We start from the raw sequence: 121,896 nt of genomic DNA, 5'->3' as shown, positions 1-121,896 counted from the left end.
GATGGTGCGGGCTCTGCCACTCTCAGCCCAAACACAACCCATTAAAGTTTGGTTCAGGCCAGTTCGGGCTACAAATTGACATCTCTAAGAATCAGTGTCGTGGTGGTGCTATAAGACGGCGATTTATCGCATAGAATAATAAATCTGCGGATCTATTGATTGACAATAGATGTGAACTGATCTACTGCGATTTAAGAGAAGAGATGTAGTCCTTCTATGTCTGTCGGGATGCCAATGGTTTGGCTGATTCCCCAGCCAGTAAGGCTCTGTCTCTTTCGAGTGAGATAGTTTGGCCATTATTCGGTCCTTGGTTGTGTAGTATTAGGTGGGTGTTTCCTTGGTAGTTTATTCGTTAATATAAATTACTGCTTATAATTAAGGAAAAAGAAAAAAAAAAAAAAAGGATTACACGGACGAATGAGTGGGATACTGATTTTGGTCCGAAATCCTTACCATAGAATCTAAGTTAGGCCGGGTTTAGGTTATTTGATATCGGTTCGACTTAGGTTTTGACACCCGGTCCTATATTACGACTGCTTTACAAGGCAAGCCAGTCCTAATTGGGTCCGGTCTATCTTATCACTTAACAAGTTCTTTTTCATATCTCTTCCCCCGTTTTCACATTAGTACATTCTCAAACCCTAGATCTTCGTCCTTCAACTTGTTCAAACTGGGACCGGAGTTCCAACCTCTGCGGGGCTTACCTCATCTCTTCCCCATTCCTGCAGACTGCAGAGGGGGGAACGATGTTCCTGACAGAAGAAGACGACTAGCGTGGAGCGAGAAGAGAGTAAGAAGTAGAAGAACGGAGTTGGTTCCCGAGCTAATTGTCTGCCATTCATCTTCACATTTTTGAAGTGTCGAATCAGGTAATCTTCATTTCTGTTCTCGTCGAATACTTTTACTTAAATCCGTAGCAGGGAACATAGGTTTTGTTTTGATTGTTCTCTGTGGTAGATGCTTCTGACATGCCTCTCGTGAATGGTTAAGAATCAGACTTGGTTGCAAATTGCAATACGATAAAGTGCCCTAATGCCGTAGCTGTCTTTCTATATTTTGGGTTGATAGACATCTTTTCGATAGCTCGACATATCTTTCGTCTTAGACGTAAAGTTTGGTTCGCATAATATTTGTTTGGACATGCAATTGGACCTTCACTCGCGACTTAAAACTAGAAAAAATGCTTAATTGCTTTTAGGGCTCCTAGGACGGTTAATCATGATTATTGATTTTCATCTTCTTAATTGGCTGTTGTTAGGCGAAGGCCTATGGATGCAAGAACCTGTTAAAAATATTCCACTGATGTTCTGTTCCAGGCCTGGATATCTTTGTCAGGCTAGCTGCACTTATTGATGTGTTAGTGGGATTTCTCCATATCGACTTAAATTTGAAAACATTTGGGAAAGGGTTGTTTAACTAACTAGGTGATCTTATATTTATATATTATTATTATTATTATTTTTTTGGGGGGAGTGGGGTGGGTGGGTGGGTTGTTGGGGGTTTGTTGTGATGGGGTGGGTGAAGAAGGGAACTGAAGATGTCAGAATTGAATGTACCTATAGTGTGTATCAAAATTATCCTTTGTTGTTTCTCATTTCTTAATCAAGCACTTTTGTCGGTGAGGCGCAACCGCATAACAAGGGTGTCTGACCACCTTCCCCTTGTCTTACGTGTTTTCTTCTATTTTCTTCCTCTGGAGAAGATCTTATACCATTCAAGCTGCTTTTCAAGGAGAGCTTGACCGCTAAGCTGAGCTATCCCCAACCCAAATAATTTTGCTTCTAATCTTTTAATTTCTTAAGCCATATTTCCCCCTTTTCTCTGATAAACCCTAATATCTAACCTAAATCGATGCAAATACATTGCCTCGGATCAATCTAAAACCTATTAAGTTTCTAGGCCAAGATGAACGGGTCCAATTAGTACAATATTTGGACTTAAATTTATTTTTGTAATAATGTAGCACCGTTTCAATTGTAGAAGTGGGATATGTTTTCAAGAGTTAGAGTTGGAATCTTTGTTTCCTTGTTGTCTTAGTTTACTTGATTTTCTTTATTAGATAGATTTCTTTCGTGGGAAAATTCCAAGGACGTCCCAATATAATTTGGAAAAGCACAGACACCCCAAAACTATGCCAAATTGACAATGACACCTCAAAAATGTTTTTTTAATTTGCACAATAGTACACTTCAGTAGAAAATTTTGTTACATTGCCCTTAATCTCTAGTGACTTTACAGTGTCTTCTTTTCTCCTCTATGAGTTCCTTTACCGCTGTTTGTCATTTATATTATAAGATATAGAATAATACAACTAAAGATATATTGTCATTTCATCTGATCAACGGTTCTAATGGAAAAGGGGGCGACTGCCAATTTAGTAGAGCTTTGGTGTGTCTTGTGCTTTTCAACAATTATCTTGGGGGTGTCTTTGAAATTTTCTCTCTTCCCCCCCTCCTTCAAATAGCTTGTATTAGGATGATTTCGGAGTACAGTGAATTGAGTTTATGTTTTGAAAGAGCATGTCTGGGTATGTGTAGAAGTGCACCCTTCATTGGCCCCCCCACCCCTTCTTATGTGGCTTCCCTCTTCCTTCTCTTCCTGTTCTTCTAGTTTCCATCTGTGTAAGCTCACCATAGCAGACCTTTTTAAGATCTGCATTAACTTGGTATCAAAGCTGGGGATCCCCATGCCCACTAAAAATTTTCTCCCTTTATTCCCTCTCCTCCACTGATTTTACCTGCTATACAGCAGTTCCAAAAATTAAAAAGAAAAAGGAATACCGTTTCCAGTGACAAGGAAACAAAGGGGGCAGAGTAGAAGCGAAGATTGATTAGGCAATCCAGAAAAAAGATGGAGAAGACAAACAGAAAGTAGAGTTTTGAATTTCCTTTTTGAAGAAAAACATACCTGTTGATCATCATTGAGTTGACTGCAGCAGCAGGAAGTCGTTGATCTCCTCGATTTTCTCCTGGTTCCTCGCTTAGAGTTTCCTTGTTGGACCTCAATAGTTCAACTAAACAGTTGAAGAAACTTACTGAAACTTCACTGTGGCGAGTCATCTGCGGGTTGAATTACTTTTTTTCCCATCCATTGCAATTGCAGAAGGCCAGCAGCCCTTCCGCTGTCCCATTGCCCATCATCTTCCTTTGGTTTGAGTAAGAGAAAGCGAAATTAAAGATCATCTTAACCTATGATTCCTTTTGGTTCTTTATTTTTTTGTTTTTATCGCACCTAAAATACCCCTCATCTTGTTTTATTTACTGTTTTGCTAATTCTGTTCCCTGTTTCCAATTTTACCCTCATCTCCTTATAGGTTAAATCCTCATTGTGTTTCCATTTCAGTCTATGTATTCAAAATTCCGCCATTCTTTTATACAGATCCCTCTATTCTAAAGTCAACCTAGAGGAGGGTGAATAGGTTGTCACTAGTGAAGCGTGCTTGTCTTTGCAATTAATTAACAGTTAAAAAATTTAAGCTGTAGAGTAAAGCAAAGAGTCAAGACACAAGGATTTTATAGTAGTTAATTCAATTGAATCTATGCCCAATCTCTTTTAGAAGGATTTCACTAGTATGTCCACTTAGTATGGTGGGTGGGGGCACAACATTTTCCTAGGAAGTCTTTGTATAGGTAAGATCACCTTTACAAAATCCTTGATTCCGGGCAAGAGTACCCAATTACAATTAATGAAATAAATGAAAAAAAATTGCAAGCACTTACGAGACCTTAGGGTGATAGTTGTACACTACTTCCCCTGGAATGAAATGTATGTAATGAATGATCAATGTCAACTCTCCAGGTTCTACCTTGAGATCAACACTTCTACCTTCTTCAAGAAGAGGAATGGATCTCTAAAGGAATTTGATTTTGGGGAGGCTAAAAGGTTGTAATGATGGCATAATAATGAGGGTTTTTGTGGTCCTTAGAATTTTTGTCTTGGAATATCATAATAACATCCAAGGAAGAAATTTTGGTTGAAAGAAACTGGACATTTTTTATCTGACTCTTGGAAACTCAATTTTGGGCCTCATATGCAGTCAAATTGATTTGGATTCTTGCATACTGCCTATTTCAAGCATAATAAACACTATAGAACTATTAGTTTACTAAAAAAACACTGAAAATGTAACATCCAACTTTCTAAGAATATAGTACATCAGGGAAGAAGCGAGAATATTAGTAATTACTTGTCTATTCTATTCATCTCCCTCTTCCGTCTGCACCCTATACAAATGACAATACAAGTCCCATGATGTTCGACCCATATGGTTTTGGACGTAGACAACAATTGCATCTCTATACGTGGCCTCATTCACATGCATAAGATTTCCTGACGGGGGGAAGTTGTGAATCTCCAAACAAGGAACTGGTGGTGGTGGGCCTTGTGGCTGTGAAATAGAGTGGAAGATCTGCTCAACAAATGAAAGAGCACCCTGGCTGTCAGGAGAAGGATAAGGTCCCAGTGGCTGACTCCGATAGGTGACAGTGGGAGGGACACCATAAACTCCATAGGCTGCTCCATAACCATAAGGCTCCACTAGTGACTGGCTGGCCTGACCTTGAATATGATAGCCCGGAGGGACAGTGACACCATATGGTCCATAACCATAAGTCGACTCGGTAGAACTAATACTCTCCACAACAGTATCATATGAGAACTCCGCAGCCTATACCATCCGGATCCTCTGGAGGTGGAGTTTTTAGCATCATCAATGCTCATCGATCTCTTAGATCCCACCAAGCTCTCGGCATTGGGTGGACCGTAGGACCCATATGATGGCGTGTCCTATGTGCTACAGCCGTGTTGTCTCCCCTTCCCCTTCCTCGAATATGTAGAGGAGACATTTTGGCCTCAAGATGCAATTCCGGTATGGTTTGAATCCTGTGTCGCATGGGTGAACTGACTCTCGCCCATGAATCTCGGTGGTCATCCTCCCCACCTTTGACTCTCATGTCGTGGTGGTGGTTTGTCCCTAGGATCAGCTGAATCCTGATCATGAGGTCCAACACCCTCCTCATCCCCTCCATCATCACCGCCATCGTCATCATCACCACCATCGTCGACTTCGCTGGAGGCTTGAGTCACCTCATCCTCAGTGTCGGACCAAACAATCAAATCCTCACTCTAAGTGGATGCACTAGGGTGTGGCACGAAGGGACGGGCGGGCTCTGCATGTGCCCTCCTCTTTTGGGCCATGAAGTCCTCCACATCAGCCCCCATTTCCTCTGCAATCTATCTACTGGGACGACCTCCCTCCTCATCCAGCAATGGCTCTCCACTGTCCCTGATCCAGTCAACTACTGGGTTATCATCATCATCCATCTCAAATATATCGGCCAACTCGATATTGGCACTCTCTTTGTCCATCCCCTGTTTAATATGATCCTCTCTCAGTCATCTCTCAGTCTCATATTGTAGTGTATGTAGACAAGGTCCTCTAAACGCTTCACACTCAATCGGTTGCGCCTCTTCGAGTGAATGAGGCTGAAGGTGCTCCAGTTTCGCTCACAACCAGTGGCAGAACATGTTTGGGAGAGCACTTTGCTTGCAATCATACTCAAGTGGTGTAAATCATGTCCAAATTGCATCCACCACTCAGCTGCAACAAACATAGGCTCTAAGTCATTTTAATACTTAAATAATTAAATTAAAGATAGAATATAATAATTAAATGTATAATGAAATAAATGAATGAACTTACCCGCAGGGGCGGATTCCTGTCCCGATACTGCCACAGAACGATCGAAGTTCCCTGTGGCATCCCTAAATGCCTTTATCTAATATATAAAGAGAAAAAACAATAACTAGTTACTACTTACTATGTTAATGACTTAGTATAAAACTATTAATTGTGAATATCAAATTATTCAAATCACTATCTCATCTCCATAAGGATGATTATTTATTTAACTGGATCCAGTTCCAACTTCTCCACTACAGTTTGGACGGCATCCATCAAATCTTGCCTCATCCCAAGATTGTCCTTGTAATGGTACTTGAGGTTTAAATAGTATGCTGTGTAAGAAAAAGTATAGCATAAAAGGAAATAGTTAATGCTTAATAGTGTGATAATATAATGAAAATTAAATTAAATACTAGACTTAACAACTCACCAGCCTTATGCAGTGGATGCTGCAATATAGACTGCCATCTAATTTCAATGATTTGGAGGACTTTCTTGTTGCCGTGTGGGTGGACTTTAGCAACTTGCTGCTTCATCCTCTCTAATGCAGCAAATATGTGTGGTAGAGTAGGTTTTTTCTGTTGATCTACCATCCTCAACACATGGACCACAGGCTCAAGCATCTTTACCACTATCCTCACATTGTGCCAGAAAGTTTCATCGAGTATGGTCAACTGTGCTCTCCTTCCTCCCACTGATGAAGAACCCTCCCAGTTATACCATTCCTCTGATGTAAACATGCTCCTAAGGCTAGTCTTCCTACTCTCAAAGCTCTGCAGTGCTATCCAATTAGTAGCAAATCTGGTTATACCTGGCCTCGCTAACTCACCCTTACACTTGTCCCTCATCAACCTTAATGCATAGGTGTGGTTATATATGAAGGTGCTAATATGTCGAGCTTGCTCCATGGTCTTCTTCATAAGCTTAACCTTTCCGATGTCCTTCAACATTAAGTCAATGTAGTGAGCAGCACATGGAGTCCAAAAGAGCTTATATCTGTCCATCCATTAAGACATCAATACAAAGTTATAAAGTGTATATGTAATGTAAATATATGTATTTACAAATGAAAATTAATACTATATGTTTAGATACCTGGAGTTCTCCTGCATCTTCAACCCAACTTTCTTGTAGTTGGAGCCATTATCAGTCACAATTTGAATCACATTTTCCACTCCAACGGTCCAACCTCCTTCACCACTTGCTTCAATAATTTGTAAATTTATTTTGCATCTTTCTTCTCACCGAATGCATCTACTGACTTGAGGAACACTGTCCTCCCATCACAATTCAACATGAAATTGATGATGGACTGTCTAGTGGGACCAGTCCAACCATCAGCCATCAACCATCACAATCACTCCATAATGATTCCACATGGGCTTTAATCCCTTAATATACTCATTTAAGTCCTCTTTATGCTTAGACAAATAGACATTATATATCTCATATGGAGTGGGGCCCTATACACCTCTCCCAGCCCTGCCTATCTCCTCAATCATATCTCTATAGTAGGGCCCCTGGGCTGTATGTGCTGGAATACTATGGTAATAAGCCCATTTGGAGAAAGCCATCCCCACTTTTTCCTTCACACTCCCCCATAAGTGCTTCAACTTTCTCTGTTTATGTTCAGGCCTCGCAAATAGGGCCAGATCATTGCAAAGAATCTCAAGATCCGGATCTGTAGGATGTGCTGACGAAGCTCGACTCCTTGTAGGGGCCCGTGGGATAGGAGCCTCCTGCCTCACACTTTGAGTCCTCCTCATAGGGACTTGGGAGCCACCTGTGCCTCCCATACCTACTGGCTCTCTAAAGGACCCACAACCCAGACCCCTCTGTTGCCTCCTCATGTCATCAACCCTCTGTTGCTCCCTACTCATCATCATCGCCCTCCTCAGTTGATTGGCCTCTAGATCAGGGTCACACTCTCCTGGCTCATCCATACTATAATCCTTAGGATCTGGAAGGTCATATAAGCATGCATCCTCAAACTCATCCTTCTATGTTCTCTTCTCTTTCCTCTTTTGCTTTCCACCACTAATATATGAGGCCATTACCTTCTTGACCTTTGCGGGCACCTTTGGGCACCCTATTACATCCCTGTTGCCACCAGCTAGATGTACCTTCAATCTAGTGGCCCCACCTCCTCCTATTTGTTTCTTACAATAATTACACTCGTTCTTCCTTCTATCAGCTGTCAGTGGCCTCTCATGTTACCAAGTTATGTCTGACATCTTTGAAAGAGAGTGCCTGATACAAGAAATATACACTAAGTTTCTTGAAAAGCTCCACAATATGTTCAAAAAATGACATACATGCTTCTAATAATAACCTCTTATTTTTAAATATAAAAAAATATAACTATATAAGTATTTTTTAATATATAAATAATTTAAAAATATATAAATACACACAAATTATCTTAAAAATATCCACAACATGCTCCGAAAATTGCATACATGCTTCCACTAATACTCTGCTATTTTAAATTTAAAACAGAAATTAATTATTTTTATAATTGTTTAAATATATATTAAATACAGTAAAATTACATAATTAACAGAAAAACAAAATTAATTCAACACCATCACAGTAATATGGTGTCTCAACTCTCACATACATTAATTTGAAGCTTATACATGTACTATACATATACATTTTTAGCAATATACATAATTTAGTAAATAATTTTTAATAACAGAAAAATAAAAAAGTAGGAAGAATCAAAAAATAATTTTGACACTACAAATTCATAAATCAACACTCTAAAGTAAACATACATAAATTTGGAAGCAATCTAAGATGATTTAAGGCACAAATGAAACAAAAATAAAAAATGAGGAAGTTGGTCACTCACCTTGCAAGACTTGAGAAAATGCACAAATGTAGTGTTTGAAGGGAATGGAGTTGTAGAAATTAGGGGTAAAGAGGGATGAAAGCAAGAGAAATAAAAAAAACTCAAAAACAGCTCGAAATGTTGCAGGCGATATCGCTCGAAACAATCAAAATGGCTCAGTAGGTCGAAAATGGTTTGAAACAGGTTATTTTATAACCTGCGCAGGTATCATTTCAGCCTGATATGATTTCTGGCCGAAATTTCGACTTGTATCGTATCGACCAAAATATCGGTCGATACGAAACAATACAAGGCACCTTTCGTGCACGTACCTGTATTTCCTTTCAATTTGGAATTTTGCAGACATTTCGGTCGAGATTTTGATCGAATTTTTTTCCATGATAACATCTAATAATAGCCAAAAGACTGGGTGAAAATGGGTCCCATTAGATATAAAGTGGTCATATTTTTGAACTCATGGTTGACCTTGGGTATCTCCCGGTCGATCTGCTCATTGTAGCCGTTGGAAACTAGCTGTTAGAAGGCCAGTTGTCTCTATGATTGATTGTTAGTCGATCGTGATCATCGACATGGGGCTTGGTGGTTTGTCGATTGACCAAGGAGGCAAGGAGTCTTCATGGCACGTACTGAGTTCCTTGGCATGTTGGTGGTTGATCAAGCTTATTAGCTTATGGACCTACGGTTAACTGACATACAAACTGTGGGATTTTTAGGGCTTACCAAAAATTACTTTGAAATTCCGTTTACACCTCAGCCTCTTGAAATCCCGTTTACTTCGAAATTCCGTTTACAAACCGTGGGTCAATAGTCCTTTTGCCTACATGATTAGTTTCTTAAAATCCTTAACTTGAAAAAATGCTTGGGATTGCATGTGCCACTTTCTTAATCTATATGCATGGTCTTCAAGAAGGTTCTTTTCGTCATTCTTGATTCTTGAACTTGTTTTGCATGTGGGGATGTCTATTCATTGGTGTTCCACACCTTGAACTCTTAAAATCCATCTTTTCATAGTGCTTGGAGCCTTGGACTGCTTTTGTGCAGTTTAGACACTTTCCTTGGTGTGTTTGGCTTTGTATATTGACATGTCTATCTTAAACAAACGAGTAGACCATTAGTTCTCAATTATATGATTGTCAAAACGTTTCAAGGGTAGTTTGGTCATTTCCTTAACAATCTCCCCAATGGTCAATGTCTACTATGCTGTCATCCATTTATATAGTCCTACTTATCAATAAGTCATTGTCATAATAAACCTGCTACATGGAGATTGAAGATGATATATTCCTTTCGATTTGTAATGGGTTCTGAAATATTCAAGCTTTTTTTTCTAACTCGACAATTGGTCTTCAGGAGCTTGCCAACATTAGCAACAATTTCTATGATATGGTCCTCTAAGATGAAATAAATGTGGAAGAAATCATGGCCCATGAAAGTGACAATTAAATTGAATTACGTGGTCCAGTCAAAGCTGTATTAAAGAATTGTTAGACAATTTTGCTGGTGGCCGTGAAATACCGTGCACAGATTTGCATTGAAGAGACATCATTTGCTAACGACCATAAGTCAGTTGACCTTTAGATGCATTGGATCATTGCCCTTCAAAGTCAATATTGTGGATGTCAATTGCATATTGTTGATTCTTTCATTTTACAAAACTTGGTGAGAAACATCAGGAGAGTTGACGTAGATACCCTGCCTTATATGAATCCGAACCTAACTAGGTTTCCAGACCAAGATGAACTTGGTCTAATAAGAAGAGTATTAGGAATTTAATTTATATTGGTACAATATTACTCTTTTAATTTTAGAAGTGGGATCATGTTTTCAAGAGTTAAGAGTTGAAATATTTAACTCTCTCTCTTCTTACTTTACTAGGTTTCCTTTATTAGTTGGTTTTTTCCTTTTAAATAATAGATGTATGTGTTAGGATGCCCATATACGGAGAAGTGATATAATCCAGATTGAAGGGACTTGAAGAGCTTTGGGTAAACCTAAGATAACTTTAAGAGAAGTGGTAAGAAAGGATATGCATAGCTTAGGCCTTGTATCCAACATGGCCTCAAACAGAATTGATTGGAAGGCAAGAATCCATGTAGCCGACCCCATTTAGTTGGGACAAGGCTTATTGTTGTTGTATGTGTTAGGATGAAAATTATTATTAGAACAAATTGAACTTATTGTTTTGGGAGGGCTTGTGTGGCTGTTCGTGCATGTGCATCCTTCCTCACCCTCCTCTTGTGTGACTTCCCTCTCCCTCTTCTTCCTATTCTTATGGTTGTACTTTGTGTAAGCCTCAGGAGAGGTCTGCATTATAAATTCTACAAAATCTGATTATTACTTATTTGATCCTTCCAAAATTTAAACTATATACATCTTATAGCCTCCCCATCGATACTAGTTACAGCCTATTTTCCAAAAAACCCTAAATTAGACCCCTTACTAGCTGCCAGCTGGTTCAGTTTAAGATCTTGGAAGACTGGTCCCCAGTTGTTCCTATTCAATATAGGGCTACGTCAATGCCACCCAATCCCCCACACAAAAAATAAAAAATAAAATAAAATAAAATAAAAAGAGTTATTTACATGGCACCCACTATTATTAGGGTGAGACAAGTGTCCTCCCACTATCATAGCCTAAATTGCATGGCACACACTTTCAAAATTACAAGTTACCCACAGTTGGGAGTTTCGGTTAAATGGTGTGTAAAATGACTTGAATGCCCTTTGGGCAGTAAAATGACTTAATTATCTCCATTTAGTACCCTCCCATACCCAACCCTTAGATTCTCCCTTCAGGCATCTTCTTCTTACCCCTCGCTAGAAACTGCCGACCACCCCCAGAAACCACCACACCTCTCCCTGCCGGCGACCACCCCCGCCCCCACCCCCCACCCCCACCCCCATTTAGTCACCCCACTTCACTTCTTCTTCTTTCGCTTTTGCCTCTGAATCGGTTCATTTACAATTGCATCCCATAAAAAAAAATCTCATTTTCTCATCTTTAGCTTTCCAAAAAAAATAAAGAGTAACATAACCTTGTTCCTCACTCTTGCAGTATGCATTGATCAACAGATAAGCTCACAACATTAGGACTAGCCATTGAGCTGAACAACTCTTCCGCAACATTGATTCTTCCTTCCAAACAGTACCCATCCATTAAGGTGACCCAAAACGATAACCATAGCCATTTCAAAGAACTAGAAATCCATTTCAATTGCGAAACAAGAATGAAAAAGAAAATGCAACTTCAAAGACCAGATCTAAAATGGGTTGCAGATTGAGACAGATGAACACCCAAAACCTTATATCCTAGATCGGGTCAATCGGAATCCCTCATTATAAAACTAATTGAAGTAATTTGAGATCAATCAACAATTCTGGACTCCCAAGAAAGAAAAATAAGTATAAAAATATCAGAGATCTGATGAACTTGAAACACATGATTCATTATCATGTGAAACAGTTAACGAAATCCGAGTGCAGAAGAACATACCTTGTTGAAATCGCAAGGAGTGACACCTGGGACCCTGGGAGATAAAAAGATTGGCCATATGTATGGAATAAGGCAAGCATGGAGTGCTCATGATAACTGTGCCCAAGGAAGAAGTGTAGAAGCCTCATGTTAAGACCATCAATATCTCTGGTTTATTCTTAAATCCCGATTCTAGTGTATGAAACCCAAAGTATTATGTAGTGGTTGCTCCTATGTTCATTTTAAGAGAAAGAAGGGAAATGGGGGTGAGCGGTGGTTGCCCGGTGGAGGTTGGCGGTTTCCGGCTAGGGATGGGAAGAAGATGGGTGAAGCACCCACCTAAGGGCTAGGTATGGGAGGGTATTAAATGGGGGTAATTAAGTTATTTTACTGTCCAAAGGGCATTTAGGTCATTTTACACTCCATCTTACAGAAAATCATAAATGTGGGTAATTTGTAATTTTGGAAGTGGGTGCCATGTAATTTAGGCCATAATAGTGGGTGGACATTAGTTTCACCTTAATAATAGTGGGTGCCGTGTAAAAAACTTAAATAAAAAAAATAAAAATGAACCAATGGAATAAAACCCCTTCAATATTTCAATGGTATTCTCATCTATGCTGTCTACTTTTATGTTCTCTGTATTGTTCTTAGATGGATTTGCCTTCTCAGCCCTTGGTAAGGAAATTCCAGGTGTTTGATGAAGGGTCTCTGTGACATCAAGCAAGATCCCGGTTTTTTTGTGGCATTCGGCCTACACCAATCCAGTCCAGCTCCTGCATCCATGTCAGTAGCAGCCTGCATTCCTCCATACCCTTTATCTCCATCCCCACCCTTCCAGAAGAAAAAAGGGTGGGGATGGAGGACTAAAACAAAAACAACCCAAACAAAACACCCCTCCCCAGGCGACCCCAGAGGGGGGGGTCTTACTCTAAAATCAAGAAACCCCAAACCCAATAACTCCCAAACCAGCCATCACTTCATTTCAGATTTGAACCATGCAAACCCCAAATCACTACTGACCTTCATTCCGAGTCCACAAACCTAGATATCAATTCTAGATTTGAAATCCTAACTTTTAACTCCAAAATCAAGAATTTCAGATCTTGAAATTTAACCTTAGGAATTCAACCAAACTTGGTTAGCATCCCCGGGGGATTGCTATACTACCTAGGTTTGATTCAAGTTTCAGCCCAAACAGAGAACTCCAAGGCCTCCAAAACAGCTTTTAGGAATTCATCCCATGTCTCTCCATGGGCCAAGTATCCTTGAAACCCTTTGAAACTAAACCATTCTTCCTTGAAACCCAGCCACATGATTTTAATGGGGATTATTACATAAACCAGCTACAACTTCTACCATTTATTTCATCCCAAAGTAGTCCATTTTGCAAAATACCATCTGACCGAAATTACCTTAAGCTAACCCCTAATTGATAGCCGGTTCTTGCCTAGATCTTGGTTGCTGGCCCTAAATTCATTGAGGCTACATCATGGGACCTTTTGCCTATCCACGCCTCCTCCCTTTCTCTTTCCAAAAGGATTTTGACAGTAGAAAACCTCCCATTAAAAACTAAAATTGCATCCTCCATAACTGAGGAACCAGTCATCAGAATTTGTTTGGGGACTTCAACTGCACTGTTGACCCCTTAGGCACTAGGTTCAATCCAAATTACAGCCCTTAATTTGCTTGGTAGCCCCTTTGACCTAAGACTTTTAGTTTCCATCAATCTCCCCCTAAAGTCATCTCAACTCCTGAGAGTCCTCTCTGAACCATTGACTACTTTCTAAGTTTAAGCTAACCCCCTGACTTTTTTTTTGGTTGGGTTGGGGGGAGGGATGAATTAACCCCTCTGACTTAGTTCTAAATCAAAGCTAAATACCTGACCACTTTGGCTTTTGGTTCTAGGTCTTCTCTGTTGGTTCAAACTTGAGGAGACACAACCACCTATCATGACCAATGCCATGTTGGGTTCAAATTACTGTACAAAATAGTTTATTTGCTTGACTGAAGCTATTGTCCATAATCTAGGGGCTAAACCCTTGAACCAAGAATTCCTTTAGCCTGCTTGAAATTTCTGAAACCCAGCCCTATAGCTGAAAATCATAGGTAATTTTGATTTAAAGGGCCTTGGCAGGTTGGCCCTCATGAAATTTAGGCTATGTCATCTTACCAGCCTATACTAATTTGGTGTCAAAGTTGAAGGATTCGTCATCATTCCCTGAATCAAACTTTCTCTTCCAAACAGTAATTTCCCCCCCTTTCTTAAACACCCAAAAAAAAAAAAAAGAGAAGAAGATACACTGACTTCTTGAATTTTTGCACTCCCCCAAATTCAAGAACTTAGTTCTTGGGCCAATTTATCCATTGGAACCTTACCAAATAGAAAGATCCTTCCCCTGTAATACCTACAGTCTCTCCAAGTTTCAGTCCATTCTCTCTAGAATATTCACTTGATATCTCTTAGATCCACCCTATTGGCTGATTATGCTTAACAGCTTGGTTTGGCTTTAGAAGCAATTACTCATAAGAGTAACTACTGTACAATCATACCATTGGATTCTCAAAGCAATCATACATCCCAGGAACTCCATTTGAAGTTTTCCCTATTTGTCACTTCATAGACTCTGTAACCAGAATTGCAAGAAGCACCATTATTTTAAGTTAAAAAGTTGGCTTTGACAAGGTCTTGGTTAACTAGACCTCATTCAATGGAGGCTACATCAGGCCCTCTATGACTTCCAGTCCCTTCCCTTAAATTACAATCAGACAGAGCCACTCCCTTCCCTTATATTGCAACCAGACAGAGCCACTCCCTTCCCTTATATTTCAACCAGACGGAGCCTGTACATGTTGCGGTGGTAATCAATAATTGTGGTCATAGTTTATGATCTTGTCTACCGGGATCTGTTTGCTTTAAATGCTTACTGTCTGTGAGATGAAAGGTTGAGTTCATTATTTGTTTGAGAATGTTAGCATGAAGTCGTGAGTGTAGATGTGTAAATGATGGATACCTTTTTGGAGCAAGTTACCTAGTCAATACATTCAACTTCTTTGCTAGGAATAAAAGCTAAAAATGAAAATATAAGTTTTAAAATAAATTCATAAAAGTTTAAATGCCAATGAATCGTACATAGAGTCAATAGAGGTATTGATAACACAGTTTTTCCTGGATAGAGCTATGGATGCCAATGTGGCAATGTGTGAGACATGGCAGTTGCACTGGCACAATATTTGCACTCATATTGCTCATATTAGCTTCATTTTTCAAGGGTAGTGGACCTAAACATTCCACTTCATGTTTGAATGAACAGCAAATTACATATAGACTCCCTGGATCTACAGTCGATTACATCATCTACACCTTAAAAGAATTCAATTACAAATACCCCCTTACTATTAAGTGGTAAAGCTAAATGATGATATTAACAGTAAGGGGGCATTTTGTAGTTGATTTCTTTTTAGGGGTAGTAGATGTAATTGATTGCAAATCCAGGGTATCTATATGTAATTTGCCCTTGCATGAAAGCTGTGAAATCTTGTTGATCAAGCAGAAAATGCTTCTTAATGTTAGTAATACAAATTGAAAATTAGAGGATCATGAGATCTAAATATAAGCAAACCAAAACCTATCCATCCTACTCTCTAAAAGACCATATCTTTTTCATGTGACATTAATTGCTGGCCGTTGAGTGGCTTTGCTCTACTGTCAGGCTAGGAGACATTTTTGCATGTCTACTCAAGATACCACTTGAATGTGTATAGTTATTCAATTGCCTTGCTGGTTTCTTTCTTCTAATTGAGAATAAGATGGGAAAAGACCAAACAAATATGCATTGGCCGCAAGCTTGCTTATAAAAGTAAAGGCAAAGCTGGTGCCGAAGGCTTCCGCACAAGCAGTCTTTGGTTTTTTTGGGATTTTTTTGGGGGGTGGGGGTGGATTTTCTGTGCAGCCTTACCCCAGCAATTTTCGCTGAGAGGCTGTTTCGATGCCTCGACCTCAGGCTACAACTGTGGTCCCCCAACAATTGTGCCTAGGCGAAGCTTGCTCATTTCATAATTATGTATTTTTTTAATGCTCTTCATTGGCAGGGTAACATGGCCCTCAAGGGAAACAAGAAGAAAGTTGAGCCTGCTGCTGAAGCATCCTCTGAAGCATTAGAATCCAAAACTGGACACCCAAAGTCATTGAAGCCTAAACGTAAAATTGTGAAAAAATCTTCAGAGCAGAACTCTTCAAGGGCGACCCTCAAGGGGAATGAAAAGAAAGTTGAGCCTGCTGCTGAAGCATCCTCGAAACCATCAGAATCCAAAACAGGAGACCCAAAGTCATTGAAGCCTAAACGTAAAGTTGTAAAAAAATCTTCAGGTCAGAACTCTTCAGGGACAAAGGGTTCTAGTGCTCCTGCGCAGATAGAGGAGAAACCAAATCATGAGAAAAAAGAAAAGGATGCCAGTGATCAAACTAAGGATGACCACAAGAAAAATTCACAGGAAATGAACAAAGGGAAGAGGATCATCAATGAAAAGATTGTGGCGGATCAGGATCACAAGGACAAGGAAGAGTTGGGTGGGTTGATTTTCATGTGCAATGGGAAGACCAAACCAGATTGTTTTCAGTATGGGATCATGGGAGTACCATTGAGCCAGAAAGAGCTTGTGTTGGGAATAAAACCGGGCCTGAAGCTCTTCCTCTATGATTTTGATCTCAAGCTTATGTATGGGATCTACAAGGCAGCATCTGATGGTGGTATGAGGTTGGAGCCTGCTGCTTTTGGTGGAGCCTTCCCTGCTCAGGTTTATTTCATAATATTATTTCCAAATGCATGCACCTTTATGTTTTAATTTATGGGTAATGATAATAGATAATCATCTGTTGGGTTTCTTCAGGTGCGGTTCAAGGTTCACAAGGATTGTTTCCCGCTACCTGAGAGTGTTTTTAAGGGAGCAATCAAGGATAATTATGATGAAAGGACAAAAAAGTTCAAGAGAGAGCTTACCGTCCTGCAAGTGAGACATCATTCTTCTACAATATCAGAATTAATGTTTGCGCATATTATATTTTTGACAATGTGAATTGTGCCCTCGCAGGTCAGGAAACTTTCCAGTCTGTTTCAGGCTTCACCTCATGTCCAGGCAACTGCACATTCCATTCAGGTTCCTCCACAGCCACAACTTCTAGTCCCAGCATTGCCAACTTTTCCAGCGGTGAATGTTTCTGAGGGCAGAAGTGAACTTGTGCACCATGCAAGAAGGGAAACGTTACCAACTGATCCTTACTTTCTTGATGGCGGCAGGAGATACTTGCTGCCGTCTAATAATGAAAGTGGGCCACAATCTAGGGAGCCTGTTTTGACTTCTGGGGAGGTAGCTGCTGTTCCACGCTTCATGACAGAGAAAGAATATCGAACTTATGGTCTCTCAAGAGAGCGGCATACCTTTGGCCAGTCTGCTTCTATGACTCATAATGCCTTTACATTAGACCTGTACCCAAGGGATCATGAAAGGGAGAACCTTCTGAGGCATGCGGGTCCTCAGCATATAGAACCAGTCTCTAGAGAAGCAGACCAAGTCCACCATGATCCCCTTTTTCTTAGTGAGAAAGATTATCGAGCTTTTGGACTTCGGCAAAAATCACCTTCATCGATCCCTCAGGCTGCTGTAGCCAGTAATGCTTCCAGAGTTGACGCCTATGCAAAAGATCCATATTACCCGCATCATTATGGTTCTACATCCTTAGATACATATCCTTTGGCTCCTAGGGGGCAGGCAAGGAGAGACATGTATCCCACCAAATCTGATTACCCAGAGAGGGGCTCTACTGATTTCTCAAGTGTGGCAGATGAAGCAGGAGGATCATATTCACAATATGCTTTTAATGGTTTGACTGAGTACAATGAAAAACGTCACCACCTTGGGGATAGACATGAGCTTGCATCCGGATCAGTCTCGTCTAGGTACTCCTTTGATGGTCCGTCATTGACTTACCGCTGACCAAATTGGCATGTGTTCGAGCTTCATTTGGTACATCCCCAATTCTTGTGTCTTTTTGGAGATGTCACATTTCTGGGTTCAAATTTATGGAGGATTTGCTTACAAGTGAACTGCTGTGTGACCTGTTGATCTGATTGAGCTATTTAAGCATACATCCTCCTCTTTCCCCCAACCACCACCCCCTTCCCCTTCACCCTTCCTTTCATGGTGTAATCTGTAGGTGTTATTTTTTTAGGAAGAGTAATTAACTCCCATGTCGTCATGTAACGTAGATTCATGCAATTGGGACAGGTGATCTAATGAACTGCTTTTCTTTTCCTTCTTTTTGTTTCTGTTTTGTTTTGGTGTAGTCCTTGCTTTCTTGTATTTTGATCAATACTTTTTGCCTGCTGTTGTATATTTTGCTGTCTCTGTAAGTCTTCTTTTTGCAGCTAATACCCTTCTTACTGATCCAAAATGTTCGTAGTATGCTACTGTCAGACCTCAAATTGCCCAGGTACAAAGAACAACTTGATTGAAGTCGACTGATCTTGCCAATTGTTGACTGACGCCCCCCCCCCCCCCCAGAAAAGAAAAGAAAGTGCACTTGATTTTCAGACTGTTCCTCTGTGTGTATGTCTCTGTGTTTGTTTTGTAATGTGTATATTAATAGCTTACATGATCCTTTCGACCAACATGATCTCTCAACATTGATTTATGTATAATTTTTTTTTTTTTGACATATTTTAATTTGTGATCCCAGATCTCCCAAACAACAATTGCATGTGAAAGAAAAGAATCTCTGGTAGCTCCTTTTTGTCAAACTAGGAACTCTTCTCATTGGTTACCCAAAAAAAAGAAAGAAAAAAGGAACTTTTATCATTTAGAAAAACTCATTCAAAGATGCATTGGGATTACCATACCATCTGTGGTTGAAACAAGTTTTCTGCAAGTGATTCTTATTTTAATAATTGAACACAGAATATTTGTAATTTTGTATTTGAATCAGGTAAGAGTGAGGTTCTAATGGTGGTGGCTCCTCATCAGTTAGGTAAAGCTTCTGCTTTTTCCTTTTCTTTTTTTAGAGGATAGAAAGAGGCAAAGCTTCTGCACATGCTCTCAATTACACGACAGGACACAAGTTTCCAAAATGAACAGTTGAATTTGTCCTCCCTTCCTAATTTCCTGGTGTTTCATTCGAGAGAAATGGTTTTTGGTCAGGAGAAAAAAAAAATTTATGAGAGAAATGGTAAGAGAAGAACATTATTATCATCATCATCATCTAATATTGAAGCTTAGATCGGGCACCCATGTGATTTACAATGATGCCCACTTAAAATGATGTTAAGCTAATAATCCGGTTCTATTAAATAAGAACCAAATTCGGGGCATTTCTTACTGCTGCTTCTTCTTGTCATTCATGATCCACAACTCCAAGAGATCTTTGTTACTTTTCGGGTTGACATTTTTCAGATCGGACTCAGTAGCAGTACAAAATTGGATCGGTAGTATTGATTACTGGCTCTGGATCTGGTGTAACTCATTACTGGCTTGAGAGTGGTTTAATGTGGTTCACCCCAATTAATCGTTGTATAAACGGTTCAAATTTCTTATTGGTAATTAGAGGCATGCAATTTTTTAATTTAATTGAAAATCAGATTACTATTTTTAAAAAGATAAAACACCCCCTCCTCTGTATTTTTTTGTTCCTGTGCTTATTCAAATCAAATAAAAACGCGTATTATTGAAAATGTAATATATACCTTGTGGATTGATTAATTATTATACGTAAACATATCCTGAACTATTGTGGTATTCAAACTTACTATTATAATATCTTGAAAGGCCTTCTAAGGTGAGATTGGAGTGAGACAAGTGGTAGTTGTAATTGTGTAATTTAACACCTCAAAATTTTGTATTTATATTTTATAGAATTTATCATCACAGGATTGTTCAATTGGTAAGACCAACACCTCATAGTAAAGAGGTTGTGGGTTCAATTTTGTCTAATGGTATATTATGTAATACTCCCATCCTCAATTTATAAACATCTGCTTGCTATAAAATAAACAAATAAAAAAAATAAAAAAAATAATATTGTTGACTTGACTCTGAATCCTATACTTTGTACAAAGAGAAAATTTTATAATTCACATACTTAGATTCATGATAATCTAAAAACAAAATCATCATTTTTATAAAAACTCTGAAAAATGTATGAACCTATATATTCTCTATTCCTCATTCAAAAGATTATTGTTTATTTCAATTAAAATTTATTTTTCGTGTGGATAGAGGATGAAAACTCAAATTGCCTTTATATAAGAATAGTTTGGAAGGATTTCTATAATATAAGTAATTCAAATTACTAGAAAAAGGATATAATTAAAAGTAATTACTTCAAAATCTAACCTTAAAAGAAAATGGGGACATTCTATGAATGAGAAGTCAGGGCTCAAATCTCATTTAAGCAGGGAATTGGCACCAAAAAAGTAGAAGAAAACATTGAAATTTCATTATGAATACATTCAAACCCTCATTGAATTGGAACTTCCTTATGAATTTACTACCCTGGTTAATGACAACTATTAATCTATCATTTTTAGAAATTATTGAGTGGGGTATACATAATAAATTTTTTTTTGGAGTTGGAAGGTATGCATAATTATTAGAACCAATAAAATGGGTTAAGAAACCATAGGCCTCAAATCCACACGATGACACTTGGCATCTCAAAATTCTTTCCATTATGGGAAATCATTATCAATTGGATTCAAATATAGGAAGTTCAAAAATGGATATAGAAATGCTGATTTGAAAATTATTTTTGATATCTACTAATTAACTTTTAGATTAAATGGTTTCCAAAATTCTCACGTGATTGGATTTTCAACTATAAAAGAGTTGGGTGAAGGAAAAAGAGAAAAACCTTTAATTACGGAAAGACAGCAAAAGGGCAATTATTTAGAACTAAAGATCTGAAGTTAATCAAAATCGTTGTGAATCTCGGCGCGTTTGGAGGGAGTTTTGATTTTCTTGTAGTGTAAGAAGCGCCAACTAAAAACCCTAGAAAATTTCTGTTATATGTTATAAAATCATTCAGATCTGTGCATTTCTTCAGTCCTTCATAGTGGCTTCAATCACCAGATTCTGCGGGATTCTGCGCACACTGTAAATACGTTTGCTCCACCTTCTTCCATTTTCATTTCCTCTTCTTTTTCAGCTTCTTCTAATGGCTGAAATGTTTTATCATTAACATTAACAGGTAAGCATTTTGGTGGAAGTAGTGGATACTTGCATATCATGTTTGTGAATGTGACATTCTGTGCTATGTTGTAACTTTTTCTTTGGCTTACTTCGTTTTCATTATTATCATTTTTGCTTACTCAGAATGGTGTTCTGGCTTGGGTAATGGATAGAACGTGTGAAGCACAGAAGGTCTAAACTGAGTATGAGGATTCTAAACGGTAATGTTAGCTCTTTTGCACTTGGATCTTTAACAGCTAATCTCGACTCAAAACTCTCTTACTTTTGCTTTAAAAGCTATTCTCAAAGTTCGGATGGATTTGAAATTGTTCCACTATTCCCGGTAAGACCACAACCTGCTGCATGTATGTGAAAAAGTTTCGGTACTCCAGGGATCCATCTCCCTATTTGCCTGCTCTGGTTTCTTGGCCCGTTTGCCTCTTAGATATTGTAATCGTAATGATGGGGTTCGTTTTTTTCCCCCTCAACGCTCTTGTCCTTTTTTTCTTTCCCCGGGTGTTCTAATGCATGTCGATCTGTACCCATGGTGGTTGCACTTTCCAGCCTTCTTCTTCTGCAGTATCAAAACCCAGTCTGACAGTCTCTTGCTGTTGTTTACGTGTGCTTCACTTTAGAGTGAGTCAGTATTTATGAAACAGTTGACCTTCTATTTTCTTCTCTTCTCAGTTGGAATTTACAAGCTAGACAGAGTTAGCAATTTCTTAGAGCAAATTGGGTTGGGTTCCCTGATATCTCAATCAACAAAGAGTGATTCATATTTGGGTGGAGTATCAAAGAGTTGTGAATTTTTATGAATTGAAAATGAACCTAACCTTAATATTTTTGAGGCTAAATGCTGCTGATTTGGCTATCCCATGCAGATTTGGACTTTGAAAATGTTTGTTCATTCTTGGACTTGTCTTGGCATTTGCGTTTTTCTTTTTCAAAATAATTTTCTAAACAATAATAAAGAAAAGTTCGCAGGTGCTTATCCGTCCATATAGTTAGTGACCCATGTCATTGAAACTGTTTGATTGAACAGAAAGTGATGATTTTCTGTTCCTTTTGCGCTGCCAAAAATTCATTTGGAAAGGAGAAAGTCTTGCAAGGTTTTGTATTAACACTGCAAAGCTTCTGTCTCCTAGAAAATAGGTATGTCAATGGGTTGTAAAAAAAGGCTTGCTATTGGAAGGATTGTCATTGCAAAATTCAATATAACTAATTGCCAATGCTGGAAGTCATGGAAACGAGGGTTTATTAGAAAGATTTTCATTCTCTCCATTTCAGGAGCATGCAGAATCTAGTGGGATTGGATATGCATTGCTATGTGTACTTGTGCCCTTGCTTATGTGCTGTGAGTTCTCTTTGTTACTGATGAGAATGAAGTGTTTCTTCACTCTATATGATTTATGAGTGGCAAACATGGATCTTAGCATCAACTGTACACTAAAATTAAATTGTTTGTTGCAATTTTCTGATCATTACTACAATTTTACTTGTTTCTAAACTACACGGTTGGAAATGTTGTTCCCAACACAAGGTCTTGTCTTATTGATTCATATTCAATTTGTCAGTCTTATTGATGATTCAGATGCCCTGGATTACGGCCTTGGTGTCCAATTGCATATCATGAGGGGGACTTTGTAGACATGCTTTTCCAACCAGTATAGACTCATGTCTGTGTTTGGACAAGGCTTAGTTGTTGTCATCATCAAATCTTATCTCTTACTATACCTTTCCTCCTAAAAGTAATTAACAATCTTATACTGTGCATGGAAAATTTTCAGATGTCATTCATTTTAAGGTTTTCTGATTTGTGGAGTTTGTATTTTCATTTCAGGGTTGGAGAAATGAAATTCTAAACAGCTCAATGGATTTTCTCTTGTTAGTGTATCTGGACATATCTATTTGAATGGGGGGTGTCAAGTTGAAGTCACACTTCCACAAGCTATCCTTTTGGTAGTGTTGTGGCTTGATCTTCCAAACTAGGAGAAAAATGTCAGATATTCGTGTTGATCCAAGTGAGCTTCATTGGAAAAAGGACCTTAATGTGCTCCGCAAGGCTTCTCGGGTTTTACGTGACCCTGAAACTAGTTCTTCATGGAGGTCCCCTTTGAGTTCAAGATCCATCGCTGCTGCTTCCAGTTGGAACTGCCAAGATGGAACTACAGGAAACCGCATAGGAGCAAAGCGCATCAGTGGCTACTCTGAAAATGGTACTCACTTGGGTATTAGAGGTTCAAACAATCAGAAAAGAGTTTTTCTCTACAACTGGAATCAATCTGGCAGTGATAATGGGGTAAAATTAGGTCTTAATAAGTTTGGGCAAGGGGAATCAGTTCCTAGGAGTCCTGAAGATAGCTTGAGTGACACTCAAAAAGAGGATTCTATGAGTGACACGTTTCTCATGGACCCCATAATGGTCTTCCGATCCAAAGAGGCAAGCACAGTGATACCAGTGAGAAGACCTGTTAGGAGGTTGAAGAAAAATTCTGCTTCTTCACGGCAACCTATCAGCAAAAACTCCAAAAATTCAAAACGACTGGATATGCCAACTCTTTCAATTGGTGAAACAGTTACTTCGGTTGAGCAATCAGATGACACAGAGTACTGCAACTCTGAGGACTTACATGTTTTAACTCAGAAATTAGGATATACTCCAAGATCGGGTTCTCCATGGCTTCCCAAGTGTGGAAACTTGTCTCATTCATCCAAGCTTTTGAAAAGCATCCGAAGGGATGATTCTTCATATTCCTATACCCCAGCTTCAACTAGTTCTTACAAACAAGATGGGAAACGGAATTCAAGTATCATTGAGTCTTGGGATGGCACTACAGCTTCCTTCAATGGAGATGAAATGGATCAGTTGGATCTGCCGAGTCGCCAAGGATGTGGAATTCCTTGCTATTGGTCAAAGAGGACACCGAAGCATAAGGGTTGTGGAGGTTATTACTCTCCGTCACTTTCTGATACATTAAGGAGGAAAGGAAGTAGCATTTTGTGCGGAAGCCAGACACTATATCATAGGAATCGAGCATCTAGGCGTAGCAAGCATAAATTAATTTCGAGATCAACAGAAGGGCTGGCATTGTTGACTAACAGCGGTAGGGGATGCTCCACAGGCTCATCTGTTGAAACTGGAAGAAGCGATGATGAGCTTTCTACCAACTTTAGTGAGCTTGACTTGGAGGCATTGAGCCGGTTGGATGGACGGAGGTGGTCGTCAAGCTGTAGAAGTCAAGAAGGGTTAGAATTAGTAGCTTTGAAAGGAGGAGCTGAAGAAGGAACACCTGATCATATTAGAAACTTGAGCCAGAAATATAGGCCTAGGTCCTTCGATGAAATAATTGGGCAGAATATTGTGGTTCGTTCTCTTATTAATGCCATTTCAAGGGGAAGGATTGCTCCTTTCTATCTTTTCCAAGGCCCCCGTGGGACTGGAAAATCATCAACAGCCAGGATATTTGCTGCTGCTTTGAATTGCCGGGAAGACCCTAAGCCATGTGGGTTTTGCCAGGAATGCACTGAGATCATCTCTTGCAAGAGCAGAAATATCAGGGAAGTTGATTGTACAAATAAGAAAGAAATAGATAAAGTCCGGTCCTGGTTGAAAGATTTGTCAAAAAATCCTGCATCACGTTTCAAGGTCTGTGTGCTTGATGAATGTCATTTGTTGTCTTCTAAGACATGGTCAACGTTTATGAAGTTTCTTGAAGAACCCCCGCTACGTGTTGTCTTCATATTCATTTCTACAGATCTGGATAGCATTCCCCGCACTGTACTCTCACGGTGCCAGAAATATATCTTCAACAAAATTAAAGATTCTGATATTGTGACCAGATTAAAAAGACTTTCTGCAGATGAAAATTTGGACATTGAATCTGATGCACTGGAGCTGATTGCTTTGAATGCAGAAGGTTCACTCCGAGATGCTGAAACTATGTTAGACCAATTGAGTTTGCTAGGAAAAAGAATCAATGCATCTCTTGTCAATGAACTTGTAAGTGTTTTCCTTATGCACCCTTTGAATTCCCATGTTGTTAGCTTCTGTTTGTTTGTTTTGACAAAAAGCTTTATCAAATCTGGTTTTTTGGGTGAATATCGAATCTGTTAGAATTTCACAATCTGTAATCAGCCTAAGGACTGAAAGAATATTAAGAAATAAGAAGAATAATCAAGGGGACAGAAGAAGGCTATTGCAAGCAAGAAGGGTGCCCAAGATTGTGTTTTCCCCAATCACAGGTTCCTGATTTATGTTAGATTTGGATATCATAAAAGGTCTAATCTGCCCCTACTTAAGTGATGGCAGAATTACTATAAAAAAACTGAAATAACCCAATCTAACACAATGAGTAATGGCAGAATTGACCTTGCAGTCACTGCTAGGAACAGAAACCCTAGCCATCGCAAACTTTAACACTCTCCCTAAGATGGAGCATGCAAATCAAGGGCTCCAGCTTGGAACATGTTAAAAAATTTCATTACATTTGAGCATAAGTAGTGATGTAACCACCGAAGGACGGCTCAAGAAGGGCCGAAAGGGGTCCAGACCCAGCCAAGTTTTGAGGCAAGCCTGGGGGCTGAACCAACAAAAGGGTATTTTTATCATTTTTCCACCCCTTGATCGAATCCTAAGTAGTTTCAATTAATTCAGTTATTTATTAGTCCTTTTCCTGCTTTCCCTTTGTTATTTGGAGCCCCATTTTGAAAGTTATTTGAGAGTTTTAGTTTGAGTGGAAGTTAGTTGGTTGTGATAAAATTCCTTATCCAAAGGGGTTCTTATCTTTTAGTGTTTGTTTTTATTTTGAAGTTAGTTATTTGAGTCATTGTTTTACAATTAATTGAAGTTAGTTGGTTTCTTTAAAAGAGTTGAGTAGGAGTCTAGTCCTCGCTATAAATACCAATCTGAGTCTTGTAAGCAGTTCAGCCTGTTTGATGAATAAAAGTTGAGTTTGAAGAATTGGCTTTGAGAGAAAGTTGTAGGATTCTAGGGGGTGACCTGCGGCTGGGTAACGATGATTTAATTCATCTTCTTCAAGCATTCAAGCAACAGTTCCAGCAACCCTTTTCAGTTTACAAGTAACTACGGAAGCTCCCCACCCCTTCCCCACCTCCCCTAGGCCATCGCACCCCTACCCAGCCCCTTTCCTTAGAATAGCTTGCTATTATTGTTGCCCTTAATAGTTGCTTGGCTCGATGTCGCTTAATTTACTTCTTAGTTTGGCTTTTGGCCACTTATGCTTATGTAACTAGTTTGCTTTAATTGTTGCTCTTAGGTAATTGCTAGGCTCATTGCCTCTTAAGTTGCTAGTTAGTTGAGGTCTCTTTCTCGCTTTGTTTGGGCTCTGTCCCTTGTGCTCTTGTATTTTCTTTTATTCTCTTTGGTAATAAATTATTTAATCATCCAAAAAAAAAAGGGAGGCACCATCCAATACCAAGGTTGCAGATGCATCAAAGGAAGAGCTGATAACCATTAGTATGTCCTAGAGAATCAAAATAAATAGCAAATTAACTTAGAGAAATTTACTAAAAGCAACAATTTTGTAGTAGTAGTTAAAACCAAGGAAAAAATTTTGATCGATATGGTAATTTCGACCTTGAAAAAGGTCAAAATTTCCATGTTTCGGTCGAAATTTCGGCCGAAACTGGATATTTTTTATTTGACTCTTGAAAAGTCAATTTCGAGCCTCAAATGCACTCAAATTGATTTGAATTTTTGCATACTACCTATTTCAAGCATAATAAACACTATAGAACTACTAGTTTACTAAAAAACTACTGAAAATGTAACATTCAAGTATCCAACATTCCAAGTATATAGTACATGAATCAGAGAAGAAGAGGGAATGTTATTACTTACAAGTTACAAGTCTATTCTATTCAAGCCTCAAGGTCTCCCTCTTTCGTATGCACCCCATACAAATGATTTGAAGCTTATACAAGTACTATACATATATCAACATTCTAAAGTAAACATACATAAATTTGGAAGCAATCTAACATGATTTAAGGCACAAATGAAACAAAAATAGAAAAATGAGGAAGTTGGTTACTCACCTTGCAAGATTTGAGAAAATGCACAAATGGAGGAGCAAATCAAGTGTTTGAAGGAAATGGAATACTAGAAATTAGGTGTAGAAGGGGATGAAAGCAAGAGAAATCAGGAAAAATTTCAAAAGGAGATCGAAATAGCTTTGGCAATATGGCTCGAAATCACGATATGTTCTCGGTAGGTCAAAATATGCCTTGGTTTGGATACTTTATAACCTGTGGAAGTGTCGTTTCGGCCCGATATGGTATCGGGCCTATATTTCGACTCGTATCAACCGATATATTGGTCGATACGAAACAATATGGATACTTTCTGTTCCTACAACTACATTTCGTTTCGAATTCAAAAAATGCAGACATATCGATCTATTTTTGTTCCATGGTTAAAACAAGGTCCTATTTATCTGATGGTATAGGACAGCGAGTAGTCTACACACCAGTTGCACTTTGTTGTTCACAATAAGATCTTAGCATTCGCAAACCACCCTTTTTATTTACCAGAAGAATAGAGAACTGATGTCGATTCTGGTAAATAGGGCAACAGAACTAATGATCCTTAATATAATATTCTGTTTACCTAAAGAATAACATAATTGAAGTAGATTCTGGTGAAAAGACTGGCACGGGATAACAGGGCTGCAGTCGATTTAGATAAGTAGGACAGTGATACGAGATGGATTCTCCCCCCTAAGGAACTGTTTCACCCAAAATAACAAAGGAAGGAGTAGGGAAGCAATATGGCACCAGCAGATTTTTTTCTTCAAAACATGAAGACTCAATGGAATAGGGGCAGCAACAATTAAGTAGCGGCAGTAGTACTCACAATAATAACCATAAACTGTAGCAGCAATGGAATAAAAAATCCAACAAATTGTAGCAGCAACTTGGCTGATCCAGGAGCCATCTTAGTTCGCAACCTCAGAGAAAAAATGAACCCACCCCACTGGGTTTTTGTATTAGTACTAGATATGCAAAGGGATCACCTCTTTGATTTCCAAAGAGGGATCTTAATGCATGGATAAAGGCAGTGAATGGTGGCCGTGCAACAGGTAAGGAAAAAAACAGAAGAAAATCTGAGCAGTCAAGAGAGAAGAAACGGTTCCTTTGGTGATTACCATACTCTGATACCATGTTACGGTTTCAATGTCTGTAATCAGCCTAGGGACGGAAGGAATATTGACAAAGTAGTTGAAGAATCATGGAGATAGAAGAAGGCTGTCACAGGCAGGAAGAGGGTCTGCGATTGTGGGGCTACCTTACACTTTCTTGAGTTCACTCATTCGCACCATTTTGTCCAACTCACTGGTTTGCTTGACTCTATTAAGCCAACAACTCTTAAGTGTACTGTAACTTCATTAACAGTTGATCACAAGCAGGAGGAGGGCCTGCGATTGTGTGGCTTCATTGGCTATCTTGGCCTTCCTACACTTGCTTGGGTTTAGTCAGTCATACTATTTTGTCCAACTCACTGGTTTACTTGGCACTCTAAACCCAACAACTCTAACTGCACTGTAGCTTCACCAACACTTGTTGGAAACTTGATGTTTCCAATTATGTTTAACTTGCTCTATTCACTGGTCTTGAAGAACAAACTCAAAAAGGACAGCAGAATGCCTTTTGTTTTTATATGGTCCGGTGTGTTTTAAATAATTTGATTATTAATCAATTATGCTCTATTTGCCAGCCTTTCCCATCATTATTTTGAATCTCACATGATTTGTTACTTCTCCTCCATAAGGTGGGTGTTGTCTCAGATGAGAAATTGCTTGATCTTTTGGAGCTGGCCATGTCATCAGACACAGCGGAAACTGTAAAGAGAGCCAGGGAGTTAATGGATTCTGGGGTTGACCCAGTGGCCTTGATGTCTCAATTAGCAGGCCTTATTATGGATATTATTGCCGGGACTTACCACTTAGTTGATTCAAAAAGCAGTGGTTCATACTTCAGTGGGCGGAGTTGTAAGTACAACTTGCATGTTCTTTAACAAGAGTACCTTATGCATTTGAATGTTCATCATTGAAGGTTTTGGGATTCCATTTTCTTTCATTTGTTTATTTGTTTCTGTTGCTTTACGTTAGTTTATTACTGTAGGGAAATTTGTCTACCTGGTGTAAAAATAAATCTAGCACATATTCTATCAATTTAATTTAGTGGGATGCTTGAACTCTAAACTATTTCTTTTTAAATCAGTTGACTTTAACGTTGTATGACTTCTAAAACATAATTAAACTAAAGAAGTTAAATTTGTGTACCACCTAGGTATGCATGTTTTAGGCCCACAGGGGAGGCTATTACCAAGTAACCCATGGATTAAACAGTCCAACCCTTATATGATCCATTCCCGATTTCCTGGCCTAATTCTGCTATTTAGAAGCCCCCAAATTGTCTATAGATCTTCATCAAATCTCCCCTCTTACTAGCCAATACAAGAGTTAGCCTGGATCAAATTGCCTATAAACTTGGTTGGTTTCTCCTCAACTATTACTGGCTCTCCCTTTTTCCCAGCGCCCATGAAAATTTCATCTCCTTTGTATGTTGGAGCATACCCTTTCCAAGATCTTATTCGACCTTTCTCTTCCTTTGGGTCTTTATTATTTAAAAGTTTTGGGATGTGGTCCTCTTACCACAACTCTCTTCCAACTTTCGCTGAAGTTTTGGATAAGCCTGTCCATTGCTCCTTGTTGCAGCTCTTTGCTTTTGCAGAACAACTTAGGAACAAAGAGGCTCTAAAAGTGCATTTAGTTGTATAACCTCTAAAGTTACCTCCTTCTGCACTTGAACTCTCCTCTCTCTTTTGTGTAGGGAAGTTTCCTGTGCCAGAAAAATTGCATTTGCTGGTTCTAGCTTGGTGACCCAAATATTACTTTCACCATTCCATGTAGGTTAGAACTGATCCAGCTTAAACCCTTTTCTCGTCACTCATGATGGACCAACATCTCATATCAGCCCCAGTTTTCAAAAAGGAAGTGGTTACCTACTTTTCTTCCCTCTGTTTTCTTCCTCCCTTTCCTCCTCCTTCCCTTTCCCTGATCTCATCAACAAAATTTTCCTCTCCACTCTTATGGATTTTCTCCAAAGAGGAAATTCTCAAGTGGTCCTCTCCCACAAATCCAACAGAGTTCCTGGTCCCTATGGTTTTATGATGCAGGCATGAAGAAATAGATCGGCTAGAAGAAGCCCAAGAAGAGTTCTTTAGTTGCTGCCCAGCAATATGTCGGAGTTAATATATTTTTCACTTGTTCAATTGAAATTCTGGCCATAGATAAAAGAAAAATAAACAGGCATTTGAGAATCTGGCCTTGTATATATATGCATAGTTGTACCAGGTATCTAAGCAGCCCATTTAGAGGGGGTCCAGACACAAGTCATCCAATACACCTGGATACTTTGATAACTATGCTTATACTTACTAAATGAAATGAATACGTATATCATTGGCTCATGAGTAAACATGCCTCAAATGAATCGATAAATCACTGGTTTAATTTGATCCTGGAAGTTGAGTCATCTTGAAATGCTATTGATCAGAGTTGAATCTCCTGACAGGTTTTTGAATATTGGCCAAGTATGTGCTAAGATTCATTCTTAATAATGATTATTCCTGGTTTTATTTGTTTCACCACTCCATCTTCTTTGGTTTTCTTTCTTTCTTGGCTGTGGGTGTTCATGCCTGTCATTTGTTCTTCAGTAACTGTAGCAGAACTGGAACGATTAAAACAAGCTTTGAAGCTTCTCTCTGAAGCTGAGAAGCAGTTAAGGCTTTCAAGTGAACGCTCGACATGGTTTACAGCTGCTCTTCTACAACTTGGTTCTGCCTCTTCTTCAAATCCTTCACATTCAAGCAGTAGCAGGAGACAGAGCTCCAAAACAACAGGGGAAGATCCATCAGGCCCTCACGGTGAGGCTTCCACCAACAATAAGCAGCCTGATGCTTTGCGTTTGGCGTGGAAGTCAATTTCTCCTACTGCTTCAGTTCCTCAAGCAGTTAATGCATGTTCTAGCTCACACGATGATACATTGGCGGATTATTCTAGTTTGGAATCTAGGGCCACGCAGAACCGGTTTATGGATGTGTTTGCGTCAGGCACTTCTAATGAAGGGACTGCAGCTGGGAATAGGGTCTTCAGGTGCATAAACTCAGACAAGTTGGATGAAATCTGGGTGAGGTGTATTGATAAATGCCCTTCAAAAAATTTGAAGCACTTGCTGCGAGTTCACGGAAAGCTTGTATCAATTTCTGAAGTTGAAGGTAACTTCAATCCTGAGCTAGGGCATACTAAAGATAATTGCTTCTTGTAGCTTATAACTATGCTTGCTTCAGTTCTATTAGTGAAATTGGAAAATTTTATTAAATTTTAATAGTGTGTAAGTTTCTTAAATCTGATCAGTGCTTTCACGGTACTGCGTGGATTCTTCTTGATTCTTTTACTTGATAAGTTGTGTGTGGCTTCTTTTCAGGAACAATTTTTTTAAGAAACTTTACCACCAATAGTATTTCTTATTTTGTTCAGTCAGCAAAAATATTTAAAAGGGATGTTTTGATAGACCCTGCAGCAAACAGCATTTAATATAGTATATGTTTTCTTAGATTTGATTGGTATAAAGACTAATAGATAAATTATAGCTTAACCGGGCATTTTATGTAGTAGATGCTTTGTTAGATTTAATTGGCATAAACACTAAGAACCAAACTATAGCTTGGCTGAGAAAAGTGAAGTTGCAAGTTGATGACATGATCTATATGTCCATTAAGTGGGTTTTGGAAGATGGTGTCCTACCACAGTAAATACAAGTTTTTCAGCATTTACATATCAATGTGTTTGCCTTACCTATGATTTTCTCTCTTGACTGTCTGCTGCAGCATCTCAACCATTTACTAAATCTGAACTCAGCCAATAAGTCTTCCATACTTCCTAAATGAAATTTCAATCGAATAATAGAACCTATTAGGATTGTGAGAAGGCCAATAAGGTATATATCGTTAATATCTTGAGGCTTAACCCCATGGTTATCAAAGCAACATGGTTACCATTGTGTTTGAGGGCTTTCTCAAGTGCTTTGGCAATATGTCGGCCATATGGTGCTGCCTTGACGAACAAGGCATCCTATTTTTTTTTTCTAGTAAGCTTTTTATTTAGCTCAAATAAAATATTTGAAAGCTATAAAATTCTACTAATATGCTTGATTAATGTCAAAGAATCATTATATCCAGTTCTTTGAACTCGTTATCATGAACTGAATGAAGTCCACTAACTATTCATTTTTTTTGGGTAGAAGTCCACAATCCATTCATAAGACATTAGAATGAAGTCAATAATCAAGAAATTACAATCATATAACCACAAGGGGTCTGCAACTTCATGGTACAACTTAAAACACTTATCCAGAATAAAAAATCAAGTAATGTCAGATTATATAGTCACATAGTCACAGGATGATAAGCTTAACTGTCATAACAATCTGATTTGAATAATAAAATTTTTATAGCAGTATGCTACTGAATTATAGCCACCAGCCATACCAGGGCACCCACAATTACTGCTACCGGTGTAGAGCAGGAGCTGGAACTGAGATGGAATTTCTGAATTAAGGGTTTCGTCTGAGAAGAAGAGAGACCCTCTTTCAGTTTTGTTTGTTTGGTTGAGTTTGTGAGGCAATGTATGCATATAATGTTTGCCAGTTTATTTAATTATTTCTAAAAATTAAATAAAAGGTTGCATATTTTCATTTTGTTTTGTTTTGTTTTGAATGTTATGGTGCATTGCAGAGTATGAAAAACATATGCATGAATATTAATAACAATATAGTAAATAGAACAAAACAAAAAACTGATAAAATAATCTAAAAGTGCGTTTACAATAAAGAACCTGCATGCCTTGACCCTTGAAAAATGCCTGGATGTCAGATGCCTTGGTGACACTCCCACAACTATGCATAATCCCATAGAGCTGGTTGGAGGGGAAGGATCCATATCCCCTACCCATTTAGTTGGATCAGGCCGAGTTGTTATATAACCTAAGACACCCTAAAGAAATTACAGATGTTTGTGCAACAGATGAATCGGCAGGTTACAGTTTACCAATTGTTGTATGGATAACATATCATTGGGAATACCAGTAAATTCTCACTGCTTTTCATTGAATTTATTTGACTTTATGATGGACAAATCACTTATCAATTTTCTTTATATCCTCATGTCGTGCCTATTGCCTGATACCTCCTCAGATTACATTTCCTCCCAAAGCCTACAAAGATTATCATTTATCTGCCTGCTCTAAAAAGCCATTGAAAAAGGTCTAGCATCTTGTGCTGGTTTGAGCTAGAAATAATTTTATTCGTCTTATTGAGAGCAAGCAGTATGAGTATGTCCATGGCTCTCAACTTGCCTCTTCTATAACACTGTTTGTCCCCATTAGAACCTTCTGTAACCTTTAATTAAGTTATACTCATTTTAAAGTGCATGTGGTGTATGATGTCTGTGTCGTACCATAACTTCCAATAATATTTTCACTGTGTTTTCCTCTGATGATTATTCTAAAAGGCAATGCCGTTTTCTGTTCTGACACTACTATAAAGTTACAGAATTATTTTGTATCAATTTGCAACCACTACTGGGTTCAGTTGACTCTGTTTATTGCTTTGGTAACTTTGTCTAAAGGTCTAAGTTTTCCAACTTAAAAATTGTTAAATGGTGACTGGTATTCCTCCTATGATTCTTTAATCAATTCAGCTTCCTTTAATATCAAAATCATAGAGTGGTTTCTGAGTAGAGTTTTTTGAAAGTCTCCACAAAAGTTGCTTTTGTAATCCAAGGTTGTGAAAATATGTTGCAGGTGTTTTGATTGCTTCCATAGCATTTGTGGACGCAGATATCAAATCCAGAGCTGAGAGATTCCTGGGAAGTATCACGAATTCAGTAAGAGTTGTTCTGAGACATGATGTTGAGGTTATAATAGGACTTCTTCAAGATTGGGAAAATTCTGTTAACAGGCTGCAGCCGTTCCAGTTGACAGATTCTTTAATCCACCCTAAACATGTGGAAGCATCAGAAATAGAAAGTAAATCTGATTGTGGTAACTTAATTAATGGTCATGCTGATATGGATCCATACCAAAAGCTTCAAAAAGTACGCAGGGAAGCCTTCAACAGTTCTAAAAACACACTGCAAGGCGAGAAATTGGAGAGCTGTAATCTCTCAGAGTCATTAACGGATAGAACTTTCCTGACCAGAAGTGGCTTACCTGCATTTGCCAATAATGAGGGTGCTGGAAACTGTACTCTAGAGAAGCCTGAAACTTCAGTGCCAAGAACACTGCCCATCAGTGATGAGCAGCTACTGGAGACTGCATGGTTACAGGCTGAAGAGAAAGGCACTCCTGGGTCAGTTAGTCGTTTGAAACCTGAGAGGAATCAAGTCCTTCCACAGGATAGTGTTTACTGTCAGAATCAGATATCTTCCATGATGTTGAGCTTTACCTCCCAGAATGGGGATGATGAAGTGAATCATGAAATCAGAGCTTCAAAGATAAATGATAACAAAAGCAACCTTAAAAACCAGATTGGCAGAAGATTTGATCACTCCACCATGTCTCCTAGTGTATTGCACGATAGCAGCTTCCCGGGCAATTTCATCCAAGAGAAGTGAGTATATCATTTCCTGTGTTCATATGACATGCTATTGCTCCCATTTTCTCATTAAAGCTTCTTGGCAATTTGCAACTGTGAAAGTCGAACCCAGTGAACTTTTTGGTTTAGCTTTGTCCAAAGTGTTGACTTGTAGTATTTCTGGTTGAAGCTTAAGACCTAAATAGTGATCTGGTTGAACAGTAAGATATATCATGGAAGCAACAGCCCTCACCTCTTCAATAGTGATCTAGAGCTTTGTGCCGATCTAGACTGTCCAAGTTAGCACTATTTTGATGAACTATAAAAAAAATATTTTCCCTTTCTTTTAAATGATAGTGGTGGAATTTTCTCCCCATCAATGAATCAGGGTGTTTACTGAAGACAATTTTAAATGATAGTGGTGGAATTTTACTGAAGGCAATTTTACCAGTACCGGGTTCCAAATTAGTAGTTTTATTTATATGTTGGGATTTACAGTGATGGGGATTTATTTGTTGTCTGCACAGAAGTGGAAATTTAGCATTCTGATTAGATGTGTATCTATTGTCAGCAAATTCTAAATAACTGTCTGAATGTGCAATTAACCTAGCTTCAGATTCGATCTTTGTCTGTTACTTGGTGTGCTCATTTGTGCTGTCTCTGTAGGGGGTACGAATCAGGCCCAGGACCTGGAGGTTGCCTTTGCTGGAAAACCTCCAAAGAAATCAACAAAGAAAAGGTAGGCTATTTGGGTTATGCCTTTCTCATTCCCTAATGAAGTCTGATTTTTGATTGGGTGTCAATTATAATATCACTAACATTGCTGTGTTCTAAACAGGTCAAGCTAGGAACCCCAATTCGATCACGAAAGGCCCGGCGCTTGTTGTGGTTTGGACAATGTCAAAAGTCACGGAAGATAGAGAGTGTCAGAAGATGATCCTAATACAGTTACAAGAGTTAATCATCAGATCGGCTTCAGTTCTTTCTTATAAATGTATTCTGTATAGTAGCATAATTGGTCATTGTTAATGAATTTTCCCTCTTATATGCTTTAAATTTATTGGGTTGGAGGGTCTCATGATGGGTTTGACTTTGTATGTAGGATATTTATCCAATTTTTCGTCGGATCAAATAAAGGAAAATGGAAAGAAGCCAGTTTTGCCCTACTATCCATTGGTTTCTAGAAGTTGAGGTCCAAGTTTTTCGATCTCCTTTCATTTTCTATGGTTCCTTTCCTGGTCCCTTCTATAATTTGTTGTTCTTTTCTTCCGAATTAGATCCATGATTGTCATCACTGGTTATTAAATGGCGAAGTTTGGATTCATAAGACTGGGTGTGATAAGTGTCTTTAGTTATTGGAAATAGGGTTTAAGTTAAAAAGGTATTTGGGTCATTGTAACACGTCATTAGGGGTATTTTCGTCATATCAGAGAACTTTTAATGAGTTTTATGACAAAATCGTGGGTGCGTGTAAAAAACTCTTTTCATTTTCAAAATGTAAAATTAAATCGAAATCAAACCGGGATCAAAGAGGTCTCGCTCTCGTCCCTCAAGGCTCAACGGCTCAACCGAAATGGATGAAAGCGTCCCCACCCCAAATTAAAGGGAGAGAATGAAAGCGTACCAGACGAAGTAACAGACGAAGTAACAGACGAAATAGATGAGAAATCATGGTCGCTAGTTATTCTGAACAAATCCGTCCTTTTGTGATTCGTTGACTCATTGTAGTGAAGAGTGTGGTAACACGCATTAGGCTAACACTTTGTAGTGGAATGCTACAATTGCTTTCTTTGGTAATCTGAACTTCACTCTGTAGGGAAGACGATGTGGCTGTTTAGCAGGAAAGGACCATCTGGGTTCTCGGCTACTTCAACTGCAGAAGAAGTTACCCAAGGAATAGATGGAAATGGACTCACTGCCATTGTTACTGGTAAAATTTGATTTGGGTTTTTCATTTCTTCTTCTGTTTTTAGTTCAATTTGTTCATCGGGATACTAATTAAACTGTCGATTAAAATGGCTTTTGAATCACTTGTTCTTGATCGGTGGGAGGCGGAGTCTCTTTCTTGTGTCTCCTTTTTGTTCATCGGAACAGAGTTTGATTTTGATTTTATTTTATTTTATTCTTTACCATTTCTACTTGGTTTTATTTGATAGGGAGCTGTTCCAGTTACAGTGGAATTAATGTGAATGGAGGGAATTTTAGGCTTCTTAACTTTTAACTGCTAATTAATTTTAGGTCAGTAGGTCACTAGTTATCGATCTCTGCTGGATCTTCTGTAGTTCTATTTATGTCGCTTGAGAATGCTAACAAGAAATAGTTGATTTTTGCAAATGAATTACTTATTCTATTACATGGGGAATGATGAATATATATTCTATATCTATGTTTTACTTTTACATCTATACTTTCTGAATTATGGCTCAATACTTGTAGAAGTTGTGCAATACTGATTGTTGGAATCCAAACTAAGAGCAGGCAAGGAAGATAAGAGACAATGCTGTCAAGAGCCTATGTTTATAATTTTTGTTGATTTCACCATTCCAAAAGAATTCTAGTGTGAGTTGAGCAGTTTCAAATAGTGTGTGAAGCTTATTCTTTGATTTGTAAAGGTGTTGCCTTGTTTCTTTTTGAATCCTTGGATACAAGTTCCAATCATTTGGCATGTTTATCTGGGTTGCATCTTCTTTTTTTGGTTTTCACTTTGTGTTTGTGGCTGGTAACTAATACGTTCCAATTATGATGAATAATAATTGGTAACAGTGTTATAATAAACAGGAGAGGTGACCGTTACTATTATCTTGTCAGATATTTATAAGAACATTGTAGAAATTCTATATTTATATTTCATGACTTATGATACATTTTTTGCTAAAGCTAATATTGGTTGGTTGTAATAACAGGAGCATCAAGTGGTATTGGAGCTGAGACTGCTCGTGTTCTTGCTTTGCGCGGTGTCCATGTTATTATGGCAGTTAGGAATACAGCCTCTGGGAATAATGTCAAAGGAACATTTCTTAAGGATCTTCCCACTGCAAAATTGGATGTCATGGACTTAGATCTCTGCTCAATGGCATCAATAAGGAAATTTGCATCAGATTTTACTTCTATGGGTCTTCCACTAAACATACTCATGTAATAAGATGCAAAATAGCCGGCATTATGTTGTTTCCCTATTATCATTTCTTTAAATAATGGTTGGCTGTATGGCTGGTAGATGTACTTTCATGATTTTTTTTTCTTCTCTTCTTTTGTGGATAATTTGTTGGCTTTTCAGTTTCACTGGTTCAACTGGAGAGTAATTTTTATTTTCTTTTTCGAAGTAACAATGCAGGGGTAATGGCAACTCCATTCATGCTTTCCCAGGACAACATAGAACTGCAGTTTGCAACAAATCATGTAGGTATGTTGGATGGATCTTGCATAATTCTTGCACAAGATATCCATACTCAATTGACAACTCTGTTCATGCTTTCACAGTACAGGATCGAACTTCTGTTAGCAAATGCATCCTTTGAGTGTCTAGGATGTATTTTATGGTTATAATATAATGAAGTTCACATGATGCTGTGTGTACTTCTGGAGATGGTTCTAGGAAGAAGAAGAAAAAAAAAAGGGGGCAAGAAAATAGGTCTCACTGTTGGTTTGTTTTGTTGTTCTCCCTTCTAGGTTGTTGTAAGGCAAGGTGCCTTCTGTAATTTTCCTTTTCTTTGTTCGCTGGCCTTTGTTCGCTATCCCCCCCCCCCCCCCCCCCCCCTTCCTTTGGTGATGTCTTTGCAAAAAAAAAAAAAAAAAAAGTTCTGTCGCTTGCCTCCCGAGCTAGTCTTGGGTCCTCCTGTCTTGGTCAAGGCTTTCCAGAAGAGCTCCCATATGCTCCATGGAACATAATAGTGATATAAGTTATAACTTTATAATTAGTTGATTTCTGTAATTTAGAACATGCTTGTCTAATTACACTGTTCTCCAGATACTCTGTTAAACTAAGGAGCAAAAACTGATTTCTCTTTTTTTTTGGCAGGTCATTTTCTTTTGACAAATCTTTTGTTGGAAACTATGAAAAATACAGCACAGGATAGCAAGATTGAGGGAAGGATTGTTAATGTTTCATCAAATGCTCATTTGGTTCCCTATCGTGGAGGAATTCGATTTGATAGAATCAACGACAAATCAGGGTAAAATCTTTTTGTGGCATTATTGCTTTTATGGAGGATAATGTTGGGAAAATTGACAACTGATCTACCTATTTTCTTTCTGTTATAATTTTTCCATGATGGAAAAGCTTCTTTCAATGGTGGATTATCAATTATAGAAGTTTGTATTCCCTCTCACAATGTCATTGTACTTACTGATTGGCAGTTACAACAGTATACAAGCATATGGCCAATCAAAACTTGCAAACATCTTGCATGCCACTGAACTTGATAGACGTCTGAAGGTATCCAGTCAATTTATGATTGGTATATGGTGAATGGTATTCTTTAAATAGATTTATTCTTACTTAAAAAATGAATATTAATGATAATTTTTCTCATGTTTGTTTTACTCAAAGTTGAGACCCAAACATATCCAAAATTTTGGATATTCAATTCTTATCTTATATACTGATAGAGGCAGTTCTTAGGTTAAAGTCATTGGTCCAGTAGAAGGGGTGGAATGTGAGAGTGAGACTACATTAGGGTTAACCTAGCCCCAAATTAGCCTACAAAGCGAAGTATCAGCACAATTGAGATTGTAAGATTTACAATTTAAACCAAATCAGCGTGTAGAACTGTGTCAAATTCAGGCTGAGTGGAGAAGGAAGTGAAGAGAAGCTGATTCTGATGGCTAGAGGTTGAGATATGAAGGTGACACCAGAATATAATGTTATTTGATAACTTGCAAACAATCAGTGTCTTTAGGCTCCAAGGAGGATCTAGCAGTAGGTCATGATGTGATGAAGCTTTGCCACAAAACTGGTTCAATTCTTATGAACAGCGGAGATCTGAATTGGTGATGAATTTAGAAGGTTTGGCCTGCAAGAAAATCCAGCCAGCTAAAAGGGCCCAGACTGGGAATAGTGAGCCCATTGTTGGTTTGATCCAAATTAAGAACCCTGCTGGTGCAAAGTTGTCTTCAAAGCAAGGATGCTTCAATTGTTGCGGATGGCAGCATTGCAGGACAGGAACGAGCCTGCAGAAGCATGTGTCAATCCTTCCTCTGGTGATGATCAACAGTAGCAGCAGTGAAGGCCTTCAATGAACAATATCTTCTGGACTTCAGCAGAAGTTGTTCACAAAGTTGCAGTCACAAAATACAGCAGGGAAGAGGTACAATTGGGTGTAGAAGATACGATATGAGAGAAAGAAGGTAGGAGAATGGGCTCTTGCAGCACTAGATCGCTCACCTGTGTGTTCTGCTCCCATAACTGTGGGCAAGAATGCCTAAGGGCCTGTTTGGTTACATGAATCTAGAGATTTCAAATCTTTGGATTCACAAATGGGAGATTTATACCCGTTTGATTGTGTGAATCCTTGGATTCATGAAATCTAGGGTTTCACCTTTTTACACTAAAAATGTGAATCTATAGATTTATGGGTATGAGGTGAAATCCAGAGATTTCACTCCTACTATAAAAGCGCTAAACATTTGAACTATGACTCAAGGTTGTCACGGCGATGAGGCGATGAGGCGATGCGAGGCGGTTTAGGTTAGTTGAGGCAATGAGTCGATGAAGCGCCCTCCGAGGCGCTTTTGAGGCGGTTGGGGCGTTTTAAGTGAAAAATTTAGTGTATATCTCATTTACTCCAATTCATTATAAATCTATCATATCTTATATGATTAAAAAAAAAAAAAAAAAAAAAAAACTAATATTAGCCTACCTCAAGTCATCCAACATACTACAAACCACACATAGTAGGTCCTAAATAAAAAGTCGCGGGAAGAAAGGAAGAGAAGAAGTCATCTGTCGCGCGGCTTGCCAGAGTGTCGTCGCGGGAATGGAAGAGAGGAAGAGAAAGAGATTAAGGATTAGAGTGAGAGTGAGAGTGTGAGACTCGAGTCAAGAACTTATTCTCTTTCGATTTTGTTTGTTTTTTTATTTTTTATTTTAACATTTGATCACATTTAGCGTCATTATAAATATGCATATAGGTTCAAACAATAGATACTTTACAATTGGAATCTAATAAGTAATTCAATATATGCCTTCGATTTGGCATCTTTCATGTGATTTAAAAAAGAAAAAAAAAGCGGATGCCTTGGGGCGTCATACCCCAGGCGGGCCTTATTGCCTGAAAATGAGGCGACACGGATTTGAGACACTCCAAAGGTGCCCGGACGCCTAGGTGACGCCTTGACAACTATGCTATGACTCCATAGATTTGAAATCTATAGATTTGATTCGTGATTCCCTCAAGTAACCAAACAGCCCTAAAACATTTTTCCATTGATCTCGCCATTCGGTACATGCTTTTATATTGACTCATACCAACTTAAAATATTAGAATTCACCATCTTTCTCTCGGGTTCCCCCTTCGTGCCTCCTCCTCCATGTCCGTCTTGCGGCCTTGGTCTCTCCCTCATCCTTGTAGGCTTACTCGCCCATTACCTCCCTATGCTTGCACATCCGGGAGCTCCAACTCGGGGCAGGGCCTTCTATCTTTGGGGGTCGGGGGGGGGGCTCATGGCCGTGCTTCGCCTCCTATCTCTATTGGTGCGGGATCTTCTCGATTCCAAAACTACCATCCATGCCATGAAGTCTCTTTTTTGTGCCTTCCTTTGGAAAGGACAGGAAGCCTCGCGCTTCATCCATCCGATCAGTTGGTCTTCCATTTGCCGCCCTACCTCTGAAGGAGGCCTGGGAATCCGGCGGATCTCTAATGTAAATATTGCCTGCCTCCTCAAACTTATATGGAAAATTGCTAGAAAGCATGATTCTATTTAGGTTAGTTGGATCTACTCTTACCACCTGCGATGTGACTCCCTTTGGACTGTCCCCATGCCTCCCAATCCTTCTTGGGTCTGGAGGAAAATTCTTTTGCTGCGTCCCCGTGCCATCTCTGCCATCTCTATTTCTATTTCCTCTGGTTCCACCACCTCCTTCTGGCTTGTTTTGTGGCATCCGATGGGCATTCTCTATAACTTATTTGGTCCCTGTACTGTTTACAACACCCGTATCCCCAAATCCGCTCCCTTGTCTAGTTTCATCTCAAATGGGTCATGGATCCCCTCCCCCCTCCCCATTCTCACACAGGTTTGGGAATCCCTCCCCCCTCTCTCTAACTCTCTGAGAGACCTCATTGTCTGGATCCCTTCCCCTTCCAAAACCTTCTCCACCTCCTCTGCCTGGAGCCTCATCAGATCCCATAACCTGAAGCCTCCTTGGCCCCCTTTGGTTTGGTTCAAAGGCCATATTCCTCGCCATCTTACCCTTTGGAGAGCCCTCAACTTGGCCCTCCCCACCCAATCTTTCCTTATTGACCGCCATATCCATGCTAATCCCAATTGCATCCTTTGTTGGAACGGTTTAAAGAACCTTGAGCACCTTTTCTTTTCTTGCCCCTTCTCCAGATCTATCTAGGGAAAAGCCATTTCTTCCATTTGGCCCTGTTCGAGGCGATTCTATGGGTTTTTTCGAGATTGGTCTTGGATTTTGAGAACCTTTTTAGGCACTTCCATTTGCGATCGGATTGGTAAGCTAGTATATTGTGCCTTTATCCATCACCTTTGGTGAGAGCGCAATCTTAGGAGATGGACTTCCAAATCCCGATCCATAGATAGGATTTGGAGTGCCCTCTATTTTGATGTTTCTTCTAGGCTGATAGCTAGTTCCCATCCCCCTGTTGATGATACCCCAAGGAATAGGCTCATTGTTGTCTCCTGGCGTCTTAACTCTTCTTTTTCGGCCTTTTGTCTAGAGGCCTATTCTCTTGTTTCCTGTCGTTTGATATATATTATTTATTCATCCAAAAAAAAAAAAAAATATTAGGATTCAATAAAAAGTAATAACTTGATAAACATAGCAACCAATAGACGTTAGAGATCTGCTGCAAATAGAAACCCCTAAGAGTCTAGAGCCTTGGACAGCTAAAATAGCAACTAACAAAATCAGAAATTACTTAGGCCGCCACTTTGAAACTAATAGACTTGGTAAAAAGGCACTAGGGTTGAATGGTAAAAGATCAGATTTCCTGCCAAAATCCTGGGGCAGCTAGGAGATCTTCTAGGTGGCTAAGTGGCTTGAGCTGGACAGTTCTGGTCTATTTGGAGCTGGCTCAGTCCTCCTTGGATCTTCTTTTTCTGGCCGGGTAGGGATCTGCATGAGTGGGTTCCTTATCAGAGGATTCAAAAACAATTTCAGATGGGCAATGCTTAGGAGATTAACAGGACCAAATTTTATTGGTGGATCTCATTTATATAAATTGTATTAGTTTCGCAGATGATGAAAGAAAAATTATTCTGACCTCCAAATCCCGCTCTATTGACATGATTTGGAAGACCATCTATTTCGATGTTTCTGCTAGAGTTTATTCTTCTCCCCATCCCCCTGTTATTGACACCCTAAGGAACAGGCTTATTGTTGTTTATTGGGGTCTAAATTCCTCTTTCCAGCCTCCTGTTTGAAGGTTGTTTTTTGTATATTTTTTCAGTTAATTTAATTATTCATTCATCCAAAAAAAAAAAAAAAAAAAAATCTGCAGTCAATCGTGACCCATCCAATGTTCCTCTGAACATGTGCATCTGGCATGGGGGAACTTCATCAATAGGTCTATAGCTACACATTTCCTTTTGTAAAAATTGGCATCAGCCTCTCATGGGAACATACTAGCTGATCATGATGAATTGTTATTATACATTACAGATTTACAGCAAAGGGTTCTGTAACAATTTGGTCTCTTAGAGTATATATATATATATATATATATATTTTCTTTCTCCCCCCCCCCCCTTTTCTTGAAACCTTGCCATGGGGGTGAGTTCCAAATTTGGTTTAGCTTCACTTAGTACATATTTGTGTGAAGTGTAAACAGAACATAGTTTTTTTTTTTTAAATAAATCCATACCATGAACTGTAAACCTAGAAATTTAATACTCCAATCTAAGCCTGCTTCCAATTTGTGATCATGTCCATGTAACACAACCCCACCTCCCCCCCCCCCCCCTGGCAAAAAAGAAAAGAAAAAGGGGGTTCATGAGATGTTAAAACATAAGAATCATAAAAGTAAATAGTAGGTAGTACCTGCATACATAAGTCCATGATGTTTAATTACAATTAATATCAGAAAGGGGATCAGGGGCCACTTCCTTGGCATCATTATATCTAAGTCTGTATTATATATGTTACATTGAATAATTTCCTTTGTTCTGTACTAACATCTGATTATGAACCTGTTCCCACCGACCCTATGGGTTTGCTCATGATTGGTTATGGGTCCTGAGATCTTTCTCTGGCTCTTGTATTTGTGATCTTGTTTAGAAAGCTAGTCTTTGGAGCTATCATTCACCATTTGTGGTGGGAGAGGAATCCAACTCTTGGCCTTTTGACTCAATTTGGAAAGCCATCTATTGTGATGTTTCTTCTAAGTGACAGTTGCTTCCCCAATTCCCCAAGGAACAAACTCATTGTTGTCTTTTGGGGTTTAGGCTCTACCTTTCAGTTTCCTAAGAAGGCTTCCCTCCCTCCCCTCCCTTTTTTCTACCTCTTCGTATGCTCTTCTTCTTCTCCTTTGGGGTTTTGGTAATGATATTTAACTTATCGAAAAAAACTACTGATTATGGCAGACAAAGTCTGAGCACTAATTCTTATCATTGTTTTCTTTGGAGAAAATAAAACACAGGAAGAGGGAGTTGCTATAACTGCAAATTCAGTTCATCCAGGCGCCATCGCGACCAACATCCTTCGTTACCATGGCTTTTTGAATGGTACATCAATGGTTTATTTCAGAACAGTTATATTTCAGTTTCTTGGTTGTCCATTACTTATATAGTTCAGAGTAGTACCTTATTGATATATGTGTTTTAATATTAGTAATTCTTTCGTTAACTTTATAATGAAGCACTATAAACTTGGCTTCACTGTGGTTTTAGGTAGTGGTATTCCTTAGGCTCCATGTGCTGCCACAACAATATTTAGATTGCTCAAAAAGAAAGAGGAATTCATGGGGGAATGAAATGACTTCTTATATGAAATTTAACAAATTTTTTTTTTTGGAAAACAACCTCCAATTGAAACTTTGGGATGTGGTTCTTTAAGATATACCTGTATCTTGATCAATGTTCGTTGCTTCTTATGGAAATCATCAACCCACCATGATGTAACTAAATCTTTTCCATCAACCTCCGTGTCAACATAGTAGAGATACTTCTTACTTCTAAAGAAGAAAGAAAGGACCAAATGACAGAGAAATACCAAATATTTCTATAATTAAAAGGTTGATATTTCAGGAAATCTTTTTTCCTTGAAACTTCTTGTTGGTTTGTGTTTTTCTCATGTCATTAGTTCAATGCTGCTTGGTTAAGACTTCTGTACACTGATGTTCTGCCTTTTCTGATTGTCTTGCACAGGCATTGTTAATTGCACCATCAAACATTTTCTTAAAAATGTTAAACAGGTACATGTTGTTATCTGAATTGAGCCTATTTTTATACATGCAACCATCGGGATGGTATTTTTCTTGATCTAGATTTATATAATTCTCTTTCGATTCTCTACCATCGTATGGACTTTCCCTTCGTATGTTTCTTATGAATTTCAAATTCTCAATGGGCTGATCTGTAGGGGGCAGCAACCCTCTGCTATGCGGCATTACATCCACAAGTCAAGGGGGTGGGTGGCAAGTACTTCGTAGACAGTAACCTAGCCGAACCGTCCTCACAAGCAAAAGACATGGAGTTGGCAAGGAAACTATGGGATTTCAGCATGACTTTAACAAATTGATAGACCTGTGTCTGTTAGATATTTGCTCTACCATTATTTAAACCAAGAAAAAACCATATATTTTAAGGTAAATGTGTATTGTGCTTCAACTTTAAAGCGTACTTTGTAAGTTTGGAAAGCTGTAATTTCCTGTCTTTGTCATAAAAGTATTGAACAAATGGTTTGTTTAAGCTAGTGCTACTACAGTAGTACTACTTCTAAATGGAAAATCTCCTTTGTTCACTTTCTGGAATAATCACCAGTTTGAAAATTTGTCAGAAGTTGGAAGAGACTCATGACTGCTTCCGGAACTCAGTGGTTGCTTTCAGCACTTGAATGCTTGATAGAGGTAATTTATTTTTTTGGGATCAACATGGAGATATTTGTTATTGCTGCAACACAAGCTTTTAAGAGCCAGGTAGCAGGTTCACCATGGTAGCTCTCTGGAGCAATTTAGCAGGCTTGCAAACAAGTACTCTACCTAGGCAAGCCTACTTTTGCTTTAGTACCAGGTGCTTTTTAATTGACTTTCCTACAGGGATCCTACTCTTGAACAATCTGAAGGATTTACTGCTTAGATCCTTGATGTTTTGAACTCCTCATGTGAAAACACAAGTAGTTGACGTTCGATTTGGTGGTGGGAAAAACAGATAACAAAGTTTCAAAAGTTAGAATCACTTATATGAGTTGTTCAATCATGTTGATACTAAATTATTTTTTTTGGGTGAAAATGTTGATGCTACAATGAATTTTTCCAAAAGTGGAATCTTTGCAGTGGTTATAATCTGCATCTAGATAACTGAAAGATCAACCTCTTTCTTATACAATTTGAAGTCTATAAATGGAATGATATCAACAAACTTGAGATGTCAAGAGAAACTGCTAATAATCTGACTTGCCTTGTGAATCCATGTTTTACGTGTGAAATGAGAAAAGACCCATACGAGACCAAAATCCCCCGTATGATGAGTAGCGATTTCACGGGACCATCAATCTATGATGAATTTACGAGACTGAAACCTCAACCAGCGGACTCGACCAGGCTACGAATCAGACATGAAGCTTGACAATGTTGTTTCCTTATATGTTCTTATAACCCATAAAAGTAGAAAGAGCAAGCCTGGACAAGGCGATGATGGTGCCGTCCTCGCCCAGTTTGAGCCTGCTTCTTTGTCACCCGAAGTAAACGACCCCAAAACGAAAGTGAAGATATTTCTCAGATTGGGAAGAGTACCAGATAAGCATCTCTGTGGGTCCTTAGCGAAACCCATCTTTTCATTGGGTACGATTCTTGCCTTATCTGGAGGTGCTGAATCATACCCTCGGATGGTCATTAGATTAATGGCAATCCTTGATATTACGAAGGATTCCGTGTTGCTTGGTTGACATAAGAGAGATTAAGATTATCGCGTTCTTTGATCGGTAGCCTTCCCTTCTGCTTCTGGTTTCCCCAAACGTCTCTGGTTGGGAACTTGGGAAGAAGAAACAATGTTTCTGTTTTGTAGAAAAGGTCCAGACGGGTTCTCTGCAACTTCAACAGCAGAGGAAGTTACACAAGGAATTGACGGAACTGGTCTCACTGCCATCGTTACTGGTAAGATGAAATTGAGTCTATTTGCTCGTATTTTTTTATCTTTGGCTTTTTCTTCAGGTCGTTTTTTGTTATTGATATGTTTTTATATACGTTTCCAAATTTTTGAGATGGGTTGAGGCCCCCAAATTCTGGTAGAAAGAAATGCAGCAAGTGTTGGTGTGACTGAGTCCAGAAATCTGTCCTTTTATATTCGTTTCATTTATTTTTATGAGAAAAGAAGCCACAATCTATTAAGTTAGAAGGGTTTTTTTGGTGGTAAGTTAATAGGGTATTACAAGTACTTAAATCCCATAGAGAAAGATATTGGACCATTTACATTCCTGAGCCGCTACTAAAGCCTCTATAGCCCTATTCTTAAACCACTGTAACAAGAAGTCATGTTGAAACTCATGCCATTTAGCTGTACCCACCAGATTGACTATATCTACCAAAAGATGAGTTAAGGTTAGAGGCCAGGCTGAACTACGTGGGTTATGTATAGATCAAAAACCACCTTTTGAGTGCACCAAATTTCATTGATCTCGCACCAAAGAGGAGATACTTGGTTTAAAACCATTATCATAGCTTCGAGAGAATTTTTTTTTTGTCAGAATCTATCCACCTAGTTCTTTGCAACTGTGAATTATGAACCCCTGTACTGTACACATTAAAATTGGAGTGTGAATAAATTTCCAAGATGTAGACTTAACACAATACAGTGTTCAATGTTTATAAGCTTTAGGGAATTTGGCTCAGCATCTACCAACCCAAGTGGTTGAAGCTTTTGTTGAAACAAACATCATTATGAGGTTTCCAAATAAAGTAGCAAGTAATGATAACTATGGAGAACATCCACAGAAGAGAAGGCTTATCAAAATAAGAGTCTGATAAAAAGTCCTTGCAAAGATGAAGCAACAATCTCTGAGAGAGAAATTCAGTTCTCAGTCCCAAAGGCCCTCCGTTCAGACTTGCTAGGTCCAATCACAAGAAATAAAAAGATGCCAAACGGACTCTGAATAATCGCCACAAAATAGAGAAGTATGTTGGATTGGAGTCCACTGAGACAATATTGCATTAACTAGAGTACCTGAATTTAAAACACCACAAGTATAGTTTGAACTTAGGATAAATTTTCAACTTTAAAAAAAACCTCCACCAACTGAAGAATTCATGACTATAATTGGAAACTTTCAAATTAGACAAAGCCTTTGCAGCAAATTTAGCGGAGAACACTTCATTTGCTAAAATCAAAGAGGTCCAATTATCAGGAGAATTAGACAGAAAATAGAAGAAACAAAATTAAACTGAGAAAGAAAGCTATTGGACTCCCTTAGTAAGGTAGCTCATCTTCCCACCACATTTGCAACACTGGCACCCCTTTGGATGGGTCCACATCAAACGCATCAACCTAATGATCTTGAGATTCAAGGACCAGGGGTCAAACCAGATGATGTGTTAGACCCATTCCCCACACATCGGAGGACTGCTCTTGCAAGAGTAGGGAGAATACTACGGAAGCTGTTCCATGTCCAGGATCCATTCCTAGAGGATACCTTCAGATCAAGGGGTGAAGTATGGGGAAAGTATTTGGCCTTGAGGGTCTTAGCTCAAATGGAGTCAGACTAAGTTAACAGCCCCCACACTTGGCACAAAAGCAGAGAAACACTGAAATCTTCCAACCTGTGAAACCCCATCCCTCATAACCAGTTGAGTAAGCAACATCTATCCCATGAAATTAGAGTTAATTTCTTAACAGCAGATTGGTTGCCAAGACAAAAATTTTTACATACAAAGTCAAGCTTCTTGCAAATGATTTAGGAATACAAAAATATTGCGTGTGATACATGGGGATGAAGTGCATCACAGGATAAGGACAGTTCTTCCCGCAAAAGATAAAGTAGAAGCTTTCCAAGAGGAACAGTTTTGATTTCATTTTTCCAAGAATGAAGTTTAGATTTTTGTATTGGCCCTCCCATGCAACAAGTTAGTTCCGAGATACATAGCATCTCTTTTCATTTCGTTGATGTTCAAAACATTAAGAATACTTACTTTTAACTGCTGCTGAAACATTTTCACTAAAGAAAGCTCCGCTTTTTTCAAAATTTATCTGCTGACCAGTTACATCAGAAAAAAGTTCCAAGACAGCCTTTAAAGCCAAAATATCATCCAAAGTTGCACAAAAAAAGAAAGGTATCATCCGCAAAAAACAGATGAGAAATTTCATGGCCACTCCAAGTAATCTTAATTAATGGAAAAGGCCCAACTGCTTGTATTCAAGGAGTAGCCTTGATAGGACCTCCATAACAATGAGAAATAGGTAGGGGCTTAAGGGGCAGCCTCATCTAAGGCCATGAGATCCTGAAAACTAAGTATATGGAGAACCATTAAGTTTCACAGAAAAAGAAGATGAAGATATAAGTTTATTCACCAAAGCATACCATTTAGAATCAAAATCCAAGAATGGAAGCAAATTGGAAGTTAAACACCATACAGCACGATCATAAGCCTTAGACATGTCCAGCTTCAAAGCCATATATCCACATTTTGCCTTAGTTTAAGCCATGAAATGAAAATTTTCTGTTGCTAGAAACACATTGTTAGAAATCTGTCTCTGCACTACAAAAGCACCCTGGCTGGGGGAGATAAAGTCACTCAAGACTTTAGCTAAGACCTTATAAGTTAGATTACATAAGCTAATTGGCGGAAACAGAACCAAATGGCTCATTCTTTTGGAATAAAACGTAGAGTAGTTTGCTAAATGGCTGGTCTGGTGAGTTTGTTCCAGAGCGAGGCCCTCCTTGCCCACAACTCCCAAATTTTTGATAAAGGCTGTCCCGCTGGAGCTTTATAAGCTCCGATAGAGCAAACAACATGCTTAACAGCAAATCAGGGAATAGCAGACAAATAAGAAGCATTTCTTACAGAGGATATGGGGGAAATAGACTTTCAATAAACGAGAGGTCGGGGGGGGGGGGGAGGGAGGAAGAATATCAGACATGAAACTAGCAAACACAGCTGCAATATCGGAAGGGTTATTTACAATTTGTCTCTCATCCAAGAGATATAATTTGTATACGGTATATTTTTTATACCTTCTTCCCTTTTTTTTTTTAAATTATTTAATGGTCATGATATTGGTGCACGCATATTTGTCCAAATGCAGGAGCATCAAGCGGCATCGGTGCCGAGACCACACGTGTCCTTGCCTTACGTGGGGTTCATGTTGTTATGGGGGTCAGGAATATGGCTGCTGGAAAGGATGTCAAAGAGGCAATCATTAAGAAAATCCCCACTGCTAAATTGGATGCATTTGAGTTAGATCTTAGTTCAATGGCATCAGTAAGGAAGTTCACATCAGATTTCCATTCCACTGGTCTTCCTTTGAACATACTCATGTAAGAAATTTGCATATATTACTTGCTTTCATTCAACTCTTCACCCCAACCAGACTCATTGTTTTTCCCAAGAAGGGAAAGTATCCTTCTTGTCACATGAGGATTTCATGTGTAGGGCTGCAACTGGGCCGGGCTGGGCTCTTGCAATCCCAAGCCCAGCCCTATATGTTCTAATCTAAGCCCATTCCCACCCTGACCCTAGTTCAGGGCCAAGGATTATTGTCCTTAGCCCTAAGCCCTACAGGGCCAAGCCAAGCCCATACCCGCCCTAGTTGGCCCTAATTGGGCCAGGTCAGGATTAGGGCTGCAACTGGGCCGGGCTGGGCCGGGCTTTTGCAATCCCAAGCCCAGCCCTATATGTTCTAATCTAAGCCCATTCCCGCCCTGACCCTAGTTCAGGGCCAAGGATTATTGTCCTTATCCCTAAGCCCTACAGGGCCAAGCCAAGACCATTCCCGCCCTAATTGGCCCTAATTGGGCCGGGTCGGGATGGGTTGGCCCTGATTGGCCCTGGCCCTTGACCCTGACCCTGATTAGTCCTGATTGGCCCTGTCCTTGGGCTGCAACTGGGCCGGGCTCTTGCAATCCCAAGCCCAGCCCGATATGTTCTAATCTAAGCCCATTCCCGCCCTGACCCTAGTTCAGGGCCAAGGATTATTGTCCTTAGCCCTAAGCCCTACAGGGCCAAGCCAAGCCCATTCCCGCCCTAATTGGCCCTAATTGGGCCGGGTCAGGATTAGGGCTGCTACAGGGTCGGGTTGGGTCGGGCTTTTGCAATCCCAAGCACAGCCCTATATGTTCTAATCTAATCCCATTCCCGCCCTGACCCTAGTTCAAGGCCCTAATTGGGCTAGGCCCTCGGGATGGGCCCTTCCCCCCCTAATTGGCCCTAATTGGCCCTGGCCCTGACCCTTATTAGCCCTGATTGGCCCTGACCCTTATTAGTCCTGATTGGCCCTGTCCTAGGGCTGCAACTGGGCCGGGCTCTTGCAATCCCAAGCCCAACCCTATATGTTCTAATCTAAGCCCATTCCCGCCCTGACCCTAGTTCAGGGCCAAGGATTATTGTCCTTAGCCCTAAGCCCTACAAGGCCAAGCCAAGCCCATTCCCGCCTCTAATTGGCCCTAATTGGGCCGGGTCGGGATTGGGGGCTGAAGCCGCCGGCCGGGCCGGGGCTTTTGCAATCCCAAGCCCAGCCCTATATGTTCTAATCTAATCCCATTCCCGCCCTGACCCTAGTTCAGGGCCAAGGATTATTGTCTTTAGCCCTAAGCCCTACAGGGCCAAGCCAAACCCATTCCCGCCCTAATTGGCCCTAATTGGGCCGGGTCGGGAGGGTTGGCCCTGATTGGCCCTAATTGGCCCTGGCCCTGACCCTTATTAGCCCTGATTGGCCCTGACCCTGATTAGTCCTGATTGGCCCTGTCCTAGGTCCGCAACTAGTCATGGGCCGGGCTCTTGCAATCCCAAGCCCAGCCCTATATGTTCTAATCAAAGCCCATTCCCGCCCTGACCCTAGTTCAGGGCCAAGGATTATTGTCCTTAGCCCTAAGCCCTACAGGGCCAAGCCAAGCCCATTCCCGCCCTAATTGGCCCTAATTGGGCCGGGTCAGGACTAGGGCTGCAACTGGGCTGGGCCGGGCTTTTGCAATCCCAAGCCCAGCCCTATAAGTTCTAATCTAAGCCCATTCCCGCCCTGACCCTAGTTCAGGGCCAAGGATTATTGTCCTTAGCCCTAAGCCCTACAGGGCCAACCCAAGCCCATTCCCGCCCTAATTGGCCCTAATTGGGGGTCGGGATGGGTCGGATTAGGGCCCAAGCAATTGGCGGGCCGGGCCTCTTACAATCCCAAGCCCAACCCTGTATGTTCTAATCTAAGCCCATTCCCGCCCTGACCCTAGTTCAGGGCCAAGGATTATTGTCCTTAGCCCTAAGCCCTACAGGGCCAAGCCAAGCCCATTCCCGCCCTAATTGGCCCTAATTGGGCCGGGTCAGGATTAGGGCAGCAACTGGGCCGGGCTTTTGCAATCCCAAGCCCAGCCCTATATGTTCTAATCTAATCCCATTCCCGTCCTGACCCTAGTTCAAGGCCAAGGATTATTGTCCTTAGCCCTAAGCCCTACAAGGCCAAGCCAAGCCCATTCCCGCCCTAATTGCCCTTAATTGGGCCGGGTCGTGATGGGTTGGCCCTGATTGGCCCTAATTGGCCTTGGCCCTAACCCTGATTAGCCTTGGTTGGCCCTGACCCTGATTAGTCCTGATTGGCCCTGTCCTAGGGCTGCAACTGGGCCGGGCTCTTGCAATCCCAAGCCCAGCCCTATATGTTCTAATCTAAGCCCATTCCCGCCCTGACCCTTCAGAACCAAGGATTATTGTCCTTAGCCCTAAGCCCTACAGGGCCAAGCCAAGCCCATTCCCACCCTAATTGGCCCTAATTGGGCCGGGCTGGGCCGAGCTTTTGCAATCCGAAGCCCAGCCCTTTATGTTCTAATCTAAGCCCATTCCCGCCCTGACCCTAGTTCAGGGCCAAGGATTATTGTCCTTAGCCCTAAGCCCTACAGGGCCAAGCCAAGCCCATTCCCGCCCTAATTGGCCCTAATTAGGCCCGGCGGGATGGGTTGGCCCTAATTGACCCTGGTCCTGACCCTTATTAGCCCTGATTGGCCCTGACCCTGATTAGTCCTGATTGGCCTTGTCTTAGGGCTGCAACTGGGTCGGGCTGGGCCGGGCTCTTGCAATCCCAAGCCCAGCCCTATATGTTTTAATCTAAGTCCATTCCCGCCCTGACCTTAGTTCAGGGCCAAGAATTATTGTCCTTAGCCCTAAGCCCTACAGGGCCAAGCCAAGCCCATTCCCGCCCTAATTCGCCCTAATTGGGCCGGGCTGGGCCGGGATTTTGCAATCCCAAGCCCAGCCCTATATGTTCTAATCTAAGCCCATTCCCACCCTGACCCTAGTTCAGGGCCAAGGATTATTGTCCTTAGCCCTAAGCCCTACAGGGTCAAGCCAAGCCCATTCCCGCCCTAATTGGCCCTAATTAGGCCGGGTCGGGATGGGTTTGCCCTGATTGGCCCTAATTGACCCTGGCCCTGACCCTTATTAGCCCTTATTGGCCCTGACCCTGTTTAGTCCTGATTGGCCATGTCTTAGGGCTGCTTGGGCCGGGCGGGCCGGCTCTTGCAATCCCAAGCCCAGCCCTATATGTTTTTATCTAAGCCCATTCCCGCCCTGACCCTAGTTCAGGGCCAAGAATTATTGTCCTTCGATTTAAGCCCTACAGGGCGAAGCCAAGCCCATTCCCGCCCTAATTGGGCCGGGTCAAGATTAGGGCTGCAACTGGGCCGGGCCGGGCCGGGCTTTGCAATCCCAAGCCCAGCCCTATATGTTCTAATCTAAGCCCATTCCCGCCCTGACCCTAGTTCAGGGCCAAGGATTATTGTCCTTAGCCCTAAGCCCTACAAGGCCAAGCCAAGCCCATTCCCGCCCTAATTGGCCCTAATTGGGTCAGGTCGGGATGGGTTGGCCCTAATTGGCCCTGGCCCTGACCCTGATTAGCCCTGATTGGCCCTGACCCTGATTAGTCCTAATTGGCCCTGTCCTAGGGCCGCAACTGGGCCGGGCTCTTGCAATCCCAAGCCCTATATGTTCTAATCTAAGCCCATTCCCGCCCTGACCCTAGTTCAGGGACAAGGATTATTGTCCTTAGCCCTAAGCCTTACAGAGCCAAGCCTAGCCCATTCCCGCCCTAATTCGCCCTAATTGGGTCGGGCTGGGCCGTGCTTTTGCAATCCCAAGCCCAACCCTTTATGTTCTAATCTAAGCCCATTCCCGCCCTGACCATAGTTCAGGGCCAAGGATTATTGTCCTTAGCCCTAAGCCCTACAGGGCCAAGCCAAGCCCATTTCTGCCCTAATTGGCCCTAATTAGGCCGGGCGGGATGGGTTGGCCCTGATTGGCCCTAATTGACCCTGACCCTTATTAGCCCTATCTTAGGGCTGCAACTGGCTCGGGCTGGGCCGGGCTCTTGCAATCCCAAGCCCAGCCCTATATGTTTTAATCTAAGTCCATTCCCGCCCTGACCTTAGTTCAGGGCCAAGAATTATTGTCCTTAGCCCTAAGCCCTACAGGGCCAAGCCAAGCCCATTCCCGCCCTAATTGGCCCTAATTGGGCCGGGCTTTTGCAATCCCAAGCCCAGCCCTATATGTTCTAATCTAAGCCCATTCCCGCCCTGACCCTAGTTCAGGCCAAGGATTATTGTCCTTAGCCCTAAGCCCTACAGGGCCAAGCCAAGCCCATTCCCGCCCTAATTGGCCCTAATTGGGCCGGGTCGGGATGGGTTGGCCCTGATTGGCCCTAATTGGCCCTAGCCCCGATTGGCCCTGACTCTGATTAGTCTTGATTGGCCCTGTCCTAGGGCTGCAACTGGGCCGGACTCTTGCAATCCCAAGCCCAACCCTATATGTTCTAATCTAAGCCCATTCCCGCCCTGACCCTAGTTTAGAGCCAAGGATTATTGTCCTTAGACCTAAGCCCTACAGGGCCAAGCCAAGCCCATTCCGGCCCTAATTGGGCCGGGTCAGGATTAAGGCTGCAACTGGGCCGGGCTGGGCCGAGCTTTTGCAATCCCAAGCCCAGCCCTTTATGTTCTAATCTAAGCCCATTCCCGCCCTGACCCTAGTTCAGGGCCAATAATTATTGTCCTTAGCCCTAAGCCCTAAAGGGCCAAGCTAAGCCCATTCTGCCCCTAATTGGCCCTAATTGGGCCGGGTCGGGATGGGTTGGCCCTGATTGGCCCTAATTGGCTTTGGCCCTGACCCTTATTAGCCCTGATTGACCCTGACCCTGATTAGTCCTGATTGGCCCTGTCCTAGGGCTGCAACTGGGCTAGGCTCTTGCAATCCCAAGCCCAGCCCTATATGTTCTAATCTAAGCCCATTCCCGTCCTGACCCTAGTTCAGGGCCAAGGATTATTGTCCTTAGCCCTAAGCCCTACAGGGCCAAGCCAAGCCCATTCCCGCCTAATTGGCCCTAATTGGGCCGGGTCAGGATTAGGGCTGCAACTGGGCCGGGCTGGGTCAGGCTTTTGCAATCCCAAGCCCAATCCTATATGTTCTAATCTAAGCCCATTCCCGCCCTGACCCTAGTTCAGGGCCAAGGATTATTGTCCTTAGCCCTAAGCCCTACAGGGCCAAGCCAAGCCCATTCCCGCCCTAATTGGCCCTAATTGGGCCGGGTTAGGATTAGGGCTGCAATTGGGCCGGGCTTTTGTAATCCCAAGCCCAGCCCTATATGTTCTAATCTAAGCCCATTCCCGCCCTGACCCTAGTTCAGGGCCAAGGATTATTGTCCTTAGCCTTAAGCCCTACAGGGCCAAGCCAAGCCCATTCCCGCCCTAATTGGCCCTAATTGGGCCGGGTCGGGATGGGTTGGCCTTGATTGGCCCTAATTGACCCTGACCCTGATTAGCCCTGATTGGCCCTGACCCTGATTAGTCCTGATTGGCCCTGTTAATCATGTGATAGTCCTTCTCTATTTACTTTTTAAGTGTGCTTACTTTGTTGATTGGCTGTGTTTAGTAATTTTGTGTTTATACTTGAAGTAACAATGCAGGAGTCATGGCAACACCATTCATGCTTTCCCAAGACAAGATAGAGCTGCAGTTTGCTACTAATCACTTAGGTATGTTGTATCAGGATCTTGTATAATACTGCCCAATTATAGTTTCTGTATATGTTTCTTTTCCAGCTTTTTCCAATGAAATATTGACTACTATTTTTTGTTCAGTCTGTGAGAGACGGCTATGACATTCTGAATGAATCCTGCATACTCCAGCACCTGATCACTTCTAGATTTTGGCATTTTATGGAAGTAGATTCTGATTGATCTGATTTTGTTTGCCACTTTGAACTACCACCAGCAACCAAAAAATGCATTACTCTTCAAATTTTCCTTGAGCATTTTGTTTTGTAGTTTATTGTTCCTCTGCAACCGTTATAGGGCATGGCCCAAGAATAAGAATTTCCTTTTCTTGATGGCCTTCTAGGTTCTTCTAGTGTAATAAAATATATTTTTTTTGGATGAATAAATAATTATATTAAAAACCAGCAAACAATAAGAGCAAACAAAGGGAACTCAAAGAGCTCAGCGAGGGGGGATAAGTGTAATAAATTGCTTTAACAGAAGTGTGAACTATTGATATATCTGTCTTAGGTAGCCTATCTATTCTCTTGGAGTATATTGTAGGCTCTTCTGATGCTAATGTTTTTCCTTGTACCTTTTTTGACGAAGTTAGAAGTAGCACGATTGAATTTTACGCACCATTTTTTTCCCTTGGCAGGCCATTTTCTTTTGACAAATCTGTTGTTGGACACCATGAAGAGAACAGCGCATGAGAGTAAGAAAGAGGGAAGGATTGTAATTGTTTCATCTGCTGCTCACCGCTTTGCATATCCAGAAGGAGTTCGTTTTGATAAACTTAATGATAAATCAACGTATGGTTTTCCTTGATCATTCACTTTGTGTTCTTTAGTGAATGGTGTTCAGATTTCTTTATTTTTGTTTTTGGCCTTACCCCAACCCCTGCTTTATGATCTTTACTACCAATTTTGTTTATATGAAGCAACGCGACTATCCATTGGAAATGTTAGCATTATTTTCATAATTGGGGTTGCTAATTTACAGGTACAGCAAGTTTGGAGCATATGGCCAATCAAAGCTTGCCAACATATTGCATGCGAAGGAACTCAATAGGCATTTCAAGGTGTTGTTTTAACCTTTTCTTTTTCCAGAGTTTCATGACGAGTAATTGAAATGTTTAGCTTAGTTTGGTTTAAACCGTATCCAAAGAAATCCAGTGCTTATATCAAAATTATCTCGTTTATTGGTGGAAGACAGTACTTTGGGGCTTGGGTTGAGGCTATTGGACCGCCAGAAGTGTTTTAGTCCTTCGTACTTGATAAAAGTAACATGGCAAGACAATTATGCCCTAGCTTTCTTGGGGAATGAGGGAGTGTGGAAAATACCAGCACTTTAAAGTGGTTGAGACAACCAAAATAGCTTGTAACTGTTAAATCACAGCCATATGTGATTGCGTATTTATTTCAAAATTTTTGGTAGTCCAAATATGTGCCTGTAGATTTTGGAAGAGCTACAGAAGCTTAATGATCACCTTTACATGATTCATTTTAGCTATGGTTGCTAAAGCATGTATGGTTTCTTTGGTCTCAGAGACTTTTCACCAAAAAATAGCAATTGGTTTTGATATCAAAAAGTGTTATCAAAATCTCCACTGTCAAGCAGCCCTGACTACATTAGTCAATTGTTGATGATGAACTATGTTTGCTCTACTTCTAATTTATAATTTTTTCCGTGGAAATTGTACCTTAAGATTAAGCACCCTCTAGGCCTCTAGTATATTTTTTTACTGATTCATACCAGGACGCAAACCGTGTCACTTGGCGTAGATGGTGGAGGCACTCCAAGAGGAACTGAAATATTTCACACATTTCCCTAATCCTCTTATTTTACATGGTACTATGACACAAATTGAAGCATTTTAGACGATGTTCCTAAATATTTAAGGTTATTATTATTATTAGGAAAAATTTCAGCGACACCCCAAAATAATTGGCGAAAAGCATAGACACCCCAAAAGTATGCCAAATTGGCTGTCATCCCTTTTCCGTAATAACCGTTAATTAGTTAGAAGTAATGACGAATATAGCCTTAGTTGTATTATTCTATATCTTATAATATAAAATGACAAACGGAGGAAGGAGGAGGAACTCATGAGGAAGAAATCACATGAAATTTAAGATTCTGTTTTACTAGAGGCAATATTGTAAAGTCACAAGAGATTAAGGATAATATAAGAATTATGAAATTATCTAATCATGACTTGACAGTTTGCTAATGGAGTGTAATATTGTGCAATTTAAGAGACATTTTTGGGTGTCTGTTTTTTGCCAATTCTGGATGTCTCTGAAAATTTTCCTTATTATTATATCTAGAAATTTTTTTGATTAGGAGATTAGGTGTTGTTCATATTGCACATTTCAGCAGTTACTTGTTTTTATCTTAAAGGATCGGGAGACAGAGTTCTTAAATGTGATATTAAAATATAGAATGACAAATAGATGACTATTTGAGCATCTCATCAATCATCTAGATTGTCACAGAATTAAATCTGCCTATGAGATGGTGTACAATATCCGAGAACAGAGTTGTTTCATGCGTTTATTTTTCCTTTCACATACTTAATGTCAGTATAGCATCTAACTTTTCATTTGATATATCATGTTTTGTGTTTTTCTATATCACTTTGTAGAATCGGCTATGATATTACCTGAATATAGTGGCAACTATTTTATCTTTTTTTTTTTCATTTATTGTGTTCACGCCCTCATGTGAGGAAAAGCTTAGCTTGATTTGGTCGGTTTTGTTCATTTATGAACAGGAAGAGGGGATTCCAATAACTGCTAATTCACTTCATCCAGGAACAATTGTGACTAATCTTTTCCGTCATCAGAGCATTGTGAATGGTAAGTAATTCAGTTGTATAGCATCCATATTATTTAAGTGAGATCTGAAAATTAATCATTGTTTCGGTTCAGTTATTTGTTGAGCATAATATCAGGCAACAAATGGTGTGCTTGGTCTTGTTTTCAAGACCACCTATTTGCATGTGATTTGTGAAGGTTTTGCCTAGGTGACTGTTCTGTCTAATTTCTAGATGCTTGGGCCCCAAATTCCTTCAGAAAAGACCAAAGAAGGGAGGTAGGGTGGGTTTTTTTCCTTTTTTTTTTTTTTTTTGGGGGGGGGGGGATTGGAGGGAACAAAAGAAGAAATTGATGCAGCAACCACTGTGCTACTGGAGTTGCAGAAGAAAAGAAGATGGTAGCAGCTGCCCAGGTTTCAAGGGGGGGAAAAAGAAAACAGAAATAAGAGGAGAGAGCAATTATTGTACTGCAGACGTTGCAATGGCAGCGAAACCTTTGGGGGGGGCAGGGACAACAGACTGCCAGCCTTTGTGGGGACAGACTCGGGGCCTGGGCCGCGGGTTGGGCTGCGGGTTTTTGTTGTTGGTTTTGACGTCGGGGGGTGGCCTGTGGGGTCCATCGTTGAAAGGGAAGATATATATAATAATGATTCATAGAGAATTATAATGTAGGATGGATGAAGTATAGGGGTGCATGTATTGTGTAATTGACACACTGCTTTAAAATGTAAAGAAAACTTTGTAGGTCAGTCATACAACCATCTATGATGTATCATGTGGAATGTTGGGCATTACGAAGAGTCATGAAGATAAACTTTGTAACAACCATGAGCATATTGAACTAGGAAGGATAAAGGAAGGAATGATTATATTGAAGCTGGTTAGGGAGTAGCTTCAGTACATGATAAGCTATGTGAAACTCATTCAAAGTGTCATGGCCATGTTCAATGGAACCTTTGCATATTCTAAGTACAATGGAGTGATTTGGTTCATATCAAAGGAAGTAAAAGAGCCAGGGTAGATCTAAAATGACCCTATGAGAAGTGTTGAGGAAAAACATGCATAGCTTAGGCCTTGTATCAAATATGACTTTGAATAGAGCTTATTGGAGGGTCAATATCCTTGTAGCCAACCTCATTTAGTTCGAATAAGGCAAGATAGTGCATAAAACCCCTTGAAAAATAACATCTCAAAAAGATTGGAATTCCATGCGATACATCTAAGAACGACCCCCCCCCCCCGGTGCGTGCAGGACTGCGGGCCCCTTTTTCTTGAAACTACATCTTAATAAGTTTCCCCTCTGGTATGTGTATGCCTGTGAACAAGGTAAGTAGGCAACACATAGGGACCTGGCCTTTGTGGTGTGACAACTATGATTAATTCTTCATATTACAATATTTTGATGAGGAAATACATCCTTATTGAAGAACCACCAAAAAACTTCATACTTGATGCTGATCCTTCCAAATTGTGCTACACGATGGAGGACCTAATTTTTAATGACTGAGTTGTTTTGCTGATTTTTGACTTGTTGCAAATGGGTATGACAGTTACGTAAATTGATTTTCTTGTTCTTCTGCGGGTTGATGCAGGTTTTATCAATACCCTTGGTAGAGTTCTACTTAAAAGTATTCCACAGGTACCTTCTGCAGCAGAACCCATTATACACCAAGCATGGGAACAAATTCAGAGTCCAAAATGTAGCTGTGCACTTCTAGAGTCCTGATAAGCACCATGAATGGCAGTGCATTACTGTCACTGTCACTGTCACAGCCTACTAGTTCAACAGACATGGTTGAGTTGACTCCATATTACAGAGGATACCTCAACCATGCTCACTGGACATGTTGAAGAAAGACAGAATCCTTTGTTATCACATGTTAAAGTTCAATTTACTTACCAATTTCCTGCAATGTGCAGTGGCATGAAATACCAAAATTCTTCTAATTTATTTCAATGATCTTTGGTCGCAGGGGGCAGCAACCACATGCTATGTGGCAATGCATCCTCAAGTTAAGGGGGTTGGTGGCGAGTATTTTTCTGATAGCAACATAGCCAAAACGACCTCGCAAGGTGAAGATATGGACTTGGCAAAGAAACTTTGGGATTTCAGCATGAGTTTGATCAATTCATAGACAGACCCTCAATTTTTAATGGGATCTTAAATAATATTTCCTAACTGTTGATGTTCAAATTCATCCGTTTCTGTATTTGGTGTGTGTGAGAGAGAGAGAGATGCTCAAAACCCTCATTTGCATCTAAAGTTTCTTATCTTCTTGTTGTACTCCTCTCTAGTCAGTTTCATAGAAGCACAGCACCAAAGGTACCTATGGGGCCTCATGGTGAGTGCACTTGCACAACAGGCCAAGGTTGGTTCTTTTTTCTTGGGAAATGACTTCACACCAACCCGGTTGCTATAGCAACAGGGATTCAAGTACATCAGTGGACGACATGATGTACAAAGTCAGCTATACAAGCAAAATATGTTTCACGTCTATCACCATTATTATGGCATGTTTTGAACGACTCTATAAATCATGTTCAATTATGATTATCAACTGTCACGTTTTGCTCGTTTGGAAATCGGGGGGAAATTCTTGAGTAAATTAACCGTGAAGGGGGTGGCTCAACATTTGGTGAAAATCTAATAACTCCAATAAGAGATTAGTCTGTATTCCTTTGAGGCAAGGATAGCTCCATCTATTATGTAATAGTCTCATTTCCAATATAGATGTTTCTTATGAAAAAAACATTTATTTTAGTTAGTTTGAACCACGAAATGTAAGTAAAAGGCATCATCAATTTTCACGAAATTGTGGAAGTTTCATGGGGTATTTAGTTTTCCATCATAAATAAAGATTATCCAAAACTAATTAGAGGACTCCTACCAAAAATTCGGAGAAACTGAAAAGAAAAACATAAACTGTCTTTCGGCAAAAATTGTTGTGATAAGGCTGTGTAGAAAAATTCGCTATGCATGTGCGAAAATTTTCTATATCAGATCCATTTTTTCTAGAAAGGAAAACAGAATAGATTGTAGTTTTATGATTAAGTGGTAGTATTATATCATTTTCATCATTTCTCCTCAACTTTATCTAGTTTAAGTGCAAATTGCTTTAGCATCCTAAAACATAGGTCTTTAAACATTGACCCTCCATGTTATTTTTGGACAATGGAGAGAGCTTAGTAATATGGTTACAAAGACCATTATTCCCTTGTGTATAATAAAGTGAAAAGAGTTCATTGATGCTTTTTCACTAGACTTATTTTCTAACAATTCTTCGTCATTTTCCTCGCTTCAACTTTTCTTTTCTTCCTCTGTTTTTTCATTGGTAACTCGTACAATTTTATTTTTGAGATTTAAAAAAGAAAAATAAAGATTTGACAGCATTTAGTAAATGGCTGGACTAATGTGTCCACGACCTTATTTGAACAGGATTTGTTCTATAGGCTTGTACCATTGTATCCTTGTGGACTAATGTGTCCAATTAAAATAATGAACGTGCTTCTGTCTTGGGCATTTAATGTGCAAAATGGTCTAGTGCCTCATTGGATCCAAAACTCAATGGCCACGAGTGTAAAAAGACTGGAGACAATTATTGTCATGCACATTAAATGCGCATAACAGAAGCATTAAATGCACATAACCGAAGCAAGGTACAAATGAAGGTAAAATCTTGAGCAATTTACTCTAATTTTAAATCCTTCTGGTTTTGCATTCCCTCAGGTTTAAGTCGCAAAGCAAGCAAGTCATGGATTCCGAGAGGAAGATTATAGACCGAATTTCCGGCTGGTTCACCCTCTATGCAGATGGCACGGTTGATCGGACTTGGACCGGATCACCGGAGTTCGAGTTCTTGACCAAACCGGTCGTCGCTCACAAAGAGTTTCGCGATGGCATCTCCCTACGCGACTTAACAATTGATCCAAACTCTGGCCTCGCCGTCCGCCTCTATCTCCCTGAGAAAAAACCCAGTGACGAAAATGCAAAAAATCCAGTTATCGTCCACTTCCATGGTGGTGGTTTTTGCTTCTCCGAACCGGAATGGTTCATGTACTACCAATTCTACGCACGCCTGGTTCGCTCCACCGGAGCTATTTGCGTCTCTGTAAAGACCCGGCTCGCACCGGAGAACCGGTTACCCGCTGCCATCGATGACGGCCGTGCAGTCTTACTTTGGCTCAGTGCAGTGGCTCTTGGTGAATCGTCCGATCCATGCCTCCGATCCTACGGTGATTTCCGGCGAGTGTTTCTCGTGGGAGACAGCTCCGGTGGAAATCTAGTCCATCATGTGGCGGCGTGGGCCGGTACCCAGCATTTGGATCCGGTTGAGATAGCTGGTGGTGTAATATTACACCCGGGTTTTGTCCGAGCCGAGCGGAGCAGATCTGAGTTGGAGAACTCATCAGACTCGGACTTCTTTACACTGGATATGGTGGACAAATTCTTAACCATGGCACTACCGTTGGGTAGCACCAAGGATCATCCCTTCACATGCCCAATGGGGTCAGCGGCGCCACCACTTGCCGGCCTGAAACTGCCGCCGTTGATGGTCGGGGTGGCTGAGAAAGACTTGATGCATGACACACAAGTGGAGTACTGTGAAGCAATTAAAAGAGCAGGTAAGGACATCGAGATGCTGATGAGTCCTGGAGTGAGTCACTGCTTCTACCTCAACAAGATAGCCATTGACGTCGACCCACATGTTGCAGCACAATCTGATCAACTCCTTAAGGTGATCACTGACTTCATCAAGAAGCACTGTTAAAGGGGAAGAAGGTGCATGTCCCAGTGTTTTCTCCTTGTCTGGCTTCTAGCATTACTGAGTCAACTCTTTCATAAAAAATAAAAAGAGTATGACCATTTACTGAGTCACTATTGCTCGGGTGTTGTGCATTACTGAGTCACTATTGCTCGGGTATTTTTATCATTCAAAGGACGCTTTTAGTAATATTTATAACATTTATTTTTTATTTTTTGGTAAAAATATTTATAACATTTATTAATAAGTCAAATGTTGTTGCATGTGAATTGCTGAAAATTTAAGGTTATACCAATCATTCAAGTTTCTTGTCTCTTGGTGTCATTTTCTACTATTATTTTACATTTTTATGATTTATGGTAGTCTTATGAAGGATTTTCACGTACATGCATGCATCTAGTTGAGATTTTGCATTCATGATGTGGCATGTGTATAAATATTTGATTTTCCCTACATATTATATCTTGTTTATTTAGTATTTTAATATGATTCTTTAACCAAATGATATTGAATGTGTTTTATTTTGATCAACAACTGCTAGCAGAAAGACCGGTCTAACAAAACAAAAATTAAAGGCGAAAGTGAAAGTCACATTCACTACCTAATTTTTATTCTTGTCCGATTGTCCAGTAGAAGCAAAACATTAACATATGCCAATTGTTGAAGGTGCACTGAACCTTCCATGCACATGCTTGGAACTCTAGGGTTGGTTTATACTGATAAACGTGAATTTAGGCAAACCCGTCAAAGCTGCCTTGCCTTCTTTTCATTTTCAGATCCACCTGAAATGATCCGGAAATTGTCTGGTGTGGATCCACGAAATTATCTTGTTGATTGACTACGTGGCCGGCCTTGTTCATAATCAAGCTTCAATCTTGTGTATATATGGTCGGTTTTACGAGTGTTAGAAGGTCGAAACGTGAACCGCTCGTTGCGTCTCTTAGATTAAAGCGACTTGAGTGGTCGAGGTTTCTATCTCAACCACGTGTTGACCATCCAATGGTCGCAGGACGGTCATAATCATGCTCGTAGCATTAGATTACGAGTGATGAACCAGTCTAATCAATGAGAAATAAAAGCTCAAACCGGTCTAACTTGTTATTAGTTTACCAGAAATTTCCCAACCCCCACCCGGAAAAAGAAAGGAAATTAAGAGAGGAAGTTGAAAACGTGGTTTGGCTTTTCTGCCCGGTTCATGGGATCATGGTCCACTTCTTAATTTCCTCTGTCGTGGAAATAGCCAAACGAATCATCTCCGGCCAGGCCCATTGCGTGGTTGCCATGAATGCTGACCCACCATTTCCTAACAGTAGTTCCATGCTTTGTTCCTGTATAAAATAGAAGCCAAACCCCTCAGCTATTAATTAACCACCACCCTTGCTCTCTCGGTTCTCCATTATAAAAGAGAAGCCAAAGCTCCTCAGTTTGTCACAGCTAGCCCTTGAAGAGAAAAAAAGCCATTTCAAAGCCCTTCACTTAATTCGTCTCAGCCTCAAAGATGGTGGGTCTTCAGAAGGAGAAGGAGAAGAAGGTGGTAGAGGAGGTAGCATGCTGGCTCAAGGTCTTCGAAGATGGTTCGGCCGACCGAACCTGGTCCGGACCACCCGAGGCTGAATTCATGGCGAAACCAGTGCCACCACATGAAGAATTCATCGATGGTGTTGCTGTTCGTGACATTGAAATCGAATCAGACTCCGGTGATCTCGGGGTGCGTCTCTATATGCCGGAGAGAAACCTTCACGACGACGAGAAACTTCCCTTCCTGGTTCATTTCCATGGTGGTGGGTTTTGTATAAGCGAACCGGAGTGGTTCATGTACTATCATGTGTACACGAGGCTGGTTCACTCCGCACGAGCCATCTGTGTCTCTATAAAGCTCCGGCTGGCGCCGGAGCACCGGCTCCCGGCAGCTTGTGAGGATGGCCAGTCTGTTCTTCGCTGGCTCCAAGCCGTGGCTCTAGGCAAGTCGAAGGAGCCATGGCTGAAAGCTAACGCAGATTTCGAACGTGTCTTCCTCATCGGAGATAGCTCAGGTGGAAATCTGGTCCATGACGTGTCGGTCTGGGCCGGTTTTGATAATCTAAACCCGGTTAAATTAGCAGGTGGGATATTGATTCATCCAGGTTTCGTCCGAGTTGAACGCAGCAAGTCCGAGTTGGAGAAAAAATCTGAGTCGCCCTTCCTGACACTGGAGATGGTTGACAAATTTCTGGGGTTGGCGCTACCTATTGGCTCCACAAAGAATCATCCCCTCACTTGTCCGATGGGAGCGGCGGCGCCACCACTTGCAGGGCTGAAGCTGCCGCCGTTCTTGGTATTTCTGGCCGAGAATGACTTGATTTTTGACACGGAGATGGAGTACTGTGAAGCAATGAAGGCGGCAGGGAAGGATGTCCAGGTGCTGGTTAATGTGGGCGTCGGTCATTCTTTCTACCTCAACAAGATTGCTGTTGACATGGACCCTCAAACAACTTCAGAGACCAACCGTCTTATTACAGAAATTTCCTACTTCATTAAGAAGCATTAATCAGAAGCTTTTTCACTTGTAATTGGATGTTGATGTCACTTTAATTTAAGATCGAAGTATCTTTGACTGTGTCAATTTGGAATTTAGACATGTAATCCCAGAAAGAATAAATTATATTTAGGGGGTGAGTCTGCTCTGGGCTTTCAAGGGAAGACTTGAAATTTGAAAACAGAGCCCATGGAATACTCTGTAGAAAAGTCCTGTTCATTGGAAGAAGTGAAGAATGCATATAGACTTTTAGACTTTCCTATTAATTTTTCTTTCTAAATTTGAGAAAGTTCTCGGTAAAGGATGTATAACTATGAAGGACACAAGTAAAATATATTTACAATCAGAAGGAATTTAACTTAGTTCAATAACATTGCCTAGAAAAAAGAGACTTTCAACTATTTATTGAAAACATCTACCATTCTGGCACCTCATAAAGTGTTATCTCTTTGTTTGTCTTGTTATTTAAGTTATTTCACAAAGACTATTATAAGAAAACTTACAACCTTAATCTCCGTATAATTACAATTTGATTTAGGTAAAAGTAATCCCAAAACCCGATTTCAATTACAAATACAATCAAATTATAATTATATGAATCAGTATAATCAAAACACAAGCCCCAACAAAAGCGACCACAGTGCAAACAATCCCTCCAACACAGTAGGTTTTACAGAAAAGGAAACAAAATCCCCACCCTTCCCTATTTCCAAAGATATACGAGCATTTCGTTCCAAGAAGGATATAGACCCATAAGTTTGGAAATTGCTTAGTTCGTTTCTCAAAAGTTGTTTTCTACACTTGTGCGAAATGAGCAGTCGAGATTTGAGCGTTGCGCAGTGCTATGCATTACTTACACGGCACTCAAGCAAGACAGAATTTTATTAGGTCTGTGGACCATCAATTTCTCTTTAAATGAGAGACACATGTCCATGAGTCACATCCAAAGATTAAGGTAAGATTTAAAAAAATAAAAATTTTCTCAGCAAGTCAAAAGAGTCATAGAAGTCCTTCGCACCCATTTCTCATGCAACTCATAGAAACTCTCCCATGTTGAGCTATGAAACCAGCGGAGGCTTTCCTAGTTTCTAAAGCTTCTTTGTCAAGGTGTGCCCTCCTCTCTCCCTTTCAAAAATCAAGCTTTGTGAGGATACCTATTCAGCTCAACTCCCTATAGGAAGGTACCTATGACCCATTACCAACCATTAATCCATAACAACCTTTAAAAGGAACTAAACAATAAAGCTTACTTGATTCTGAGGTAACATGATTAGTTGCTCCCAAATTAGGGAACCAACGAGAATCTTTCGATGATCATTTAACTGAACAACTGCTAAAGCCTTAGGCACAAAAGAAGCTTGATACGAATGATCAAATCGAAACCAGCATTTGAGAGCATCGTGCCCAATTTTCTTAAACACTCGACACCGGAGAATAGCATCAGACACATAGCTGAATTTTCTTTGTTAGAAGTCCCTGACTTTGTTATCTGAGAAAACCCTTGATTTTGTGAAGAGAAAGAACCACCATTAAACGAACGACTTCCACAGCCAGAACGACCACCTCCTCTGTATTGAAATCCCCTGCGACCATCATCTTTCTTCACCGTTTGAGCAGTGAAAGCCATAGCCAAATTAGGAGCTTCACCAAGAACACCCTTATTTCGCAGTTCATGGCTTTAGAGCAGAGGAATAATTTCAGAATACAAGGGCATCGGCGGTTTCAACATAGTTGTTGCAAATGTCTCATAAGAAGAACCCAAATTAGTCAGCAACAAGAAGACCTTACGCTGATTAGCCACGAGTTTCCCAATTGAAGCTAACTGATCGCATAAAGTCTTGAAATTAATCAAGAAATCTGCAAGAGTTTTCGACTCTTTTTTGCGCAAAAAATGAAGTCGAGAAAGAATCTCAAATTCCCTAGCTTTAGATACTTGAGAGAAAGCATCTGCTAGGGTTTTCCAAATATTGAAAGAGGAAGTTGTGCCTTCTGCCAAACCAAGAGCAGAATCAGCGAGAGTTCCTGTGATCCAATATTTAACAAACCGATTGGTATGAATCCATGCCTGATAAGACGGATTTATAAATTCTTCGCCATCATCGTTGATCAACACACCAATAGGAGCTGGAATCTCTCCATCGATAAACCCAACAAGATCTTGACTCTCAATTAGAGTTCGCAGCTGAGTCTCCCAAAGGAGATAATTCTCTGAATTCAACTGAATCATGACAAAGTTTGCAACATTCAAGGTGCTAGGATAAGGAAATTTCAGCATAGAGAAAGACGATGAAGCCATGGGAAATTAGAAAGAAATAGAATGAGAAAACAGAGAAAGCTTCTTGAATCAAAAAAAGAAGAACAGAGAAGTCTACGCTCGGAAAGGGAATGAGAAATGAGAAAACAAAATGTATTTTTATTATTTTCTAATGTGAGTTACAAGTACCGTATTTATAGATTTATATACATGATTACACGTGTGACTATACACGTATCTCTACAATATTCCTAACACATCAACATCCCAAATTTGACTTATCATCTGCAAGGATATAAATATAAGCGTATATCTAGAAATACACATGAAATATCTAAAAATGGATTTGAGTAGATCAATCAAATACGAGCCCTAAGTCCATCATGAGTGAAAATTGAAGCAAAGGCCTGCATTTCCTTCTTGTTGAGAACCAAATCAATCTCGATTCCACCCTCAAACTTTCGGCTCTCTTTCATAAGCATGGCACTTGTTTGATCATTCGATACAAACTCCACCTTCTTTGGTTTCCCCACCCAAAATCCACACCATAAAGTCAAAACCTTGGCGAATTAGTAGCGGGAAAAACTCTCCTAGATTCTGCCTCTAGCAAGTTTGAAACACCTTCTTCCAGACCTCTCACATCCTCATTAATTGGATTCACCTCGTCTGTAATTCATTTCTCTACAATTTCCTGTAATTCCCTCATAGGATTGTGCCGTGTGGCATTTAAATAATTCAACGGTCACCCAACAAACTAGAGTTTAAATAAAATTCAAATGTATGGGTGGGTTTAAATAAAATTTAAATTTAGTTTGAATTGGGTAACCGTTGGATTACTTAAATGCTCATGGCACCACCTACACTGATTCTTCCAGGGAAAGGACCTCGGTCACACCCTCTGTAATTCATTTTCTTAAAATTCCCTACAATTCCCTCATAGGATTGTGCCATGTGGCATTTAAGAAATCCAACGATTACCCAATTTAAACTAAATTTGAATTTTATTTAAATCCACTCATAAATTTGAATTTTATTTAAACTCTAATTTGTTGGGTAACCGTTGGATTACTTAAATGCCACATGGCACAATCTTATAAGGGAATTGTAGGAAATTCCAGAGAAAGGAATTACAGAGGATGTGGATTCCAAAAAGTGTAAGACTTTGTGGAAAAGTATGAAAAAATAAAATGTAAGATCCACAATTAATACTTTTCCACATTTTTCTTTCCTTTTGCAAAGGTGGGGTGGGGGAAAAAATATGTGGACCCATCTGTAATGGAGTGAGGGAGAATGAAAGAAAAGGGAAGGAAAGGGAAGGAAAAGGGAAAAAAAAAAAGAAAAGTGTGGAAAAATGTTAATTGTAGATCCTAGATTTTACTTTAAAAAAATTTGTCAATTTTCCTATTCCCAAGCAACAAAAAAAATGTATAATTTTAAGATTTAAAGAGATAATAGTAAAATTTTCGTTTTTCAAGAATTTTCCGATCCCAATGCAATGTCCTTCTACAGAAATTCTGAACGGGGAAGACTTTCAACGAAATCTTTTGAACTTATCCATGTGAAAATATGTGGTTATAATAAGTTCGGAACATCAACGACTCTCAATCGCTCTCTCTCTCACACACACACACGATCTGAACAACTACAATAATGTTTTTCTTATGCAGCATTAATCAGACTTTGGATGTTCCCCAGCTAGTTTTATGTTGGTGTATGTCTGCTTTGAGTTGCAGGGTTTATCTTTAACATTTCTGTTCCTTAGTTTCTTCTTATGTATGGCCTAGTTAATTATTATCTCTTTTTAGCCATAATTTGATTTACTGCCAGTTCATTATAGAGGAAATCAGAGATATTCAAATTCTGTTCTCCCCTGTATTTATCTTGTAGTTTCTGTGGCACTACAATTCTGCTACCTTAATTGTTCCTTCACTGTCATGGCGCCGCGCGAACCATTAGTGAAGGTACTCGACCGATGCAAGGTTGCTCCACCAACAGGTACTGTTCCGGCAGCGGTTGCAGATATCCCTCTCACCTTCTTTGACCTACTGTGGTTGCCATTGCCACCCCCTCAAATCCTCTACTTCTATGACTACCCCTACCCACCGACACTTTTCACTCGATCTCTTCTTCCTCAAATCAAGCTCTCACTCTCTTGCACCCTCGTCCATTTCTACCCTCTTGCTGGAAATCTCTCATGGCCTCATGATTCCTACAAACCCATAATCCGTTACGTTGCCGGCGACGCAGTCACCTTAACCATCGCCGAGTCTGAGGCCGATTTCAAATCTCTCTCTAGCGACCATCCAAGAGATGTAACTGAATCATATCCCTTTGTTCCACACCTGCCAGCATCTGGACCAGTTGTTCCAGTTCTTGCAATACAACTTACACTCTTCCCAAATTCCGGTTTCTCCATTGGAATCACACATAGCCATTGCATCACTGATGGTAGAGCAACTGCCCACTTCATGAATACATGGGCTTTGGTATCCAAGTTGGGAGACGCAAACAGATCAGTATCAACTCAGTTACCTCCTTTCTTGGACAGGACTGTGATCAAGGATCCTTTCGACTTCGAAAAGAGATTCTTGAACGAGTTAGAGAGATTCATGGGCACTGAATTGAAATCCGAAAACAGGAGCTTGAGAGTGATGGACATCAAAATTCCAGCCAACATGCTTCGAGCTACGTTTGAGCTGAATCCATCTGAGATTAAGAATCTCAAGGAATGGATCCTTGCTCGAGCCAAAAAGGATGATCAACACGGACCAATTCATCTATCAACATTCGTGGTGACTTGTGCTTTCGCTTGGGTCTGCTTGCTCAAAGCAGAAAGAGATGCAACTGAACTCAACCCCAACGGTGAAATGACTAACTCTGAAACTCGTCTTTTTATGAATGTAGATTGCAGGTCTCGAATGAAGATGGATCCACCTATCCCGGGAACGTACTTCGGAAATTGTGTGAAACCTTTTTCGGTGACTACTGAAAGAAATAATTTGTTGAGAGAAGATGGAATTGTGGTGGCATCACAGTTGATAGGAGAGGCAATTCGTAGACTGGACGAAGAATTATTGAGAGGGCTAGAAGACGGCATTTCAAACTTGCTAAAGTTAGAGTCTGGGAGAGCTTCTGGATCTGGGAGAGCTCTTCGAGCTGCTAGTTCGCCAAGGTTTGGACTTTACGGTGTGGATTTCGGGTGGGGGAAGCCAAAGAAGGTGGAGTTTGTATCGAATGATCGAACAGGTGCCATGCTTATGAAAGAGAGCCGAAAGTTTGAGGGTGGAATCGAGATTGATTTGGTTCTCAACAAGAAGGAAATGCAGGCCTTTGCTTCAATTTTCACTCATGATGGACTTAGGGCTCGTATTTGATTGATCTACTCAAATCCATTTTTAGATATTTCATGTGTATTTCTAGATATACGCTTATATTTATATCCTTGCAGATGATAAGTCAAATTTGGGATGTTGATGTGTTAGGAATATTGACTAGCATATTCCTGTATTTATCTATTAATTGTGACATTCTTGTATTTGATGTTTATTTTAGATGAGAAGTTCGATCAATATCAAACACTGAACTATAACATGGTATCAGTTGCGAGGTCGCTAGCTCCACCCTGAATTTAGAGGTTTTTCAATATTTTTACGACAGTGTGGAGTTGGACATCAGCTTTCTTATCCACATATGTCTCAGCAAAATGGAAAGCCTGAGAGGAATTAAACATACATAGGTTATAGAAGCTGGACTGTCTTTGCTTGCTCATTCTGGGTTGTGTTTCAATTGTTGGAGTGATCTATGCTTTTCCAACTACCCTATACTTGATTATTGACTACTAACTTCTGCTTTTGGCATTGATTTCCTATATCAACAGCTCTATAATTGTCACCATGACTCTTTGTTTCTAAAAGCATTTTGTTGTCAATGTTTTCCACTATTGAGGCTATGAACTCTCATAAGCTTGAGTACATACAGATCTGTCCCAAATTTCAAGTCATATAGAATTATTAATATTAGTTAATATATAGCTATATAATCATGGCTGGGTCACACTAGGTTTTAGGCTTGGTCGTATTGTGTAGAATTCGATTCTTAATCCAAAAAATATATATTACATAGGAGATGGTTGACAAATTTCTGGAGTTGGCGCTACCTATTGGCTCCACAAAGAATCATCCCATCACTTGTCCGATGGGAGCGGCGGCGCCACCACTTGGAGGGCTGAAGCTGCCGCCGTTCTTTGGTAGTTCTGGCCGAGAATGACTTGATTTTTGACACGGAGATGGAGTACTGTGAAGCAATGAAGGCGGCAGGGAAGGATGTCCAGGTGCTGGTTAATGTGGGCGTCGGTCATTCTTTCTCCCTCAACAAGATTGCTGTTGACATGGATCCTCAAACAACTTCAGAGACCAACCGTCTTATTACAGAAATTTCCTACTTCATTAAGAAGCATTAATCAGAAGCTTTTTCACTTGTAATTTGATATTGATGTCACTTTAATTTAAGATCGAAGTATCTTTGACTGTGTCAATTTGGAATTTAGACATGTAATCCCAGAAAGAATAAATTATGTTTAGGGGGTGAGTCTGCTCTGGGCTTTCAAGGGAAGACTTGAAATTTGAAAACAGAGCCCATGGAATACTCTGTGGAAAAGTCCTGTTCATTGGAAGAAGTGAAGAATGCATATAGACTTGCGACTTTCCTGTCAATTTTCCTTTCTAAATTTGAGAAAGTTCTCGGTAAAAGATGTATAAGTATAAAGGACACAAGTAAAATATACTCACAATCAGAAGGAATTTAACTTAATTCAACAACATTACCTATATCCACCAGGAAGAAAGAGAGTTTCGACTATTTATTGAAAACATCGTACCAAGTCTTGCACCTCACAAAGTGTTATATCTTTGTTTACCTTACTACTTTAGTTATTTTACAGACACTATTTACGATAAAACTTAAAACAATCTTCATATAATTATAAGTTGGTTTAGGTACAAGTAATTCCAAAATCTTATTTTAATTACAAATACAATTAAATTATAATTATATGAATCAGTATAATACTAAACACACAAAACCTCAACAAAAGTGACCACAGTGCAATCAATCCCTCCAACACGACAAGTTCTAAAGGAAAGGAAAAAGAGACCCCACCCTTCCCTATTTCCAAGGATATACGAGCATTTCTTTCCAAGAATGATACGGACCCAGGTGTTGCACATTAAATGCTCAGTAACGTGCAATGTACGGTCAAGATCAAAATGAGAGTTGAGATTTCAATCTCAACCATTCGTTTCTCAAAAGTTATTTTCTACACTTGTACGAAACAAGGGTGGAGATAGAAGTCCTTTGCACCCATTTCAGGTCCATTTCTTACACAACACCCAAGCAAGGCGAAACTTTTTCAGGTCCATTTCTTACATCAATTTCTCTTTATCTGGGGTCCAGGAAGGTAAAGAAATGGACAGATAAAATTCCGAAGCAAGACCTCATAAGTTGCCTATTTCTCAGCAAGTCAAAAGAGTGATAGAAGTCCTTCGCACCCATTTCTCACGCAACTCATAGAAACTCTCCCATGTTGAGCTACGAAACCAGCGGAGGCTTTCGTAGTTTCTAAAGCTTCTTCGTCAAGGTGTGCACTCCTCTCTCCCTTTCAAAAATCAAGCTTCTTCGTCAAGTCTGTGAGTTGAAATTTGAAAACAGAGAACCCATGGAATACTCTATAGAAAAGTCTTGTTCTTCTCATCTTCAGACTTTCAATAGAATTGAAGTAGCGAAGAATGCGTATAGACCTGAGACTTTCCTTCCTAAATTTGACAAGGTGACCACAGTGCAATCAATCCCTATAACGCAGCAGGTTCCAAAGGAAAAAGAGACCTTACGCTTCCCTATTTCCAAGGATATACGAGCGTTCCGTTCCAAGAAGGATTCAGACCATAAGTTCCCTATTTCTCAGCAAGTCAAAAGAGTTATAAGGTCAAGCAAGTCCTTTGCAGATACTCATGCATTTCCCTCGCAACTCATAGAACTCTCCCATGTTTAGCTACGTATCCCGCAGAGGCTCTCCTAATTTCTAAAGCTTCTTTGTCAAGGTGTGCCTCCTCTTTCTGCCTTTCAAAAATCAAATTTTTTAGCAGGTTGAGGTTTTGTAACATGTACGTTTCATTTTGCTCCAACTTTTTATGGGGTTGTATTCCATCTTTATATTCTTTTGTTAATATTCCCTGCAAACTTCCATTCTTGATTTTCCAAGAAAATTTGCCAACTCTCTCGTTATTTTGTTTGTTAATTAACAGGTACAACTACGCCTAAGGGTGATATTGAGAATCAAATTTTGGTTTAAGCTTTTCAGGACACATGAGTTAGAGATGGTTAGTATATAGATGCCATAGTTTTCTGCAACATTTTGACAGATGGGCCTGCATCAACTCAAATTGTGACAAAGCTAGATGGATCTGTAGTAGGTTTTCCTTTGCTAAGCCACAAATTAATTGAAAACAAAAGCAAAAAAGATTGAAACCATGGACGTTTTTTTAGAACCAAAGAATGATACGAGTATCTCGTCATTCTTTATGCAGTCTTCTTTAACCATTTTTCTACACAAGTTTTCTGCTACTACCCATCTAGTTTTATTAGTTGCTTTACCCATTTTCTGGGCTTGGAAGAGACGCACAAGGCCTACCCCTGAAAATTCCAAGCCAATATTGAAAAATATATACTCTTTATACCAATGGTCAGCCTTTATATCTTGCATAGGTTTAGCATGTTGTGATCTTCTCCTGTGCATGTTAAACTACTACTCTGGTAATAGACATGGGTGGTCTGATCAGAAGTTTTTTGCTCAATGGGATTTTGCAATCAGGACAGTAACTTGGTTTATGATCTCTGCTTACTTGCACATCCAGTTTTCTCGTTCGAAGTGACCATAAATTCCCCTTTATACTGCGGAGTTGGTGGGCCTTTTATTTGCTGATGTCTTCATCCTGTCTTGTTATACATGTTAGTTTGTATTTGAAATATTCGTCCTCACCATTCCAGCTATGGGTTTCTGATATTGCATCGGTTATTGCTGGTTTATTCTGTTGTAATGCTGGATTCTTTTGGATGGGGAGAGAAGATAGCTATTTCAATCCTTTAGAGCTTCTTTTGAAAATTAGTTCTGAAAGAAACAATACTGAGGACGAACAAAGATCAAATATTGGTGAAGAGAATATCACTCCTTATGCAAATGCCAATCTTCTTAGTATTTTTACTTTCTCTTGGATTGGCCCGTTGCTTTCACTTGGATATAAGAAAGCTTTAAACCTTGAAGACGTTCCTCAGCTTCCTATTCGTGATAGTGCTAATGTGGTCTTTACTCATTTTAGAAAAAAGCTTGAGTTTTCTACTAATGGCACTCAAGTAAGTAAGTTCAAGCTGGTGAAATCATTGATTCTCTCAATGTGGAAGGAAATCCTATTGACGGGTCTTTTCTCCATTGTATGCACATTGGCTTCTTACATCGGACCATATCTTATTGGTGCCTTTGTTCGATGTCTTAATAGTTCTCACCAACAACATAAAAGTTATACGTTGGTATTTGTCTTTTTTCTTTCAAAGATTGTAAGATGCCTCTTTGAGAGACACTTGTTCTTTCAATTGCGAAAGGCGGCAATTAAGGTCCGTGCTGCTTTGTTCTCAACAATCTATACTAAGTGTCTCAAGCTTTCAAGCCAAACAAAGCAAGGTCAAACTAGTGGAGAATTTGTTAATTTGATAAGTGTGGATGCTGAAAGAATTGGTCGATTCAGTTGGTACTTGCACGACATATGGAAGGTGCCTCTTCAAATTGTTCTAGCATTATGGATATTGTACCAAAATCTTGGACTTGCTTCTCTTGTAGCTTTTGCTTCCACAATGATATTGATGATAGTGAATGTCCCATTGGGAAAACTACAAGAGAACTTTCAAGAAAAATTGATGAATTCAAAGGATCGAAGGATGAAAGTGACATCTGAAGTTTTGAGAAATATAAGAACTCTCAAGCTCCATGGTTGGGAAATGAAGTTCTTGGCTAAGATAATTGACCTTAGGAATTTAGAAATAAGATGGTTGAAGAAGTTACTTTATACTTCAGCTATGACTATGTTTGTCTTCTATTCTGCTCCTATGTTTGTGTCCATGGTTACTTTTGGATTTTGTGTACTTATGAAAATTTCTCTAGAGTCAGGGAAGATTTTGTCTGCACTTGCAACATTTGAGGTATTGCAAGAACCCATTTATAGTCTTCCAGATCTGATTTCCATGGTAATTCAAACTAAGGTTTCACTCGACAGAGTAGCTTCATTCCTCTCTCTTGATGTTCTACATCCTAGTATGGTACAAAAGCTTCCAAGAGATGGTGACAAGGTAGCAGTTGAGATAGTAAATGGGAATTTCTCATGGGAACTTCATGCTCCTAATTTCACTTTGAAAGATCTTAATTTTCAAATACATTGTGGAATGAAAGTAGCTGTTTGTGGTTCTATCGGGTCAGGTAAATCAAGCCTAATTTCTTGCATATTAGGAGAAATGCCAAAACTGTCTGGAACCATTAAGTTGAATGGGACAATGGCCTATGTTGCACAATTTCCATGGATACAAAGTGGTAAGATAGTAGACAATATATTGTTTGGTAAAGAGATGGAAAATGAACGTTATGAGAAGATACTTGAAGCATGTTCATTAAAGAAAGATCTAGAATTGTATGCTTTTGGAGACCAAACTATTGTAGGAGAAAGAGGGATCAACTTAAGTGGTGGACAAAAGCAAAGAATCCAAATTGCACGTGCTTTGTATCATAATGCAGATATTTATCTACTTGATGATCCTTTTAGTGCTGTGGATGCTCACACAGGGACTCATCTATTTAAGGTAACTCTTCTTCGATCTAAACTTGCATAGCATATGATTTCTCACTTTAGAATTTTGTTCACTACAAAATGAGTATGATGTGAAATTTAAAGGATATTAAGAAATGCATGTTCTTGCATAACTCCTATGGTTTGAAGTTTCGATCTTAACATTCAAAAAATATACATATTTAACAAATTAGCTATTCCTTTTAATCAATTACAAATTTGTTCAAGTGTTTAAAATGATCATCTTTTTTTCTCTCAGGAATGTTTGCTCGGAATTTTGGGTCAAAAAACAATAATATATGTTACTCACCAAGTAGAGTTTTTACCTTATGCTGATCTAATCTTGGTGAGAGTACCCAATGCTCTTTTCAAATTTCAAATTTTTTTCAATCTTGTTTAAAAATAATTATTTACCTTCTCTTATTTGGTAGGTTCTCAAGGATGGAAGGATTACCCAAGTAGGAACATATGAAGAAATCCTTAAATCAGGAACCGACTTTATGGAATTAGTAGGTGCACATAAAAAAGCTTTGGTAGATCTTAATTTTGGCCAACATGGGACTACTTCAGGTAATTTGATTGAGGGTATTGAGGAAGATGATATTACTCTATGTAGAGAGAAGTCCATCCAAGATGGGAAAGAAAGTGAATTCAAAAACCACAAATTAGAAAAACAAACGGAGCCAGAAGGGCAACTTGTTCAAGAAGAAAAGAGGGAAAAAGGTGGAGTTAGTGTTTCAGTTTACTGGAAATATATTACTGCGGCACATAAAGGGGCTTTCATACCATTCATACTATTGGCACAAATTCTTTACCAACTCCTTTATATTGGCAGTAATTATTGGATGGTATTGGCTACGCCTGTTTCAGAGGGTGTGAGGCCCCATGTTAAAGGATCCACAATCATGTTTGTTTATGTTTGTTTATTCTTTGGAAGCACTCTTTGTGTACTTATACGGTCTGTGCTCATTGTAACTACTGGTTTCAAAACAGCAACTTTGTTCTTCAACAAAATGCACTTTTGCATTTTTCGTGCCCCTATGCAATTTTTTGATTCTACTCCTAGTGGAAGAATTCTAAATCGGGTAAGTGTGTGTGTATATATATATATATATATATTGTTTATTTATTGCAATTCAAATTATCTTAATTGATGGCCAAATGTACAATATAATTTTTTTTAATAAACTCTATCGATTCTATATGCAGATATCTACGGATCAAGGTGCAGTTGATACTTCTATTCCACACAGTATTGAAGAACTCCTTATCTCGATTATTGGATTCATAGGAGCTGTTGGAGTAATTTCACTAGTTGCATGGAAAATGTTAATAGTTTTTATACCCATGACTGTGATGTGCATCTTATATCAGGTAATTCCATAGTACTTATTTTCATTGCTCCTAATTAAAATTTCAATCAAGCTTAGTTAGATTTTTCCAATAACTAGTATGGTATTAAAAAAAATTGGTTTCAAGTTTTGCTGGTTTTAAGTTTTGCTTAATTAGTGAATTTTTTTGGGTCAATTTTATTAGTGAGTTTAATTTGCTTTTTGCACCAAATTCATTTGGTGATGTGTGGACATATATTTAGGTGTGAAAAGGATGATTAAAATCTTCAAATTGCTTGATTTTGTAATAGACGTGCACACACAAACAAATGTGTACTTTCTTATTTATTTCTTCTCTTTTTTATTTTCTTGGTAGAAGGAGCTTGTTATATATTTATTTGGGGGGTTTGAACTTTAAGAGGGAGGGGGGCTTAATTGATATAGGTACCTAGTAAGAGTTGAACTATTAACCTCTAACTAAGAAGTGCTGGTCTTGCCAACTGAGTCAATCCCTTGGTATAACATGTTACAAAAATAAAATAGTTCTTGCAATTTCATTCATAGCAATATTATTAAACAACTTTTACTTAGAAATGTTTCTTATAAGAAAAATATTGTTATTGCGTTTTCTTCTTGCAGTTTTCTTCTTTTTAGTTATAATAAATTTTCTAAATGTTTTCTAATTTACCTTGTCTTGCAGCAATATTACATATCGGCAGCGCGAGAATTATCCCGACTCATTGGAATATGCCAAGCTCCAATTGTACAACATTTTACTGAATCTAGTTTAGGTTCAACTACAATTAGATGTTTCAGTCAAGAAGATTGGTTTATGCAAACAAATTTTAAGGTGATAGATGGGTATTCTAGGCTCGTGTTTCATTATTTCTGGTGCAATGGAATGGTTATGTTTTCGCATGGATATATTAGCATCCATCACATACGCATTCTCTTTGATTTTCTTGATATCAATGCCAAAAGGAGTACTCAGTCCTGGTATAATTTCAAATATCAGATCTATAAAATAGTTTATTAAGAAAACTATGATTTATTGCTCATCTAAAAGCATGGTTTTGATCTTTTTTTTCTTTTTTTTCCCCCTCCTCTTGAAGGTGTCATGGGTTTAGTACTCACATATGGACTCAGTTTCAATATGCATGGGGTCATATGGGATCTTTGTAGTATTGAGAACAAAATCATATCTGTTGAGAGAATAATGCAATATACTAACATCTCAAGTGAACCCCCTCTCTTGGTAGAAGGGAAAAGACCAAGTCATGAATGGCCATCACAAGGGAAAATTGATATTTTGGATTTGCAGGTACTCCCACATGAATGGCTTTTGCAGTTTTTCCTACTCTTATAGGCTAAGCTTCATTATTTTACTATTTGGTATATATTTATGTAGGTTCGGTATGCTCCACACCTTCCTCTTGTCTTACGAGGTCTCACATGTATTTTTCCTGGAGGAATGAAGATTGGCATAGTTGGTCGAACAGGAAGTGGTAAATCAACTCTTATACAAGCGCTTTTCCGTATGATTGAACCTACAGCTGGTCAAATATGGATAGATAATATCAAAATCTCCGAAATTGGTCTTCAAGACTTGCGATCAAGATTAATCATCATCCCACAAGACCCAACGATGTTTGAGGGGACTATAAGAAATAATCTTGATCCGCTTGAAGAATACACTGACGAACAAATATGGGAGGTGAGCTTATTTTTATTTGATGAATAAAGTTTAATTAATGACTAAGTATGGATATTCTCCTCAAATTTTCAATCCATACCGTTAAGATGCTGAAATTATTTCGTAGGATGGGTTGATCATTTTTGGGCCAAGTTTGTCACAAGAAATTCTATTAGTTGAGACTTAGGAAGTGCATTATTTTGATGTACCTATTTTCCTTTCCCACTTAGGTTGCGTTTGTTTGCTGGAATAAAGGTGGGGTGGGAAAAAACTTGAAAAAGCAAAATTTTCCATTAAATTGCAAAAGTAATGGACCTTGCTCCAGTCATACGCATTAAATGCACGGAATTGTCAAGCCAAACATTTTTTGCCGCCGGATCGTTCCCGGTATTTTGAATCCGATGTCCGTTTCCATCTGCCTTCGCATTTAATGCGCTGCTTTTCCGTGTAGTTTGTTTGGTTGATGGGATGAGGTGGTATGCTAACTTTCCCAAAATATGTGGGATTTTGTGAAAAAATATGAAAAACTAAAAAATGAGACCCATATTTAACATTTTTTCACAAAATTTCTTCATTTCTTTTCCTTCTCCCTCACCCCATTCATAAGGCCCCCATGTTTTTTTTCCCACCCCACCTTTGCAAATAAACGCAACTTTTGTTTTGTTGGTCAGTTTATCATCTTTTTCTTTATTAGCTTGTTTTTAATGATGGTTTTTTTGTTGTCTTAGGCTTTAGATAAATGTCAACTTGGAGATGAAGTTAGGAAGAAGGAAAGGAAGCTTGATACAACAGGTTGGTTTCTTCCTTTGTTCAATATATACCAAGAAATAGCATCAATTTATTACTACACGAGCATTTTGTTGATATATATAATTTCAACTACAAAACCTAGTCACCCCCCCCCCCCCCCAACCCCACGCCTTTTTAACAAGAATTAATTAAGTGAAGGAAGAAAAAAAACTTTTGATAAAAGCATTTGAAAGTTAATCCAAAGTTTATTTGGTTTTTAAACAGTAACTGAGAATGGAGAGAATTGGAGCATGGGTCAAAGACAACTAGTTTGTTTAGGAAGGCTATTACTTGAAAAAGAGTAAAGTGTTAGTTCTCGATGAAGCTACTGCATCAATGGATACAGCCACTGATTATCTCATTCAACAAACTCTTAGGCAACACTTCTCAAGATCTACTGTTATTACAATCGCACATCGGATAACATCTATTCTTGACATTGATAAGGTCCTACTTCTTGATAATGGTTAGTAGCTAGTACTTAATACACCGATAACTAATGGGTTTAGTTGACTTTGAGAACATGTTGGTCTCATACATTTATGGTGCTTAATTGTCTAATTAGATTGATGTGGTTTCATATTGAAACAGGGATTGCTCTAGAATATGATTCTCCGACGAAATTGCTTGAGAATCAGTCATCATCATTTGCAAAGCTTGTTAAGGTGTATACTCAAAGATGTAGATCATAGTTTTGTAATATTAATTCAAATGTAAAGAGTAACTCCCATATACTTGTTAGGATTAAGTCTCAAGGCTTCTTATAATTATTTGAGTTAGCTTTAACATTCAATTGTAAATACTCAGCATAAGGAAGATGAGAAGGGATTTCCCCTTAATTTTTATGCAGTTTTACAAATATTGACAGAAGTTTTAGTTGTCCAATAGTATCTTTTGACTACTATAAATAGTAACTACACACAATCTTTCCAGAGTATTGCATGGTCTCTGATTAAGAGGTATTGATCATTGTCATCTAAGGTAACTTACCATATAGTTCAAAATGTATAGGCTTGTAATTTTTTTGTTTCCTTTTCAGCCTATTGTTTGGTATATTTGTGCACTGCTCTGCACAGCAGAGGATTTTTTTTCCCCTACGATAGACATATCTTTAGACATATATCAACCAAATTTCCTTAAATCACATTAACATTTTCTCTTTAAAACTTTTAACTATTTTTACCAATTCTTTCCATAATTAAATCTTAAGTTTCTCTCCTCTCAAAGTTTTCCTTTCATGGCAATACAATTTGATTAGAAATCTCAAATTTGGTTTCTAAGGAACCAATCATATGGGAGGTTTTACAGACCAGGAAAAATGTATGGCTTAGGATTTTTCCCAAAAAAACGATATCTTTTAACGAAATAAAATTTTTAGCAATGAAGTATTCGATTTTGATGTGTTTTTGTCTCACAAAATTCCTAATATGTAATTTTATAATTAAAAAGGCAAGATGAGTTTTGTTTTTTCAATGTCCGAGTTCATCCGAGTAATTTGCGATTATGGCAGGATTCACATCTCCAGCCTGGGCAAGGGTGAATCAACCCATGAGCTTATTCTAAACCTAGTTATGGATCTAGATACCACTCTACCAACCTTGCATTGACAACACAATTTTATTTGTTGGTAGTATATATATATTCACCCAATGTCACCTCCTCCTTTCATTCTTTGTTTCAATCTCACCATGCCACACCTAATCCTATTGCCTGGGCTTCTTACAATAGCGTATATCAGTGTAAGAAGAATGATTTCCAACAATTGATTATTTCTTGTTCATAATTATCATATGTTTATTTGATGTCATTTTTTTCCTTATAAAATAACAGTGTTGTCAAGCTGGAAAAAATGCCTTCTCACAGTATTGGGAGGAGCATATTGGTCTTCCACACCCTCCAAGCTGTTTGGTTGCAAAAGCTTCTCCATTAAACCTCCATCAAGAAAAAATGTTTATCAAGCTTATGGAAAAGAATGAATTGGTTTTCCACATGCATTCATTTTGTAAGCAAGCTAATATTGTTTGTTCTGAAAATACACTTGCAACAATGGCAATAACAAGTGACACAACCTTACCGCCAATTGCTCAATGGAATGATGCTAAAATGAAATATGACCTTCCAAATAAGGCATCAATATCAATTGCAAGCCAAGGTGGATTGCCATATTTCCGACAATCAATGGTGAAAGAGGGAGGTTTCATGCATGTTCCTGATTTAAGGGACCCAGTGCCATATAAATCATTCTTGCCACTGTCTATTGCATCCAAAATCCCATTTTCTTCTTCCCAAATAAAGGAGTTGAAGAAGTTTTTTGGTGTAGTTGATGGATCAATTATGGATGAGTACATTCAAGACAGCCTCAAGATATGTGAGAAGAATCCGATTCGAGGCGAACAACGAACTTGTGCGACTTCAGGTGAAAACTTGATCAATTTTGTTGTTGAAAAATTAGGGTCCAATCTAAGTGTATGGAGTACTGAAAGTGTAGATGGATCTTATGAGAACGCCCTAATTGGAGCTGTAAAACTCGTCTATGGAAACCTAACCAAACCACCAGCCTTGTGCCATAGTCAGCCATTTCCATTTCAAGTCTACTATTGCCATATTCTACCAAAAGTAAAATTATACATAGTTGATATACATGCTCAGAAGAATGTCAATCATGTAATTATGGCATGCCACTATGACACATCAACATGGAATCCGAACCATCTTTCTTTCAAGTTATTAGGTTTTGGCCCGGGCTTAATAGAAGTTTGTCATTGGATAAATGAGAATGGAGTGATCTGGACAATGAAGAATATTTGAATTTTTTCATTATTTTCCACTTCTCCTCTCTGTGTTACATGTATGCTGTTTGAACACGATATACAATAACCTATTTTAATTTCATTACATCCATCTCCTTTCAAGTTTCACTGTATTGTTGACACTGTAACCAAGAAAACCTAGCTTCTTGATTCATATCTGACAGGATTCCTTCGATAAGATTTCGGTCTTGGCTTTTCATTTCTTGGTGGATGATGTAGCTTGCAAGAGCAATATATTTGACAACCCAGAATACATATTATGGGGGTTACACGAGAAAAGAGAGATGGAGCACGACAAAACCCTTCACCCATAATTCATGAGTCGTGACAAATGTATAAGGTCCACCATGGAAAGATTCTTCTTACCCAGTAAGGAAAGATAAATGTGTGGTGTGGATCTTATTCAAACATGACTCAAGGATTTCAGGGCTATGAGATAATAGTCTGAATTTCCTATTCATTGGGAGTGAATGCCGGTAGGGATTTCGATTTCGACCGTTAACAATATAGTGCTATGCATTTAATGCGGAGCACTAAAATTGAACCGGCCAATCAAGAATAAACGTGTCAGCGTAAATAACAGTATTAAAAAAGTATCACCTTTGAGCTCTAACAAAAGAGTGAACTAAGGTTCAGAGCCGAAGACCTTCGATGCGGACATGAAAATGGATCAAATAATACCCACGGGTCTCTCCCTGAGCTTAACCCGCAACCCTCCTTTCATCCTCAGCGTCAATGACAAGACATAGCCAGGAAGCTTATCCTTCTCAAGTACGTTCATATCGAATCTCTCCAACACTGTCGCTGCAATCGATTTCATCTGTATAAACGCCATATTCATTCCCAGACAAATCCTCGGCCCGGCATGAAACACTGGATACCGAAACGGACTTTCTTGTCGACACATACCGTTCTCCAACCACCGTTCCGGTTTAAACTCCCTCCAATCCTGCCCCCATATACTCTCCATCCTTCCCATGGAATACGTCAAATACGTCACGAACCATCCTTTCTTAACTAACGTACCGTCCGGCATGACATCATCTTTCAGGCACTGTTTCGTATCGACCGCTACCGGTGGATAAAGCCTCATCGCCTCTGAAAGCACAGCTTGCAGATACTGCATCTGTCGTAGCTCGTCGAAGGTGTATGTATCGCCGATATTCTTCCCGTTACGTGTCCGAATCTCTTTCAGCTCTTCCAGAATGTTATCCCTCACGTCCACTCGTGAACCAAGGATCCAGAACAACCACGATAGTGCCGATGACGTGGTGTCTCGCCCAGCGAGAATGAAGCTTATGACGATATCGCGAAGGAACTCGGGCGAGTTAGAATTAGACTCGTTAGAGTCGCTCCCCATGAATCGGGAAAGTAGATCTGCAGACTCTTGCTTGGCCTCGGCCTCGGCCTCCATTCTTGACCTTATGATCTTATCGGCGAAGCTATGAACTGTCGCGATTGATTCTTTCAACCTCTTCTCAGAACCCAAGTTGAGAGCTCTCTTCAATTTCCATACATGAGGAAAAGCATACATGAAGCGCCCAGCACTGAGCGTTGCTGCTTCTTCGAACGCCTCCATGAATTCGCTTCCGGCGGTGGCGTCGCCGCTGAGACAACCGGGGTCGACGTTGAAGGCAAGCTTGCAGACGTTATCGAATGCGAATCGCTCTAACACATCTTGCATGTCCAGAATTTGATCCAGGTCAGACGCCCTAATCAACAGTGGAATCAATCTATTGTGTGTCTCTTCTTTAATGATATCCATGACGAAGTTACGGAGCGATTTCGTATTGAATTCGAAGCTAGCGGTCTTGCGTTGTAATTTCCAGAGTTCGCCGTCGGAGTTGAAGATGCCACGGCCAAGGAAATCTTCCAAGAGAGTGATGAATTGATCTCCTTTCGGGTAGTTTTCGAAGTTGGTCTTGAGCATGTGTTCGACGTTGAGAGGGTTGGCGGTGAGGAAGCCATGGATTTTTCCAGGCCGGCGGAAGACGAAGCTGTTGGTGGCGGAGTGGCTGAGGATTTGGGTGGACCATTCGAGGAAACGGTGGCGGTTCTTGATGAAATCCGGTAGGGTTCCGACGAAGGGATAAGAGATTAATCCTGGTATGGTGGTGGTGGAAGGTGGTTTTCTCTTTCGGGAGTAGAAGAAGTAGAAACTGAAGCAAAGAGTGCCGAAGATGACGACGATGGTTCGTAGAGAGAAGAGATCCATTATGTGGGTATGTGACAAACAGAGCCAAGACATGGAGAAGATGATCTATCCGTCTTTTATGAGCAGGATAGGGTCATATTTCTTCCAAATTAACTGGATTCAATTGAACGAATAAGCTGTAGGAAGTTTACGTCATCGCTGAAGGATTTTTCATTTGAAATGGTTGTATTTTTATTTGATATCTACTCCCATTTTTCTCTGGATGAAGGACACAAGTCCATCAAATTCAAATTAAATTAAAATAAATTAAATTATTTCTTCTAAATATTACTTGGATGTGATTGATGAAGATGTGTTTTTCATGCAGAGGGAAATGGATACCCGTTTGATGACTCATCCAAAAACAAGGTATTTCTTGCTTCAAAAAATAGAAAAATTATCCAATAAAAATGATTTGTTTATGATGATTTTGACAACATAAATTGAAGTTTATAAAAAAATTTTGCTTCGAAAAACACTTTTGACACTGCTACGTTTGTTTCTCAAAGCAAAAATTAAGCACACTAAGTTTAAGTGATTAGCATTATAGAAGGGTATTCATGAAAATTGACTCCTAAACATAAAAACCTTGTTAAAACCCTCACATATTGCGATAAATCTCTTCCATTCTTTGCTTCTTTAACCTTAACGGTTGGGATCGTTCAATTCTTCATCTTTTCTATATTTAATGACCAAAATTCATCTTCATCTTCTATCTCAAGTGAAATCATAATCTCTTGTCTTTGCGAAAAGAAACCTTATGTTTCATTTTTTCTATATCCTATTTCTGTTATAGAATACTAACACATATAGAAGTAGAAACACCCAAAACTCCAGTTATTTCTCAAAGTTCTCAAAGCTGAAAGCCTTGGTGTGTTTATCAAACGAGTCCATCATCCATATATCATATATGTTATCCACACACGAAAGAAAGATTACTAATAAGGTTCATGATTTTGTAACATTGATTAACTGATTTTACTATACTTTTGTAGTACATAATTGTCTACATAATGGTTTACCAAAAAAAAATTTTATCTAACGTAATGCGACATTGTAAGATAATATGAAACCAAGTCTTTTGGTTCAACTTTGCCAGGGTTCCTTCCATAAGACTTCACTCTTGGCTTTCATTCTTGGGTGGATGATATAGTTTGCAGAGTAATACAAACTATTATGTGCTCTTCTCACACTTCTCCGTCTTAAGCCTTGGGTATACTCTAAGTGCTATCAAATTAATCAAATATATGAGCCCTTCCATGCATTAATCTCACCAATATTGTTATGATAGAGAGGTGTGACAAAAACACATATCTCGACCATAATAGGTAGAGGATCAGACTCATATTTGACATCCAAAAAACTAATGAAGAGGATTTCAAGAGTAAAGGGAGATGGCCCATGACAAAACACCCATGTGTCATGAGTCATGAGCAAATGTCATGAGTCTGTATGTTCCTCCTAGGAAAGATTCTTTCCAGATAAGGAAAGATGCACGTATAGTGTGGATCTTATTCAAACTTGGCTTCAAGGATTTGGGATTTCAAGCCACGCGAGAAATAGAGTTTGGATCTTCTATCTGTCAAGGTAGAGGTCCATTGTCTTCTCACAGGCAACCACCTTTGAATTTTAACAAAACGAATTTGAAGTTGGACCCACTCATATTCATCTGTTCCACAACAAATGAAGTTTCAAAGCAGTAGACCTTCCATATTGAAATCGAAACGGATCAAATAATACCCACAGGTCTCTCCCTCAACTTAACCCTGCAACCCACCTTCCATCCAAACCTCAAGTATGCTATGCTTCACGTCCTCCCGTGATCCAAGGAGCCAGAACACCACAAGATGCTGATGACGTGGTGTCTCACCCAGCAAGGATAAAGCTTATGACGATATCGCAAAGGAACTCAGGGGAGTAAGAGGAATTTTATCCAATCCATTTCCGGTAAGGAAATGTACCATCCATTTTCTCATGCATGTGTGATACATATTCATAAGTCACATCATCAAATGATTGTGATTAAATTAAAATAATTTTTTACTTATCATTTAAATCTAATCTCAATTCTCAACATTATATAAAGACACATGTCACACATCTACAAAGAAATAATGGTCCATTAAAATAGATCCATTATGACGAAGATGACAATGAGAGCCTATAGAGAGAAGAGATCCATTTTGTGATGATTGAGAAGATGATCAATTAAGGTCTTCGAAAATCGACCTTTTTGTAATATAAGATCTTTCATGTTAATTTTATTTTATTTTATTTTTTTGAGTCATTATCAGACCTAGGGAATGTAAAGGTGAGGAGAGGAGTGTGGAAAGACAATCAAAGACCTTGTTGGTCTTAAAAGTAAAACTCTTAAGAGAATGCACCGTGACAAAAGTCATATCTAAAGTATGACGTTGGCTTCCTCATATGATTTAGGAATGTACCATGAGGTTAGCATCGATCTATGCTTCATATCCTGTTTTCAATGACTCAAATGGGGAATATCTACCACTCAGAAAAGTTATTTATTTGCACAAGGATCATGCTAAAATCTCAAAGTCAATATCTTTTTTTTTTATATATAAAAAATCCAACCACATAAATTAAAAAGATTTCGAGTCAAAAATCCAACCATGTAGATTAAAGTTTTATTCATAATTGATCTAAATTATTTAAATTCCAAACCACAAGTTAAAGTAATAAGATTCTATAACGTGAAACATTCTAATTCAAGAACCAACATAAATGCTCTTGAATTAGTTATTAGGACATTACACATAATAAATCATATAATTCATTGAACACTCATTGGAAAATTCCCTCCTGGAAAAAGACACAAAATATCTAATCCCGTAATAATCATTCATTATTAGAAGATGGAGACAATTCGTCAAGTAAAAATAGCCCACCATTAACCAATCAGTACCATGCCCAAATCTGCTTCAACTTGAATGTTGTCCCCACTTGCTTCATTTGGAACTCTTAGACAATTGATAATGTCTTGTTCTTTCTGGTTGGAACATTTATTCCTTCATTCCTTCCTTTTAGCAGGAAATTATAACTGTTTATCTTAAAAATAAGCGACTTCTTTAAAAGAAACCATGGTAGATGACCCCGCAGTGTTGCCTGCCTATTTCACTATAAGAGTTCAGGTTGGAATTGATTCCCTTTAAGCCTAAGGAATCGCATTGACCTCCACATTTATTATTGCGTACCAATGTTGCAAAATGTGACCCTACCAGAACCGTAGATGAGTCATGGGCATTACAGATAGCCATATTTGCTCCAAGTCTGAGTGGGAGTACCACGGCGTTGAAAGGTAACTAGGGCAAATTATTAAGGAATCAACCTTAGAACTTTATATACAAAGTATTGGTACACACTAACGCGAAGAAGAGAAAATATACAGAAAACATATTTTTGCAGGAAATCATTTAGTTCTCAACCTATAGAGCAAAAGTTTCATTGGAAGTAAGACAAGGACAAACAAAATTGTAGATTTCATTTTCAATCGCCCATAAAGCAGCAAGAAATAACTTAATCTATGGTACAAAAAGCAAACACAAAGAAGGAAGGCCAGTATACTCATTGAGAATGGGGTCTTTCTTTTCTTGCCAAGGACTCTCCCTTGTGTTCCATGTTGGCGACAACAACATAACCTGCACCCACCTGTACCGAAAAGGCAAATCCAGAAATGAGCAAGTGAGAATGTGGGAAAGAAGCGAAAGTGATTGGTAATACCTGACAATCCTTCAAAACTACACGCTCTTGTAGCTGCACGTTACTGCAAATAACGGAACCTTGGATCGAACAACCATCTCCAATAGTAACATGATTCATAACAACCGAATTCACAACCTGTGGAGATAAATGAATGTTCTCCTTACTCTTGATAGGGAAAGAATAAAGAAGCATTACTGAACCAGTTGATTAGATAATCTTTGTACTGCAACTTACCTGGTAAAGTAATTCAAGTGAACTTCCTAGACATATCAAACAACTTTTCTTCTAATTACGATGCGAACAGCAAAAAGAGGCCCAGCAAGAGCCACAAGTGGACCTAGAAGCCGCACCCCATCTGGGGGTATTTTTGTCTCTTTTTTTTGGGTTTTTTTTTCTTTCTTTTACTTGCTTAAGTATTCCAGTTGAGATTCTAATCTGATTTTAAGACTCCCAGTTAAGTTTCTTACCTTAGTATAGGATGAGGAATCTAAGTTTAAGTCGGGATTTTTGAATTTGTTTTTATCTTCTAGTCTGGTAAAGGCTATAAGTTCTCAAGCCTACCACAGAACAAATCAGCTTGAATAAAAATATTGACAGTTTACAGCCAATGAGGTATTGGCAGTGTTCCTTTGAGGGAGACCCTGTGGTTGTCTAGGTTACTATTTTCTAGATTTCTCCATTAACTACTGCAATTTCAGCACTCAATCTTCCGTATTCAAGCGTCAACTTCAGCAAATAACAGTAACTTTCAACCTGCAGAATTCAGTTCAGATCTTCCCCCAGGTGATTCCGCACCCTACAGCCCATTGCAACCCTCCCCTCTTTTTTTTTCTTTTTTTTTTTTTTTGGTACAAAGGGGCTTATGGGGATGAGGATATTAATACGCCTCAGCAAGAGTCAAACCCACGACCTCTTCACTAAGAGGTGTTGGTTTCACCACTAGAACAGTTCTGCATTGGCTGCAACCCTCCCATCTACTGCCCTGTTTCTGTGCAATGCAGAATTCCCCCTCCCTTGCACTCGCAGCCCTCCCAGCCATTTCTCCCCACCTAATTAAGGGCCATAGCAACCTTCCCACCCCTCCGACTTCCCTAGAATCCTTCCCAGCCAGCCCCTGTGATTTCCCCTCTCTCTCGCGGGTTCTCTGTTCTGGCAATAAAACAGAAAAGAAAGAAAGAAGGAAAGGAGAAGAAAAGGAAAGAAAGAAGAACAAAGAGAAGTAAGGAAGGCAAGAAGAGCAAAAGTTTGGGAAATGTCAAAGATCCACCGAAGAACTTCCTTTCGACAAATCTCACAACTAATTCCTTCTCACCCATAGGATTTAGAGAAAGATATCTATCCTACGTTGATGCCTTGGATCATCAAAATTTTACCCCATTAGATATTCCCATGGCCTACCAAACTCACCCAAGAAATCATAAACCTAGATATGCCCAAGATTGGAAAGATCTGACAACTCATACATCTTTGGTTTCCATCAAATTATCTAAGTAAATTTACCATACCTTTACATTGGAGCCAATTCTGCAATGACGACCTATGACAGAACGTTTTACACTACACTTGTCACCCAATTGTGACCCCTCTCCGAGCATGCAATTTGGCCCCACCTACAAACACCAAGACAAACAAGTAAGCCTGAAAGCATATAAATGACACTCTGCCATAAGATATCAAGGGAAATTCCTATATGGTAAAGAAATTTTTATCCACATTATGAAATAGATGAAAAGAGGAATTTCAACAACGAATTGAGGATCAAAAGAAATGACTGAAACATAAGGCAAAGTAGTAGAGGTCAGACCCAGTGCACCAGTCTCCCACTCTTAGCAGGGTCTAGGAAAGAAAGTAATCTAACCAAGATCAGAGAAAATGGGATAAGAAACAGAATGGTATATTCACAATTAAAGGAAGGAAGAAGAAGGAAACTGCACCTTATTTGACTGAAGCATGGAGAGAGTAGAGTATTTGAAATATAAGCTGAACTGGATTTGGTGGTAAATCATAGTACCCCAAAATGAAACAAGATTTGGGAACTAAATAAATTTGAGGGTTAAGACAGATTCTTGATGCATGAAACCATCCTTGACATTTTGCCAAATTAAATTATAAGTAGCATTGACACAGGCCCAGCAGTGTGCAGCTTAAAGGTAGATATCAGCTCACCGTGGTTTTTGATCCAAGCTCTGCAGATGGATGGATGATGTTATTCTGAGTGGAGAACGAATAGCCTGAGAGATGACTTGCCTCTCCTATGACCTGGTCCACATCCAAAATCAATAGATCATGTAGTCTAGCTAAACACAGACAAATACAAAAAGAAATTTTGAAATGTAAAGGTTCTTACATCTCGGTTTACGTCACTAAAAGCTTGAATAGAATTCAAGCGTACACAGTACTTGTTCTTGCCAGCAATATAAACACAACATTTATGCGATTTTGGAAGAGGAGCAGAACCATTAGAAGCAAAAACATATCGTTCATGAAAACTAGGGCTGGCGCCAGTTTTCAAGTGTTGAATTTTTTGGGCAGCATCTTTCTCATTCCAATTTTCTTCAGCTTGCAAAAAACCATTGGATAGTGATACCTCTGATCTCTGAAATTTATCACAGGGTAGCCAATAATTGGGAACTTTAGTAATGATAAAATCTAATGGCAGTTTTCAGAACAAGCATGAAATCGAATAGGTCAGATCCACAATGTTATGTCTGCAAGCCTTTTAAAGAGTTCAAAGAAATTTGGTCTTAAATTCAGAAAGGATTGCAGCCATATGCATCTGAATAGCAAAGTGGGTTTTGATACGTTAAACTGTAACCCCCTCACCCTACCCCCCGACGGAAAAGAAAAAAAACACACACACCGCCCCAACCAACCCCAAGCTGCATAACCCAACCCCCCCCCCCAACCCATGTCTGGGAAGAAGGCAGTAGCTGAAGCCCATCCAACTAGACGGTAAAAGATTCAGTCTGGGTGGATACTTCAAGCTTGTTCTTTTCTACATTGGTTTTGATGCTCATAGCAATAATATAATCTCAAAAGTTCTTATAGGTACATGTAGATGCTTATATACTTAAACTTCATATTTGCATAATCATTAAGGTATGAACTAATAATGTATAGGTCCTGATCATTTGAATGAGTAATGGCATGTAATTTGTACCTCACAACAGTGCAAGGGTCTAGTAGCCCCAGGCCTGAGAGTCCTCCCCCAACCCACAAAACCAAAAACAAATAAATATAAAACAATAAACTGCATCTGTTCAGATTTGACCAACAGATGTTACAGATCCACTTGTCTGACATAGTGACATGGACCAAGGAATTCCAGGCTGCAGACAGGGAATCTAAAACCAGATCCAGCCCAGTTCATACCCTACAAACATGAATTTTGGCAAACTGACCAGCTGTGTCCGCACAAGGTATGGCAAGACATCCTGCTGAATGCTTTGAAATGTATCTTTCTGTTCCAGGACCTCTTGCAGAACAGTTCTGACAAAAAATGACCAGAGAATGTAAAACTTCAGATAGAATACAAATCTGAAACCATTAAAAATAAGCATCACTTAATAGGTTTTGACAAAAACCTCAAACCTCTTAAACGCATATAAATGAGCATCCATAAGATCGGCCCGGATTTCCATCTACATAAACAGTAAAAAAATAAAAATAAAAATAAAAAGAAGCAAGTTAATAAACGTGAGCAAATGAAAATCTTACTGTTGAAAATATTGAAGATGCACTGTGATCAATATCAATGACATAAAGTTCAGTGACATCGGTAACATGGAAATACATAACAGTGACATAAAGTTCAGAAGTATCCCTCTCTCTAATCACTCAACACCAGACCTATCTAATAACATAGCAATTAACGAAAACAAAAGCTACAGAGAAGACATAAAGTGGAGAACACTCAACCGCAAGGTTCACATGTGCAAACCTTGACTCAGCACCAAATCTACTAAGTGAATAGTTTACAGAAAGGACATCAATGCTACTAATTGAAAAAGATCAAGATACTTGCAGAAGCAAAGTTAAAACCATCTGCATGACCAGAGAATCATATTGTTTGAGGAGCAAGAAAAATGAGTCCACTTCATCTGACAAGAACTCCAAAATGTAGATTTTTAATCCTACCTGGCCAACAGCACGGAGTATGCTCTTTTGAACTCGAATGTCCTTTTCAACCTCAGCCCCTAACGTTGTCACAGAAAACATCCATAAGTATGACCATTCAGCTACACCACATGTTGGGAAAACCTACTCAGATCAAACCTGTTGCTACAAACAGTAAGAATTGTCTTGTTGGATCCAGCCCTATGATATTATAGCGCCCTGGTTTTTTAGTCTTGTCCTTTCCTCCAGAAGATCCAACCTCTGATGGTCCACTGACAGGGACAGAGCAAAGTAAAGCAGTAACTACAGCATCATGTCTTCTATGAGAAGCTGCAATTGCTCCAGGAGACACGTCACAAACAAGATCACCACTCACAACCTACAAAATATTGGGTAATTAAGGAGTGCAAAGGGGGAAAAAATAGTTCAAAAATTCAAAACAAAAGAATTTGATTCTAACCAATATGTCACTTGCATAAAGGTGGTGAGCAACTGCTCGAAGTGCACCAGCAGATCCAACATCCTCGGGGACAGCTGCTACCTAAAGATGGCATATAAGGCAATAGAATATATCGACAAGATCACTAAGCTATGCACCAAGTAGTGTGATCACAACTGGAAGCATTAACACTGAAAAATTAGCACCAAGCAGTCACAGTATCACTCAGTTTCCATGCTTATGATTGGGAAAAGAAATAACAATAAATTTTTTTTTTTTTGGGGGGGGGGGGGGAGGAGGGGAGATTCCATTTCATACTCCAGATGTACAGAAGCATGGAGATAATAATCTGAAATGGTAGGGCCCATTCAATTTTAGCACTTCCAAAACCTTTATTGTTCAAATTTTCACAAAAGCTACCATCAAGATGCAACGGCAAGACTGAAAGAGGGAGGCAATAACAGAATTCTAAACTTAGAAGTTCAAATTATGATGCCAACCAAACACCGGAAATTTAGAGAACTAACTTCTCTATTCCAAACAATGGTGCTATCTAATGGTGAAGCTCCTCACTCTCCATATGATTATCAGATTCCTCGCATTAAATTTTGCACTATATGCTCTGTTTGCTTTCACCTAAAAACCATGTAAAAGTCAATACTGCAGGTAACATATTAGATTAAACAATGGGACCTTTGTTCAAAATTTCATTTTAAGCCAGATTAACTGAAAACAGCCACAGAAACACGATGTAGCTCAGCTTTATGCTACATGGATGCTTAATATATTCAAAGTCATACAAATTATCAGTCCTAACTTATGCAGCTTTCCTCGCTTATCCTGAAGTCATTGTAGGCTCCTTTAGAAGCATTTCACTCCTGCTTACTGGAGAACTCAAGGTCTCCACTGCACATCTTACAACTTCAAAACAATATTCTCTCAACAAACATGCATGAAACAACTTCTGAAATCAACAATGATCTGTTTGTTTATTATTTTATCATCAGTTTTAACCTATGAAATTTGAGTTTCCATCCATTATGTCAATTATATAACTTTCAGAGTACCTCTGCACTCCAGCTACCCTGCTCAAATTATTGTGGAACATCCTCTATTTCCCCTTTGATATTTGTGATTGAACCTAAATACTTAAAATCATCACTTGGTGTTATCTCCTTATATTCACAACTACATAGTTACCTCAGATGCTCAAAGTGCTGAATAAGGACCACAAAAAATGTTTATCAACACAGATAACAAACCACCCCCCCCCTTCCCCAAACAAAAGAAAAGGCGCAGTCCAGCGCACATATGGTCCTACATGCAACACTAACAATATCAGATAGCACCAAGGGGGAGCAATAACACATAACATCAAACCCTTGTACTTACCATGGATCAAACACCTGACTTCCTGGCTCTGAAACTATGTTACTACCACTTAGCCCAAAAGCTCAAGCTTTTGAGTAAGAACCACAAAAATACATAACACAGAATAACTAGGTTTGCTCTGAAAAAAAATAAAGGAGGGAACCAGTGGATGGCAGTATTGGACCCCAGGTATGAACTTTAAAGAATCTTGGGATCCATTCCCATGTGGTCAGTGAGCCATGCTGATAGAACTTGACAATGATTTTGACAACCTCCAAATGGTGGGATTCTCATGTTCCCTAGGATAATTTACATTTACAACGGTTCCTTACACTAGAAGTATTGATTTTGTTATTGGTGTCACTGTCTAGACATTGCCATTAGTGTATACCACTTGCCAGTCACCAATGGTAGAAAATCATGTAATAAGAGGATATATCTTTGTCTGATATGGACAAATAATGTTTTTCAAGCTTGTCATGAAAAATTCTCAATATATTATCCACACTGGTTTTTTGGGTGGGCTGGATTAATTGGATGAGACAGTCCATCCCCACTGCAATTCCACTCATTGTTAATGAATAAACCCCTCTAAAGGTTGTTGCAGAACCTCTGGGCAATAATCAAGAAGTTCTCTTCTTCCAATAATCTGTTGACAAACTCTTCCTTACCAGTTGCTGTGAACTCTAAACGTCGATCGTTGTTGAAGTCTTGAAGAACATTTTGATCAAACCTTTTGACTGACCTGTTTTGCATGTCTAGCCTGGGGACCATCTCTTTTTTTGATAGATTGCCAATCTGGACCATCTCATATTCTCTGAAGAAATGGAACACATGAAAATTTATTTTTCTGCTCTCCTTGGTAACATAGAAACATCTAGCTCCAGCACTAGGCATTTCCAGGTACTTAGCATAGCAAACTGAGGCTAGTCGCTACCCACACATGCACATAGCCCCATAACATGGCACATGCACAACCTGCACCTCAATACCATGAAAATTGCACACGACCAACACTTGTACATCACTTAGCTGTTCAACCTAACATAGCCTGTAACATGCACGTAATTTACATGTATACCAAAGCAATAAAAACTAATGAAGAGCATCCTCATAAGTTAGATTTTCTTTTGAGAATACAAATAAAATGGTGGCAGTCTGCTAGATGTGTGACTAGCATTACATCACAAAAAGGAAATTACATAACATAATATGCATGCATGCATATTCATTCTAGGCCAGATGTTCAACTGTCAAAATTATAGCCTAAAAGCATGCCTTTAATGCAGGAGTAGATCAAAAGACTCTAAATTATGCCTGCAGCCAGCAGATAACGAGCTTTGAGCAACATTGCTGTGTTTTCTCTTTTTCTTTTTTCTTTTCCCATTTTTCCTATAAAAAAAATTGGTGTGTGTGTACGTGCAAAACTATAAAACAGAACTAAGAAGAACAAAGGAAGCAATTTGTAGGCAAAGTAAGTGAACATCCAATAGAAAACCAAGGCTTGGGCTACAAAGTACCTCAGGGGAAGCCAACATCACGACATCAATAATTCATAACCAACTCAATCCATTAGCAAGATTTACTAAGAGAAGTTGGTTAAGAATTAAGATTATATTTTTATACTCAAAGGCACAAAACATATGGTAAGTCAACATCACCAATCTGTACTCTACTCACTCCACTAGCAATGACCATTAGGACAAGCGAGTTGCAGTGACAGATTAGGGTGATTACCAGAATTATCATCCCCTCATAAATTTGCATTGGAGTCCAACTAAAATTCACAAAAGAAAAACTCAATGATAAATCCTTTTATTAATCTTACTACAACCAGTGCACATAAGTGCCTAACTCCTTCCGCAACTAACCATAAAATGTGTGACATAGAATGTTGACACAAACTGCCACCAACCAGTAAATTGGTCATATCATCCCCAATGAGACTTGGACTGAAAGATCTTTGTCTTCTGATGATTCAATAAGGTTTCAAGGAACACCAAAATTAAGCAAAACAAATTTGTTTCAATCATCATGATTACTCCCAATGATATGTAATAGAACAATCAATCTTTTATAATGTTATGCTCCCAAACTCCACTCTCAATCCAGCAGTCCATATTTGACACTTAAACCTTGACAAAGATGTGCCCACATCGTGCATGCCTGCGAACACAAAATGACCTGGCCCATTCTTGACCACCTGGTTTCCTATGTGATGACTAACACCATCACCTTGACAACCTGAATCACATTCCTGATGTTTCATGGCAATAAGCACATGAAAAATCAACTAACAGAATAAAAAACATTGTATGATGAACTTTGGTTCTGTTACACAAAGTAGAGAGCTCATTTGGAACTTTCACTAGGTTGTAGTTCTAGAACCAAATCTAGCAGAGCAAGGCAAGTTCTAGGAAGGCAGTAAACTAACAGCTATTTGTCATGAACTTCAAAACATTCTAATCTGTTGTAAGTTTGCCCCAGTCCTGCCACTTAGCACTTGAACTGCTCCAGTAGAGCTTCCTGCAGAACTACAGAGAGAGTCCCTCCAAGTGACATTAGTAGTCGAGTGCCTTCAATTTTTCGAGTGGATACAGAATCCCCACCAATGTTATTTCATAATAAATTTCCATCAAAATAATAGTTTAACCACTTTACAAAAGCTACAATTATTGCTTTTCTCCACACACACAAAAACGCTATTTTGTTGATTCAACCCCCTAGAGATGCAATAGAACCAGGTAACATATATAGAACAACTGGCTCAAGATACTGGACAATCTACATCCAACCAGATCACATTTGCTAATAAGCTCAAGGCCTTGAAACTTTAAAGAGAATGAAAATAAAGAAACAGAGACTTGGGTGGAGCTGCTATGATTATCAGTATTTTAAAGTTTTAACGTAATAGAACCAAGGGGAAACAATATATCGCAGTCACAGCAATAAAAATAAAAAATAAAAGAAAATAATACAGGTAGAACAGTAAGGTCAGAAGCAAACCAACCTCAACATGAAGACGATCTACGTAAGCACTGGATATCCAGCCGCCCACACGAAGTGCTGCATCTTTGCCTTCAACCACCTATAATACAGTAGTAAAGTATTCAATAAGCATTTAAGATTAACCCAGAACCCTACCTCAGACGAAGGGGGGGGGGGGAATCAGTTTTTAGTACTATCAAGCAAAATAAATATCAGACGGAAACCAACTGAACTTACAACAATGAGATCCTTGAGGTTGCTGGCCTCCAATAGTTCAAGAACGTAAGACAGAACCGGTCGATTAGCCACCGGAAGAAGTGCCTTTGGGACTTCCTACATCCAGAGAAAGATCGAAGAAATTCTCAAAAGGCATAATTTGAAGAAGCCATATACAAAATCATATGAGGTAATGTTATCATTGAGCGCACCTGAGAAACCAAAGGGACGAGCTTGCTGGAAGTGCCTCCGGCGAGAACAACCACTTGGAAGTCCATACAGATTAAGAGAATATTAAAGACGGAAGGAAGGTAGCACTGTAGCAGTATAGGGCAACAGAGTGGTCAGTTCGAATTAAGATTCCTGAATGCTATTGCAGAAAAGAGCGGTCGAAGGGTAGGCGAAGGGTTGCCCGGTCGGACTTCGATTAATAATAAAATGGATGTTTTCGAGGGAGAAGAAAAATACACTGTTTTTAGAGGTAAAGTTTGTACACGCTGTCAGGGCGTAGAGGCATTCGCCTTTATGTTTACTGCCCTTTTTCTTTTTCTTTTTCTTTTTTTTTTTCCTTGGGTTTTTTTTTTTTTTTTTTTTTTACTCTGTTCTCATTTTCACTTTTTTATATTTTTCATTATTTTTTAATAAAGTGTTTGGCATTTAGTCTTAATTTTATTTTCATTTAAAATAAAACTCAAAATTCATAATAGGTTTAAAGTCTATTATAAATTATACGTCAAAAAACTCATTCTCCTCATTTATGGGCAAATTCACTACAAATTTTCAAGTTATTTTTCTTTTGCCAACTATCAAACTGTAGACATTGATCAAAATAATTTGGGGAGATCATTCTAGCAGGAACATAAACATAACATGCTATACAACTTGGTTGAGGTAACTACTAGACCTTCTACCAACAAAAAAAACTACTAGACCTTAAACAAAGTCCAAACAACGAACACATGCTGACAAATCAGACAAATGAATCTACATGACATACCTTAACAGTATCAAACAAATGAAAACAGTATTTAATAAGCTTAACTAATTTAAGACACATCTAATCCAAACAAAGAGAAGCCTCATTCAAGCCCATGATTGTATCCTTACAGTATGGGGAAAAAATTGAAAATAAAAACTTTATATTTTGATTCCAATGGTGGTGACAATTTGAAGAGCACCATAAATGGCTTTCGATTCGATTTGAGCAATAGTTGATGCCCAAATGGTGAATGCGCATTCTTTTATGCAACATTTTTCTTTTTCATTTTATCACTATCAAACCCTAAATCACTTTACTAATAATGAGATGCTCTCTTATTCACAAACTAATTGAAGATTTCTCAAATCGATTCATCGTCATTTTTTGGTCTCACATGGTATATGTTTTTACTAATCTGTAAGAAAAGGGTATGTGGGTCTCCTAAGCTTGAAGTTTTGAAAGAAATATTACACGGCTTTAGATACTAAAGAGAGGAATAAGATGCTCAATACTTTTTCTTTTTAGAACTTAGGTTTGTGTGGGCTACTTTTACATGTATCTTGACTACATCATCTGGTTAGATTTTATACATAATTATAAATATAAAATAAAATTTCTACCATTGACCCCAAGGATGTCCAATCAGATCTGGATTAACCTTAGTGAAATGATAGATACATTGCCCTATTCAAAGACACGACCTTTGGTTTTTTAATATATTTTAGTATCATATATATATATATATATATATATATATTTATATATATATATTTGGAAACTGGTAACATAAATTGTGGTAAGTGGGAACTACAATGTTTACCATTACAAAGAGGTCTCTCTTGGTTGTTGTTTTTGACTCTCGAGTCTTGGTACAAGTTAGGGGTGTCAATTTGTAGCCCGAACCGTTAAAATCGAACAACACTGGCCTGTTATAGACCTAACCAAACCTTAATAGGCCGTATTGGGCTAAGGGTAATTGAGACCGCACCAACTCGAAACCGAACCTGTTATAGACCTAACCAAACCTTAATAGGCCGTATTGGGCTAAGGGTAATTGAGACCGCACCAACTCGAAACCGAACCGCAACCTGTTATAATATGTTTTACAACCCGTTTTGTAATTTTACATTAAATAATATTTGAATTATTATATTACAATTAGGTAGTTGGCATAGACAACTAAAAAAATTAAACATGAATTCAAATATCAAATTGTCATTTTACTACTTGATATTTAGGTTATTAATTTCTATATAATTGGTGGGTTTTTTAAATGGAAATTGACCAATAGCAACTTTGCTTTTCATATAATTTTTGTTTTTGTTGTAGGATGATCAATTGTTTATTCTTGTTATTTTTTTTTACACACCATAAACCGTTAGTCAACCTGAGTCCAATCTGTTAACCCAAACCGTTAGTTAGTCCGAACCCAAATCACATAAAACTGAAACCGGTCCGAAACTATTATTTTGCTAATGGGCCGTGTTTGGGCTAGGTGTTTTTAGACCGAAACCTGTTAAGCCCAGCCCAAACAACTCAAAACCGCACCGTTAATACCCCTAGTACAAGTACAACAACAACTTCTTAGAGAGCATGGCATGTTGTCTTACAATAGAGAGTTTCGGCGTTTGGCTTCAGTACTCTGTGCAATTAATGCGTAGTATTGAGCTGCTTATGACCCTAATGAAAAGTTGTGGTCGAGATTTGAACTGTAGACAGCTTAATTAATGTGCAGCAATGAAGCTGATGAGACTTTCATAGTCATAATTCTTTTATTAATTATCAATAAATTATTTTTATGTTAATTGGAAGGGTAAAAAAGGAAGAAAAAAAGAAAAAGAAAAAAAGGGCCCGATAATCCCCGAGTTTCACGCTGACATCGGTTGCTCACCGCGCCTCGCGATTCCGGATCCGACCCGCGGAATCTTGGAATTTGTGTAGTCTAAAGCCCTTTGCGTTTTGGTGTCTGTCGAAAAACTTCTACCGAAAACGCAAAGGCTAAAATCTCACGTTTGAACCCTATCTCGTCGAGAACACAACGCAGGAAGCCTTTCAAGTATGTTGTTCAATCGATTCCTTTACTTTCTCTCCTGTATTATTAATTTCATGCTGGTTGAGTTCATCTGAATTATATGCTCAATTCGTTTTTTTTGGTGGGTAATAACCAAACGTCGGCATATGGTGATTTTATTGATAAAATGGAGCAAGTGCGAAGAAAGTATACGATAAAACGTGAACTCAGTTCTCTAGACATATTAGTGAAGTTACAGATTCTGATGAAAATCAATTTAATCCATGTGCTTCCTTTGCAAGTTGCTGCTGCCATTTACGAGTTTACTGATCCTGAAATTGTTTTTTATTTTTTATTTTTTATTTTTGTGTGTATATGTGTCGTAGTTTGTGTCTCTCATTCCTAAATGGATGTGATTTTGTATGTGTGATCTGTACTCTGCTTGAATTGTTCGTACGAATGGAACAATATATGATGATGCTTGCTTTCCATAGGGCTGTACCGTCACGGTTGTAGTCCAAAATGAGATCCTTGTAGCAGATAGCCACCTTGTCCTTACATCTTGTCGTAAGTTTGCATTTGGTCTGAACTTCCGAGGAACCCAATGAATTTCCACCTGCTTAGGTGCAATATTCGTCAGGGTTCCACTTTTCTTCTGAATGGGAAGTGGAACTTATTGCATCAATAGCAAGTTCCATATTGGTTCTAAGGAAGCTATTAGTTTGGAAGTTGCTGAAATTAATTCCAAACCAGTCAATAGTCCATGTTTGAAAATTGGCTGACACATTTTCGTTCTACTGCTATTTATAGCCCACAGTTCATTTTTGGAAAGTTACCAATGGGATGGTCACAACATATATTTATGGGAGTGGGACACGTGTTTTGAGAAATGAAGGGTGTATACATGTTCAAAGAACTTTAACACGCTTAAAAGTATCCAAGGGAGGATTAAAGGGAGCAGACTCAGCAGAGGTTGGATGCAAGGATGAGAACATTTGTTATCAGAGAGGAAAGAGCATAGCATCTGGAGAAAAGAGAGAATGAAAGATGCTAATACAAGGTTAAATCAATTTACTTGATCTCACATCATTCATGTTGTGGTTGATGCAGTCTCATGGCTGGACCAGCCTGACCAAGGATAAAAATTTGGTCTGAGAAAGATTGGATCCAATCCTGGCTTATGGTTTATGAATAATTGGGTATATTAAATTGTCAGGGTCACCCTGTAATTTCATTTATTAGTCTTATTGTTGCAGAAAACTACGTGTACACCCCCTGGTTTATCTGACAGTGAAGTGAACATACCTGTTCTTTTAACAATTACTTGTACATCCATTAATTTTTCTTCACCATTTCAGTTAAACCCGGTCTGTTGATGTATTGTGGCTAATTGGTGTGATTATTTGAAATTATTAACTTTAGTAACCACATTGCCCTTGATAGGATTAGTGTTACCTATATACCCTTAAGTAAATTAAAAATTTCCCATAATAAAATGCTAACTCAATTCCACTTTTATCATCATTATTATCATCAATCTTCCCTGGAAATTTTTTTTGCTCTCCTTTTTATTGATGATTTCAATGAATAGATTCTTCTGGTCCACCCAACAATCATGAATTCGAGTAAACTCACAAGCAGTGCCTAATACCAAGCTGGTTCTGGGCATCCAGTCCAATGGAAGTAGATTCATTGTCTGATGATAGTTATTGCACTTTATAATAGATGAAACTGGTTTCATATCTTCTTCTTCTTCTTCACTAGTAGTTAATTAATAAACCATTTCCCTTTCTTTTTATTTTCTTCTCATACCGGAAAGGCGGAAACCATTTTTCCATCATTTTTTCATTTCAGCACCACTGTAGCAGCATGATCATCGTTCTCCATTCCGCCATCGAACTTTGGTTTAATCTGCTAAATGTGGCCTCAAGATGAAGTTCAAGTTCTAACAAAGAAATCTGATTTGGTGGTATTCTGGTTTGAGTTGAAATTTTGAAGCTGTAAGCTCCACATGTTTGTTGCTTCAATTCTGGAATTGTTTTCATACGCTTCAAATCTAGATTGACTATTTTCTGAAAATCAATTAATTTAGAAATCCACCGGTTTTCTTATCTTTTTCCTTTATTATAGATATAGATATGGGCATTTTGGTCGATCTACTTTAGTTACGACTGCTAACCTGACTGGAGATAGAGTTTTTGAAGTTTAATGGGATTTTAGGAAGTTATGTTATTTTGAGGAATAATATATTTTTGTTTTATTTTATTTTTTTAATGAGCTAGAATATGTGGCTTCCCAGTTATTCTTAGTTTCCTTATTAAAGAGTTACATCATTATTTTACGAGCTTTGTGTTCTCTTTATGTATTTCCCATTGTTTGGAGATAGATTTAATAGAATGGATGTTTTTTGTGGTTTGAGTAACCCGTGAGGTTTGTGTGAGCTTTCTCCTCCCCCTGGGTGATTTCTTCTCTCTGTCTCCCCTCCCCAACCCCCACCACACACATAAATCCTGATCAATCTCAACTTCCTTCTTCTACCAAGTCCCCCTCACCAAATAGGATTCAGATCACAATGGAGAAACCTTATTGTTGCACCTTGGCCCATCCTCAATATAAAGAAAACTAAATTACTTCAAAATTGAAACATAAAAATAAAGGAAACCTATCGAAGGAAGAAGCTAAATAGTCCCCAGTAAAATCCCTATGTATCTACTCAACTTCTTAGAATAAAGAGAATAAAAAAATATTGCATATTATTCTAAAATAGTCCCTAATGGACCCACCATCTAGTTGCATCATAAATCTAATTGATGTGAACACGATTTGGACCCTTGGCCAAAACCCTAAGTATGGCCTGCAAGATGGCTATAAGAAGCCTCCTTAGGCTGTCCGAACCCCCTAGGAGAGGTATTTTGGGCATTTTCTGCCCTATTTAGTTGCCGGAATTTAATTCCAGTAATTATAGAGTCCATTTTGGTTAAAGAATCTTGTTTTGAGTTAGTAGTTGAGTTAGTTATTGAGTCCTTAGTTCTTTTAAAATCTAGCAAATGTGGCAATTAGAGTTTTAATTAAAACAGAATTTGAGCATGTGCTTATTAGAGTTTAAGTAAATTAGTACTTTTATTTCAGCATGTGTCCATTAGGGACGTTTGGATGTTTAGATTTAATTTCAGTGGGCAATATTATGTGTTAGAATCCTAATCTATAAAGGAATCCCACTTAGTATCTAGTTCTTTTTAGTAGGCTATAAATTAAGGCCTAATTACCCCCCCCCCCCAACAAAAAAAAATTAATGCCTAGTGGCTTATTCTTTCTTTGTACGTTGAAAGTTCGATTATTGAATGAAAAGTTAAGAGTTGAGGACCGGGGTTCCTGTTGTGGGGGCCTTGGTGGATTTTTAGTAAGTTCTTCAACAATCAGCAACCATTCTCAAATTCCAGCAGCCATTACAAGTATGTAAACACCCCAGCCCGCTTCCCTCTCCTCTTCCCTCCCCACGCAAGGATCCCCCCACCTTCCTTTTCACCCTCGGCCCCTCTCCTGCCCCTGCTCGATCATATTCCTCATTCCCCCTTGCTGCCATGACCTGGCAGCGGCCTTCCCCACCCCCCTTCCCCTCATCCCTACCACACCCTAACCCTTCCCCAGCTCCTCCCCTGTTGTGTGCAAGCCCTAGGAACCCTCCCCTCTCTTCTCCAACGCCGGCAGCCCTCTCTCTCTGTTTCTTCTTCCCTGCGGCAGCGGTAGCAGCCGTCCCCTGTTAAGCCTCTAATCCCCACCCCCTTACCTCCCATTTCCCTCCTAATTGGATCGCATCTTGCCCCTCATCCCATCCTACCTTTAATTCAACATTTCAACCTAAAACCCAAAATCCTAACACTTATAAAATTTTTCTACAATTCATCTTTAACCTTTAGACCTAAACCCTAGTTCAAGTTAAACCCTCACCCACACCCTAAAACCATTAGAACTAAGTCTGGAATTACAAAACAGCAGCAGCAGCCCCATTCTCGACCTAATCGAACCCCTAATACCCAACTTTCCAAAACTACTGTTAAACTCCGGATCTGAAATCAGCATTACTGCAGGGTTTCAAGTGCTAAAATCCACCCTCCACAGCCTATAAAATTAGTTTTCTTTGCTTGCAGATTTTTGCTCGCAGATTCTGGGCAGCCCTTAGTTTTAGGGAAAATCCACAAAAACCCTTGCCCTAAAACTGGGTTCACATCAACAATATTGTATTTAACTAATAATTGTGCTATTGCAACCTGTTGGTTGCTGGTTTAAAACCTGGAAGCAGCTGTAACTGTGCATACACTGTCTCTCCCGGACCTAGTCCCTGAAGTAGCGGGAGCCTTTTGCAGTGGGGACATTACTTCTACTGTTGTTTTGTATAGGGCCCATTCAAATATGTGCCATATAAAATACACCACACCAATTTATTTCCCTGGTCCTGCATTAACTATGGATGAGATGGACTGTTCATTGCCTACTTGCCTGTGTTACATGTATTCATTAAAATGAGCATCCCAGTGCATGAGGCTCCCGGCAGTGGGATGAGTAGGCAAATGGATGCAGCCTTACCCTCTGCTTTGCAGGAGAGGCTGTTTCCATGTTTTGAATCCACATCCAACAGTTTTAACTTGCAAAAGCACTACTTGAACTGAACTATAAGCCTTGCAAGTTGAATTGCTCGCTTGCATTGTTCCTAGGTTATGCATGCATAGAAAACAAGCATGATGCATGATGCATGGTTAATGAGTTTTGAGGTATTTGATCCGATGTGTGCTTTGATGGAATTGCATTATAGTTTGATCGGATTACTCATTATGTTTTAAATTTTTACTAGTTTATCATTTTCTGCAGGGTTGACCGTGATGGCAGGAAGGAGTCGTGTGCCGCGTCACGTTCATGAAGGTCCATATGCTCGCCCTGTTCCCCGTCCACCCCATCCTGCATTGTTGGAGGAAGAACTAGAGATGCAGCATATGGACATTCAAAGGCTTTTGGCAGACAACCGTAGGCTTGTTGAAGATCGGTTGGCACTGCAGCAGGAGCTTGGTGTTGCAAAGGAGGAGTTGCATCGCAGGAACATTGCCATTGCAGACATCCATGCAAAGAAAGAAGCACATTCAAGGGAGTTGATTGAGAGGGGCTTGAAGTTGGAAGCTGATCTTCGGGCAACTGAACCTTTGAGAAATGAGGCCATTCAGCTTCGTGCAGAGATTAAGAAACTGGATGCCCTGAGGCAAGATCTGGGTGGACAAGTTCAGTCCCTGAAGCAGGACTTGGCAAGGTCACAGGCTGATAACAAACAAATTCCACACTTGAGAGCAGAGATTGATGGCCTACACCAGGAGCTTATGCTTGCTAGGTATATGATTATTTGGCTTGCTGTGTTTGCTGATCTATCCTAGTGAATATAGTGTGCTATACTAGGTATCACTTAGTTTGTTTAACTGATTTTCTTTCATTGGTTGCTGAAATTCGTAAAAGGCTGTTAGCTTACATCACTATGTTGGAGTCTCAAGGTAGTGTTTCTTTTGTAGGAATGCTTTTGAGTATGAGAAGAAGGCAAATGTTGAGCTTGTGGAACAGAGGCAGACCATGGAGAACAACCTGGTTTCCATGGCTCGTGAAATTGAAAAGCTACGTGCAGACCTTTCAAATGCAGATGTTAGACCTTGGGGTGCTGGTACATCTCATCCTACACCATACATCTTAGAGAGAGTATAATTTCCTTAGTAGCATATTATTTATTTTTGTGGTTTGATAGACAGTATTGACCTGATATGGATATACTCTTCCATCGTTTTTTTGATTTATTTTTTGGTTCGTATGCTCTATGTTTGCAGTTTGTACATACATTTCTTTTTGATGGGTTTTTACCTGGAAATTTGTCTTTTCTTGTTTTGTTTTGTTTTGCTTCTAACCTCGACTCAATGCGTTGTTGCTCAAGGTGGTTCTTATGGGATCAAACTTGGTAGTCCTGAAGGGGGTTTTCCTTCTTCCTATGGGGATGGATACGGGCTTCAGACGGTATACATCCTTACCTAATGTTAGAGCTTTGTATCTAATTGCGATCAACTATTTTTGGACTCAAAATTATATTTACCAGTTCCCAGAGCAGATATGCTTGTGATTATTTACTTATCATGCCTTATGTTGATTAACAGGGTGCCACTGACAAAACTCCTCTTTATGGTGTTGGATCTGGTACTTGGGGAGCATTTGAAAATCCTCGTCTTGGGCGTCGTTGAGATGTGGATGATTTGCAGTTCGACATGTGAAATGCACAAGCTCTGCTTAATGCTGTTGGTTCAGGAGTATCAAAGGAATAGAAATGTTAGGTTCATCAAAGTTTCATATGTTAGTCATCTTTCGAGTTTCACATACTGGTTGTTATTCACCAACATAACCTTACCTTGATGCTTTTTTATTGGAGCTCTTATGTAGTATGTAGTAAGTACCTAAATTTTCGTTTCGTGGAAGCCAATAAAAAATGATTGAAGACTTAGTATTCTTATTCTACTACTATGTATGCGTAATCATTTTGTTGGATGTTTGATGCCAAAAATATGCCCGTTTTGAGTATTCATTTCTGCTATCCTGGATTGTGATGCATCTATGTGGTTTTTTTTTGGGTAGTTTGCACTTCCTTATGAACTCTGATTAGTGATTACTGATACTCACGAATGGACTAGTCCATCTAGTCCATATTTTTATGCCTATCATGAAAACTTCTGTCCTTGGCCACGTCTGGTCATTATTTAAAACTGCATATTTTTTACTCGTGTGTTTGCATTTGGTATCTGGAGACTAGAAACACCAATGTTGGCGACGTTGTTCAGCAAGGCAATGCTTCCATTTTAGTGAAAATTCACTGAAAACTTGAAGAAGGTTTCACCAAGGTTCTTGGAAAGTTGCATTGGTATTTTTTTTTGGGTGTCTGTGTGTGCCCAGGGGAGCTTATTTTAGAGCTTTCATTAAGTGATTTCTTTCTGCATCCTTATATCTCTCATTCTCTTGTCTATTAAATACACTGATGTGTGAGTAGTAGCTGTGTATGGGATGGAAACATAATTTGATGCATGGGTATAGAGTGGAAATGTCATGAGTTTCAGATTGTTTTGAAATTCTGAATCGATCTGGAAGGTGTTTATTCTTCTGATATTATTGTTTTGGGAGTTGTGTGAACCTTCTGAGTTCTGATCCTTGGAAGTTAGAATGGTGTGGTCTAAGATGTGCTGGAAAGCAAAATCTAAGGATCAGTGAAATGATTGAACAACATACTTGGATTCATTAGATATTGGCTGGTTGTGTCCTGTACGTATGAAGGAAAACTGAATGTTTGTTGGGGCTTGCGCAAGATGAAGTGATATGGTAATCTGCTTATCGATTGTATATTGGCTGAGAATTGGATGGAGCTAAATGCCAAGTAATGAATTATGGAGTGGTGCTGTTTCAAAATGTTTTGCAATACACCAAGGCTAATCAAGAAAATATGTTTTGCAATTCCAGTAAACAGGAGGCAGAGTAGTAGTAGTACTTGTTTAGATGTCCAAAAGATACCGTGAGTGATGGTTTTCATCATATTGGTTCACATATAAGCCAGGAGATGAAGTGGATTTGGTCCTTATAGAGCTAGGTGAAAGGTGAATGAATGAAGGGATTTGGGAGAGTTTGTGGTTTGATGCATTCTATAAGATCTAGAGGATAAAAAACACAGATATAAGACTCATGGTTTTTTTTGTAGAACTGGATGTGGTTTTTTTTGTAGAACTGGATGTTGAGCTATAGAAAATCAACATACATAGCATGAACATAGTTGAATTAGGATGAGTTGCAACCCAGGTTGGATGTGCACATAAGATAAGCATTTGGGAGAGCTTGGGAGTTGACCAGTATCCGCAATGGTTGGAAAGAGTGATGTGGTGCAAGTTTGAAGTATTCGAAGGAGAAGGGAAAGCCAAATGGCCTGGTTGAAGAGAGGAGATATCACAAGTGCTTGTGAGATAACAGCACATATGGATTTAATTGAAAAGGAACGAGGAGAAGGCCAAGTATTAACGTTAAAGAGGATTTCTTACTTGTGTCATTTTTTGATCTTGTCATATGGCTTTGTTCTTCCACAAAGATGGTGACTTTTGAACCTATGGTTCGAAATGGCCTGTTAATTGCTGAGGCAGTGGGTGATTGGCCTCTAAAGTCAATGAGGTTCTCCAGGCTCACCTTTATATTTTGGGTTGGTGCTATTTATTTGAACTCGCTACTCGGCTAGCATCCAAAATTGGGATTAATTGAGGTTTGACTTTGTCGATTGAAGTGGTTCTCTAAAAGATCAATGAATGTATTTCCATTTATGCTCTGATCGTTTTATCTTAATCAGGAGGTTTGTTATTTTTTTTTAAATTTTTAAATTTTTTTTTTCCGTGGATGGTATGCCCAAGTTGCGTGGTGTCCAATGCAGCTAAGTTATCAATGGTCATGCCTGATTTGGGATGAACGGAGAATCGTTATTTAGAGTTGAGTTCCTCTCTGGTTGATGGACAAACTATTGTCGATCACTTGATGAAGTTTGGAAGAAAATGGAAGGAATGCAAACGGTTGATTCTGAATTGTAGCCACCGTTTACCAGTACATTGTCATGCTTCGGTTGATGGATGGCAGTTTGAATTCAAGCTTTCACTATGACCCTATAAATCAAGCTTCTCACCTATTCCTTTGTTCCTTCTGCTGTCACCTGGGTCTCTACTTTGTCTTGAGTTTTCTAATCGTCGTTTATTTGGCTTGTAATTTTGCCTTATTTGTTCAGTGGTCCAAATTAGATTGGCCACCTACCAGGAAAAGAAGTTGCTCCTGTATAAGGTGGGATGCTCTTGGATTAATCTGAAGAAAAGATGGTAGATATGCCTTGGGGCAATGAGTTGGCTATAACTTCATAGGCAAGTAACCTATACTGTTTCTTGTGTTTCTGTAATTAATTTAATATTATATAGAAAAGTTAGAATTTGTAATGATGTGCTCATTTAGACTATTTTTCTGCATTTCTTGTTTTAGTAATGTGATCACATGACATATCCAGAGCTAGGTAGAGGCCCGTGTTAGTGTTGCCAAATTACCAGTGGATTTTGTCTTTTGTTTCTTGCTGCTACGGTGAAGAGATGTTCCTTTTACAAGTGTTGCTATATGTTTCTCCACATAATTGGTCCCTGTATAATTCTTACAGTCAATCTACGAAAGTTTACTCCACATTTAGCATATGAATTACTTCATTGGAAAATTGCTGTCTTTATGTGATTCTCCATATAGAGAAAATTTGTTGTCCCAAAAGCAATGGATTTCAGGGTGGTTGATGCAGGCTTCAGATTGAACCACTTAGCAGTTTCAATTGGGCAAACATAGTTGTCAAGGTGTCACTTAGCATCTAGACACTAAGGTCGATCTTGAATAAGCCCAAGACGAAGTCCCCAGAGAGCTTATCTGGTAATTACTATAGAGTCATAAACCTAAATGAGAAACTGTGAGAGAAACTGCTATTGCAGAGAAGCAATATGGTTTAGTGCCAAGAAGTTCCATGATGAAAGCTATTTACTTAATTTAGGAGACTAATGGAAAGATTGCAAGGAAGATCTCTATATTGTCTTTGTTGATCTACAAAAAGCCTAAAAGAAAGTCCCCAGAGAGTTAATGGGGGCAAGTACTAGTGGAATTCAAAATATGTATGATGGTGCAGTGACAAGTGTAAGAAGTTAGGGGGGGGGTGAAGTTAGTGAATTCCCAATTATAATTGGATTACATCATGGATCAACACTTATTATTTATGATTTAACCGTAGCAATTCAAGATGAGGTCCCTTGGTGATGCTTTTTGCTGACAATACTGGTTTGGTGGATGAGACAAAAGCCAGGATATACACCAAGTTAGAGTTGTGGAGATCAACCTTGAAATCAAAAGGTTTTTAAACTAAGTAGAATAAAGTTGGAGTTCTAGGATGTAACTTCAGTTACACCAGGATGGAAAATGAGGTGGTGAAACTTGATGAAAGGGAGATTCCTCAAAGTGATCATTTTAGGAAATTATTACTAGTAATCACATGGTATGAAATTCTGCAAAACCATGTGTCTAGAATTTTTGAATTTTGTATGAATCTCTGCAAAATCATGTGTAGAATTTTTGAACAACTTTTTGTAAACGAAAGATAAACAAATTATATGTGTAGAATTTCATGCTAAGGAAAGTCTAGTAAGAGCAACATGATAGATCAATACCTTCTTGATGTAGATCAATGGTGGTCAAATTGACTCTTGAATGAGCAAGAACTTGTTCAAGGAAAGTATTTTAGTACGTGAGAACATAAATCAAAGTTGAAGATTTTGAACTTATAGATTGATTGACACCACAAGACAAATCTTCAAGACATTGTCGTCACATCCTTAGCTGGCCCCCATTCCCCCTCTTCTTAACTCCTCTCCCTCCATTTCTCCTACTCTTGGTCCCCCCCTACATCCCTTGCGCCAACCCCTCGTCAACCCTCCTTCATCGAAATCCTTGAATTCCCTCTTCTTCTCCCCTCCCCCTAACCACTCTATCTGTTACTACAACCTTTCTTTTATTCCTCCATCTTCTGTTGACTGTGTACCTCTCATTTGATGCCCCTCCTTTGCTACTGAAGCACGTCCCATTGCTGGCTGTTTGCCATTATAGGCTATTCCTAGAGCCTTGCCTCCCCTTTGGTATTGTTTAAGCGTCACTTTCAATGCAATGAAATGTCAAGGTTTGATGCAAACCTTCATGCTCGAATTATTAATTTTCTTGTTCAAGCTTGCCTCCTCAGTCTACAAGTCTAAAGCTCTTGAGGGCTTGCCTTGGTTTGTTGGGAAATCACCTGTCTTCCTCATACCTTGGGATCCTTTAACGCCTCTCCGCAGGGTCCACTTTAACTTTATTCCTTTGTGGATCAATCTTCCTGGCCTTCCCTTGGAGCTTTGGAACCATGAATGTTTGAGCCATATTGGCTCCGCTATCGGTCGTCCTTTGCGTTCTAAACAGAAGACCCTCAACATGGAACATCTCTCCCATGCACGCATCTCCATATAGGTCTTTGCTGCCAAAACTCTCCCCACATTCATCACTATTGAAGATGATAATGGTCTCCATTATGACCAAGTTGTGGTGTAAGAATGGATCCCTGCTGGGTGTGATCTATGCTCGTCATTTGGTTATGACCCCTTAGCCTGCGTCTCTGTGTAGAAGAATTGTATGACATCTACTTCTCCTCCCTGCGCTAGTAACCCCTCTTAAAAGATCACATGCCTTGGGATGTGCCCCCGCCGCTCCGGTGACCATTCTTGATGCCTTGGAAAATGTGTCAATTGAAGTTCTTGCCTTTGCTATTCCCACCGTCCCTGTCACTACAAAAACTTACCTAATGAATAGAAGAGATAAAAAGAACCATACCACTAGTGGGCCTGATCCTCTTGTTAACTTGATGCCCTCTTCTACTGCCAAGATCTTTGACGATGCTGCTGTTCTGGTACAAGATGCTGATGGTCTCCCCTGCGTCTTCTCGTCTATAGAATCTCCTCGGGTTACTGCTCCTACCTTAGCAACTAGTGGTCCCTTAGTCGTTGACTCTCGGTCGCCTCAGGTAACTAGTTCTCAAATCCCTGATTCTCGAGCTGACCCCCAGTTTTCCCCTCCCCTTAATAACCTCGTCCTTGCCTCGTTTGCTGCCCCCTGCAAAATCCTTCCTTTTCCCATCCTTTTTCACCTTGCAATGGATATGCTTCAATTCCCAGACTTAACTTGTCAAAGCTTTTTTTGTCCTTACCTAATTGCAGTATGGTGGGTCCACCCGCCACCTTCTGTCCTCACCTCCCGTAAGCATTTTATAGCTATTGACCCCGGAATCTCCCTATTTATCCCTTCATATGGGCCTCAACCTATAAACCTTGATGGGTCACCCCTTTTTGTCTCTCCCAACCCTCGGCCCACTTCATACACTGCTTTAGTGGCCCAAATGGCCCTTCGAACCATTTGGCTTCCCCATTAAACCCCCATGGCCCCCTTGGATCTATAACCCAGTTGGACCCAACCCGCTCCGCTTGTCCCTCTACCCCCTGTTTGGGCTCCTCCATTGACCCCAGTATCTTTGAACCCCCTCCCCCATTGAATCCTTCTTGTGTGAGACTCCCCCTCCCCCAAAAAAAAAAGAAAAAAAAGAAAAAACCCCTTCACAAGTCAAAGGCCTCTTTTTGTGCTCTATTTGAGACCCACATCCATTGTGACAATGCTTGTAGGATTTCCCTATCATTGATCCCTCCCGGTCCTTTCTTTTTTATTCTAATCTTTCTCCTAATGGTCACATTTGGGTTTCGTGGGACTGGACCAAATTCTAGGGCTCCTTCTTGGCATCCTCCCCCTCAATTCATGCATCTCCGTCTTTCTTTCCCCTTCCCGTACTCCTCCTTCCTCTCCACTATTTATGGCTTCAACTGCTCTTCAGATTGAGCCCCCCTTTGGGACGACTTGCCTTATATCCCTTCCTCTATTGTGGGTCAACCTTGGGGTATCGGTGGTGACTTCAACATCGTTTGCTTCTCTCATGAGCTAGTTGGAGGTTGTTCCTTAGATCTGACAGCGGTTGATGCCTTCAACTCTTGCATTAATGACTTTGATCTAACTGTTCTTTGATGGTCTAGTTGTCTTCTTACTTGGCATAACCGTAGGATTGGGTCCAATTGCATCGCTTCCAAGCTTGATCGTTTCTTAGCTAATGACTCTTGGCTCTCTTGCTTTCCTTCCTTCCATGCCACCTTTTCTCTTGGGTCTCTCGAACCGCTCCCCCCACCTCCTTTACATTCAAAATATCTCTTCTTTTGGCCAAGCACTTCAAATTCTTTGATATGTGGACTTCAAACTCCTCCTTCCTCCCCATTGTCAAAGAGGCCTGGGACAAGCCTGTCCATTGTCACTCCCTCTCATTCATCACCTTTGCTCAAAAGCTTCAAAACACCAAAGAGGCCCTTTGTTGTTGGAACTCCTCCACCTTTGGTTATATCTCCTCTAGGGTCTCCTTATGCTGCTCCAATCTCTCGAGGGTCCAATCCCTTCTCCAAGTCAACCCCCTCAATCCTTCCCTTGTAGAGGACAAGGTCTCTCTCCTCGGAGCTCTCCTCCCTTGCTCTCCCAAGAGGAGAGCTTCCTTTGCTAGAAGTTGAGAATCAAGTGGCTTGAGCTTGGGGACTCTAACATTGCGCATTTTCATTGCTCACTTAAACCTTTGCTTGCCATAACTGCAACTCCATTCCGCTCTTCTATAATGGATCCTAGATTTTCGACCCCCAAGCATCAAGGCGGAAGTGGTCTCCTTCTTCTTTGGCCTTCTCTGCCCTCCCTCTCTCCCCCCTCGCTTCCCTCTCCATCCCGCCCTTCTTAACAAATTTGTTGATCCCTCCTTCCTGGATTGCCTCTGAGCCATCCACCTCTAAGGAGATCCTTTGCTTTAATTAGTCTCACAAAGTCAACTTGGGCCCGGGCCCAAATGGCTTCAGTATGTGCTTCCTCCTAGATGCCTAGGATATCTTCTCCGGTTTATCTGGAGTTTCTTCTTCAATCCTTTCTGATTTTCCTCCATCAACCAAATCTTTCTCTGTCGTATCCCCATAAAACCTGGGGCCACTTCCTTATCGAATTTTTACCCCTTTTCCCTCTGTTGCTTCCTCTATAAATTTATCTCCAAGATCCTCATGAATCGGCTGAAGAATGTTATGCCCTTCTTGTTAGCCCAAATCCCACTGTAGTATTGTGGAAAATATCCTTCTCTGTGCAGAGATTGTCAGAGGTTTTGATAAGGTTGCCCACTCCCCTGCTGCCCTTTTAAAGGTGGACCTCCACAAAGCCTTTGATTCTATTTGCTACGACTTTATTAGTGAAATCCTCTGGGCAATGGGATTTCAGCTCTCGTTCGTCCATTGGATAAAAGTCTACATCTCCTCCCGTCACTTCGCCATCATTACTAACGGTCCTTCAATAGGTTTTTTCCCTTCACGTGTCGGCATCTACAAGGTCGTCCTCTATCTTCCATCTTGTTCTCTCTCATTTTGGAGGTCCTTTCTTGTATTCTCCAATATAAAACTGATTAACTCCTCATCTCCTAACCCTAAGTATAGATTGCTCTATCTTATCGATCTTGCCTTTGCAAATGACCTTATAATCTTCTCCAAGGCCTCCTACTCCTCCATTCCCTCCATCTATCTCTCGAGGTGAACCTCGACAAGTCTACCCCATTTCTCTTAAGTGTTTCTAACTTAGCCTGCGCCACTCTCCAATAGCCCATTGGTTTTAAGCTTTGTTCCCTTCTTGTGGTTTATCTCAACCTCCCCCTCATCCCTTTTAGGCTTACTAACCACCATTGCACCTCGATGCTTGACCACATCCGTAAAAGCTTCAACTTTGGAAAAGCAAGCTCCTCCCCTTCGCTGGTAGAGTGGTGCTCATCCGTTTGGTCCTTTGATCTTCTTTATTGGTGTGGCATCTTCTCCTAAGGCCACCATCTGTACCATGGAAGCCATCTTTTGTGCTTTCCCTGGAAAGGGCCAAGAGTCCTCTCGCTTCCTCACCCTATCAGTTGGAGGGATATATGCTGCCCAAAATCCGAGGGTGGCTTGGGGATCTAGGGCTTCCAAGATGTTAATGTGGCATGTCTTCTAAAATTTGACTCGATCTGGACTACTCCCATTCCCTCCAACCCCTCTTGGGTCTGGAGAAAGCTCCTCCTTCTGAGATCGCTTGCCCTTTCTACCATATCCACCCATATCTCCATTGGCCCTTCTATCTCATTTTGGCTCAACCCATAGCATCCAATGGGTATCCTCTTGCCCTCCTGATCCCCCCCCGTGTATGAGTCCCGTATCCCTAAATCTACCCCCTCTTCTTTTATCATTGATGGTTCTTGGTCCCCCCCTTGTCTACCACAAATCTGGTCCTTCCTCCACCCCCCCTCTTTCTTGGACATCCCCTCGTCCTCCATGACCTCACCATTTGGCTTCCTTCCCACTCCAAAACCTTCACCACTTCCTCAGCCTAGAATGTTTTTCTCTACCCTTGGGCCTTCTTGGTTTGGTTCAAAAGGGCTCATCCCTCTCCATTCCCTCACCTTTTGGAAAGCCCTTGGCCTCCCCACCCAGGTTTTCCTCATTAGCTGCCACATCCCAGCCAACCCTAACTCTAGCCTTTGCTAGAATGGTTCATAGGACCTTGAGCACCTTTTCTTTGCTTTGGGAGGAATCCCTTGCTTCCATTTGGATTTGTTTGAGACGCTCTTTTGGCTTTGCTCTAGATTAGTCTTCGATTTTGAGAAAATTTTCGGGTTCCTCTATTTGTGATCAAGTTGGCAAGCTAGTTTTAGTGCCACTATCCACTAGTTGTGGTGGGAGCGTAAACTTAGGAGATGGACTTCCAAATCTCTCTCACTGGATATGATTTGGAATGCCATCTATTTTGATGTATCTACTAGGCTTCAGTCTATCCCCCATCCCCCTGTTGATGATACCTTAAAGAACAAGCTCATTGTTGTCCATTTGGGGTCTTGGCTCCCCTCTCGGGCCTCCCTCTTGAAGGCTGGTCTCCCCCCCCCCCCCCCATACATTCTTTTCTTCCCTTTTGCAGCTTGTAATATAGTTATTTACTCATCCAAAAAAAAGAAAAAGAACTCATTTAGGTTTATCTCCCCATCACCTAACAGCTTTCAAATTGACTTATTTTCAGAAATAAAGTGTATTTATTTCCAAATTATAGAGGGATTATTCATGTTTTAAGGAAACAATTTCTATCCTATTTCCTATTTATTAAGCAATTTATTTCCAGCATGGTGAGATCAGTTTTCTTTGAAGACTGTCATTAGCCATTGCCAGCCTCTCATGAAGGGTTTATCTTCGATAACGGAAGAGATATTGTTCAGCTCTATTTGGAGGAGATTTCATGGTCAAAAGGCCCCTACTGCCAGCTAGCTATTTAATGCAAATTGAAGGCTCAATTTTGCCAATACATGGAGGACTCCTACAGCTGTTATGTTTATTAGACTATGGAGTTTCAATTTTATAGGACTGTTTTATGTAAGTAGCAATTTCCTTTTCCTAGGGTTCTCTAGTTATTAATTGGGATTGTTGGCTTTGTAAGTGTTTTTTAGTTAAGAAGGGTTCAAGGAGCTGCAATCAATGAGCATATAGATAAGAAGCAAGGCTGGATCAGGGCACAGTTGATGAATGAAAAATACAGAGAGCTGTGGCTGATTAAAGCCTTATAAATAGCCCCACTGTGGGATAGTAGTAGGGACTATTATTAAATATAGTATATTGCTTTTGCACAGCTATCCATCATAGTGGACTGTTGGTGTATGATAGTGAGCCCTTGGTGAGTCATATCCTAGTGCTCCCCATGGTTTGAGAACTTGATCTCGGCAGCCATCTCAGTGGGCCAAAAAACCAAGATCTTGCGATATCTCAGCTAGATCTCGGTGAGGTGGGAGGAAAATTTTCCTCCTTTTCACCCCATCTTGATGACTTTAAGGTTTTTTATATATATATAATTGTGCTGGCAATTGTTGTCCAGCCTATTTTAGGCCTTCTAAACATATTGGTGATCTCAGATTGATGAAAAAGCAATCATAAATGTAAGTTCCTATGTTTGAAACCGTTGTGATGAAGAAGTGAAGATGCAGACTATATAAAATTTATTGTACATATGTTTTTCTATAGATGTTGTAGGAGTAGTGTTGATGAAGAAATCTAGTTGTTCTGGCAAAAAATCCAGCCAATAAGTGATTCTAGAGAAGCATCCTAAAGAAGGGCGAGAGAGTCAAGATATCTCGACTCGATCGAGTTGAGGAATTTTTATGGAAGCAGCTCGACAGGGATTTTGGTCGAGTTTTCCTTTTTTGGTTTCGCCTGGCATCTTGTTTTGTTTTTTTGGGGAAAAAAGAAAAAAGGAGAAAAGAAAGTCTTGGCGATATCCAGGAAAACTGCATCTTCACTTCTTCTTCCCCTCCATCTTTTACTATTTTATTTTAGAACCTGCAGCTGACTTCCAATCAAGTGGCACAACTTCCATCAATCCAGCACCTAAGCTTCCATGATCCTGCACTTAGACCTTCATTATGCATTTATGCCTGCTACTTTTGTGACTTTTCTCTCTCCAATTTTGCAGTATTCTTTTAAGGGAACTAGGGAAGGACTCCTCTTCAGAGCCCCACCTTCAAAGTTTCAGCCCTAAAAGACCCCCTTAGCCTTTAGTCTTTAATCCCTATTTTCCCTCAACTGCCGTAAAGCTTAGGACTTGACATACCACCATCAGAATACATCCAAAGTAGGATTGAACATTCCCCCAGCAGGAACATTTAAGTATTTAACCCTTAACAGTCCATCCCCATCTGAAGCCTGCACATCCTCGTTGAGAAATCCCCTTTTGGCATCCAAAAGTTCTACCAAATACCAACTATAAGGGAGTGGGAGGAATCTCAAGAAACCACAGCAACTCAGCCTTATGCCAACTAAATGTGGTCGGCTACATGGGTTGTAGCACGCAGAGAATCCCAAGAAACTGCTATGAACAAAAACTAGGAAGGCTAAAGCAAGAATAACCTTTCAACAAACCAAATATGTAGATCTAATTTTTTGTTTCTGCTGGTAGGAAATATGTGAATGGTTTCCTACTGTTTACCATGTGAGCTTTATTATGAGAATTCTTGTTCTCAGGCATCTTATGCTAATTTTATGCATGAATTTTTGGGTCTGCAAATGATTAATGTTTTCACTTATGCTATTTCTGTCATATTTATGCAGATGAAAGTTGGATCCACGGCAATATTGGGAAAAAGTTGCTTCCATTACCTAAAAAGAAATGACAAGAGGGCAGAAGAACAATCTGGCGTTGGGATTGATTTGATGTCAACTTTTTTGACATGCAAAGCATTTGCAAGATCGTGAACTGGAGTTCAAATTTTGGAGAGTTTACTTGAAGAGGCTAGAGAAATATTGGATAACATGCAAAGGGGGCCTGAAAAGAAAGATTATCTTAATGTTGTCAAGTCTTACAAAGTATTACATGAATAGTGGACAGTTGGTTTGTGGAATAATCTTTGCCTCTGGTCCTCCATTACTTTCTTAACCAGATACTCTGAAACAATGGGGGAAGACTTCTCATTAAAAAAAAACCAATAAACCAAAAAATGATGGATTGTTTTATGGAAAAAGTTTTGGGCCTATGAAAAATTGACGCTCTACTTGTTGATGTTGCTGAGTTACTCTAGAGGAAAACAAAGACCTGACATTTTGTAAACAATGTAGCTGAGTTTGTCAATTCTCAGGCAAATGGGATAAAGCATTTTTCTGTATTCTTTGACCCAAAGATCATATAAAAAGACAGAGGGACGGTAATGATGGTATGGGGCTTCAACAAAGGTGCAGGAAGGATACTAAATGCATGAAGAACAAGTGAACATGAGCCTTTGCATTGATGCTATCTTTTACTGGGCACTGCAGGTATGTCAATATGGATGAATTAGCTGAGTTTCTTTAGTTGACATGTTTTTTACTTCTTGTTTGAAGCATATTGGTTCAGTTTACTGTGCTACTTTTTCTGTGCTGTTCAATTTCATGTTGCATATCACGTAATTTTCTGATTAAATGATTTTAGACAGATCCTTCATGCTTTTGCCATTTTAGGGGGTTAGTTTTTGTTTTTTATTTTTATATTTTATTGTGATTAATTTTTATGTGTTTCATGCTGGGCTGGAAGGGGGGGGGGTTGAGATGGATTTATTAATCCCTTGTAGAACTCCCAGTTTACCCACCCCTTGACCACCTTCGTACCCAGCAACCCTTTTCCACACCTTATCAATGGTAGAGACATTACCATCAAGCCAATGGTGGTGCCTTGAGTAACCTTGAAGGTTCAAATGCTGTCAACTGTATTGTGGTACGAGCATCTCAGTAGACATTTGCAGCTCAAAGCATAAAATGCTTACGGATCCTTGATGCTGGAATCTGGATTGTGCTCATTAGTTGTTTAGGTATTGAATGTGAAAAATTCAGGGGTTTAGTGGATAAATCTGATCATTTTGCATTTAAGGAAACATGTCCTCTTCTTAATTATATTCAAAGTCCAGAAGGCTTGTCCCTTTACTGTTGGTGCTTACCATAGGGTTTTACATGAGCTTCTGAAAGTGTAGATGAATGTCTATATGGCTGTGGCATCTGTCATAAGCTACCTGTCTGCAATTTAGTCCATATTCTGTATCCATAGGCTGTAGTCTAATTTCAATACATTTAAATAGTCATCTTTCTTTTCTGGTTGAAATTTAAATAGTTCTCTCTGATACTATAAGGTCATTCAGATTGCCGTGTATGCTGGATAATTGAATAAATTCTTCTAGTTGGATTGCAGAAACCTAACAATTTGGAACTTACTCAATTTGTGTAGTATCAGGTGGAGACACTTGGTCAGTGCGGGGGACTTGCATGCCTGATCTCCATGCAGCAGCTCACCCATCTGAAGTGAAGACCTTCCAATGGA

The 121,896-nt window shown here is 39.5% G+C and overlaps 12 protein-coding genes across 18 annotated transcripts in view; 10 read left to right on the top strand and 2 right to left on the bottom strand.

The window, feature by feature from the left end:
* Window positions 1-580: 580 nt before the first annotated feature.
* LOC149010105 (uncharacterized) lies at window positions 581-18,512 on the top strand. The gene is made up of 4 exons (XM_089160552.1): window positions 581-869; window positions 16,104-16,808; window positions 16,902-17,021; window positions 17,103-18,512. The coding sequence occupies exons 2-4, from the start codon at window positions 16,110-16,112 to the stop codon at window positions 18,003-18,005; spliced, it is 1,722 nt and encodes a 573-aa protein (XP_089016678.1). The 5' UTR covers window positions 581-869; window positions 16,104-16,109; the 3' UTR covers window positions 18,006-18,512.
* Window positions 18,513-20,874: 2,362 nt separating this feature from the next.
* Window positions 20,875-36,352, top strand: LOC149010104 (protein STICHEL-like). Of its 5 annotated transcripts, none has more exons than XM_089161392.1 (9): window positions 20,875-21,249; window positions 21,375-21,451; window positions 22,805-22,978; window positions 23,071-25,230; window positions 29,020-29,239; window positions 30,970-31,530; window positions 34,115-34,922; window positions 35,553-35,625; window positions 35,725-36,352. In XM_089161392.1, the coding sequence occupies exons 4-9, from the start codon at window positions 23,227-23,229 to the stop codon at window positions 35,821-35,823; spliced, it is 3,765 nt and encodes a 1,254-aa protein (XP_089017518.1). In that variant the 5' UTR covers window positions 20,875-21,249; window positions 21,375-21,451; window positions 22,805-22,978; window positions 23,071-23,226; the 3' UTR covers window positions 35,824-36,352. The 5 variants fall into 5 exon arrangements, with proteins under 5 accessions (XP_089017518.1, XP_089017519.1, XP_089017517.1 ...); XM_089161395.1 differs by lacking the exons at window positions 20,875-21,249; window positions 21,375-21,451 and adding exons at window positions 21,467-22,382; window positions 22,518-22,584; XM_089161393.1 differs by lacking the exon at window positions 22,805-22,978 and having other exon boundaries at window positions 20,875-21,155.
* Window positions 36,353-36,619: 267 nt separating this feature from the next.
* On the top strand, window positions 36,620-45,983 carry LOC149010103 (short-chain dehydrogenase TIC 32, chloroplastic-like). Its single transcript, XM_089161397.1, has 8 exons — window positions 36,620-36,816; window positions 37,790-38,021; window positions 38,210-38,289; window positions 38,905-39,058; window positions 39,243-39,321; window positions 44,702-44,786; window positions 45,429-45,475; window positions 45,643-45,983. The coding sequence occupies exons 1-8, from the start codon at window positions 36,711-36,713 to the stop codon at window positions 45,799-45,801; spliced, it is 942 nt and encodes a 313-aa protein (XP_089017523.1). The 5' UTR covers window positions 36,620-36,710; the 3' UTR covers window positions 45,802-45,983.
* Window positions 45,984-46,138: 155 nt separating this feature from the next.
* Window positions 46,139-61,824, top strand: LOC149010102 (short-chain dehydrogenase TIC 32, chloroplastic-like). The gene is made up of 8 exons (XM_089161396.1): window positions 46,139-47,374; window positions 50,517-50,748; window positions 56,350-56,429; window positions 57,088-57,241; window positions 57,432-57,510; window positions 59,206-59,290; window positions 60,840-60,886; window positions 61,221-61,824. Exons 1-8 carry the CDS (start codon window positions 47,269-47,271, stop codon window positions 61,380-61,382), a joined length of 945 nt encoding a protein of 314 aa, XP_089017522.1. The 5' UTR covers window positions 46,139-47,268; the 3' UTR covers window positions 61,383-61,824.
* A 1,093-nt stretch (window positions 61,825-62,917) lies between these two features.
* On the top strand, window positions 62,918-64,139 carry LOC149010101 (strigolactones hydrolase CXE15-like). Its single transcript, XM_089162999.1, has one exon. It carries the CDS (start codon window positions 63,000-63,002, stop codon window positions 64,014-64,016), a length of 1,017 nt encoding a protein of 338 aa, XP_089019125.1. The 5' UTR covers window positions 62,918-62,999; the 3' UTR covers window positions 64,017-64,139.
* Window positions 64,140-65,372: 1,233 nt separating this feature from the next.
* Window positions 65,373-66,895, top strand: LOC149010100 (putative carboxylesterase 17). Its single transcript, XM_089161916.1, has one exon. The coding sequence runs from the start codon at window positions 65,509-65,511 to the stop codon at window positions 66,535-66,537; it is 1,029 nt and encodes a 342-aa protein (XP_089018042.1). The 5' UTR covers window positions 65,373-65,508; the 3' UTR covers window positions 66,538-66,895.
* A 3,600-nt stretch (window positions 66,896-70,495) lies between these two features.
* LOC149010099 (phenolic glucoside malonyltransferase 1-like) lies at window positions 70,496-72,357 on the top strand. Its single transcript, XM_089163210.1, has one exon. The coding sequence runs from the start codon at window positions 70,714-70,716 to the stop codon at window positions 72,151-72,153; it is 1,440 nt and encodes a 479-aa protein (XP_089019336.1). The 5' UTR covers window positions 70,496-70,713; the 3' UTR covers window positions 72,154-72,357.
* Window positions 72,358-75,303: 2,946 nt separating this feature from the next.
* On the top strand, window positions 75,304-81,945 carry LOC149010098 (ABC transporter C family member 3-like). The gene is given in 12 exon segments (XM_089164149.1): window positions 75,304-75,699; window positions 75,701-77,674; window positions 77,921-78,007; window positions 78,093-78,746; window positions 78,871-79,035; window positions 79,693-79,878; window positions 79,880-79,988; window positions 80,105-80,313; window positions 80,401-80,706; window positions 81,414-81,477; window positions 81,700-81,764; window positions 81,766-81,945. Coding segments are annotated over 12 exon segments (4,395 nt in total).
* Window positions 81,946-81,973: 28 nt separating this feature from the next.
* LOC149010097 (polygalacturonase-1 non-catalytic subunit beta-like) lies at window positions 81,974-84,282 on the top strand. The gene is made up of 3 exons (XM_089162396.1): window positions 81,974-81,977; window positions 82,066-82,139; window positions 83,305-84,282. Exons 1-3 carry the CDS (start codon window positions 81,974-81,976, stop codon window positions 84,280-84,282), a joined length of 1,056 nt encoding a protein of 351 aa, XP_089018522.1.
* On the bottom strand, window positions 84,267-86,619 carry CYP94D2 (cytochrome P450, family 94, subfamily D, polypeptide 2). The gene has a single exon (XM_089162951.1). The coding sequence runs from the start codon at window positions 86,530-86,532 to the stop codon at window positions 84,955-84,957; it is 1,578 nt and encodes a 525-aa protein (XP_089019077.1). The 5' UTR covers window positions 86,533-86,619; the 3' UTR covers window positions 84,267-84,954.
* A 2,735-nt stretch (window positions 86,620-89,354) lies between these two features.
* Window positions 89,355-99,757, bottom strand: LOC149010095 (transferases/nucleotidyltransferase). Its single transcript, XM_089162103.1, has 13 exons — window positions 99,544-99,757; window positions 99,353-99,448; window positions 99,138-99,215; window positions 94,778-94,858; window positions 94,477-94,696; window positions 94,339-94,397; window positions 93,793-93,842; window positions 93,603-93,690; window positions 92,549-92,797; window positions 92,368-92,460; window positions 91,707-91,811; window positions 90,220-90,336; window positions 89,355-90,147 (listed from the first exon to the last, which is right to left on the bottom strand). Exons 1-13 carry the CDS (start codon window positions 99,607-99,609, stop codon window positions 90,064-90,066), a joined length of 1,386 nt encoding a protein of 461 aa, XP_089018229.1. The 5' UTR covers window positions 99,610-99,757; the 3' UTR covers window positions 89,355-90,063.
* Window positions 99,758-102,225: 2,468 nt separating this feature from the next.
* Window positions 102,226-121,896, top strand: part of LOC149010094 (protein FLX-like 3) — a 20,694-nt gene continuing 1,023 nt past the window's right edge. The window contains exons 1-7 of one of the 3 annotated variants that reach the window (XR_016174342.1): window positions 102,228-102,366; window positions 107,188-107,695; window positions 107,871-108,016; window positions 108,281-108,360; window positions 108,498-108,690; window positions 120,165-120,863; window positions 121,804-121,896. The exon at window positions 121,804-121,896 is cut by the window's right edge and continues 1,023 nt beyond it. Coding sequence is in view for 2 of the 3 variants with exons in the window: in XM_089160811.1 (XP_089016937.1) it covers window positions 107,199-107,695; window positions 107,871-108,016; window positions 108,281-108,360; window positions 108,498-108,581 (807 nt within the window). In the remaining variant the exon portion in view is untranslated. Of the gene's footprint in view, window positions 102,367-107,170; window positions 107,696-107,870; window positions 108,017-108,280; window positions 108,361-108,497; window positions 114,498-120,164; window positions 120,864-121,803 lie in introns of those variants that run through there. The other 2 variants (XM_089160811.1, XM_089160810.1) reach the window with 2 other exon arrangements.

Source organism: Hakea prostrata, chromosome 7, assembly GCF_041222555.1.
Source record: "Hakea prostrata isolate BN-2017 chromosome 7, UWA_Hpros_2, whole genome shotgun sequence".
NCBI classification, from domain to species: Eukaryota; Viridiplantae; Streptophyta; class Magnoliopsida; order Proteales; family Proteaceae; genus Hakea; species Hakea prostrata.
Note: the sequence above shows the minus strand (reverse complement) of the source record. Positions and strands in the feature narration are given on the sequence as shown.

Excerpts from the sequence above, each read along its gene's own strand:
- LOC149010105 (XM_089160552.1), top strand. The coding sequence starts at position 16,110 with ATGGCCCTCAAGGGAAACAAGAAGAAAGTTGAGCCTGCTGCTGAAGCA. Across the intron at positions 16,809-16,901 it reads GTGGAGCCTTCCCTGCTCAG|GTGCGGTTCAAGGTTCACAA; the intron begins GTTTATTTCATA and ends GGGTTTCTTCAG. Across the intron at positions 17,022-17,102 it reads GAGAGCTTACCGTCCTGCAA|GTCAGGAAACTTTCCAGTCT; the intron begins GTGAGACATCAT and ends GTGCCCTCGCAG.
- LOC149010104 (XM_089161393.1), top strand. The coding sequence starts at position 23,227 with ATGTCAGATATTCGTGTTGATCCAAGTGAGCTTCATTGGAAAAAGGAC. Across the intron at positions 29,240-30,969 it reads ATACTTCAGTGGGCGGAGTT|TAACTGTAGCAGAACTGGAA; the intron begins GTAAGTACAACT and ends TTTGTTCTTCAG. Across the intron at positions 34,923-35,552 it reads GGCAATTTCATCCAAGAGAA|GGGGTACGAATCAGGCCCAG; the intron begins GTGAGTATATCA and ends CTGTCTCTGTAG.
- LOC149010103 (XM_089161397.1), top strand. The coding sequence starts at position 36,711 with ATGTGGCTGTTTAGCAGGAAAGGACCATCTGGGTTCTCGGCTACTTCA. Across the intron at positions 36,817-37,789 it reads ACTCACTGCCATTGTTACTG|GAGCATCAAGTGGTATTGGA; the intron begins GTAAAATTTGAT and ends TTGTAATAACAG. Across the intron at positions 39,059-39,242 it reads AGAATCAACGACAAATCAGG|TTACAACAGTATACAAGCAT; the intron begins GTAAAATCTTTT and ends ACTGATTGGCAG.
- LOC149010102 (XM_089161396.1), top strand. The coding sequence starts at position 47,269 with ATGTTTCTGTTTTGTAGAAAAGGTCCAGACGGGTTCTCTGCAACTTCA. Across the intron at positions 50,749-56,349 it reads CTTCCTTTGAACATACTCAT|TAACAATGCAGGAGTCATGG; the intron begins GTAAGAAATTTG and ends TTATACTTGAAG. Across the intron at positions 57,511-59,205 it reads AACTCAATAGGCATTTCAAG|GAAGAGGGGATTCCAATAAC; the intron begins GTGTTGTTTTAA and ends ATTTATGAACAG.
- LOC149010101 (XM_089162999.1), top strand. The coding sequence starts at position 63,000 with ATGGATTCCGAGAGGAAGATTATAGACCGAATTTCCGGCTGGTTCACC.
- LOC149010100 (XM_089161916.1), top strand. The coding sequence starts at position 65,509 with ATGGTGGGTCTTCAGAAGGAGAAGGAGAAGAAGGTGGTAGAGGAGGTA.
- LOC149010099 (XM_089163210.1), top strand. The coding sequence starts at position 70,714 with ATGGCGCCGCGCGAACCATTAGTGAAGGTACTCGACCGATGCAAGGTT.
- LOC149010097 (XM_089162396.1), top strand. Across the intron at positions 82,140-83,304 it reads CATTTGCAAAGCTTGTTAAG|TGTTGTCAAGCTGGAAAAAA; the intron begins GTGTATACTCAA and ends ATAAAATAACAG.
- CYP94D2 (XM_089162951.1), bottom strand. The coding sequence starts at position 86,532 with ATGTCTTGGCTCTGTTTGTCACATACCCACATAATGGATCTCTTCTCT.
- LOC149010095 (XM_089162103.1), bottom strand. The coding sequence starts at position 99,609 with ATGGACTTCCAAGTGGTTGTTCTCGCCGGAGGCACTTCCAGCAAGCTC. Across the intron at positions 94,697-94,777 it reads TTTATGCAAGTGACATATTG|GTTGTGAGTGGTGATCTTGT; the intron begins GTTAGAATCAAA and ends AATATTTTGTAG. Across the intron at positions 91,812-92,367 it reads AGCTTGGATCAAAAACCACG|GTGGGGCCAAATTGCATGCT; the intron begins GTGAGCTGATAT and ends TGGTGTTTGTAG.